Source organism: Lonchura striata, chromosome 38 (genome assembly GCF_046129695.1).
Source record: "Lonchura striata isolate bLonStr1 chromosome 38, bLonStr1.mat, whole genome shotgun sequence".
Classification (NCBI taxonomy): Eukaryota; Metazoa; Chordata; class Aves; order Passeriformes; family Estrildidae; genus Lonchura; species Lonchura striata.
In genome coordinates, this window is record NC_134640.1 from 1,343,386 (window position 1) to 1,446,041 (window position 102,656).

Consider the following 102,656-nt stretch of genomic DNA (forward strand, 5'->3'; position numbering starts at 1 on the left):
GATTTGGTGGGATTTTTTGTGTGGATTTTGTGTGATTGGGGGATTTTTGGCTGCATTTTTGTACAAATTTTTCTCTGTGGATTCTGTGGGATTTTCATGGGGATTTAGTGGGACTTTTTGTGGGATTTTTGTGTGGCATTTAAGGGGATTTTGGGGGCGATTTTTATGGGGATTTTGAGGGATTTCTGTGAGCCTTGGGGTGATTTTTTGTGGATTTTTTTGGGTGAGTTTTGTGGGCTTTTGGGTGGAATTTTTGTGGAGATTTACCTGGGATTTTGTGTGGTTTTTCTGGCATTTTCAAGGAATCTACAGTGGAATTTTTGTGGGAATTTTATGGTATTTTTGGTGGGATTTTTTGTGAGGATTTTGAGTCGATTTCTATTGGATTTTGGGGAGTTTGGGGGGATTTTTTAGGAAGATTTTAGTTGGGTTTTGGGTGTTTTGGGGGGATTTTTATGGGATTTTGATGATATTTTTGTGAGGACTTTTGGTGATATTTTTGTGAGGGTGAGTGGTGCCTTTGGTTCCAACCAACTTTCCTCCCCGAGCCAACGTTACCCACTCCCTCACACGTCCCCCCGTGCCTTCCCACTGCCTTGTCCTGTCTGGGCTTCCACAGCCCCTCATCCCTTCGTGGCCCCGTCCCCTCAGGGTCTCCCCCAGCCTGGCCAACCTGATCCATCAAGAGGCACCTGGGAGCCCTCAGCATTCCAGGCAGCAACACACGGGCAGGAGGACACGGATGGCGCTTCCTGCCTGGGACAGGGCTTGTGGCCATCTCCAGGCACCGCTCTCACAGAGATCCCCACAGCTCCAGCCCCTGCCCATCTGCTCTGTGGGCAGCACAAAGGCTTCAGCAGAACCCCCAAAGGCCAAGGGGCTTCTGGCCATTTTCCCTGCAACCCTGCATGCCTGGGCAGCTTGCTGAGCCCAGGAACCCTTTTCTCCCTCTTCCCCTAGGCCCTGCAGAGCCTGGGCAGCAAAAGAAAGATCCTGGGAGTCTGTCTATTACAACACATCCTATATTTCTATGCTAAAGAAAAACAAAAAGAAGAAAAGAACAATCCTAAAGAAACGAAACATTCCTGCTGGCTCGAGTGGCCCCAGCAGACAGAGCCTCTGGGATCAGCTCTCTGCAGAGCTGCAGCAGCGCAGCCAGCCGAGCCCCGACAGACGAGGCCGTCTCCTCCATGCCCTGCAGAGCCGATCATGCAGGCTGTGGAAGCGGGAATATCGAGCTCTCTCTATTCCCTGGAGGACAGACAATGTTTGAACTGCCAGGCTCGCAACGGCAACACTGATGTCATTGGCCGTGTCTTCTAGGGCTGAAAGAGAGAGGAACAGCGCCATGGTCAGTTCCCGCATCTGAGGGGACCCGAGGAGATCCCTGTGCCAGGGCCATCCCAGCCGGCTCTGGCTATGGCCAGCAGGGAGCAGGGACCAGCTGGATCAGCCCAAAGCTGCTAGCCACGAATCCCCCAGGTGCCCTGAAAGCTCTGTGTGCTCTGTCCACGCCGCCCCTGGTCTGCACAGGGAGCAGAGCCCTCCACAGCCGGGGCAGGGCTCGCAGCTCCCCCGCCAGCCCTCGCTGGCAGCCCGCTGCCCTCACTCACCCTCACAGATGAGATGGAGCTCTTCCTTCCTCCCCCTCAGGTACCGCCCGGCCGTCCCTGGGAACACAGAGCCTGTCAGGCCCAGCGGCACAGCTCCCTGCCAGCGGCGCCGCCAGCCCTGTGCCCACACGCCCTCCTGGCCCGGCTCGTGGCTCACCCATGAACCTGACGGCCGCCTCTCGCAGGGGCTCCTGTGGGCTCTGCAGGTAGGGCAGGGCCCGGCGCAGGTGCTCGGCCACGCTGCTGCTGTCCTCTGCCAGCTGGAGAGAGCGACAGGAGGGAAGGGTTGGCCCCGCAGCCCCCCGGGCCGGGGCTCCATGGGCACCCGGCTCGGGCCGCAGGAGCCTGGAGCAGAGCCCACGCGGCCTCGGGCTGCAGCAGCGGGCAGGGGCACAGCTGCCAGCCCGCACACCGAGCACCGCGCTCAGGGGCTGCTCCAGGCTGGGGCTGCGGCTTCCCGGCCCTCCTTACCAGGATCTCAATGAACCTCCACAGTTTCTCCTTCTTTACAGGTTTTTCAAGAACTCTCCTGTTCAGGAATTTGGCCACACAAAGCAGGGTTTCCCAAGAAGCCTGGAGAGCAGTAGAGACACGGAAATGGCCCCGCAGCCCAGGATCAGCATCCCTGTGCCAGGGCTGGGAGGAGGATGCAGCCTGCCAGGCGCCAGGGCAGGAGGCAGCCAAGCCCCCTCCCAGGGCGACAGCAGCAGCCCGTGAGTCCTCACCTCTGCCACACTCTGATTCTCATCATGGCAGTGGAAGAAGAGTGGGAGCAGGCTGTGACACACTTGTGTCATCAGGAGCTTTTTCTCTTCTTCCACTACAGTAGACAGCAAGGCTCGAAATACAAACATGGAGATCCACTGCACATGCCAGTCATCCTGTGTAACAGGAAGGAAACAAGACCTTGGCATCAGCTGATTCTGGCCCACCTTGGCGCAGGCCTGCATCTCCACAGGGCACCAAGTGTCTGGGCAGCAGCCAGTGGCCGTGGCTGAGGGCACAGAGCCTTACGTGTTCAAAGAGTGGCAGGAGCACCTTAGCCAGCTGCAGGGCGATGGGGCTGGGTATTGGGGTGTCATTATCCAAGAAGAAATCACTAAGTAGAACAATGCTCATCCTGACCACATCACTATCATTTTCCTGCAGGAGCTCCCCGAGGCTTTCGGTCAGGCTCCGCATTCTTTTGGCCTGTGCGGAACAAAAGTGTGTGAAAGGCCACCCTGCTGCCACAGGGCCTAGAGGCCAAAGGCCTGTCCCGCAGCCCTCGGGCAGCTGAAGTGGGAGGCAGGAGAGCTGGGAGCGGCTGACCCAGTGCCTGAAGACCAGCAACTGCGTTCCCCAGCACCACGCTGCCTGCACGGCTTCAGCTGCTGCCCCCTCCTTACCAGCGAGGGATTATCCCTGACCAAGAGGAGGGCTCTCAGAACCTGGCGGCGCATCTCCGTGTGCTCACTCAGCAAGTGCCTCGACAAGAGATCCATGATGCTGTCACTGCATGCACTCAAGTCCAGGCAATGCAGGACCTGAAAGGCACAGGGCAGTGACAGGGGACCCGGCCTGCAGGAGCCCAGAACCGCACAGGGCGGGGACCAGGCAGCAGCGCAGGGCGTGGGCACCATCCCAGGCAGCTGCGGCTACGAGAGGGCAGAGAGCTGGGAGGCAGCGCCGGCCTTCAGACTCACCTCCACAAGGAATGCCAGGGCAGGGAAGTGCCAGTATGGCATCTCTTTGCGGAGCAACTGAAGGAGATAGTCTAAGATGCTTTTACACTCATCGATGGATTCTTTGCCCATCTCCCTGGAAGGCAGAAAATGGCACTAAGATGTGGCAGCAGCTCTCTGGCCTCAGAGAGAAACAAACAACTTTCCCAGGCATCGCCTGAGAAAGTCTGAGAAGATCAGAGGAAAGAATGAAGAAACATTCTTATCTTAACATGCTGCACCTGGCATTGTGAACATCCGAATATGTTACGGAGATTTGTCTACCAAAGGGTGCTTTCTTAAGTAACTAATGGTGATAGTGTTTAGACTAGAAAACACATTAAATCAACCTATATCATAACTATCTATAAGAACACTGGGTTTCTTAATAATAATTATTATTGATCGGACCTCTGAAATATATGGAGTCAGTGATAATGATTATCTGGCCGGGGGACCGCCCCTACGAAACTAAGACCCTGAGCCGGGGGGGGAAGCCCCTCCCAGGACAGACTGATGCAGTTCTTGTCTTTACCCCCCACCCTGCAGGGGGACCTGGGCCCTTTGAGATGTGGCTGCTACTGGGCACCCTCCTCTCCCAGCCTTTCCCAGTCTGCTTGGCTGTCCCTCGTCCCTCTGGCCCATGGCCATGGGGACTGAGTGGGATATCCCAGCCACAGAGCACAAATGCCGGGAGCAATGGGGAGAAGGGGGTCTCACCTGGCCAGCAGACCCACGGCATAAATGTGGGTGTCAGCACAGAGCAGCGTGTCCCAGCCACGCTTGCGCTCCATTGACAACACCACATCCTCATAGTCCATTTGGCACAGCAGGGACTTCAGGGTCCTCACTGCAAACCTGAGTGCAGAGCAAAGCCCGGGTCACACTGGGAGCACTGGCTCCTGCCCTGGCCATGTGGCAGGGACAGAAGGATTGGGATAGAGCACCTGTTGGGGCTGGTGGCAAGGCCGTGTTCTTCCTGGCATCCCTTCCAGAAGGTATCCACCTCCTCTGGCATCTCTTTGGTGCTGAAGAACACTTGGAAGAGCAGATGCACAAATAACTGCGGGAAATGCTCATCCACTATATCTGGGACACAGCGCTCCTGAAGGATCTTCCATATCACCACAGTTGCCTGCAAAGGACGAAGCCCCCCGAGGCAGCGTTCAGTGCCAAGGTGTCCGTGGGACAGGGCCCGAGCGTGGCAGGGAGAGGCCCAGAGAGACACAGGGGGAGCAGCGGGCCTGGTGGCCCTGCAGCTGTCCCTAGGCCAGCTTTCAGGCCAGTGCCTGAGGCAGGGAGATGCAGTGGGGAAAGGAGGATGGAGAGCTGCTGGACAGGTGGCCTTGGGGCCAGCAAAGTCCACTGGCAGAAACTCACAGCCAGGGCAAAGACACTCGTTTTGTCCCCATCGCAGGTGCTCATGCTGTGCTCTGGCCAGCTCCCCAGCACATCCAGGAGTATCTGCTGTGCCAGCTCTGCAGTCCAGGGTGTGCACATGATGGTCTTCCACATGGCCATGGCAGCTCTGCGGGGTTAGAGCTCTGTCTCAGGGCATCTCAGACACAGCACCGTGGTCTGGGCATCTCTAGAGGCCCGGGTTGACTGCCGGCTCTGCCTTTGCCCACTGCCCCTCTCCAGCAGCAGCCAGGCAGCCCAGCCCTGTGGGGACAGGCCCCTGTGGGACAACGAGGGAGCATGGCAGCAGGCTTGGGGCTGACATGCCAGGGCCTGGAAAGGGAGCAGCCAGAGGGCCCTGGGACTCTCTGTTGGTCAGAAACCTGGCCCAGGCTGTACAGGGCGATGGGTTGGGGTGAGCCCTGAGCCCTCTGGGCAGATGGGCCCCATACCTGTCACAGGATGGGGCCACACGCAGGAGTGTCATTACTGCCTCATTTGGCTGCGCTTCTGTGAGATACAGCAGGGCGTTGTCCAGCCTGTGCTCAGCAGAATCATTGGCCATGAGCCACTGGTGGATGTATCTCACCATGCCGGGCACCTGGAGAAGGCACAGGGAGACTTGGAAAGCTGCCAGAGGGATCAGCGTTCCCAGGGTCCCCAGAGAAGTGCTTCCCTTCCCGCCGCACTGCGATGGCCTCAAAGGCTCACAGGGGCCAGCACTAGTGGCTTGGGAAGCCATGTGACTCATGGGGCAATTGAAGCCTGGCCACATCTGCTTACTTGCTCTGCTCTGGGAACACCACTCTGCACAAGCAAATCCAGCAGGGCGGCACTGGTCTCATGTCCGAGGAGCTCTGAGTATGCTCTGAGCCCAGGGCTCATGACACTGGTCTCTTCCTGCCGAATTCTCTTGATGAATTTGCAAACGAGCTGTAGGAGAAGAGCAAGAAGCCATGGGGTGCTGCAGGTGTGCTGCTGGGCTGAGCAGTGACAGCAGGCCCAGCCCAGGTGGGGATGGCTGCAGGTACCTGCGCTGTTCTGTGGAAGCGGCCATGGGCGGGTTCCTGCTCTTGTGTCTGGTCCAGGGCTGCATCTGGGAAAGAGCAAGCGCAGCCAGGGCTGAGGGTCTGCGGGAGAGGCCGGAGAACACAGCCCAGCCCTGCGCTCCCCAGGCAGGGACAGCCCCAGGATGCCCCAGGTGGATGGAGCACGGCCACTGTGGGGTGTCTGCCCGGGCCCCTCTTTGGTCCAGTCCATGGGCACGTCCCCAGGGGATGGGACGGGACGGGACAGGATGGGGTGGGATGTGACAGGATTTGACGGGATGGGGTGGGATGGGGCCAAGCTGGCTGAAGGCACCAGCCCTGCGGCCTGGCTCTGCCACTCACCCTCCTGCGCTGCATGGAAAGGCACCACCTCTTCAGTCTGCAGTGCTGGAGCAGCTTCTTCTTCCTCCATCCAGGTCAGCATGGGCACTCTCATGTCACTGACCGGATTTCTGGCTACCCTCAAGAGAGACGCCTTGGAAAATTCTGGGTCACCAAGTCCCACCGTGTGTCCTCAAAGGCACCTGCAAAATTGAAGCCTCGGAACGCCACAGGTCACCGAGTCCTGTGCTCTGGCCTCGAGGTCAGCTGCAGGAACAATGTCTCAGAAAAGCTCCGGGTAGGGCAGGAACGAGCGCGCTGTGCGGGGGCTCCTCACGGCACCGCTCTGTCCCGTCCTGTCCCGTCGCCTGCTCTGAGCACTGTGGCGTGCTCTTGCCACTTACAGCTCCTATGTCAGCACGTGTCACAAAGGGCCCTTGGAGACCTGGATCCGTTCCATGCTGCACCGTGTCACCAAGGGCACTTGGACACCTAGATCCGTTCCATGCTGCACCGTGGCACCAAGGGCCCTTGGACACCCGGTTCCATTCCATGCTGTATGTGTCACAAAGGGCCTTGCACACACTGCCACCTGCCCTGGGGCCACCCCGTGCCCACCCAAAGTGGCCCAGGTTGGAAGGAATCCCTGGCCCCAAGTGTCTGAGACAGCCCGACGGGATCTTTAGGAAGGGCTCAGACCATCAGCCAACGCTGCCCTGTTCTGCGGGCTCAGGGCAGCAGAAGGAGCCCCCAGGGCTGCCAACACAGCTGTGCTGGGAAGGGCACGGGAACTTCCATGGAAGCTGCCATGGCCCATGGCCATCCTAAACCCATGGGTGTGGCACACACAAGGAACTGTGGGCCAGGGCACGAATGCTGCTCTGAGCCCTGGGGCCCAGGGAACGCTGACACCCGCAGGTTTGGCAGAGACCCTGCCCAAGCAGACCTGCCACCCCCCGAGCCCTGGCAGGGCTGGTGCCATCTCCTGCCCCAGAGACCTGTGCCCCTGGGGGCTTCTGTGCCAAAGGGAGCCAAACCCACGGGCACTGGGGGCTGTGCTCCTTCCTGCAGGGGCTGTTGGCAGGAGCACCTGGAGCAACTGCTGGCAACACTTGGTGTCTGTCAGATGATGTTCCTCTTCTCTAGAATTAATTTTTTCCATAGAAGGGATTAGCAGCAACACAAAAGCTGCAATAGCTAGTGAAATTCACAGGACAGAGACACTGTCCTGTTTCATTGGACTTTTCTGCGCATTTTTAAAACATTCTGGAATAAAAAAGCAGCCAAGTTGAAAGTTTAGCGCAGCAGGTTGTGTGTCTACTTGAAGCCGGCAGTTAATACCTGGTGCACTGGGAAATTGCAGAGGATGTGCTTTCTGCACATCATCTATTCTTCAGGGCCATGCGAACTTTGCAGCAGTCACGTAGCCCTCCCTATTTGGATTAATTTTACAGTATCATGTCCCTTGTCGTTCAACCATTCCTCTGTCAGGCTCTCTTCAATTCTGGAATAAAAAAGCAGCCAAGTTGAAAGTTTAGCGCAGCAGGTTGTGTGTCTACTTGAAGCCGGCAGTTAATACCTGGTGCACTGGGAAATTGCAGAGGACAGGAATAACGCTCAGACGAAAAGAAGGCGGCGTTCCGTGTCTCTGAGTGTGGTGCAAGCACCCTAAAGGAGCAGCCAAGGGAAGTGCTGAAAGCAGACCTGCTGTTGTTGTGCACGTTCCATTGCTGTTTCTGTGGGGCCCAGAGCCACCGCGGCAGCAGTGCCTCCGCAGCCCTGCTCCAGGAGACGTGGCCGCCCTCCCCGTGGTGGCAGCAGCTCTGCGGGCCCAGAGCTCTGTGTCAGGGGCGCCTCGGTCACAGCCCCTGGCCCGGGCAGCCGCGAGGGTCCGGGCTGGCCGCCAGCCCTGCCTCTGCCCCCTGCCCCTTCTTGGCAGCAGCCAGGCAACAGCGCCTGCAGGGCTCCCCTGCCCACCGTGAAGGTGCTGGCACCAAATACCGGCGCTGGCTCTGGAGGGGCAGAGGGCCGGCTGCTGCCCGGGGAGCCGCGGTGCCGCCCCGCAGCCCCGCCGGGCGCAGGAGCCTGGAGAAGAGCCCGCACGGCCTCTGGGAAGGGAGCAGCGTGTGCAGCACGGGCTGGTGCCCCTGGCTGCAGCACTGCGCATGGACTGACTCCAGAATTCACACCTTACAGAACATGGTTGCACAGGAACACTCACACAACAATCGATCTCTACAGCTTCAGGCAATCACACAGCAGGTTTTTGTGGCCACGCGGCAGGGTGCTAGACATGCTGCAGCCTTCTTCAAAGTGTCACCTTCAGGAGCTGCTCTGAGTAAGGCCACAAGAACAGCCTTTCCAAGTCCACACACACACATAGCCCAGCAGAGGAAAGACAGGAAAAGCTCCGGGACCCCAAATTCCCGGGAAAACCGCGGGAGTGCCCAAATTCCCGGGAAAAGCTCCGGAACCCCAAATTCCCGGGAAAACCTCGGGAACCCCAAATTCCTGGGAAACCTCAGGAACCCTAATTTCCCAGGAAAAGCTCCAGAACCCCAAATTCCCGGGAAAAGCTCCGGAACCCCAAATTCCTGGGAAACCTCAGGAACCCTAATTTCCCAGGAAAAGCTCCAGAACCCCAAATTCCTGGGAAACCTCAGGAACCCTAATTTCCCAGGAAAAGCTCCAGAACCCCAAATTCATGGGAAACCTCAGGAACCCTAATTTCCCAGGAAAAGCTCCGGAACCCCAAATTCCCGGGAAAACCTTGGGAACCCCAAATTCCCGGGAAAAGCTCCATAACCCCAAATTCCTGGGAAACCACGGAGCACCTAAATTCCCAGGAAAAGCCAGGAATGCTGAAATTCTCAGGATTTGGGGAGCGTTAAATGGGAATTCTGGGGGGAAGGATGGAATTCCTTGTGGAAAAAATGACGGGAGACAAGTCCATTCTATAATGTCAACAAGTCTCAGTTTATTTCAAGCACACATGTATAGTTATACCCGTTATAATGAAGCTCATGCATATTGCAAAATTTAAGCTCATCATTGGTGTATGGAAAACAGGTCAATCCCGCCTTTGGAGCTTTCTAAGCTTGCTTTGTCTTCCCTTACATTTATCTTTTTTGCTGAACATTCTACTGTTGAGAACCAGCTTAGCCAAGGACATAAGATATTATTGCTACATCTGCTATTGCTGCACTGTGCAATTTTCAGCTACTGCTTCACTAACTGCACGTAGTCATGTCCTTTCTCACGAAGCCATTCTTCCACAAAACTCTCCATATTTCCCCCGTTTTTGTTTTGGACCATTAAGTTAGTTGTCCACATCTTTTGAACCATGCGTTCCACCAGCTTCTGAAGACAGTTAAACAGGCAGGGCAAAATCAGCAAGAGTAGTAAAACAACAATCAAGATTCCCACTGCATACATGATAAAAGTTCTTAGCCAAGGACCAATCCTTAAACTTTTAAGCTATTCTTCTATCCCTAGACCATCTTCTTCTTTTAATTGATGAAGGCCCTGTTGTAGTTCTTTAATCCTAGCATGTATTGATACAGAATGATCAGAGAGATTCATGCAACACATTCCTTCAAATTCCTCACATCCATGTCCCTGGGCTAACAACAAAAAATCAATGGCTGCTCTGTTCTGCAGTACAGCATGATTTACACTTTGTACATCCATAGCAAGCATAGATAAAACCTCCGATGTTTTGTTAAGTTCATCTTTAGTCCAGCATCCCAATTGTTCAGCTAACACCATAGCCTTTTTGGCAGCTCCTCCTGGTAACAGGGTTGCCACTATTACCTGTTTTAAAGTACTCCAAAATTGAGGTTGTCCAACCTGATCACATTTTAAATCATGCACATCACGCCTCTTCCTTGTCTTCCCTAGCCTGTCCCATTGCATTAGCAAGGATATATTAGGATGGAACAGCGCTAGTTTTCCTAGGTAACAGGGTCCCCCTTGTGGTTTTACCGGTATTCCATTCCAAGCTCTATCTCCACAAATCAAAAACACACCCTTTGGCAACCTTAAGGGTTTCGTTATCTTGGAACCATCACAGTTGGAATATAACTGAGATGATACCCTTTCTGAATCCAGTGAAGAGTCCAGAGAAGCCCATTTGTTTCTTGGGTTATTTACACTCTGCAAATTCAATGGAACAAAGCTAAACCATCCTCCTGTTGAAGCATTCCCTAAACTAGCATTAGCACTTCCAAAGAGATCTAATTCCTCTGGTGGAGATTGCAATGTTTCTTTAAGTGACAGTATCAACAAACATTGCCTATAGCCATCTCGTTGAGCTTTTGTGTAATCAATATTCTTGTCTGGCCCTTTCACCTTTGCAAAATTCTTGCAAAGCGTCGGATTCCTTATCAACCCACAAAATTCCTCTGGTCTCCAGACAGGAACACCTGTTAGGCAGGTACGAAATGGATTTGTCACTCCTCCCAAGCTAAGGCATAGTGAACTTTGATTAGTCATGTTAGCCAAGGTTACCCAAATATTTTCTCTGGGCTGATTAAATTCTATTAGTCCATGACAAAGATTAGTCAAAAGAACAAAATAGATTATCCACCTTATCGCTCTCATGATTTCTTCTGCTTGGATTTTAATTTTAATGTCTGCACATATTTAATAAGCTTATCTAATTCTATGTCTGGATTTCCTACTACTGGTTTTCCTAAATAAGATCTTATAGATACCTTCACTTGCTTTTGACACCTTGTTGATAAAACTTTTGAATTTGCTTGCTTAATTAATCTATCACAAGCGTGTTCTGCTTCCCACCTATAAAAAGCTAATATTTTTTGTTCTGGTGCTTCAAATAACTGTAAAGCTATAGCAACTCCTAAGCCTGTATCCCGTATTAAATCTCTCTGCCAAGAATCTCCTCGTTTTTGAAAGTCACAATGTTTACACCAAAAATGTCGTTTTAAAAATACTTGATCTTCCCAGTATGTTTTTCCACAACCCCCACAAACAAAAGCAATCCAACTGTTACAATTAAAATTCCCACAACTAAGACACTCAGGATTCTTTGGTCCTGGAATATGAACAGTTCAAATAGTCTCTGATTTCGTACTTCCTTGATAGCAGCGTCTTCTATTCTTTCCACGACACCAACTACATACAAGGAATCTGTAACAATATTCAAAGGCCCCTTCAGGACTATTAGAGCCCATACCACAGCTGCTAACTCCAAGGTCTGAAGGGTATCTGAGTCATCTGCAGTAAGAATTTCATGATTCCAGACTCCCTGCTCCTGCCATGTAATTGCTGCTGTTCTTGACCTCTTCCCTGCATCTGTGTATGCCGTTATTGCACCAGGAATCGGCTCCTTTTCTCGCTGTGGCCGAACCATCCAACTCAATTTTCCAATCCACTGTAATGGAGGATTTTTAATACTTTCAGTTATGACAGCACCTCCTATTCCTAGCAGAGCTTCTTGCAATTCTTCACTATTGACCAAATACCATTGTAAAGAGTCCTTTTTCATAGGAATCTGTATTAGTTCAGGCTCTCGCCCATCAACCTGCAAAATTCTCTCACGACCCCGTTTTATCAAAGCTGCTAACAGTTCAATTTTTTGAATTAAAGTTTTTGTTTGCTGAAGTGGAGGGGATATCCATTCTAACACCCTGATCTCCCCTGTTTTTGTTTCTAGCTGTGTTAAAGCTCCCAGCAAATGTTTTTCACCACACCATATAGTGAGATTAAGCGGGATTCCCAGTATTCGCCGATGTACACGACCCTGAACCACACAGTCTGTAATTTGCTGAAGAGTTCTTTTCTGCTGAGGATTAAGGATCACTGGTGCTGTTGGGTCTGTGCCCTTCAATAAGGGTCTAAGAGAATCTAACAGTTCATTTGGAAGGCCCACTATAGGTTTAAGCCATTGTAAATCACCTAATAATTTCTGAGCATCATTTAAAGTAACAATCTGTGTTTTCAGTTCTAATTTCTGAGGTGTTACCAAACTTTGAGACAATGTCCATCCCAAGTATTTCCAAGGAGAAGTTAACTGTATTTTCTCTGGGGCCACAACAAGCTTAAAACGTCCCAGCAAGTTTTGTACATGTTTAACCTGTTGACTTGTAAATGACTTAGGCTGAGCAATCAAAATATCATCCATATAGTGATAAATGATAGCTTGTGGCCACTGTTGCCTCAATGGTTGTAATGCAGAATCTACATAAAGTTGACATAAAGTAGGGCTGTTACGCATACCCTGAGGCAAAACCGTCCATTCAAATCGTTGATCTGGACCTTCTCTGTTCAGAGCTGGCAAGGTAAATGCAAAGCGCTTTGTATCCCTGTCATGCAAAGCAATTGTGAAAAAACAATCTTTGAGATCTATTATCAATAGAGGCCATCCTTCAGGTAACATTGCTGGATTAGGCAGACCTGGCTGTAGTGCACCCATTGGCTCCATCTGTTTATTAACCTCCCGCAAGTCATGCAGCAAGCGATATTTCCCTGACTTTTTCTTTATCACAAAGATAGGGGTATTCCAAGGACTTGTAGATAATTTCAGATGCCCTTGTTGATATTGTTCAGTGACCAAGGCATGAGCATGTTGCAGACTTTCCCTTTTTAAAGGCCATTGCTTTACCCATATAGGCTCATCACTTTTCCAAATTATGGGAATCGGGAAAGTCCAAGCAATGGCTATTATCCCAAAGGGTGCTCATTTGTCAGGACAACCCCTAACTGTGTTAAAATGTCTCACCCAATTAGGCATTGCACCGTAGGTGGTAACTGAACAACAGAAAATATTGCCTTTATGATTTTACCATCTATTGAGACAGTAAGAGATGGCGAGCGACTTGCAAGAGTTAAACCTCCAACTCCTGTTACTGCTGTAGCAGCTGGCTGTAAAGGCCAATGTGCAGGCCAACACTGTGGTGCAATAATACTTGAATCAGCACCCGTGTCCAGCAAACCTGTAAGCATGCATTTTTGTCCCTTATATTCCAACAAAACCTCCTTTCTTGGTCTGTCATTCAGATCCAAAGTTAATAGAGTCAAACCTCCTGTAGATCCAAATCCATCTCCTCCACGGCTTTTCCGTGAGGATACAGCCTTAGTAACTTGCTCTAGAGGAACCAATTGAGCAATCCTTTGTCCTTTATTAATCCGAATAGGAGGAAATGGAGTATGAACCATAATCATAATTTCACCAGTATAGTCTGCATCAATGACACCAGGCAGCACAAATAATCCAAGCATAGAGGCCGATGATCTTCCCAATAACAAAGCTCCCATTGTCCTGCCCTCTATTATAATAGGTCCATTAACTCCAGTGGGGACCTTCTGCGGCTGTGGTGTCATTAAAGTCACTTCTACTGCGGCTGCCAAGTCCATCCCGAGGCTCTCTCTTGTGGCTGGACGCAAGGTGTCGCTGTTGGAAAGGCTGGAGCAGCTATTTGTGTCGGAGCGCGGCTGCTCTTGTTCGCGCTGTTTCGGGCGTTTCCCGGTCTTCTCTTACAGGCAGCAATGTTATGAGTATCCGATTTGCACTTAGGACACCATATTCCAGCAGCAGAGCATTCTCGCCGAACGTGTCCTGTCCCTCCACATCGGAAACATCTCATACGACTGCCGTAAACATTTCCCTGGGTTGCTACTGACGCTTGGAGGGGTGCAAGAGCAGCTAACACTTGTGTCTGTGAAGCTAACATTTGTGTCTGTGAAGCTTTTGCCTGCTCTTTTAATCCCTCTCCCAGCTCTTTAATAGCCTCAACTAAAAATGCCTGCTGCCCCGTTGGTATAGTAGCCATCCTCTCTAATGCATCTTCTATAGTCCAATTAGCTCCTAATGTGTTTAACACACTTCTTGTAGCAGCATTACAATTTTATAAAGCACACTGCTTCAACAATGATCCACGCATAAACTCAGGCACTCCAGCTCTCTCTATTGCTGCCGCTGCCTTATCAATAAATGCTCCAAAAGTCTCATCCCTTCCTTGTTTAATTCCCATATACGCTGGCAAACCTCCTGGGTCTTTCACCTTATCTATAGCCCTTCGAGCTAGTCGCATTGCCTCTCGACACTTCTCAGGTCCTAGCATAGCTTGTGCCTCAGTGCGAAAATATGGTCCTAAGCCCATCAATTCATCCATAGTTACTCCATGAAGAGGATCTCCAGGCTGTCTTTGTATAGCTACAGCTTCATTAACTTCTGCCTGCCAGTGTGCACCAAACAAAAGCCTCTGATGCGGCGAGAAAATAAGCTTAGCAAGACTTCTACAATCTCCTGGTAGCAATATATTAGTACTCCAAACATAATCCAATATCTGCCTAGCCGGTTCACTAGTAACTCCAAATTGACTCACTGTAGCTCGCAACTGTGACAATAACTTCCAATCTAACGGTGTAATCTGAGCTGTTAACCCCCCGCCTGCCTGCTGCTGAAAAATTACAGGACAAGCCAGTTCTGTTGCTAGTTCCAAAGCCTGCCCATCTCCTTTGTCCAGCTCCTCTCTTGCCAAAGTCGCCCAAACTTCCCTCCGTTCCCTGGCCAGAGCCTCCGTTAGGTCAGACTCTGCCCTAGGGGTCGGCTTACTGGCAGACAAACTTTGACGAACTGTTGATTTCTGTTCTGAGGGGGCTGGAGGAGCCGTGGGCTCACAACGCGACTCTGTTTCCGTGTCCTCAGGCACAGGTCGCAATGGAGGTAACTCCACTGTAGACACAGCAGGTGGCATGGAAACACCAGGCAACCAATCCTCCCCGTTAAAACCTCTATTTTTCTCTAGTGCTGAAGTTCTCTGCTCGGCAGCTTTCTTTTCTGCCTGATGTTGTAATAATTCATTGTGAACTATCTTCCACCACTTTCCCAACTTTTTAGCTGTCTTATCATCATCTAAAACTTCCTCCCACAGTTTATGCCCGAATTTACGCCACTCAGACAACTCATGTACTGTATGAGGATTTACAAAGAACCCCTTAGAATACCCATATGTTAATAACCCTGGCAGATCTTTTTGCAAATCAATGCCTTTAATCTGCCTTTTCTGCAAGAATGCAGTAAATAAATCATATGCTGCTTGCCTCTCCATACCTATATTGTCAGCGCTGTTGCAGCCCTCCGAGGTCGTCGGCAGCACGTATCGGCCAGGCTTGCCTCTGCAGTCACCTGGGGCACGGTGCACTCTATTTCAATTCAGCACTTTTGCCGTCCTGGCTGCATCAGGACCCGAACCCTTTTTCGTCACTCCACCGTGGCGCCTATCACGTCGATCGGGTCACCATTTTGTGGAAAAAATGACGGGAGACAAGTCCATTCTATAATGTCAACAAGTCTCAGTTTATTTCAAGCACACATGTATAGTTATACCCGTTATAATGAAGCTCATGCATATTGCAAAATTTAAGCTCATCATTGGTGTATGGAAAACAGGTCAATCCCGCCTTTGGAGCTTTCTAAGCTTGCTTTGTCTTCCCTTACATTTATCTTTTTTGCTGAACATTCTACTGTTGGGAACCAGCTTAGCCAAGGACATAAGATATTATTGCTACATCTGCTATTGCTGCACTGTGCAATTTTCAGCTACTGCTTCACTAACTGCACGTAGTCATGTCCTTTCTCACGAAGCCATTCTTCCACAAAACTCTCCATAATTCCTCCATAAAAACGGGAATTCCCGGTTTTTTCTGTTTCTCGCAGATTTCTGGGATGCACGGAGCCGCGCGGGTGAGCTGGAGCTCGGGAATTCGGGATTGGGAAATTCGGGGATTCGGGAATTTGGGGGTTCGGGGATTTGGGGATTGGGAAATTTGGGGATTTGGGGATTCTGGAATTTGGGGAATTCAGGGATTTGGGGGTTCAGGGATTAATGGATTTGGGGATTTGGGGGTTCAGGGATTTGGGGATTCAAGGATTCAGGGATTTGGAGGATCGGAGATTCAGGAATTTGAGGTTCGGGGATTCAGGGATTTGGGGACTGGGAAATTTGGGGATTCGGGGATTTTGGGAATTTGGGAATTTGGGGACTTGGGGATTCAGGAATTTAGGGGTTCAGGGATTCAGGAATTTGGGGATTCAGGAAACACGGGATCCCCTCAATTCCCGGGATCCCCGGGATCCCCGGGATCCCCGGGATCTCCCGGTGCCCGGGACCATCCCCGGGATCTCCCGGTGCCCGGGACCATCCCCGGGATCTCCCGGTGCCCGGGGTGCTCCTGGACCGGAGCGGAGGGCGCCGCTGGCCGGGATCGCCCTGGGGACACCGGGGGAAGCTTCTTCCCGTTCGTGTCCCGAGGGGAGGAGGCCGCGCTGCGGCTCCGCCCGGTGCCGCTCCCGGTGCCGCTCCCGGCGCCGGAGCCGGTCCCGGTGTCGGTGCCGGTCCCGGAGCCGGTGCCGGTGTCGGTTCCTGTGTAGCTCCCAGTGTCACTCCCGGTCCCGGAGCCGGTATCACTCCCGGTGCCGCTCACAGTGTCACTCACAGTGTCCTTCCCGATCCCGGTGTCAGTCCCGGTCCCGGTGCCAGTCCCAATCCCGGTGCCAGTCCGGTCCCAATCCCAGTGCCAGTCCCGGTCCCAGTGCCGGTGTCGGTCCCGGTGTTGGTGGCAGTCCCGGTCCCTGTGCCAGTCCCAGTCCCGGTGTCAGTCCCAATCCCGGTGCCAGTCCCAATCCCAATCCTGGTGTCAGTCCCGGTCCCGGTGTCAGTCCCAATCCCGGTGCTGGTCCCGATGTCAGTCCCGGTCCCGGTCCCGGTGCCAGTCCCGGTGCCGGTGTCAATCCCAATCCCGGTCCCGGTCCCGGTCCCGGTCCCGGTGACAGTCCCGGTGACAGTCCCAGTGCCACTCCCGGTGCCGGTGCCAGTCCCAATCCCGGTGCCAGTCCCGGTACCGGTCCTTGTCCCGGTCCCAGTGTCAGTCCCAATCCCGGTGCCAATCCCGGTCCCGGGTCCCAGTGCCGGTCAGTCCCAGTCCCGGTGCCAATCCTGGTGCCAGTCCTGGTCCTGGTGCCGGTGTCAGTCCCGGTGTTGGTGCCAGTCCTGGTCCCTGTGCCAGTCCCAGTCCCGGTGCCAGTCCCGGTCCAAGTGTCAGTACCAGTACCGGTCCCGGTCCCGGTGTCAGTGCCAGTCCCAATCCCGGTGTCAGTCCCGGTCCTGGTCTCGGTGTCACTCCCGGTCCTGGTGCCAGTCCCGGTGCCAATCCCAGTGCCAGTGCCAGTCCCAGCGCCGGTGTCGGTCCCGGTGTTGGTGCCAGTCCCGGTCCCGGTGCCAGTCCCAGTCCCGGTGCCAGTCCCAATCCCAGTCCCAATCCCGGTCCCGGGTCCCGATGCCGGTGTCAGTTCCGCTCCTGGTGTTAGTCCCGGTCCCGGTCCCGGTGCCAGTCCCGGTACCGGTCCTTGTCCCGGTCCCGGTGTCACTCCCAGTCCCAGTGTCACTCCCAGTCCCGGTGTCAGTCCCGGTCCCGGTGCCAGTCCCGGTGCCAGTCCCGGTGTTAGTCCCGGTCCCGGTCCCGGTGTCACTCCCGGTGCCAGTCCCTGTCCTGGTCCCGGTGTCACTCCCAATCCCGGTGTCGCTCCCAATCCCGGTGTCAGTCCCTGTCCCAGTCCCAGTGTCACTCCCAATCCCGGTGTCACTCCCAATCCCAGTGCCAGTCCCGGTCCCGGTCCCGGTGTCACTCCCAATCCCGATGTCACTCCCAATCCCGGTGCCAGTCCCTGTCCCGGTCCCGGTGTCACTCCCGGTGCCAGTCCCAGTCCCAATCCCGGTCCTGGTCCCGGTGTCACTCCCGGTGCCAGTCCCGGTCCCGGTCCCGGTGTCACTCCCAATCCCGATGTCACTCCCAATCCCGGTGCCAGTCCCTGTCCTGGTCCTGGTGTCACTCCCAATCCCAGTGTCACTCCCAATCCCGGTGCCAGTCCCAGTCCCAATCCCGGTCCCAGTGCCAGTCCCGGTGCCAGTCCCTGTCCTGGTCCCGGTGTCACTCCCAATCCCAGTGTCAGTCCCGGTCCCAGTGCCAGTCCCAGTCCCAATCCCGGTCCCGGTCCCGGTGTCACTCCCGGTGCCAGTCCCAGTCCCAGTCCCGGTGCCAGTCCCTGTCCCGGTCCCAGTGTCACTCCCGGTGCCAGTCCCAGTCCCAATCCCGGTCCCGGTGCCGGTGTCGGGTCGGTCCCGGTGCCGCTCCCGGCGCCGCTCCGCAGCCCGGGCACCGGGAGCGGCTCCGTGGGAAGGGAAATTTTGGGTGTCGGGCGAAGCTGCCGGGGGGGCTCAGAAAGGGAAACGGAATCAGCAAAATAAAAATGAAATCACAGTTTTACAAATTTATTTCATTTTAAAAAATAAAGCAACAAAAAGAAAAATTTAAAATTAAATTAAATTAAATCTAAAAATGAAATGAAATTAAATTTTAAAAACGTAAAATAAAATATAATTAAATTACATGAAATTAAATGAAATTAAATTAAATTTTAAAACACAGCAAAATAAAATAATAAAGTAAAAGAGTAAAGTAAAATAAAATAAGGAGATGGAAAAAAATAAGGGGAAAGGGGGGGAAAGAAGAAAAAGGGAATGTAAAAAAATAAAACATTTTTAAAAAGGGGGGAAACGTGGAAATAAAAGGTGGGAGAAGTGGCAAAGGTAAAATGAAAAGGGAAAAGGGGATGGCAAAAAAAGAGGAAAAGGAAAAGGTGAAAAAAGGGGGAAGGAAAGAGAAAAAGGAAGGGAAAATGGGGGGAAAAGGGAGAAAATGAAAAAAAAGGGAATGAAAGGAAAAAGGGGAATTAAAGAAAAAAGGGGAATAAAAGGAAAAAAGGGGAATTTAAAAAGGGGATTAAAATGAAAAAAGGGGAGAAGGTGGAAAAGGAAAAAAGAAGAATAAAAGGGAGAAAAAGGCGGAAAAGGAAAATAAAAGAGAAAAGTGAAAAAAGAGAAAGAAAAGAAAAGAAAAGAAAAGAAAAGAAAAGAAAAGAAAAGAAAAGAAAAGAAAAGAAAAGAAAAGAAAAGAAAAGAAAAGAAAAGAAAAGAAAAGAAAAGAAAAGAAAAGAAAAGAAAAGAAAAGAAAAGAAAAGAAAAGAAAAGAAAAGAAAAGAAAAGAAAATGTGAATAATTCCGTAATTCTCCCGGATGTTTTTCGTTTGTGTTTTTGGGATTGGAATGAATGAATGAGTGAATTTTGGAATTTATTTGTTTTTTTTCCTGCTCTGTGGATTTTTTTTTCCTTCAAATCCCTTGGGACTGGGTTTTCCTGGATAAAACTCAACTTTACACCACATTTCCGGGGGAAAAAAAAACAATTTTTACTCATTTCCCTGAAAAAAACCCAATTTTTCACCAATTTTCCGAGAAAAAAAACAATTTTTACTGATTTTCCTGGAACACCTCCCCGCCCCCCAGTTTTTACTGATTTTCCTTTAAAAACCCCCATTTTCGACGGTTTTGCTGGGAAAATCCCAATTCTTACCGATTTCCTTGGAAAAAACCTAATTTTCACAGGAAAAAAACCTGATTTTCATTGATTTTCCTGGGAAAAAACCCCAGTTTTCACTGATTTTCCTATAAAAAAATCACAATTTTCACTTAATTTCACAAAAAAATTCCAAATTTTACCCATTTTCCTGGAAAAACCCAAATTTTCACTGATTTTCCTGGGGAAAAAAACAAAACAAAACAAAACAATTTTCACCAATTTTCCTGGGGAAAAAAACCCAATTTTTACTCATTTTTCTGGATAACCCCCCAGTTTTCACTGATTTTCCTTTAAAAACCCCAATTTTCACCGAAATTCCTGTAAAAACCCCAATTATCACAGATTTTCCGAGAAAAACCGGATTTTATACTGATTTTCGTGGATAAAAATTCCAATTTTCACCCCGAACCACCGAACTCCTGCTCAGGCCCCGCCTCCTCACGCTTATCGCGCTCCCATTGGTTAGAACCGCTGTCAATCATCCCCAGCCCCAGCCACCCTAGGGGGCGTGGCCTCCCGCTCGCGCCACGCCTCTTCGCCGCATCTCGCCCTTCCATTGGCTGATCCTTCTGTCAATCTCAGCCCCGGGTTGCCGCCCCCAGCCGCCGCGTGGGCGTGGCCTCGCCGTAATTGACAGCGCGCTCGCCCAATGAGGGGCGGAGCCTCGCCGCTTCCCCGACGTACGGCGGGGCCGGGGGGGAATTTGGGGAGGGGGGGGGAAATTTGGGGTCCTCGGGACCCCCCCGGGACCCCCCGGGCCCGCCGGGACCCCTCGGGGGCGGGGCCGGGCCCGGCCGCTCGGGCTCTTTGTGCCGGCGAGCGGCGGGCGAGGGGCCGGGCCCGGCCGGGGGGGCGCGGGAGGGACCCCCAGGTCTGGGGGGGGCGGAGGGAGTTGGGGACCCCCGGGTTTGGGGGGTGGGGGCTGCACCCCCAGTCTGGGGGGGCTGGAAATGGGAGGGTCGGGGGGATGGAAATGGGGGTGTGGGGCAGGATCCCTGATCCGGGGGGGCTGCGGGACCCCCAGGTTTGGGGGGGGTTAGAGCGGGGAGGGGGGTTTGGGGACCCCCAGGTTTGGGGGGGGTTTAGGGCGGGGAGGGAGTTGGGGACCCCCAGGTCTGGGGGGGTTTTAGGGCGGGGAGGGAGTTGGGGACCCCCAGGTTTGGGGGGGTTTTAGGGCGGGGAGGGAGTTGGGGACCCCCGGGTCTGGGGGGGTTTTAGGGCGGGGAGGGGGGTTTGGGGACCCCCAGGTTTGGGGGGGGTTTAGGGCGGGGAGGGAGTTGGGGACCCCCGGGTCTGGGGGGGTTTTAGGGCGGGGAGGGGGGTTTGGGGACCCCCAGGGTTTGGGGGGGGTTAGAGCGGGGAGGGGGGTTTGGGGACCCCCAGGTTTGGGGGGGGTTTAGGGCGGGGAGGGAGTTGGGGACCCCCAGGTCTGGGGGGGTTTTAGGGCGGGGAGGGAGTTGGGGACCCCCAGGATTTGGGTGGGGCTGCGGGGTCGGGACCCCAATTTCGGGGGGGGGTGGTGGGGGGGCATTATAAAACCAGTTCTGGGGGGGAAGTGGAGCCGGGCTGGGGGTTAATTTTGGGGTGGAGATGGTGGGTGGGTGGTCTTTCCTTCACAGCCCCTGTCCCCCTCCCCAGCTCCACGCCCGGGGCAGGATGGAGCCGCCCCCTCCCCGGCCGCGCCGGGGACCCCCGGAGGGGCCCGCGGGGGTCCCGGGGGGCTGCGCGGCCGCTCCCGGCGCTGGCGGCGGCGCCGGGACGGAGCTGCGGCGGCTCCGGTTCCGGCAGTTCCGCTACCAGGAGGCGGCGGGGCCGCGGGACGTGTGGCGGAGGCTGCGGGAGCTGTCGCGGCGCTGGCTGCGGCCCGACGAGCGCAGCAAGGAGCAGATCATGGAGCTGCTGGTGCTCGAGCAGTTCCTCAGCATCCTGCCCGAGGACATCCAGAGCTGGGTGTGGGTGCGGCACCCCGAGTCCTGCGCGCAGGCCGTGGCCTTGGCCGAGAGCTTCCAGCTGGGACGAGGCGACCCCGACGGGATTTGGGAGCAGCAGGTGCGAGCGGCTCCGGGCGGCGCGCTGCTGACCCCTAAAACTGGAAATAATCGGTTCCCCCCCCATTACATTCCTCCCACTCCTCCTCATTCCCAAGAAAAAACCCTAAAATTGAAATTGAAATGGGAGCTGTGGTGCCTAAATCCCCTTGGCAGCTTTTGGGACCTGGGCACCAGGACAGCAGCTGGGAGCAGGTCCAGATTTTGGGATGCTGACCCCTAAAATTGGGAATAATTGGTTCCCCCCATACATTCCTCCCAGTCCTGCTCATTCCCAAGGAAAAAAACCCAAAATTGAGACTCAAATGGGAGATTTGGTGCCTAAATCCCCTTGGCAGATTTTGGGACCTGGGCACCAGGACAGCAGCTGGGAGCAAGTCCAGATTTTGGGATGCTGACCCCTAAAATTGGGAATAATTGGTTCCCTCCTTACATTCCTCCCAGTCCTGCTCATTCCCAAGGAAAAAAACCCAAAATTGAGACTGAAATGGGAGATTTGGTGCCTAAATCCCCTTGGCAGCTTTTGGGACCTGGGCACCAGGACAGCCGCTGGGAGCAGGTCCGGATTTTGGGGTCCTGACCCCAAAAATTGGGAATAATTGGTTCCCCCCTTACATTCCTCCCAGTCCTGCTCATTCCCAAGAAAAAAACTCAAAATTGAGACTGAAAAGGGAGCTGTGGTGCCTAAATCCCCTTGGCAGATTTTGGGGACCTGGGCACCAGGACAGCAGCTGGGAGCAGGTCCAGATTTTGGGATGCTGACCCCTAAAATTGGGAATAATTGGTTCCCCCCTTACATTCCTCCCAGTCCTGCTCATTCCCAAGGAAAAAAACCCAAAATTGAGACTGAAATGGGAGATTTGGTGCCTAAATCCCCTTGGCAGCTTTTGGGACCTGGGCACCAGGACAGCCGCTGGGAGCAGGTCCGGATTTTGGGGTCCTGACCCCAAAAATTGGGAATAATTGGTTCCCTCCTTACATTCCTCCCAGTCCTGCTCATTCCCAAGAAAAAACCCTAAAATTGAGATTGAAAAGGGAGTTGTGGTGCCTAAATCCTCTTGGCAGATTTTGGGACCTGGGCACCAGGACAGCAGCTGGGAGCAGGTCCAGATTTTGGGATGCTGACCCCTAAAATTGGGAATAATTGGTTCCCCCTTTACATTCCTCCCACTCCTGTTCATTCCCAAGGAAAAAAAACCAAAATTGAGACTGAAATGGGAGATTTGGTGCCTAAATCCCCTTGGCAGATTTTTTGGGGTCCTGGGCACCCAAAAAAACCTTTTGGGGACTTTGGGGATCTCCAGCACCCAAATTCCCTCTGAAGCTTTTGGGGTTCGTGGGCTCCAAAATCCCCTCTGGGGGTCCTGGGCTCCCAAACCCCCTCAGCGTCTTTTGGGGGTCCCCAGCCCCCAAAACTTGGAGAGCCTTTGGGGGGTCCCAGGCACCCAAATCCCCCCCACACCTCCAGGGGATCCCCAGCACCCAAATCCCCTCTGCAGCTTTTTTAGGGGTTCTCAGGCCCCAAAATCTCCTTTCGGGGGTCCTGGGCACCCAAATCGCCCTCTGGGGATCCCCAAAACCCTTTCAGAGCTTTTGGGGGTGCCCAGATCCCCTTGGCAGCTCCGTGTCCCCCAGGTGACCGTGCGGGTGAAGGTGGAGGACGTGGCCCCTGGGGACGTGGAGGACCCCGGAGCTTTGGGGGTCCCCCCGAGCCCCCCGTCGGAATCGCCCCGGGAGGAGGCGGCCGAGGAGGAGGAGCCGCGGGAAGGAGGTACCGGGACGGGGCAGGAAAACCTTCGGCCACCCCAAAAACGGGGTGGGGGCGGCGCCGCCGGAGCCGGGGGAGCTTGGAGGTGGTGGGACCCAGAAATCATCTCCTGAGGGTCCAAAAACCCAAATCCTGGAGTCAAAACCCCAAATCCTGGATCAAAAACCCAAATCCTGGAGTCAAAAACCCAAATCCTGGGTCAAAAACCCAAATCCTGGAGTCAAAAACCCAAATCCTGGGTCAAAAACCCAAATCCTGGAGTCAAAAACCATCTTGATGAACCAAAAACCCAAATCCTGGGTCAAAAACCCAAATCCTGGGTCAAAAACTCAAATCCTGGAGTCAAAGACCCAAATCCTGGAGTCAAAAACCCAAATCCTGGAGTAAAAAACCCAAATCCTGGGGCAAAAACCCAAATCCTGGAGTCAAAAACCCAAATCCTGGGTCAAAAACCCAAATCCTGGGTCAAAAACTCAAATCCTGGAGTCAAAAACCCAAATCCTGGAGTAAAAAACCCAAATCCTGGGGCAAAAACCCAAATCCTGGAGTCAAAAACCCAAATCCTGGGTCAAAAACGATCTTGATGAACCAAAAATCCAAACCCTGGGGTCAAAACCCAAAATCCTGGAGTCAAAAACCCAAATCCTGGGTCAAAAACCCAAATCTTGGGTCAAAAGCCCAAATCCTGGAGTCAAAAACCCAAATCCTGGGTCAAAAACCCAAATCCTGGAGTCAAAAACCCAAATCCTGGGGCAAAAACCCAAATCCTGGGGTCCAAAACGATCTTGATGAACCAAAAATCCAAACCCTGGGGTCAAAAACCAAAATCCTGGAGTCAAAAACCCAAATCCTGGAGTCAAAAACCATCTTGGTGGACAGAAAACTCAAGTCCTGGGTCCAAAACCCAAATCCTGGGGTCCAAAACGATCTTGATGGACCAAAAATCCAAACCCTGGGGTCAAAAACCCAAACCCTGGAGTCAAAAACCCAAACCATCGGTCAAAAACCCAAATCCTGGAGTCAAAAACCCAAATTTTGGGGTCAAAAACACAAATCCTGGGGCAAAAACCCAAATCCTGGAGTCAAAAACCCAAATCCTGGAGTCAAAAACCATCTTGGTGGACCAAAAACTCAAGTCCTGGGTCAAAAACCATATTGATGAACCAAAAACCCAAATCCTGAGTCAAAAACCATCCCTTTGGGCATGAAAGCATCTCCTTGGGACAAAATCAACTTTTTGGGGTCAAAAACCATTTATTCGGGTCCAAACCATCTCCCAGGGTCAGAAGCCATCTCCTGGGGTGAAAAACCATCTCTTGAGGCTCCAAACCCACCTTGTTTGGGCTCCAAAACATCTCTTTGCACTCAAAACCATCTTCTCGGGATCAGAAACCGATTTGGGCTCCAAAACCATTTTCTTGGGTCAAAAAACATCTCCTTTGGCCAAAACTTGGGTGAAAAAACCATCCTGGGCCCCAAAACCATCTCCTTGGGTCAAAACCTTCTCCTTGGGCTCCAAAACCAAGATGGGCCAGCTCAAAGGGTCAACTCAAGATGGGTCAACTCAACTCCTTTGAGTCAAAAGCCATTTTGGGTTCAAAAACATCTCAATGGGCAAACAACCATCTCCTTGGCTCCAAACCCATCTCCTTGGGTCAAACCCATCTCCTTGGCTCCAAACCCATCTCCTTGGCTCCAAACCCATCTCCTTGGGCTCCAAACCCATCTCCTTGGGCTCCAAACTCATCTCCTTGGGTCAAACCCATCTCCTTGGGCTCCAAACCCATCTCCTTGGGCTCCAAACCCATCTCCTTGGCTCCAAACCCATCTCCTTGGGCTCCAAACCCATCTCCTTGGCTCCAAACCCATCTCCTTGGGTCAAACCCATCTCCTTGGCTCCAAACCCATCTCCTTGGGCTCCAAACCCATCTCCTTGGGTCAAACCCATCTCCTTGGGTCAAACCCATCTCCTTGGGCTCCAAACCCATCTCCTTGGGCTCCAAACCCATCTCCTTGGGCTCCAAACCCATCTCCTTGGCTCCAAACCCATCTCCTTGGGTCAAGCCCCACCTGAGTGGAGGTCCAGCCTCACCCTTGCCCCGGCTGCCCCCACGGGTGGATTTGCGGGTCAGCGGTGCCAGCCGGACCCTCCCCACCCTCCTTGGACCTTCTCACCCCCGCAGATCCCACCACGGCCCCTCAGCCGCCCCTCCCGCAGCCCCGCGACGCCCGGCGAGGAGCCCCCCGGCGCCAAACCCGCCGAGCCCCCCGCGGCGGCGCCGGCGGCGCGGCGGCGTCCGGCGCGGCGGCGCGGCCGTTCGCGTGCGGCCAGTGCGGCAAGGCCTTCGGCCGCCCGACCCACCTGCGGAGCCACGAGCGGACGCACACGGGGGCGAAGCCGTACGGCTGCGGCGCCTGCGGCAAGCGCTTCGGCCACCGCTCCACGCTGACCACGCACCGGCGGCTGCACACCGGCGAGCGGCCCTACGGCTGCGGCCACTGCGGCAAGAGCTTCACCAACCCCTCGGACCTCAACAAGCACCGGCGCTCGCACACCGGCGAGCGGCCGTACCCGTGCCCGGCCTGCGGCAAGCGCTTCAGCCAGCGCTCCAACCTGACCATGCACCGCCGCAGCCACACGCAGGAGCGGCCCTACCCCTGCCGGGCCTGCGGCAAGAGCTTCAAGTACCTGGCGGACCTGAGGGTGCACGAGCGCTCGCACACCGGCGAGCGGCCCTTCCCCTGCGGCCGCTGCGGCAAGAGCTTCAGCAACAAGTCCTCGCTGGCCCGGCACGCCCGCACCCACGCCCGAGCGGCCGCCGGGGACCAGTGATGGCGGCTGGGGAACGGCGGTGGAGCCTGGGAGAAGCTCTGGGGAGCGGGGACCGGCGGTGGAGCCCGGGAGAAGCTCCGGGGAACGGGGACCGGCGGTGGAGCCCAGAAGAAGCTCCGGGGAACAGGGACCGGCGGTGGTCACAGGGAGAAGCCCCGGGGAATGGGGACCGGCGGTGGTCATGGGGAGAAGCTCCAGGGAACGGGGACCGGCGGTGGAGCCCAGGAGAAGCTCCGGGGAACGGGGACCGGCGGTGGAGCCCGGGAGAAGCTCCGGGGAACAGGGACCGGCGGTGGTCACAGGGAGAAGCTCCGGGGAACGGGGACTGGTGGTGGAGCCCAGGAGGAGCTCCGGGGAACGGGGACCGGCAGTGGTCATGGGGAGAAGCTCCGGGGAACGGGGACTGGCGGTGGAGCCCAGGAGAAGCTCCGGGGAACGGGGACCGGCAGTGGAGCCCGGGAGAAGCTCCGGGGAACGGGGACCGGTGGTGGAGCCCGGGAGAAGCTCCAGGGAACGGGGACCGGCGGTGGTCACAGGGAGAAGCTCCGGGGAACGGGGACCGGCGGTGGTCACGGGGAGAAGCTCCAGGGAACGGGGACCGGTGGTGGTCACGGGGAGAAGCTCCGGGGAACGGGGACCGGCGGTGGAGCCCGGGAGAAGCTCCAGGGAACGGGGACCGGCGGTGGTCACAGGGAGAAGCTCCGGGGAACGGGGACCGGCGGTGGTCACAGGGAGAAGCTCCGGGGAATGGGGACCGGCGGTGGAGCCCGGGAGAAGCTCCGGGGAACGGGGACTGGTGGTGGAGCCCAGGAGAAGCTCCAGGGAACGGGGACCGGTGGTGGAGCCCAGGAGAAGCTCCAGGGAACGGGGACTGGTGGTGGAGCCCAGGAGAAGCTCCGGGGAACAGGGATCAGTTGTGGAGCCTCCTGAGGGCGGTGGGTGCGGATTTGGGCTCGGCGGTGCTGGAGATGGGAGCGAGGTGGTGGGGCCGTGACTGTCCTGAGGTGGGGCAAACATGGATGAGGGTGGACGTGAGCTGATGTTTGACTCCACAATCCCGACGCCTGCTCCAGGAGATCCCACATGGGTGGTGGGACATCCCCGTTGATGTGGTGGCCCCATGATCCCATTCACAGAGTTCTAGAAGGGGTGTTGGGACATCCCCCATGACCTGGTGGCCCCATGATCCCATTCACAGAGTTCCAACATGGGTAGTGGGACATCCCCCATGTCCTGGAGTCTCCATGATCCCATTCCCCTCTCCCCGAGATCCCACAGGGCTGGTGGGACCATGACTGACAGGCCCCATGAGCCTGGTGGCTCCATGATGCCGTTCCCTGCTCCCGGAGATCCCACATGGGTGGTGGGATGTCCCCCATGACCTGGTGGCTCCATGATCCCATTCAAAGCATTCCAGAAGGGCTGTTGGGACATCCCCCATGTCCTGGAGTCTCCATGATCCCATTCCCCTCTCCCCAAGATCCCACAGGGCTGGTGGGACCATGACTGACGGGCCCCATGAGCCTGGTGGCTCCAGGTCTTGGCTCCCCGGTCCTGGAGATGGGAGCGAGGTGGTGGCCCCAGGACTGCCCTGAGGTGGGGCAAACACAGATGAGGGTGGACGTGAGCTGATGGTTGATGTCCCCCATGACCTGGTGGCTCCATGATCCCATTCACAGAGATCTCACGTGGGTGGTGGGACATCCCCCATGTCCTGGAGTCTCCATGATCCCATTCCCTGCTCCCAGAAATCCCACATGGGTGGTGGGATGTCCACCATGACCTGGTGGCTCCATGATCACTTTCCTTGCTCCAGAAGGTCCAACACTGGTTCTGGGATGTCCACCATGACCTGGTGGCTCCATGATCCCATTCCCTGATCCCAGAGATCCCACATGGGTGGTGGAACATCCACCATGACCTGGTGGCCCCATGATCCCATTCCCTGCTCCAGAAGGTCCAACACTGGTTCTGGGATGTCCCCCATGACCTGGTGGCTCCATGATCCCATTCCCTGCTCCCAGATATCCCGCATGGGTGGTGGGATGTCCCCCATGTCCTGGTGGCCCCATGATCCCATTCCCTGCTCCAGAAGATCCAACACTGGTTCTGGATTTTTTCTCCTCCCGAGTTCCCCAACCCCACCCCCAAGATCCCTTTGCATCCTTTTTTTTTTCTTTTTCCCCCATTTTTCCTTCACTTCCAAAATTCCTTTTTTTTGGCAGAAAATGGGAAATTCCCATGGAGAACGCCGCCTTTCCCTGCATTTGGGCGGGGATGAAGGTCCTGCCAAGAGAACCGAAAATAGGAGAGAAAACCCAAAACGATGGGAGGAGAACCAAAAACATGGGAGAAAACCCAAAAATGCAGGAGAAAAACCAAAAACGTGGGAGAAAACCCAAAAATGCAGGAGAAAAAAACTAAAATGCAGGAGAAAAACCAAAAATACCAGAGAAAACCCAAACACGTGGGAGAAAAACCAAAAACGTGGGAGAAAAACCAACATCAAATGAGGAAAACGATAAAAAACCCACGAAAACTCAAAGGTTTTCCTGGGTGTCACTAAAAAAAATCCCAAAATCCCCACGGGTTTCCTGGGTATCAGGAAAAAAAAAAAATCCCCAAATCCTGAGGGTTTTCCTGGTTTTCACTAAAAAAATCCCAAAATCCTGAGGGTTTTCCTGGTTTTCACTAAAAAAATCCCAAAATCCTGAGGGTTTCCTTGGGTTTCACTAAAAAAATCCCCAAATCCCGAAGGTTTTCCTGGTTTCAGAGACAAAACCCTAAATCCCGAGGTTTTTCCTGGGTTTCAGAAACAAAATCCCAAATCCCGAGTTTTTTCCTGGTTTCAGAGACAAAACCCCAAACCCCGAGTTTTTTCCCAGGGATCCCCGGTGGCGCTGTTGGATTTTTGGGTAGAAAAGAGGAAACTCCTTCACCCGCCGCCCTTTCTCTGCATGTCGGGGTGCGTTTATTCCGCAGAGCGGGGCGGAACTTCGGGGTGGTTTTTTTCGGGGCGGAATTTCGGGCTGGTTTTTTGGGGTCGGAATTTCGGGCTGGTTTTTTGGGGTCGGAATTTCGGGCTGGTTTTTTTGGGGGCGGAATTTCGGGCTGGTTTTTTCGGGGCGGAATTTCGGGCTGGTTTTTTTCGGGGCGGAATTTCGGGCTGGTTTTTTCGGGTCGGAATTTTGGGCTGGTTTTTTTGGGGGTGGAATTTCGTGCTGGTTTTTTCAGGGCGGAATTTCGGGCTGGTTTTTTTGGGGTCGGAATTTCAGGCTGGTTTTTTCGGGGCGGAATTTCGGGCTGGTTTTTTTGGGTGCGGAATTTTGGGCTGTTTTTTTCGGGGGCAGAATTTCGGGCTGGTTTTTTCGGGGGTGGAATTTCGGGCTGGTTTTTTTGGGCGGAATTTCGGGCTGGTTTTTTCGGGGCGGAATTTCGGGCTGGTTTTTTTCTGGGCGGAATTTCGGGCTGGTTTTTTTGGGTCAGAATTTCGGGCTGGTTTTTTTCAGGGCGGAACTTCGGGGTGGGTCTTTTGGGGGGCAGAATTTCGGGCTGGTTTTTTCGGGGCGGAATTTCGGGGTGGTTTTTTGGGGCGGAATTTTGGTTTGGTTTTTTTGGGTCAGAATTTCAGGGTGGTTTTTTTCGGGGCGGAATTTCGGGCTGGTTTTTTTGGGTCAGAATTTCGGGCTGGTTTTTTTTGGGGCGGAATTTCGGGCTGGTTTTTTTCGGGGCGGAATTTCGGAGTGGTTTTTTTGGGTCAGAATTTCAGGCTGGTTTTTTCGGGGCGGAATTTCGGGCTGGTTTTTTTCGGGGCGGAATTTCGGGCTGGTTTTTTTCGGGGCGGAATTTCGGAGTGGTTTTTTTGGGTCGGAATTTCAGGCTGGTTTTTTCGGGGCGGAATTTCGGGCTGGTTTTTTTCGGGGCGGAATTTCGGGCTGTTTTTTATGGGGGCGGAATTTCGGGCTGGTTTTTTTCGTGGCGGAATTTCGGGCTGGTTTTTTCGGGGGTGGAATTTCGGGGTGGTTTTTTTCGGGGTGATTTTTTTAGGGTCGGAATTTCGGAGTGATTTTTTTCGGGTCGGAATTTCGGGCTGCTTTTTTCGGGGCGGAATTTCGGGCTGCTTTTTTGGGTCGGAACCGGCGGGCTCCTCTCACCCGGAGCACGGCGGCAGCTCGGCCAGCGGGCGGCAGCGCTGCAGGCGGGCGCTGCCGGCGGTCACCGCGCGGCTCCGCGCCCAGCCGGCCAGCGCGGCGCGGTGCGGGCGGCCGCGGCGGAACTCTCGGCTCAGCGTCGCCCGGAACGGCACGACAACCTCCCGCCGGTAACCGCGGAGAACCGCGGCGCATTCGGAGCGAGCCGGCACCTCCAGCCTCACCTCGTGTCTCCTGGACACGAACTCGGTGAGGCTGGCTCCTCCCGCCCACGGCACCGAGGTGACGTTGCCCGGCCGCCACCCGCCGCGCTCGGTGAGCAGCAGCGGCGCGGCGCGGAGCACCCCGCGGGCGGCCGCCGGCAGCTCGGCGCTCCAGCCGTGCTCCGCCTCGCTGCTTTCCTCCACGGTGACGGAGCGCTCGGCCGCCTCGCAGCCCTCGTTCCTCAGCGCCGCCTCCGCCAGCTCCGCCGGCTCCGCGCTCTCCCGCGCCGCGCTGCCGTTGTACGACACGTCGGCGATGGAGAGCCCGGCCGCGCCCTGGCGCACCACCAGCACCTGGTACCACTTGTACCAAACCTCCTCGCCCTCCACGGCCACGAAGAGCGCCTCCTGCTCCTTGGAGGCTTTGCCCAGCCCGTCGGGGCTGCGGCCCACGAAGAGGTCGGTGAGGGGACAGCCCTCCACGGCGCCCTCGGGGGCGCTGCCGAAGGACGTGTCCACCCAGTCGAGCGCCTCGAAGCCGCCGGGGTTGAGCAGGAGCTGGAAGTCGGCGCCGCGCTCCTCCCGCTCGGCCCAGGCGAAGGCGCAGAAGGAGCCGCGGGCGGGGTCGAAGGCGCCCAGGTTGCAGCCGCGGGCGGCGGTGGAGCAGACGAACTCCGGGCGGCCCGTGCGGCGATTCCAGCTGGACACGGCGTCCGCCGGGATGCGGCCCCGGAACGGCTCCCAGCGCAGCCAGGACGGGGCGGCCGCGGAGCGGCGGCGGCGGGGGACGGGCGGGGAGGGAGCTGGAATGGAGCGGGAGGGAGTGGGAGGGACTGGGATGGGATTGGGAGGGACTGGGATGGGATTGGGATGGGATTGGGAGGGACTGGGAGGGAGCTGGAGGAATTGGGATGCACTGGGACAGGATTGGGATGGAGTGGAATGGATTGAGATGGACTGGGACAGGATTGGGATGGAGTGGGAGGGACTGGGATGGATTGGAAGGGACTGGGAGGGAGCTGGAGGAATTGGGATGCATTGGGATGGGATTGGGATGGACTGGGATAGGTTAGGATGGACTGGAATTAACTGGGAGGGACTTGCAGGGACTGGGATGGATTGGGATGGACTGAGAGGGACTGGGAGGGACTGGGATGGATTGGAAGGGATTGGGAGGGACTGGGAGGGAGCTGGAGGAATTGGGATGGACCGGGAAGTGTTGGGATGGACTGGGAGGTGTTGGGATGGACTGGGATGGATTAGGATGGACTGGGAAGGACTGGGAGGGACTGGGAGCGGCGATTCCAGCTGGACACGGCGTCCGCCGGGATGCGGCCCCGGAACGGCTCCCAGCGCAGCCAGGACGGGGCGGCCGCGGAGCGGCGGCGGCGGGGCACGGGCGGGGAGGGAGCTGGAATGGAGCGGGAGGGACTGGGAGGGACTGGGATGGGATGGGGAGGGACTGGGAGGGAGCTGGAGGAATTGGGATGGACTGGGATGGGATTGGGATGGACTGGGATAGGTTAGGATGGACTGGAATTAACTGGGAGGGACTTGCAGGGACTGGGATGGATAGGGAGGGACTGGGATGGACTGAGAGGGACTGGGAGGGACTGGGATGGATTGGAAGGGACTGGGAGAGGACTGGGAGGGAGCTGGAGGAATTGGGATGCACTGGGATGGGATTGGGATGGATTGGGATAGGTTAGGATGGACTGGAATTAACTGGGAGGGACTTGCAGGGACTGGGATGGATTGGGAGGGACTGGGATGGACTGGGACAGGATTGGGATGGAGTGGGATGGATTGGAAGGGACTGGGAGAGGACTGGGAGGGAGCTGGAGGAATTGGGATGGACCGGGAGGTGTTGGGATGGACTGGGAGGGGGTGGGATGGACTGGGATGGATTAGGATGGACTGGGAGGGACTGGGATGGACTGGGATGGATTAGGATGGACTGGGATGGACTGGGATGGACTGGGAGCGGCCGTTCCAGCTGGACACGGCGTCCGCCGGGATGCGGCCCCGGAACGGCTCCCAGCGCAGCCAGGACGGGGCGGCCGCGGAGCGGCGGCGGCGGGGCACGGGCGGGGAGGGAGCTGGAATGGAGCGGGAGGGAGTGGGATGGGATTGGGAGGGACTGGGATGGGATTGGGATGGGATTGGGAGGGACTGGGAGGGAGCTGGAGGAATTGGGATGCACTGGGATGGGATTGGGATGGAGTGGGAGGGATTGGGATGGACTGGGAGGGACTGGGACAGGATTGGGATGGAGTGGGAGGGACTGGGATGGATTGAGATGGACTGGGACAGGATTGGGATGGACTGGAATTAACTGGGAGGGACTTGCAGGGACTGGCAGGGACTGGGATGGATTGGGAGGGACTGGGATGGACTGAGACAGGATTGGGATGGAGTGGGAGGGACTGGGATGGATTGAGATGGACTGGGACAGGATTGGGATGGACTGGGAGGGACTGGGATGGACTGAGAGGGACTGGGAGGGACTGGGATGGATTGGAAGGGACTGGGAGAGGACTGGGAGGGAGCTGGAGGAATTGGGATGGACTGGGATAGGTTAGGATGGACTGGAATTAACTGGGAGGGACTTGCAGGGACTGGGAGGGACTGGGATGGATTGGAAGGGACTGGGATAGGTTAGGATGGACTGGAATTAACTGGGAGGGACTTGCAGGGACTGGGATGGATTGGGATGGACTGGGACAGGATTGGGATGGAGTGGGATGGAGTGGGATGGATTGGGATGGAGTGGGATGGACTGGGATGGATTGGAAGGGACTGGGAGAGGACTGGGAGGGAGCTGGAGGAATTGGGATGGACTGGGAGGTGTTGGGATGGACTGGGAGGGGTTGGGATGGACTGGGATGGATTAGGATGGGCTGGGAGGGACTGGGATGGGATTGGGATGGGATTGGGAGGGACTGGGAGGGAGCTGGAGGAATTGGGATGCACTGGGATGGGATTGGGATGGATTGGGAGGGGACTTGGAGGGACTGGGAGGGGTTGGGATGGACTGGGACAGGATTGGGATGCACTGGGAGGAACTGGGAGAGGACTGGGAGGGGTTGGGTTGGACTGGGAGGGACTGGGAGAGGACTGGGAGGGAGCTGGAGGAATTGGGATGGACTGGGATGGGTTAGGATGGACTGGGACAGGATTGGGATGCACTGGGAGGAACTGGGAGGGGTTGGGTTGGACTGGCATGGACTGGGAGGGACTGGGAGAGGACTGGGAGGGGTTGGGATGGATTGGGATGGACTGGGAGGAGATTGGGATGAACTGGGATGGGATTGGGATGAACTGGGACAGGATTGGGATAGACTGGGAGGGACTGGGATGGGTTAGGATGGACTGGGAAAGAATTGGGAGGGACTGGCCCATACTGGGCCATACTGGTTCATACTGGGCCATACTGGCCCATACTGGTTCATACTGGGCTATACTGGCCCATACTGGGCCATACTGGGATGGGCTCCAGGCCGGGACTCACTGGGGAGCTCCTCGCGGTTCCTTCCCGGAATTCCCGAAATTCCTGAAATCCCCGAAGCCGCCGGAGCCCCCGAAATCCCCGGGATCCCCGCGCTGAGCAGCAGCAGCAGCGCCAGAACCTGCGGAGCCACGCCCGTCGCCGACCCCAAAACCAACCCCAAAACCACAAAACCAACCCCAAAACCACAAAACCAACCCCAAAACCACAAAACCAACCCCAAAACCAACCCCAAAACCCCAAATCCGACCCCAAAACCACAAAACCAACCCCAAAACCACAAAACCAACCCCAAAACCAACCCCAAATCCGACCCCAAATCCGACCCCAAAACCCCAAAACCAACCCCAAAACCAACCCCAAAACCACAAAACCAACCCCAAAACCACAAATCCGACCCCAAAACCACAAAACCAACCCCAAAACCACAAAACCAACCCCAAAACCAACCCCAAATCCCGACCCAAAACCAACCCCAAAACCGACCCCAAAACCACAAAACCAACCCCAAAACCCCAAAACCAACCCCAAAACCACAAAACCAACCCCAAAACCACAAAACCAACCCCAAAACCCCAAATCCGACCCCAAAACCCCAAAACCAACCCCAAAACCAACCCCAAAACCACAAAACCAACCCCAAAACCCCAAAACCAACCCCAAAACCACAAAACCAACCCCAAAACCACAAAACCAACCCCAAAACCACAAAACCAACCCCAAAACCACAAAACCAACCCCAAAACCACAAAACCAACCCCAAAACCAACCCCAAAACCCCAAAACCAACCCCAAATCCGACCCCAAAACTGACCCCAAAACCACAAAACCAACCCCAAAACCCCAAAACCAACCCCAAATCCCGATCCCAAAATCCCGACCCCAAATCCCAACCCCAAAACCAACCCCAAAACCAACCCCAAAACCGACCCCAAATCTGACCCCAAATCTGACCCCAAATCCCGATCCCAAACACTGACCCTAAACCCAAATCCCGACCCAAATCTGACCCCAAAATCCCAACCGCAAAACTGACCCCAAAATCCCGACCCCAAATCCGACCCCAAACCTGACCCAAAACCAACCCAAATCCGACCCCAAAATCCCGACCCCAAATGCTGATCCCAAAATCCCGACCCCAAATCCGATCCCAAATCCTGATCCCAAAATCCTGACCCCAAATCCTGATCCCAAACCCAACCACAAATCCCGACCCCAAATCCGATCCCAAAATCCCGATCCCAAATCCGATCCCAAAATCCCGATCCCAAAATCCCGATCCCAAACCCGACCCCAAATCCCGCTGGGGCTGAGCCCCGCCCGGCTCCTGAGTTTGGGATTTCCCCCCAGTCCTGCCCTGAGCTCGCGGAATTTGTGTTAAAAATATTCAAAATAAAATTAAAATTTAAAATTAAAAATTTAAAAATTAAACATTTAAAAATTAAAACATTTAAAAGTTAAAGACTTATAAAATAAAAATTAAAAAAATTAAAATAAAATATTAAAAAATGATTAAAAATGAAAGAATTTTAAAATGTTTAAAAATTTAACATCAAAAAGTAAAAATTTAAAGTTAATAAGTAAAAATGTAAAATGTAAAAATTTGAAAATAAAAAAACTAAAGAATTAGAAAATAATTTTTTTTAAACATTTAAAATTAAAGATTAAAAACTAAAAATTAAAACAAAAAAATTCAAAACTTAAAAAATTAAAAAATTAAAAAATTAAAAATTAAAACAATAAAAATTAAAATATAAAATTGAAATATTAAAATATTTTTAACATTTGAAATTAAGAATTTAAAAATAAAAAAGAGAAATTAAAATATTAGAAATTAAAGATTGAAAATTTCAAAATAGAAAGTTATATTAAAAATTTCAACATTACAAATTTTAAAAATTAAAATTGAATTAGTTTAAAATTCAAAAACTAACAAAAATAAAAAAATAGAATGTTAAAAGTTAAAGAATTAAATAGTTTAAATTTCAAAAATGAAACCATTTTTAAAATTCAAAATTCAAAAACCTCAAAATCAACAATCCCGAATTAAAAGTGTAAGCATTTAAAACAAATGATAACAATTAAAAAATTAAAGAAAGAAAAATTAAAAATGAAAAAAATAAAAACTAAAAAATTTAAAAATTAAAAAAATAAAAATTATTTTTAATGAAAAATAGAAAAACTAAGAAATCAAAAATTTAAAAATTAAATCAGAAAAATAAAAATTAGAAATGGAAAAAAAAACTCTAAACATTTAAAAAGTTTAAGAAAAAATTTAAAAAATTAAAAACAAAACATTTTAAAAAATTCCAATTAGAAGCCGCAATTTCGGAGCTCTGGGGGGAAAATCCCCTTTTAATTCCTTTTAATTCCTTTTAATCCCATTTTAATTCCATTTTTTCCCTTTTTTCCCTTTCCGGCCGTACCCGCGGCGCCGCCATCGCTCCGGCCGGGCTGCGAAAATCCCAAAATTCCGATCGGACCCCAAAATCCCATTTTGGGGATTTTACCCAAAATTCCAGATTTTTATTCCTCCCTCCCTTTACATTTTGCTTTTCCCCAATCCCAAAATTCAAATTTTGGGGCTCCTCCATCCCCAGCTCCAATTTTGGGGTTCCCACCCCAAAAATCTAAATTTTTTGGGGTTCCCCTCCCCAAATTCAGATTTTTTGCCCCCCCCCCCCAATTTAATTTTTGGGGTCATTTTTCCCAAAATCCCCATTTTTTTGTTCCTCCCTCCCTTCCAATTTTGGGGTTCCCCTCCCCAAATTCACATTTTTGGGGCTCCCTGGCTCCAAATTTTGGGGTTCCCCAACCCAAAATTCCAAATTTCGGGGCTCCCCCCAACCCACCTCCAATTTTGGGTTTCCCACCCCAAAAATCTGAATTTTGGGGCGTTCCCAGATCCAAATTTTGGGGTTTTCCCTCCCCAAATTCCCATTTTGGGATTCCCAAACTCCAAATTCGGGGTCCCTTCTCCAAAAATTCACATTTTTGGGGCTCCCTCTTCCAATTTTGGTGCTTTCCTTCCCAAATCCCATTTTGGGGCTCCCCCAACTCTGAATTTTGGGGTCCCCGCTCACCTGTGCTCCGTTCCCAGGAAAAAAATCTCTTTTTTTGGGGTTTCTTGGCCGATTTTGGGTTTTTTTGAGTGATTTGAGCCTCAAAACCGCCCCCAAAACCTCCCAGGAAAAACGTCAGAAATGCAGAAAAAGCCCAAAAAAGCAGAAATGGGATTTTTTTGTGGGGCGTTTTTCTGCTTTTTGAGGATTTTTCACTTCGCTTTTCAGAGTTTTTTTTTTTTTAAATTTTGAGACTCGAAAAGGTCAAAAAAACCCCAAATGGCGCCAAGAAATCAGCGATTTTTGGGGGGAAATTCGGAATTTCTGCTTTTCCCAGGGTCAGGTTTGAGAAAATCTTTTTGGTTTTTGAGGGTGGCCTCCAAAAATGAGCCAGAACAGCCCAAAAATCACGGAGAGACCCTAAAATGTCCCCCAAAACCCCACAAAATGAACCCAAAACCCCCAAAACCCCACAAAAAACCCCAAAACGCCACAAAATGAACCCAAAATCCTTCAAAATGAAGCAAAACCCCACAAAATGACCCCAAAATCGCCCCTGAGACCCCAAAAATCAACCCCGGAGATTCGGAGAATCCCAAATTTTGGGGTTTTCTCGCTCAAAAAGTTCCAATTTTGGGGTTTGCCTCCCCCAGACCCAAAATCGACCCCAAAAATCGCCAAAAATGGCCAAAATCCCAAAAAATGCCCCAAATCCTCACTGCCCCCCTCCCCCCTCCCAGTGCTCCCAGTGCCCAACTGGGACGGAGCCGGAGCAGATCCAGGGAAACTTTATTGGGGACCCCAAAAATGGGGAAAAACCCCAAAAATGGAGACAGAGCCGGGAAGGGGGGGAAAGAGCCGAAAAAGGGGGAATTTACCCCAAAAAAGGGGGAATTTACCCCAAAAAAGGGGAATTTGCCCCAAAGTAGTGTCAGCGTCCCAGAAAAAGGGGAAAGAGCCCAAAAAAAGGGGGGAGACCCCGGGGGGTCCAAAAGCTCCAAAAAAGGGAAATCCCAAAAAAAGGAGAAAATCCTAAATAAAGGGGGAAATCCCAAAAAAAGGAGAAAATCTAAAATAAAGGGGGAAATCCCAAAAAAGGGGGGAAATTGTAAATAAAGGGGGGAAATCCCAAATAAAGAGAGAAAATCCCAAAATGAAAGAGTGAAAATCCCAAAAAAAAGGGGAGAAATCCTAAATAAAGAGTGAAAATCCCCCAAAAAAAGGTGAAAACCCCCCCCAAAAAAAGGTAGAAATCCTGAAAAGAGGGGAAATATTAAATAAAGGGGGAAAATCTCCAAAAAAAACCGGGGAAATCCCAAAAAAAAGGGGAAATCCCCCCAAAAAGAGTGGAAATCCCAAAAAAAAGGGGGAAAACCCAAAAAAGGAAGAAATCTTAAATAAAGGGAGAAAATCCCAAAAAAGGAGAAATTCCCCAGAAAGGGAAAATCCTAAACAAAGAGTGAAAATCCCAAATAAAGAGCAAAAATCTCAGAAAAAAAGGGGAAAATCCTAAATAAAGGGGGGAAATCCCAAAGAAAATGGGAGAAATCCCAAAAAATCCCAAAAAAGGGGGAAAATCCCATTTGGGAGGGTCAGAATCCCAAAACCATTCCAGAAAATTAGAATAAAGGAAAATACCCCTCTGGGATGGCGAAAAATTCCAAAAAAATCCTAAAAATATCCCACAAAAATCCTCAAAAAAATTCCCAAAAACTCCCAAAAATTGGGGGAAATCCCAAATAAAGGGGTTCAGATTTTGGGGGCTCACAGGGGTGCTGGAGTGGAGCGAGGACCTCCCCAAAAATCGGAATAAAGAGGTAAAATTCTCCCTCTGGGCTGGTGAAAAACCCAAAAAAAAGAGATGGAAAAAATCCCAAAAAAATCAGAAAAAAGTCCCGAAAAGTCAGAAAAAAAATTCCCAAAAAAATCCCCCAAAATTGGGGGAAATCCCAAATAAAGAGGGTCAGATTTTGGGGGCGTTGCAGGAGTGGAGCAGAGACCAGAAAATCTCCCCAAAAATCGGAATAAGGGGGTGAAATCCCTCCTCCGGGGTGGTGAAAAATCCCAAAAAAATCCCAAAAAAATCCCAAAAAAATCTGGAAAAATCCGAAAAGAATCCAAAGAAAATGTGGGAAAGTCCCGAAGCGCAGAGAGGCCCGGCCCGGACTGCAATGACCCGGACTGGACTGGACTGGGCTGACCCGGACTGGACTAGACTGGACTAGACTGGACTGGACTAACCCGGACTGGACTGGACTGGACTGGACTGACCCGGACTGGACTGGACTGGACTGGACTGACCCGGACTGCACTGACCCGGACTGGACTGGACTGGACTGGACTGGACTGACCCGGACTGGACTGACCCGGACTGGACTGACCCGGACTGGACTAGACTGACCCGGACTGGACTGACCCAGACTGGCCTGGACTGGGCTGACCCGGACTGGACTCGACTGGACTGACCCGGACTGGTGCAGACTGGCCCAGAATGACCCGGCCCGGCTCAGTCCCGGTCAGTCCCGGCTCAGTCCCGGTTCAGTCCCGGTCAGTCCCGGTCAGTCCCGGTCAGTCCCGGCTCAGTCCCGGCTCAGTCCCGGTTGGGCCCGGCTCAGTCCCGGTTCAGTCCCGGTCAGTCCCGGCTCAGTCCTGGTCAGTCCCGGTCAGTCCCGGTTCAGTCCCGGTTCAGTCCCGGTTCAGTCCCGGTTGGGCCTGGCCCGGTTCAGTCCCGGTCAGTCCCGGTTCAGTCCCGGGTCAGTCCCGGCTCAGTCCCGGTTCAGTCCCGGTTCAGTCCCGGGTCAGTCCCGGTCAGTCCCGGGTCAGTCCCGGTTCAGTCCCGGTCAGTCCCGGTCAGTCCCGGTTCAGTCCCGGGTCAGTCCCGGTTCAGTCCCGGTCAGTCCCGGTCAGTCCTGGTTCAGTCCCGGTTCAGTCCCGGTTCAGTCCCGGTTCAGTCCCGGGTCAGTCCCGGTTCAGTCCCGGTCAGTCCCGGTCAGTCCCGGTTCAGTCCCGGTCAGTCCGGTTCAGTCCCGGTCAGTCCCGGTCAGTCCCGGTCAGTCCGGGTCAGTCCCGGTCAGTCCCGGTTCAGTCCCGGTCAGTCCGGGTCAGTCCCGGTTCAGTCCCGGTTGGGCCTGGCCCGGTTCAGTCCCGGTTCAGTCCCGGTTCAGTCCCGGTTGGGCCTGGCCCGGTTCAGTCCCGGTCAGTCCCGGTCAGTCCCGGCTCAGTCCCGGTTCAGTCCCGGTCAGTCCCGGTTCAGTCCCGGCTCAGTCCCGGTCAGTCCCGGTTGGGCCTGGCCCGGTTCAGTCCCGGTTCAGTCCCGGGTCAGTCCCGGTTCAGTCCCGGTCAGTCCCGGTCAGTCCCGGTTCAGTCCCGGTCAGTCCGGTTCAGTCCCGGTCAGTCCCGGTCAGTCCCGGTCAGTCCCGGTTCAGTCCCGGTCAGTCCGGGTCAGTCCCGGTTCAGTCCGGGTCAGTCCCGGTCAGTCCCGGTTCAGTCCCGGTCAGTCCCGGTCAGTCCCGGTCAGTCCGGGTCAGTCCCGGTCAGTCCCGGTTCAGTCCCGGTCAGTCCGGGTCAGTCCCGGTCAGTCCCGGTTCAGTCCCGGTCAGTCCGGGTCAGTCCCGGTTCAGTCCCGGTTGGGCCTGGCCCGGTTCAGTCCCGGTTCAGTCCCGGTTCAGTCCCGGTTGGGCCTGGCCCGGTTCAGTCCCGGTCAGTCCCGGTCAGTCCCGGCTCAGTCCCGGTTCAGTCCCGGTCAGTCCCGGTTCAGTCCCGGCTCAGTCCCGGTCAGTCCCGGTTCAGTCCCGGTTGGGCCTGGCCCGGTTCAGTCCCGGTCAGTCCCGGTTCAGTCCCGGTCAGTCCCGGTCAGTCCCGGTTGGGCCTGGCCCGGTTCAGTCCCGGTTCAGTCCCGGGTCAGTCCCGGTCAGTCCCGGTCAGTCCCGGTTCAGTCCTGGTCAGTCCCGGTCAGTCCCGGTCAGTCCCGGGTCAGTCCCGGTTGGGCCTGGCCCGGTTCAGTCCCGGTTCAGTCCCGGTTCAGTCCCGGTTCAGTCCCGGTTGGGCCTGGCCCGGTTCAGTCCCGGTTCAGTCCCGGTCAGTCCCGGTCAGTCCCAGTCAGTCCCAGTTCAGTCCCGGTCAGTCCCGGTTGGGCCTGGCCCGGTTCAGTCCCGGTTCAGTCCCGGTCAGTCCCGGTTGGGCCTGGCCCGGTTCAGTCCCGGTTCAGTCCCGGTTCAGTCCCGGTTCAGTCCCGGGTCAGTCCCGGTCAGTCCCGGTCAGTCCCGGTCAGTCCCGGTTCAGTCCCGGTTGGGCCTGGCCCGGTTCAGTCCCGGTTCAGTCCCGGTTCAGTCCCGGTTGGGCCTGGCCCGGTTCAGTCCCGGTCAGTCCCGGTCAGTCCCGGTTCAGTCCCGGTTGGGCCTGGCCCGGTTCAGTCCCGGTCAGTCCCGGTTCTGGCCCGGCTCAGTCCCGGTCAGTCCCGGTCAGTCCCGGTTCAGTCCCGGTTGGGCCTGGCCCGGTTCTGGCCCGGTTCAGTCCCGGTCAGTCCCGCCGCAGGTTCTTGAGCCGCTCCTCCAGGTCCGCGTCCGCGTCGGCCAAAGCGGCTGCGGCGGCCTCGGCGCCCCCGCGGCCCTCGCCGGCTGCCAGAGAGCCCCCGGGAGCCGGCAGCGCTGCCGGACACACGGACACACGGACACACGGACACACGGACACACGGACACACGGACACACGGACACACGGACACACGGACACACGGACACACGGACACACGGACACACGGACACACGGACACACGGACACATGGACACACGGACACACGGACAGGGACAGGGACAGGGACAGGGACAGGGGGACAGGAATGGGGACAGAGGGACAGGGACAGAGGGACAGGGACAGGAATGGGGACAGAGGGACAGGGACAGGGGGACAGGGACAGGGACAGGGACAGAGAGACAGGGGGACAGGGACAGAGGGACAGATGGACAGGGACGGGGACAGGGACAGGGACAGGGACAGGAACGGGAACAGAGGGACAGAGGGACAGGGACAGGGACGGGGACAGGGACAGATGGACAGAGGGACAGGGACGGGGACAGGGACACGGTCAGGGACACTTGGGGGACATCCCCAGCCCCAAACAATCCCACCCAGGTTATCCCAAATCCCAAATAATCCCACACAGATTATCCCAAACAATCTCACCCAGGTTATCCCAAAAAACCCAAATAATCCCACACAGGTTATCCCAAAAACCGAAATAACCCCACCCAGAGTAACCCCAAACAATCCCACCCAGGTTATCCCAAATCCCAGACAATCCTACACAGGTTATCCCAAATCCCAAACAATCCCACACAGGTTATCCCAAATCCCAGACAATCCTACACAGGTTATCCCAAATCCCAAATAATCCCACACAGGTTATCCCAAACAATCTCACCCAGGTTATCCCAAAAAAACCCAAATAATCCCACCCAGATTAACCCCAAACAATCCCACCCAGTTTATCCCAAATCCCAAACAATCCCACCCAGGTTATCCCAAATCCCAAATAATCCCACACAGGTAAACCCAAAAAACCCACCCAGATTGACCCAAACCCCAAAACCCCACCTGGATTAACCCCAAACCCAAAAAACCCACTCAGATTAACTCCAAATCCCAAATAATCCCACACAGGTTATCCCAAATCCCAAATAATCCCACCCAGGTTATCCCAAACAATCCCACACAGGTAAACCCCAAATAATCCCACCCAGGTTATCCCAAATCCCAAATAATCCCACCCAGATTAACCAAAATCCCCAAAAGAGTCCCCCAAATCCCATTAATCCCAAATCCCACCCAGATTATCCCAAAATCCCATTAACCCCAAGTCCCACTGAAATTATCCCAAAATCTCTGGAAATGCCCTCAAAATTATCCCAAAATCCACAGGCAAAGGACCCAAAATCAGCATTTCCAAACCCCAAAAATGGCCCCAAAAATGGCCCCAAATCCACCCAGGATGTCCCAAATTCCCCCAAATCCACCCAGGATGTCCCAAATTCCCCCAAATCCACCCAGGATGTCCCAAATTCCCCAAAATTCCACCCAGGATGTCCCAAATTCCCCCAAATCCACCCAGGATGTCCCAAATTCCCCAAAATTCCACCCAGGATGTCCCAAATTCCCCAAAATTCCACCCAGGATGTCCCAAATTCCCCCAAATTCCCCCAGATCCCTCCCAGGACCCCCCAAAACACCCGCCCCAAACCCTTAAATCCCCACAAAATTTCCTTTAAATCCCACGGAATTCCCCCAAAATCCCCCCAAATCCTTCCAAAATCCCTCCAAATATCACAAAATCCCACAAAATCTGCCAAATTCACCCCAAAATTCCCCCAAAATTCTCCCAAAATCCTACCGGACTCCCCAAATTCCCCCCAAAATCCCCCAAAACTGAAAAATCCTCCCAAAGTCCCCCAAAATTCCTCAAATCCCCCAAAAAAATCCTCCCAAAAGCCCCCAAACCCCGCCAAAATCCCTCAAAATTCTCCCCAAATCCTCCCCAAATCCTCCCAAATCCCCCAATATTCCCCAAAATTCCCCAAATCCCCCCCAAAATTCCCCAAAATCCCCCCGAGTCCCCCCCCGCTCACTGGCCAGCTCCTCGGTCAGGTTCAGCCCCAGCTCGTCCAGGACCTGCGACACCACGGCGTCACTGCGGGACAGGGAAACTGAGGCACAGGGACGGGGAAAGTGAGGCACGGGGACAGGGAAACTGAGGCACGGGGACACTGTGACACCACGGCATCACTGCGGGACAGGGAAACTGAGGCACGGGGACGGGGAAACTGAGGCACGGGGACAGGGGGACACTGTGACACCACGGCATCACTGCGGGACAAGGAAACTGAGGCACGGGGACACTGTGAGACCACGGCGTCACTGCGGGACAGGGAAACTGAGGCACGGGGACACGGGGGGACACAGGGACAGGGAAACTGAGGCACAGGGACAGGGAAACTGAGGCACGGGGACACCACGGCGTCACTGCGGGACAGGGAAACTGAGGCACGGGGACAGGGGGACACGGGGACAGGGAAACTGAGGCACGGGGACACGGGGACACCACGGCGTCACTGCGGGACAGGGAAACTGAGGCACGGGGACACGGGGAAACTGAGGCACGGGGACAGGGAAACTGAGGCACGGGGACAGGGGGACACGGGGACAGGGAAACTGAGGCACAGGGACAGGGAAACTGAGGCACGGGGACACGGGGACACCACAGCGTCACTACGGGACAGGGAAACTGAGGCACGGGGACGGGGAAACTGAGGCACGGGGACACGGGGACACCACGGCGTCACTGCCAGGGCACACTGGGGACACTGGGACGCACTGGGAGCCGCTCTGTCCCCATGTCCCCTCTGTGTCCCCAGGAGTGTCCCCTGAGTGTCCCCATGTATTCCCTGGGTGTCCCAGGTGGCCCCCACAAGTGTCCCCAGGTGTCCCCAGGTGTCCCCAGGTGTCCCCCCAGGTATCCCCAGGTGTCCCAGGTGTCCCCAGGTGTCCTTGGGTGTCCCAGGTGTCCCAGCTGTCCCCATCTGTCCCCAGGTGTCCCAGGTGTCCCCAGGTGTCCCAGGTGTCCCAGGTGTCCCCATCTGTCCCCAGGTGTCCCAGGTGTCCCCATCTGTCCCCAGGTGTCCCCAGGTGTCCCCCCATCTGTCCCCAGGTGTCCCCAGGTGTCCCCAGGTGTCCCCAGGTGTCCCCAGCTGTCCCCAGGTGTCCCAGGTGTCCCCAGGTGTCCCAGCTGTCCCCAGGTGTCCCCAGGTGTCCCCGGGTGTCCCCACCTCTCGTCCTCGTCGTCCTCGTCCCCCAGGGCGTCGTCCACGGCGTCGTTCATCAGCTCCTCCTTCATGTCCATGAGCTCCGACTGCTTCTGGAACTCCTGCAGGATGCGCTGGATCTGCGGCAGCTTCAGCTGGGGACACGGGGACGTTGGGACACTGGGACATTGGGGACACTGGGGACACGGGGACGTTGGGACACTGGGGACACGGGGACATTGGGGACACTGGGGACACTGGGACACTGGGGACACGGGGACGTTGGGACACTGGGGACACTGGGGACAATGGGGACACGGGGACAATGGGGACAATGGGGACACTGGGGACAATGGGGACACTGGGGACACTGGGGACACTGGGACATTGGGGACATTGGGACACTGGGGACACTGGGGACACTGGGGACACTGGGGACACTGGGAGCATTGGGGACATTGGGACACTGGGGACACTGGGGACAATGGGGACATCGGGGACACTGGGACACTGGGGACACTGGGGACACTGGGGACACTGGGGACACTGAGGTGACCCTGGTGCCACCACCTGTGTCCATAGTGCTCCTGTGACATGGGTGACACAGAGTGACACAGAGTGACACACAGTGACACACAATGACACACAGTGACACACAGTGACACACACAGTGACACACAGTGACACACACAGTGACACACAGTGACACAGGTGACACACAGTGACACACACACAGTGACACAGGTGACACAGGGCTCACCTGGCGGTTCATGGTGGCCATGGCCCGTGTCACGCCGCGCATGGCGCCCGCCATGGCGCTGTGGGATTTCAGCGTCTGCACCCGCAGCGCCACGCCAGTGACACGCAGTGACACACAGTGACACACACAGTGACACATACAGTGACACACAGTGACACAGGTGACACAGGGCTCACCTGGCGGTTCATGGTGGCCATGGCCCGTGTCACGCCGCGCATGGCGCCCGCCATGGCGCTGTGGGATTTCAGCGTCTGCACCCGCAGCGCCACGCCAGTGACACACAGTGACACACAGTGACACACAGTGACACACACAGTGACACACACACAGTGACACACAGTGACACACAGTGACACACAGTGACACACAGTGACACAGGGCTCACCTGGCGGTTCATGGTGGCCATGGCCCGTGTCACGTCGCGCATGGCGCCCGCCATGGCGCTGTGGGATTTCAGCGTCTGCACCCGCAGCGCCACGCCAGTGACACACACAGTGACACACAGACACACAGTGACACACACAGTGACACACAGTGACACAGGTGACACACAGTGACACAGGGCTCACCTGGCGGTTCATGGTGGCCATGGCCCGTGTCACGCCGCGCATGGCGCCCGCCATGGCGCTGTGGGATTTCAGCGTCTGCACCCGCAGCGCCACGCCCTGCACGTTGGCTCGCATGGCGATGAACTTGCGCTCGTAGCGCCGCGTCCGCACCAGGTCCTTGGCCAGCACCCGCACCGCGTCCTGGGGACAGGGACACGGGGACATCAGGGACACGGACACGGGGACATCAGGGACAGGGACACGGGGACATCAGGGACAGGGACGGGGACATCAGGGACAGGGACACGGGGACATCAGGGACAGGGACACGGGGACATCAGGGACATCAGGGACAAGGACATCAGGGATGGGGACAGGGACAGGGACACGGGGACATCAGGGACGGGGACACGGGGACATCAGGGACAAGGACATCAGGGATGGGGACAGGGACAGGGACACAGGGACATGAAGGACATCAGGGACATCAGGGACAGGGACGGGGACATCAGGGACATCAGGGACAAGGACATCAGGGATGGGGACAGGGACAGGGACATCAGGGACATCAGGGACAGGGACATCAGGGACAGGGACAGGGACAGAGACATCAGGGACGGGGACATGGGGACAGGGACACAGGGACATCAGGGACATCAGGGACAGGGACATCAGGGACAGGGACAGGGACATCAGGGATGGAGACAGGGACAGGGACATCAGGGACATCAGGGACATCAGGGACATCAGGGACATCAGGGACATCAGGGACAGGGACATCAGGGATGGGGACAGGGACAGGGAAATCAGGGACAGGGACAGAGACATCAGGGACGGGGACAGGGACAGGGACATGGACACGGGGACAGAGACAGGGACAGAGGGACAGGGACAGGGACACGGGGACATCAGGGACAGGGACAGGGACAGGGACAGGAACAGGGACAGGGACAGGGACAGGGGACAGGGACAGGGACGGGGACAGCGTCCTTGGGATGGGGACACGCTCGGGGACAGGGACAGGAACTGGGACACCATCAGGGATATGGGGACAGGGACACGGGACAAGGACAGGGACAGGGCCCTGGGGACAGGGTCAGGACATGGGGACAGCACCCTGGGGACAGTGGGGACAGAAGGGACAGCGTGCTGGGGACAGGGACAGGGTCAGGGATGGGGACAGGGACAGGGACAGCGTCCTGGGGACAGGGGACAGTGTCAGGGACATGGGGACAGGGGACATGGACAGAGACAGAGACAGAGGGGACAGTGTCAGGGACATGGGGACACAGGGACAGCACCAGGGACAGTGGGACAAGGACTGTGGGAACATCCTGGGGACAGCAGGGACAGGGATGGGGACAGTGGGAACACCAGGGGACAGCAAGGATGTCACACGGTTGGACAGGGACAGAAGGGACAGAGAAGGACAAACGGACAGCAGGGACAGCAGGGGGACAGTGGGGACATCAGAGTGACAGGGGGACATCGGCAGGGACGTGCAGGGACAGTGAGGGGACACACAGGGGACACCGTGGGGACAGCAGGGACATCTGGGGACAGGGAGGGGACAGCAGGAAGAGACAGGGGACACTCCGTGTCCCCCTCAGTGTCCCCAATGTCCCCTCCATGTCCCCCAGACCCCCCTGTGTCCTTGTCCCCAGTCCCCTCCTTCCCTCCCACCTGCCATGTCCCCTCTGTGTCCCCAAAGTCCCCTCTGTGTCCCCTCTGGCCCTGCTGGCCCCAGTGTCACCATCTGGCCCTGCTGTCCCCCCAGTGTCCCCCAAGTGTCCCCAATATCTGCAGTGTCCCCTCATTGCGCCCAATGTCCCCCCAGTGTCCCCTTGGTGTCCCCAGTGTCCCCTCTCAGCATCTGGAGGTGCTGTCCCCTCAGTGTCACCTCACTGTGCCGGTGTCCCCAGTGCCCCCAATGTCCCCAGTGTCCCCCCAGTATCCCCCCAGTATCCCCAGTGTGTCCCCAATGTCCCCAGTGTCCCCCCAGTGTCCCCATTGTTCCCCCAATGTCCCCATTGTTCCCCCAGTGTCCCCCCAGTGTCCCCAGTGTCCCAGTGTCCCCATTTCCTCTGTGTCCCAGTCCCCCCATTGTCCCCCCAGTGTCCCCAATGTCCCCAGTGTCCCCAGTGTCCCCATTTTCCCTGCAATGTCCCCAATGTCCCCTGTGTCCCCAGTCCCCCCATTGTCCCCCCAGTGTCCTCAATGTCCCCGGTGTCCCCATGTCCCCTGTGTCCCCAATCCCCCCAGTGTCCCCAGTGTCCCCATGTCCCCAATGTCCCCAGTGTCCTCAATGTCCCCTGTGTCCCCAGTCCCCCCAGTGTCCCCAGTGCCCCATGTCCCCCGTGTCACCATCTGGCCCTGCTTCGCCATCTTCTTGATGTCCACGATGATTTTCTTCTCCTGCGCCTCGAGCTTCAGCCGCTCGCGCTCCAGCTCGCGCATGGCGCGGGACAGAGCGCGCTGGTTCTGCCGGAGCAGCTCCTCGGGGGAGCGCCGGCGCCCGAACAGCATCTCCATGGGCCCTGGGGACATTGGGGACATTGGGGACATCGGTGACATCAGTGACACACAGTGACACACAGGGACAGTGACACAGAGCGCGCTGGTTCTGCCGGAGCAGCTCCTCGGGACCAGATGGTGACACTGGGGGGACACTGGGGACAGACTGGGGACAGCAATGGGGACACTGGGGACACTGGGGACACTGGGGGACACGGGGGACACTGGGGAGACACTGGGGGACACTGGGAGGACACACTGGGGACACTGGGGACACACTGGGGGACACTTGGGACACTGGGGGTGCACTGGGGACACTGGGGACACTGGGGGGACACTGGGGGACACACTGGGGGTGCACTGGGGACACTGGGGGCACTGGGGGGACACTGGGGACAGCAATGGGACACTGGGGGGACACTGGGGACAGGGATGGGACATTGGGGACACTGAGGGGACACGGCTGTGTGGAGGGGAGAGGGGGTGACACACGGAGGGGACAGACAGGGACAGGGAGGTGACACACAGGTGACACACAGGTGACACACGGAGGGGACAGACAGGGACAGGGAGGTGACACACAGGTGACACACAGGTGACACACGGAGGGGACAGACAGGGACAGGGAGGTGACACACAGGTGACACACAGAGATGACACACAGTGACACACGGAGGGGACAGACAGGGACAGGGAGGTGTCACACAGGTGACACACAGGTGACACACGGAGATGACACACAGTGACACACGGAGGGGACAGACAGGGACAGGGAGGTGACACACAGGTGACAGACAGTGACACACGGAGGGGACAGACAGGGACAGGGAGGTGACACACAGGTGACACACAGGTGACACACAGGTGACACACAGTGACACACGGAGGGGACAGACAGGGACAGGGAGGTGACACACAGATGACACACAGGTGACACACAGTGACACACGGAGGGGACAGACAGGGACAGGGAGGTGACACACGGCACCACAGGTGCCACAGGGGGGACACAGAGGCGACAAAGGCGTCACAGGTGCCACCCACAGGTGCCACACGGGGGGGACACGGAGGCGCCACAGGTGCCAAAGTCGCCACAGGTGCCACACGGGGGGGACACACAGGTGACACACCCAGATGCCACTCGGAGATGACAAAGGTGACACAGTGACACGGAGCTGTCACCCGGAGCTGTCACCGGGAGGTTCCCGGCCGGTCCCGCCCCCCCCGGCCCGCGGCGCCCGCCCAGAGCCGCTCCCGGAGCCCAGAGCCGGCCCGGCTGCCCCCGGCTGCTCCCCGCTGCCCCAGGGTGTCCCCAAATGTCCCCAAATGTCCCCAAATGTCCCAAATCCCCCCCGGCCCCTCCCGGCCCTCACCGGCTCCGCGCGGCACTTCCGCAAACAGTGACGTCACCGCGCTTCCGGTCACGCGACGCCGCGCCCCGGCAAGGGAGGAGCGAACCGCGGAGAGCCACTTCCGGGGAGCGCCACTTCCGGAGCGCCGCTTCCGGGAGCGGCACTTCCGGAGCGGCACTTCCGGGAGCGGCGAGAGCGAGGCCGGAGCGCCCCGTCCGCAACAGCGACACCTAGCGGCCGGGCGGGAACTGGGAACGGGAACTGGGGATACTGGGAGCACTGGGAATGGAACTGGGGATACTGGGAATGGGGACTGGGGATACTGGGAGCACTGGGAATGGGGACTGGGGATACTGGGAGCACTGGGAATGGAACTGGGAGTACTGGGAATAGAACTGGGGATACTGGGAGCACTGGGAATGGGACTGGGGATACTGAGAGCACTGGGAATGGGACTGGGGATACTGGGAATGGGGACTGGGGATACTGGGAGCACTGGGAATGGGACTGGGGATACTGGGAGCACTGGGAATGGAACTGGGAGTACTGGGAATAGAACTGGGGATACTGGGAGCACTGGGAATGGGACTGGGGATACTGGGAACACTGGGAATGGGGACTGGGGAAACTGGGAATGGGGACTGGGGATACTGGGAACACTGGGAATGGGGACTGGGAGCACTGGGAATGGGAACTGGGGATACTGGGAGCACTGGGAATGGGGACTGGGGATACTGGGAGCACTGGGAATGGGACTGGGAGCACTGGGAATGGGGACTGGGGATACTGGGAATGGGGACTGGGGATACTGGGAACACTGGGAATGGGGACTGGGGATACTGGGGATACTGGGAGCACTGGGAATGGGACTGGGGATACTGGGAACACTGGGAATGGGGACTGGGGATACTGGGAATGGGGACTGGGGATACTGGGAGCACTGGGAATGGGGACTGGGGATACTGGGGATACTGGGAGCACTGGGAATGGGGACTGGGGAAACTGGGAATGGGGACTGGGGATACTGGGAACACTGGGAATGGGGACTGGGAGCACTGGGAATGGGAACTGGGGATACTGGGAGCACTGGAAATGGGGACTGGGGATACTGGGAATGGAACTGGGGATACTGGGAGCACTGGGAATGGGAACTGGGGATACTGGGAGCACTGGGAATGGGGACTGGGGATACTGGGAGCACTGGGAATGGGGACTGGGGATACTGGGAACACTGGGAATGGGGACTGGGGAAACTGGGAATGGAACTGGGGATACTGGGAATGGGAACTGGGGATACTGGGAGCACTGGCAATGGGACTGGGAGTACTGGGAATGGAACTGGGGATACTGGGAATGGGAACTGGGGATACTGGGAACACTGGGAATGGGAACTGGGGATACTGGGAGTACTGGGAGCACTGGGAATGGGGACTGGGGATACTGGGAGCACTGGGAATGGAACTGGGGATACTGGGAGCACTGGGAATGGAACTGGGGATACTGGGAATGGAACTGGGAGCACTGGGAGCACTGGGAGCACTGGGGACTCCCAGTATAAACCAGTATAACCAGTGCCACCCACACCCCTCCCAGTCCAAACCAACACAAACCAACCCAAACCCGTCCAGACCAGTATAAACCAGTATAAACCAGTGTAAACCGGTATAAACCAACCCAAACCGGCCCACACCAGTACAAACCAGTACAAACCAGTACAAACCAGTCCCTTGGCTCTTTAATCCGGCCCGAGCAGCGCTGGGGGGGGCGGCCCCGCCCGGGGGAATAAATAGAGGGGGGGTGGGGATTTGGGGGGAATTTGGGGAATTTTGGGGGATTTGGGGAATTTTGGGGGATTTTTGGGGCTTTTTTGGGATTTTTTTTCACTTTTTTGGGGTTTTTTGGAGATTTTTTGGGGGCATTTTTGGGATTTCTTGGGTCTTTTTGGGGATTTTTTGGGGGGCTTTTGGCATTTTTGGGGATTTTTTAAGGGTTTTTTTTGGGGGGTATTTTGGGGCTTTTGAGTTTTTGGGGTTTTTTTGGGGGATTTTTGGGGTTTTTTTAGGGGAGATTTTGGGCTTTTTTGGTGTTTTTTTTTTTTAATTTGCAGTTTCTTGGGGTTTTTTGGGGATTTTTTTGAGGGTTTTTGGGATTATTTGGGATTTTTAAGGTTTTTTGGGGATCTTTTGGGGCTTTTTTAGGTCTTTTTTTGAGGCTTTTCAGGAAGATTTTTTTGGGGGATTTTCCAGTTTTTTGGAGATTTTTGGGGGGTTTCTTTGCGGGTTTTTTTAGGGCTTTTTTGGGGTTCTTTTAGGGCTTTTTCCAAGGCTTTTCCAGAAGGTGTTTTTGGGGTTTCTTTGGGTTTATTTTGAGGCTTTTTGGGGAGTTTTGTGGGTTTTTTAGGGCTTTGTTTTGGGCCTTTTTGGGGTTTTTCTGGGTTTTTTTTCAAGGTTTTTCTGGGACGATTTTTTGGGGCTTTTGGGGCTTTTTGGGGGCATTTTTGGAGTCTTTTCTGGGAGTTTTTTCGGGCTTTTATAGCTCTTTTTTCGAGGAATTTCTGGGAGGTTTTTCTGGGGTTTTTGGGGGAGCCCTTTGGGGATTTTTAGCTCTTTTATTGGGTTATATTTTGGGGGTTTTTAGGATTTTTCTGGGAGTTTTTTCGGGGGGTTTTAGCTGTTTTTTCGAGGAATTTCTGGGAGTTTTTTCGGGGTTTTCCATGGCATTTTTCAAAGCATTTCTGGGAATTTTTTCGGGGTTTTGTAGCTTTTTTCGGGGAATTTCTGGGAGTTTTTTTGGGGGGGGGTTTAAGCTCTTTTTCTGAGGCTTTTCTGGGAGTTTTTTCAGGGTTTTTTAGCTGTTTTTTCGGGGAATTTCTGGGAGTTTTGGGGGGGATTTTAAGCTCTTTTTCTGAGGCTTTTTTAGGAGTTTTCTCAAGGTTTTGTAGCTCTTTTTTCGAGGAATTTTTGGGAGTTTTGGGGGGATTTTTAGCTCTTTTTTCAAGGCATTTCTGGGAGTTTTTTCAGGAGTTTTTAAGCTCTTTTTTCAAGGAATTTCTGGGAGTTTTTGGGGGGTTTTGTAGCTTTTTTTCTGAGGCTTTTCTGGAGTTTTTTAGCTGTTTTTTCGGGTAATTTCTGGGAGTTTTGGGGGGGATTTTAAGCTCTTTTTCTGAGCCTTTTTTGGAAGTTTTTTTCAGGGGTTTTTAGCTCTTTTTTTGAGGCTTTTGTGCGAGTTTTTTCAGAGTTTTTCAGCTGTTTTTCCGGGGAATTTCTGGGAGTTTTTTCAGGGGTTTGTAGCTCTTTTTTTGAGGCTTTTCTGGGAGTATTTTTCGGGGGGTTTTAGCTCTTTTTTTGAGGCTTTTCTGGGAGTTTTTTCAGGGTTTTTAAGCTGTTTCTGTGGGGAATTTCTGGGAGTTTTTTCGGGATTTTTTAGCTCTTTTTTCGAGGAATTTCTGGGAGTTTTTTCTGGGGCTTTTAAGCTCTTTTTCCAAAGCTATTCTGGGCTTTTTTTTCGGGCTTTTTCAACTCTTTTTTCCACTGCTTCTCTGCAGCTTTTTCAGGTTTTTTCGCTCATTTTCCAAGACTTTCCCAGTTGTGTTGTTTTTTTTTTTTCCCCTAGTTGGTTTTTTTTTTTTTTTTGTTCCTGCGGTTTTTATTCCGTTTCTCGGCGGGGTCGGGGCGGCGTTTTTGGGGCGGTTTTTGGGGATTTTGGGCTCGGGGTGGGGGTCACTTGAGGCAGCGCTCGAAGTAGGTGGCGCCGACGTAGCCGCCGCGCAGCGAGCGCTGCACGTTCTGCTCGAACAGGCGCCGGTTGCTCTGCAGCACCTCGGCCGCCTCCTTGTTCAGCGGGTCCTCGGGGTTCGGCTCCTGGGGGGACACGGGGGTCGGGGGCAGTCCTAAGGATCCCCTCAGGGCCCCGAAATTCCCGCAAAATCATCCCAAAATCCCCCCAAATCCCCTCACAGCCCCGAGAGTGCTGTGAGTCCTAAGGGATCCCCTCACAGCCCCGAAGTCCTCATAAAATCCCACAAAATCATCCTAAAATCCCCTCACAGCCCCCAAATCCTCCTAAAATCCCACAAAATCATCCTAAAATCCCCTCACAGCCCTGAAAGCGCTGCGAGTCCTAAAGGATCCCCTCACGGCCCCAAAATCCCTGTAAATCCCACAAAATCCCCCAAAAATCCCACAAAATCATCCTAAAATCCCCTCACAGCCCCAAAATCCCTCTAAAATCCCCCCAAATCCCCCTAAAATCCCACAAAATCATCATAAAATCCCCCCAAATCCCCTCACAGCCCCAAGAGCGCTGTCAGTCCTACAGGATCCCCTCAGGGCCCCGAAATCCCACAAAATCATCCCAAAATCCCCTCACAGCCCCGGGAGCGCTGTCAGTCCTAAAGGATCCCCTCACGGCCCCAAAATCCCACAAAATCATCCTAAAATCCCCGCACAGCCCCAAAATCCCCCTAAAATCCCACAAAATCCCCCTAAAATCCCACAAAATCCCCCTAAAATACCACAAAATCATCCTAAAATCCCCTCACAGCCCCGAGAGCGCTGCGAGTCCTAAAGGATCCCCTCACGGCCCCAAAATCCTCATAAAATCCCACAAAAACATTCTAAAATCCCCTCACAGCCCCAAAATCCCCCTAAAATCCCACAAAACACCCCCAGAATCCCCTTACAGCCCCAAAATCCCCCTAAAATCCCACAAAATCATCATAAAATCCCCCCAAATCCCCTCACAGCCCTGGGAGCGCTGTCAGTCCTACAGGATCCCCTCACGGCCCCAAAATCCCACAAAATCCCACAAAATCCCCCCAGAATCCCCTCACAGCCCCAAAATCCCCCTAAAATCCCACAAAATCCCCCTAAAATACCACAAAATCATCCCAAAATCCCCTCACAGCCCTGAAAGCGTAAGTCCTAAAGGATCCCCTCACGGCCCCAAAATCCCACAAAATCCCACAAAATCATCCTAAAATACCCTCACAGCCCCAAAATCCCCCTAAAATCCCACAAAATCCCCCAAAAATCCCACAAAATCATCCTAAAATCCCCTCACAGCCCTGGGAGCGCTGTCAGTCCTACAGGATCCCCTCAGGGCCCCGAAATCCTCATAAAATCCCACAAAATCCCCCTAATATACCACAAAATCCCCCCAGAATCCCCTCACAGCCCCAAAATCCCTGTAAATCCCACAAAATCCCACAAAATCATCCTTAAATCCCCCAAAATCCCCTCACAGCCCCGGAGCGCTGTCAGTCCTACAGGATCCCCTCACGGGCCCAAAATCCCACAAAATCATCCTAAAATCCCCTCACAGCCCCAAAATCCCCCTGAAATCCCACAAAACACCCCCAGAATCCCCTCACAGCCCCAAAATCCCTGTAAATCCCACAAAATCATCATAAAATCCCCCAAAATCCCCTCACAGCCCCGGGAGCGCTGCGAGTCCTAAAGGATCCCATCACGGCCCCGAAATCCTCATAAAATCCCACAAAATCATCCTAAAATCCCCTCACAGCCCCCAAATCCTCCTAAAATCCCACAAAATCCCCCTAATATACCACAAAATCATCCTAAAATCCCCTTACAGCCCCAAAATCCCCCTAAAATCCCACAAAATCCCCCTGAAATCCCACAAAATCATCCTAAAATCCCCTCACAGCCCTGAAAGTGTAAGTCCTACAGGATCCCCTCACGGCCCCAAAATCCCACAAAATCATCCCAAAATCCCCTCACAGCCCCCAAATCCCCCTAAAATCCCACAAAATCATCCTAAAATCCCCTCACAGCCCTGAAAGCGCTGCGAGTCCTAAAGGATCCCCTCAGGGCCCCGAAATTCCCACAAAATCATCCCAAAATCCCCTCACAGCCCCGGGAGTGCTGTCAGTCCTAAAGGATCCCCTCACGGTCCTGAAATCCTCATAAAATCCCACAAAATCATCCTAAAATCCCCTCACAGCCCCCAAATCCTCCTAAAATCCCACAAAACACCCCCAGAATCCCCTCACAGCCCCAAAATCCCTGTAAATCCCACAAAATCCCCCTAAAATCCCACAAAATCATCCCAAAATCCCCCAGAATCCCCTCACAGCCCCGGGAGCGCTGTCAGTCCTACAGGATCCCCTCACGGCCCCGAAATCCCACAAAATCATCCTAAAATCCCCTTACAGCCCCAAAATTCCCCTAAAATCCCACAAAATCCCCCTAAAATACCACAAAATCATCCCAAAATCCCCTCACAGCCCCAAAAGCTCTGTAAATCCCCCAAAATCCCACAGAATCCCCTCACAGCCCCAAAATCCTTTCACAGCCCCAGAATCCCCCTAAAATCCCACAAAATTCCCCCAGAATCCCCCAAAATCCCCTCACAGCCCCAAAATCCCTGTAAATCCCCCCAAATCCCCCTAAAATCCCACAAAACCATCCTAAAATCCCCCAGAATCCCCACAGAGCCCCAAAATCCCCATAAAATCCCCCAGGATCCCCACACAGCCCCAAAATCCCTTCATGGCCCCAAAATCTCCCAAAAATCCCACAAAACACCCCCAGAATCCCTTCACAGACCCAAAATCCCCCCAAAATCCCACAGAATCCCTTCACAGCCCCAAAATCCCCTTAAAATCCCTCAAAAACTCCCTAAAAATCCCACAAAATCCCCTCACATCCCCAAAATCTCCGTAAATCCTACAGAATCTCTTCCTGGCCCCAAAAAATCTCCTTAAATCCCGCAGAATCCCTTCACAGCCCCAAAATCCCAAAATTCCCCCAAAATCACCTAAATCCCCCTAAAACCCCCTCAGAATTCCTTCACAGCCCCAAAATCCCAAAAAATCCTCCTAAAATCCCACAAAATCCCTTCACAGCCCCCAAATCCCCCCAAAACCCCCCAAAAACCTTCCACAGCCCCCAAATCCCAAAAACCCCCTAAAATCCCCCAAAAACCACCCCGAACCCCTTCACATTCCCCAAATCCCCGAATTCCCCCAAAATCCCCCAAATCCCACAAGCCCTTTTTGGGGTTTGGCTCCTTTTGGGCGAAAATTTGGAATTTGAGGGACCCCAAAATTCCCCTAAAATCCCATAAAAACCCTTCAGATTGCCCAAATCCCAGAATTCCCCCAGAACCCCAAATCCCAGAATTCCCCCAAAACCCCAAATCCTGGAATTCCCCCAAAACCCCAAATCCCAGAATTCCCCAAAACCCCAAATCCCAGAATTCTTCTAAAGCCCCAAAACCCCAAAATTCTCCCAAAACCCCAAAACCCAAAATTCCCCCAAAACCCCAAATCCCAGAATTCCCCCAAATCCCAAAATTCCCCCAAAACCCCAAATCCCAAAATTCTCCCAAAACCCCAAATCCCAGAATTTCCCCAAATCCCAGAACTCCCCCAAAACCCCAAATCCCAAAATTCTTCTAAAGCCCCAAAACCCCAAAATTCCCCCAAAACCCCAAACCCCAGAATTCCCCCAAATCCCAGAATTCCCCCGAATCCCCAAATCCCAGAATTCCCAATCCCGGCACCCCTGTTTGGGGTCCGGCTCCTTTGGGGGAACGTTTGGGGTCAGGGGGATCCCAAAACCCCCCTGGGCAACCCTGGAGACCCCCCAGGTGTCCCCAGGTGTGTCCCCGTGTCCCCAAGGCCACCAGGTGTGTCCCCACGGAGTCCCCAAACACCCCCAGGTGTCCCCAACCCCTCCAGGTGTGTCCCCATGTCCCCCCAGGTGTGTCCCCATGTCCCCCCAGGTGTCCCAGGTGTGTCCCCGTGTCCCCCCAGGTGTGTCCCCATGTCCCCCCAGGTGTCCCAGGTGTGTCCCCAGGTGTGTCCCCGTGTCCTTAAGGCCACCAGGTGTGTCCCCACGGAGTCCCCAAACACCCCCCCAGGTGTCCCCAAACCCTCCAGGTGTCCCCAACCCCCCCAGGTGTGTCCCCATGTCCCCCCAGGTGTGTCCCCATGTCCCCAGGTGTGTCCCCATGTCCCCCCAGGTGTCCCCAGGTGTGTCCCCATGTCCCCAGGTGTGTCCCCAGGTGTGTCCCCGTGTCCCCAAGGCCACCAGGTGTGTCCCCACGGAGTCCCCAAACACCCCCCAGGTGTCCCCAAACCCTCCAGGTGTGTCCCCAACCCCCCCAGGTGTGTCCCCGTGTCCCCCCAGGTGTGTCCCCATGTCCCCCCGGGTGTCCCCAGGTGTGTCCCCATGTCCCCAGGTGTGTCCCCAGGTGTGTCCACATGTCCCCAGGTGTGTCCCCGTGTCCCCCAGGTGTCCCAGGTGTGTCCCCAGGTGTGTCCCTGTGTCCCCCCAGGTGTGTCCACATGTCCCCCAGGTGTGTCCCCATGTCCCCCAGGTGTCCCAGGTGTGTCCCCAGGTGTGTCCCCATGCCCCCCCAGGTGTCCCAGGTGTCCCCAGGTGTGTCCCCATGTCCCTCACCAGGAACAGGTACTGCAGGCCGTAGATGATGGAGTTGATGGTCAGCACCGGCTTCCAGTCCTCCCTGCGGGCACCAGCGGTCAGCGGCCACCGCGGCCACCACGGCCACTGCAGCCACGGCCACCATGGCCACGGCCACAGCCACAGCCTGCGGTCAGCAGCCACCGCGGCCACCACGGCCACTGCGGCCACAGCCACCATGGCCACAGCCACGGCCAGTGGTCACCATGGCCATGGCCACAGCCAGCGGTCACCGCTGCCACCACGGCCACTGTAGCCACAGCCACGGCCAGCGGTCAGCAGCCACTGCAGCCACGGCCACCATGGCCACAGCCACAGCCAGTGGTCAGCGGTCACTGCGGCCACTGTGGCCACCATGGCCATAGCCACAGCCACGGCCTGCGGTCAGCAGCCACCGCAGCCACCGCAGCCACTGCAGCCACGGCCAGCAGCCACTGCGGCCCCGGCCATGGCCAGCGGTCACCATGGCAACGGCCAGTGGTCACTGTGGCCACTGCAGCCATTGAGGCCCCTGCAGCCACGGCCACGGCCACGGCCAGCGGTCACCATGGCCACAGCCACAGCCATGGTCAGTGGTCAGTGGGTGGGAAGTGGCCAAAGGTCAGTGGTCAGTGGTCAGTGATCCATGGTTAGTGATCCATGGTCAGTGGTCAGTGGTCAGTGGTCAATGGTCAGTGATCAATGGTCAGTGATCCATGGTCAATGGTCAATGGTCAGTGGTCAATGGTCAGTGGTCAATGGTCAGTGATCCATGGACAGTGACCAATGGTCAGTGACCAATGGTCAATGGTCAGTGGTCAGTGATCAGTGGTCAGTGGTCAATGGTCAGTGGTCAGTGGCCAGTGATCAATGGTCAGTGATCAATGGTCAGTGATCAATAGTCAGTGATCAGTGATCAATGGTCAATGATCAGTGATCAATGGTCAGTGGTCAGTGATCAAGGGTCAGTGATCAGTGATCAATGGTCAATGATCAGTAATCAATGGTCAGTGGTCAGTGATCAATGGTCAATGATCAATGCTCAGTGGTCAATGGTCAGTGGTCAGTGGTCAACGGTCAGTGATCAGTGGTCAATGGTCAATGATCAGTGATCAATGGTCAGTGGTCAGTGATCAATGGTCAATGATCAGTAATCAATGGTCAGTGGTCAGTGGTCAATGGTCAGTGGTCAATGGTCAGTGATCCATGGTCAGTGATCAATGATCAGTGGTCAATGGTCAGTGGTCAGTGGTCAGTGATCAATGGTCAGTGATCCATGGTCAGTGATCAGTGATCAATGGTCAGTGGTCAGTAATCAATGGTCAGTGGTCAGTAATCAATGGTCAGTGGTCAGTGATCAATGGTCAGTGGTCAATGGTCAGTGATCAATGGTCAGTGATCAATGATCAATGGTCAGTGGTCAGTGATCAGTGGTCAGTGGTCAATGGTCAGTGGTCAGTGGCCAGTGATCCAGGGTCAGTGGTCAATGGTCAGTGATCAATAGTCAGTGATCCATTGTCAGTGGTCAGTGGTCAGTGATCCATGGTCAGTGGTCAATGGTCAGTGATCAATGATCAATGGTCAGTGATCAATGGTCAGTGATCAATGGTCAGTGATCAATGGTCAGTGGTCAGTGATCAATGGTCAGTGATCAATAGTCAGTGATCCATTGTCAGTGGTCAGTGATCCATGGTCAGTGGTCAATGGTCAGTGATCAATGATCAATGGTCAGTGATCAATAGTCAGTGATCAATGATCAGTGATCAATGGTCAGTGATCAATGATCAATGGTCAGTGATCAATGGTCAGTGATCAGTGATCAATGGTCAGTGTGGCCACTACAGCCCCCAGCTGGTGGCCGCTGGCCCCCTGTGTATTCAGTAGCCCCCCCGTGTTTTCGGTAGCCCACCTGAGGATGTTGAGGCAGGCGTTGCCCCCCCAGGTGTTGGTAGCCCCCCGTGGGTGTTCAGTAGCCCCCTGTGGGTGTTTGGTAGCCCCCCCAGGTGTTGGTAGCCCCCCCAGGTGTTGGTAGCCCCCCCAGGTGTTGGTAGGCCCCATGGGTGTTGGTAGCCCCCCCAGGTGTTGGTAGCCCCCTGTGGGTGTTTGGTAGCCCCCCCAGGTGTTGGTAGCCCCCATGGGTGTTTGGTAGCCCCCATGGGTGTTTGGTAGCCCCCCCGTGTTTTCGGTAGCCCACCTGAGGATGTTGAGGCAGACGTTGCCCTCCAGGTCGATGTTGGGGTGGTACACCATGGTCTCGCACTTCACCTTCGGCGGGTCGTGCGGGTAGCCCTGGCCCACCTGCGGGGCCACCGAGTCACCCTGGTGGCCACCGAGTCACCCCCGTGGCCACCAAGTCACCCCCGTGGCCACCGAGTCACCCCCGTGGCCACCGAGTCACCGCTGTGGCCACCGAGTCACCCCCGTGGCCACCAAGTCACCCCCGTGGCCACCGAGTCACCGCCGTGGCCACCAAGTCACCCCCGTGGCCACCGAGTCACCGCCGTGGCCACCAAGTCACCCCCGTGGCCACCGAGTCACCCCCGTGGCCACCAAGTCACCGCTGTGGCCACCGAGTCACCCTCGTGGCCACCGAGTCACCGCTGTGGCCACCAGGCTGGGTTTGGTGACCACTGGGCAGGGTTTGGTGGTCACCGGGGGGGTTTGGTGGCCACAGGGGGGGGTTGGTGGCCTCCAGGCAGGATTTGGTGGCCACTGGGCTGGGTTTGGTGGCCATAGGGGGGATTTGGTGGCCACAGGGGGGGTGGTGGCCACAGAGGGGTTTGGTGGCCACAGGGGGGTTTGGTGGCCACAGAGGGGTTTGGTGGCCACCAAGATGGGTTTGGTGGCCATAGGGGGGATTTGGTGGCCACCGAGATGGGTTTGGTGGCCACAGAGGGGGTTTGGTGGCCACAGGGGGGTTTGGTGGCCACAGGGGGGTTTGGTGGCCCCAGGGGGGTTTGGTGGCCCCAGGGGGGTTTGGTGGCCACAGAGGGGTTTGGTGGCCACAGGGGGGGTTTGGTGGCCACAGGGGGGTTTGGTGGCCACAGAGGGGTTTGGTGGCCCCAGGGGGGTTTGGTGGCCCCAGGGGGGTTTGGTGGCCACAGAGGGGTTTGGTGGCCACAGGGGGGTTTGGTGGCCACAGGGGGGTTTGGTGGCCACTGGGGGGGTTTGGTGGCCACAGGGGGGTTTGGTGGCCCTGCACTGACCTTAAAGCTGAAGACGAATTTGCCGCCCTTGTAGAAACCCTGGGGACAGAAAAACGTCAGCGGGGACACGGGGGGACACGGGGACACGGGGGGACAGTGGGGACACCCAGGTGACACCGGTGACACCCAGGTACCCGCCAGGTGACACAGGTGTGCCCCAGGTGACACACAAGTGACGCGGGTGACACACGGGTGACACATGGGTGACACACACAGGTGTCCCCATGTCCCCGCTGTCCCACGTGCCACACCGCTGTCCCCACTGTCCCGTGTCCCTGTCCCGTGTCCGTGTCCGTGTCCCTGTCCCTGTCCCGCGTACCGTGTCCCCACTGTCCCGTGTCCCATGTCCCAGTCCTGGTGCCGGTCCTGTGTCCCATGTCCCTGTCCCGTGTCCGTGTCACATGTCCCAGTCCCGTGTCCCTGTCCCGTGTCCCGTGTCCCTGTCCCGTGTCCCCGTCCCGTGTCTGTGTCCGTGTCCCATGTCCGTGTCCCTGTCCCGTGTCCCCTGTCCCGGTCCCGTGTCCCAGTCCCATGTCCTGGTCCTGTGTCCCAGCCCCATGTCCCTGTCCCTGTCCCTGTCCCGTGTCCCGTGTCCCTGTCCCGTGTCCATGCCCCTGTCCCGTGTCCCTGTCCCGTGTCCCTGTCCCTGTCCCTGTCCCTGTCCCGTGTCCATGTCCCGTGTCCATGTCCCATGTCCCTGTCCCTGTCCCTGTCCCGTGTCCCTGTCCCGTGTCCCTGTCCCTGTCCCTGTCCCGTGTCCCTGTCCCTGTCCCGTGTCTGTGTCCCTGTCCCGTGTCCCTGTCCCGTGTCCGTGTCCCTGTCCCGTGTCCCTGTCCCGTGTCCCTGTCCCTGTCCCGTGTCCGTGTCCCTGTCCCGTGTCCCTGTCCCTGTCCGTGTCCCGTGTCCCACCTCGTCGGGGCAGATGAGCAGGCGGAAGTGCAGGAGATCGTCCTGGTCCGAGAAGTCGATCTCGCACGTCTTGGGCAGGTTCAGCTCGTTGATGTCTGCGGGACACGGGGGAAACTGAGGCACGGCGGGGACACGGGGGAAACTGAGGCACGGCGGGGACACCAAGGGAAACTGAGGCACAGCAGGGACACTGAGGGAAACTGAGGCACGGTGGGGACACTGAGGCACGGCGGGGACACCGGGGGAAACTGAGGCACAGCGGGGACACTGAGGGGACATTGGGGACACTGAGGGGACATTTGGGGACACAGGTGACACACATGTGACAGGGCCATGACAATCCCGTGACCCCCACCCCTGCCTGGCCCATCCCTGCCCAGGAAAGCCCAACTGGGACCAAACTGGGCCATACTGGGACCAAACTGGGCCATGCTGGGACCAGACTGGGCCATACTGGCACCAAACTGGGCCATACTGGGATCATACTGGGCCATACTGGGACCAGACTGGGCCATACTGGGACCAAACTGGGCCATACTGGGACCAGACTGGGCCATACTGGGACCAGACTGGGCCATACTGGCACCAAACTGGGCCATACTGGGATCATACTGGGCCATACTGGGACTAAACTGGGCCATGCTGGGACCATATTGGGCCATACTGGGACCATATTGGGTCATACTGGGATCATTCTGGGACCAAACTGGGACACTCACCAAGGCCTTACTGGTCCCAGTATGTGGCCGCAACTGGTCCCACTGCCAGTCCCCAGCAAGGCACTACTGGGACCAGTCTGTGACCCTTACTGGGACCAGTCTGTGACCCTTACTGGGACCAGTCCCTGCCCCTTACTGGGACCGGTCCCTGCCCCTTACTGGGACCAGTCTGTGACCCTTACTGGGACCAGTCTGTGACCCTTACTGGGACCAGTATGTGACCCTTACTGGGACCAGTCTCTGCCCCTTACTGGGACCAGTCTGTGACCCTTACTGGGACCAGTCTGTGACCCTTACTGGGACCAGTATGTGACCCTTACTGGGACCGGTCTCTGCCCTTTACTGGGAACAGTCTGTGACCCTTACTGGGACTGGTCTCTGCCCCTTACTGGGACCAGTCCCTGCCCCTTACTGGGACCAGTCTGTGCCCCTTAATGGGACCAGTATGTGACCCTTACTGGGACCAGTCCCTGCCCCTTACTGGGACCAGTCCCTGCCCCTTAATGGGACCAGTCTGTGACCCTTACTGGGACCAGTCCGTGACCCTTACTGGGACCAGTCCCTGCCCCTTACTGGGACCAGTCCGTGACCCTTACTGGGACCAGTCTCTGCCCCTTACTGGGACCAGTCCGTGACCCTTACTGGGACCAGTCTCTGCCCCTTACTGGGACCAGTCCCTGCCCCTTACTGGGACCAGTATGTGACCCTTACTGGGACCAGTCTGCACCCCTTACTGGGACCAGTATGTGACCCTTACTGGAACCAGTCTGTGCCCCTTACTGGGACCAGACCCTGCCCCTTACTGGGACCAGACCCTGCCCCTTACTGGGACCAGTCCCTGCCCCTTACTGGGACCAGACCCTGCCCCTTACTGGGACCAGTCTGTGACCCTTACTGGGACCAGTCCCTGCCCCTTACTGGGACCGGTCCCTGCCCCTTACTGGGACCAGTCTCTGCCCCATACTGGGACCAGTCTGTGACCCTTACTGGGACCAGTCTCTGCCCCTTACTGGGACCAGTCTGTGACCCTTACTGGGACCAGTCTGTGCCCCTTAATGGGACCAGTCCCTGCCCCTTACTGGGACCAGTCCCTGCCCCTTACTGGGACCAGTACCCGGAACCGGTACCGGCCCCCCCAGAACCGTTAACGGCCCTGAACTGCCGGCCCTGCTGGGACCAGTTTGGGGCCCTGACTGGGACCAGTTCCAGGCCCTTACTGGTCCCAGTTTCTGTCCCTTACTGGTCCCAGTTCCCATCCCTCACTGGTCCCAGTTTCTGTCCCTTACTGGTCCCAGTTTCTGTCCCTTACTGGTCCCAGTTTGAGGCCCTTACTGGGCCCAGTTGGTGGCCATTACTGGGCCAAGCATGTGGCTCTTACTGGTCCCAGTTCCCGTCCCTCACTGGTCCCAGTTTGAGGCCCTTACTGGTCCCAGTTTCTGTCCCTTACTGGTTCCAGTTTCCATCCCTTACTGGGACCAGCTTGCAGCCCTAACTGGCCCCAGTTTCTGACCCTCACTGGTCCCAGTTTCCATCCCTCACTGGTCCCAGTTTCCGTTCTTTACTGGTCCCAGTTCCCGTCCCTCACTGGCCCCAGTTTGAGGCCCTTACTGGGACCAGTTGGTGGCCATTACTGGGCCAAGCATATGGCTCATACTGGTCCCAGTTCCCATCCCTCACTGGTCCCAGTTTCTGTCCCTTACTGGCCCCAGTTCCAGGCCCTTACTGGCCCCACTTTGAGGCCCTTACTGGTCCCAGTTTGAGGCCCTTACTGGTCCCAGTTTCCGACCCTTACTGGTCCCAGTTCCCATCCCTCACTGGTCCCAGTTTCCAACCTTTACTGGCCCCAGTTTGAGGCCCTTACTGGTTCCAGTTCCCATCCCTTACTGGGACCAGCTTGCAGCCCGCACTGGCCCCAGTTTCTGACCCTCACTGGTCCCAGTTTCCGTTCTTTACTGGTCCCAGTTCCCGTCCCTCACTGGCCCCAGTTTCAGGCCCTTACTGGGACCAGTTCCCGTCCCTCACTGGCCTCAGTTTGAGGCCCTTACTGGGACCAGTTTCTGTCCCTTATTGGTCCCAGTTTCTGTCCCTCACTGGTCCCAGTTTCCATCCCTCACTGGTCCCAGTTTCTGTCCCTCACTGGTGCCAGTTCCCATCCCTCACTGGTCCCAGTTCCTATCCCTCACTGGTCCCAGTTCCCATCCCTCACTGGTCCCAGTTCCCGTTCCCGTTCCCGTTCCGTTCCCCCCCCGCGCACCTTTCTGGATGCGGAGCTGCGCGGCCGAGGCCTTTTTGCTGGAGCTCTTGGTGCCGCCCGCCGATTCCTCCTCCTTCTTCTGCTGCTTCAGCGAGAACAGCTTGATCATCCTGCCGAGCCGGGCCGGGCCGGGCCGGGCCGGGCGGGTCCGGGCCCCGCCGGGGCCGAGCGAGCGGGGGCCGGGCCGGGGTCGGCGGCGAGCGCTGAGGGCCGGCCGGCTCGGCAACTTCCGGAGCCGCTCGGCTCTTTCCGGAACCGCGCCGCCACCGCCTCGGCCACTTCCGGGACGGCTCCGGCGGAGCAACTTCGGCTCTTTCCGGAACCGCGCCGCGCCGCCTCGGCCACTTCCGGGACGGCTCCGACGGAGCAACTTCGGCTCTTTCCGGAACCGCTTCGGAGGCGCTTGGAAGCGTTTCGTGGCTCTGGGGACGGCCGGAGATCTCCGGAGATGGGCGAGGAGGTTCGGGACCCTCCGGAACCGCTGGGCAATGTCCCGGCGGCCGCCCCGCGGCTCTCCGGAACCGCTCGGCGGGGCTTCGGAACCTCTCGGCAAACCTCCGGAACCGCTTCGGAACCGTTGCGGGGGGGGGGCGGCGGAACCGCCTCGGGGGAACCGCTTCCGGAACCTCCGGAGATCTCCGGGGCGGGGAGGGGCTCGGGGGGGTCTCCGGAAGGGGCGGTTCGGGACGTCCTGGAACGAATCGGGCGGGCCTGAGGGCGCTTCGGCTTTTCCCGGCAGGAATTCGACTCGTTCCGGCGCTCCGACCCCGCTTCGGTTGTTTCCGGAACGCTTCGGCTCTTTCCGGGGAAAGGGGCGGGGCGCAAAGCGGCGATTCGGGCGCTCGGCTATTTCCGGAACACTTCGGCTCGCCCCGGCTCCCGGCAGCCAATCACGTGCAGGGGGCGGGGCTTGAGCCCTTTCTCCCGGTGGGCGCCGCCATGTTCCTCGTGGGCGCCGCCATCTTTGTTGGCCCGGGGCTGAACTGGGACCAGTTTCTCCTCCCAGTCCCTTTCCCGCTCAGCTCGGGGGGCGGGGATGGAAGGGGGGGCGCAGCAGAAGGGAAAATGGCGGCACAGGGGAGGAATGGGGCAGAACCCAGGAAACCCGAGCACAGAAATGGGGAAAATCCAGGAAATTCCAGCCCTGAATTTGGGGAGAATCCAGGAAATTCAAGGCCAGAAATGGGGGAGAAACCAAGAAATCCAAGCACAGAAATGGGGGAGAATCAAGGAAATCCAAGGCCTAAAATTGGGGGAAATCCAAGGCCTAAAATTGGGGTGAATCCAGGAAATCCAAGCCCTGAAACTGGGGAGATCCAGAAAATCCAAGCACTGAAATTGGGGAGAATCCAGGAAACCCAAGGCCTAAAATTGGAGAGAATCCAGGAAATTCAAGCTCAGAAATGGGGGAGAATCCAGGAAATCCAAGGCCTAAAATTGGGGGAAATCTGGGAAATCCAAGCCCTAAAACTGGTGAAAATCCCAGAAATCCAAGCCTTGGAATGGGGGAGAATCCAGGTAATCCAAGCCCTAAAATGGGGGAAAATCCCAGAAATCCAAGCCCTAAAATTGCGGAGAATCCAGGAAATCCAAACACAGAAATGGGGAAGAATCAAGGAAATCCAAGGCCTAAAATTGGGGAGAATCCAGAAAATCCAAGCACTGAAATTGGGGCAAATCCAGGAAATCCGAGTCCTAAAACTGGGGAAAATCCCAGAAATCCAAGCCTTGGAATGGGGGACAATCTAGGTAATCCAAGCCCTAAAAATGGGGAAAGTCCAGGAAATCCAAGCACAGAAATGGGGAAGAATCAAGGAAATCCAAAGCCTAAAATTGGGGAAAATCCCAGAAATCCAAGCCTTGGAATGGGGGAGAATCCAGGTAATCCAAGCCCTAAAAATGGGGAAAGTCCAGGAAATCCAAACTCTAAAACTGGAGAGAATCCAAGAAATTCAAGCACAGAAATGAGGGAGAATCCAGAAAATCCAAACTCTAAAACTGGAGAGAACCCAAGAAATCCAAGCACAGAAATGGGGAAGAATCAAGGAAATCCGAAGCCTAAAATTGGGGAGAATCCAAGAAATCCAAGCCCTGAAATGGGGGAGAATCCAGGAAACCCAAGCCCTAAAAATGGGGAAAATCCAGGAAATCCAAGCCCAGAAATGGGGGAAGAGTCCAGGAAATCTGAGCCCTAAAACTGGGTGAAATCCAGGAAATCCAAGCTCTAAAATTGGGGAAAGTCCAGGAAATCCAAGCACAGAAATGAGGGAGAATTCAGGAAATCCAAACCCTAAAACTGCAGAGAACCCAGTAAATCCAAGCCCAGAAATGGGGAAGAATCAAGGAAATCCGAAGCCCAAAATTGGGGAGAATCCAGGAAATCCAAGCACTGAAATTGGGGCAAATCCAGGAAATCCAAACTCTAAAACTGGAGAGAACCCAAGAAATTCTCGCACAGAAATGAGGGAGAATCCAGAAAATCCAAACTCTAAAAGTGGAGAGAACCCAAGAAATCCAAGCACAGAAATGGGGAAGAATCAAGGAAATCCGAAGCCTAAAATTGGGGAGAATCCAGGAAATCCAAGCCGTGAAATGGGGGAGAATCCAGGAAACCCAAGCCCTAAAAATGGGGAAAATCCAGGAAATCCAAGCCCAGAAATGGGGGAAGAGTCCAGGAAATCTGAGCCCTAAAACTGGGTGAAATCCAGAAAATCCAAACTCTAAAACTGGAGAGAACCCAAGAAATTCTAGCACAGAAATGAGGGAGAATCCAGAAAATCCAAACTCTAAAAGTGGAGAGAACCCAAGAAATCCAAGCACAGAAATGGGGAAGAATCAAGGAAATCCAAAGCCTAAAATTGGGGAGAATCCAGGAAATCCAAGCCCTAAAAATGGGGAAAATCCAGGAAATCCAAGTCCTGAAATGGGGGAAGAGTCCAGGAAATCTGAGCCCTAAAACTGGGTGAAATCCAGGAAATCCAAACTCTAAAACTGGAGAGAACCCAGTAAATCCAAGCACAGAAATGGGGAAGAATCAAGGAAATCCAAAGCCTAAAATTAGGGAGAATCCAGGAAATCCAAGCCCTGAAATGGGGTCAAATCCAGGAAATCCAAGCCCTAAAAATGGGGAAAATCCCAGAAATCCAAGCCTTGGCATGGGGGAGAATCTAGGTAATCCAAGCCCTAAAAATGGGGAAAATCCAGGAAATTCAAGCCCAGAAATGGGGGGAAGAGTCCAGGAAATCTGAGCCCTAAAACTGGGTGAAATCCAGGAAATCCAAGCTCTAAAATTGGGGAAAGTCCAGGAAATCCAAGCACAGAAATGAGGGAGAATTCAGGAAATCCAAACCCTAAAACTGCAGAGAACCCAGTAAATCCAAGCCCAGAAATGGGGAAGAATCAAGGAAATCCAAAGCCCAAAATTGGGGAGAATCCAGAAAATCCAAGCACTGAAATTGGGGCAAATCCAGGAAATCCAAACTCTAAAACTGGAGAGAACCCAAGAAATTCTCACACAGAAATGAGGGAGAATCCAGAAAATCCAAACTCTAAAAGTTGGAGAGAACCCAAGAAATCCAAGCACAGAAATGGGGAAGAATCAAGGAAATCCGAAGCCTAAAATTGGGGAGAATCCAGGAAATCCAAGCCCTGAAATGGGGTCAAATCCAGGAAATCCAAGCCCTGGAACTGGGGCAAATCCCAGAAATCCAGGTGAAATCCCAGAAATCCAGGTGAAATCCAGCCCTGAAACGAGGCAGGACCCAGGAGACCGAGGCAGGAGTTTATTTTCCCACGTGACCCCAGGAAAAGGGGGGACAGGGACACCCCCACATCCCGGGGGGCTCTGGGGGGAACCCGAACCCCTGGGGGGGCAAACGGGGGTGCTGGGAGGGCTTTCACCCCCCGGGAGGGGCCATCAGGAGCCTGGAGGCACCTCCAGGGCTTCCTCGGGATCCACCAGGAGCCGGGAGAACTTCTGGTCCCCGAAGACGGCGCTGAGGCGGCTCTCGAGGAAGCGCTGCAGCCCCAGGATGGACTGGACATCCGCCTTGTCCTGGGGTGGGGGAAGGAGAGAATTCCAGCGGGGCTGGACCCCCGAGGAGCCCCGGAAGAGCCCCCGGGGGCTGCCCGACCTCGGTGAGGCGGTGGAACTGGCGCAGCAGGCGCCAGCCGTCGCGGGCAAACTCCTCGGGGCTGCGGTAGTGCGGGCTCAGCTTCTCCTGCAGCCGCGCCCGCATCAGCGTCAGGTCCATGGCGTCGCGGCCGTCCTGCGGGACCGGCGGCGCGGTCAGCGGGCGCAGCCGGGCGGATCCCAGCCCTGAGCGCACCCCTGATCCTGATCCCACCCCCTGATCCCACCCCTGATCCTGATCCGTCCTCTGATCCCACCCCTGATCCTGATCCCACCCCTGATCCTGATCCGTCCTCTGATCCCACCCCTGATCCTGATCCGTCCTCTGATCCCACCCCCTGATCCTGATCCCACCCCGATCCTGATCCGTCCTCTGATCCCACCCCCTGATCCTGATCCATCCTCTGATCCCACCCCCTGATCCTGATCCCACCCCCTGATCCTGATCCCACCCTGATCCTGATCCATCCTCTGATCCCACCCCTGATCCTGATCCGTCCTCTGATCCCACCCCTGATCCTGATCCCACCCCGATCCTGATCCGTCCTCTGATCCCACCCCTGATCCTGATCCGTCCTCTGATCCCACCCCTGATCCTGATCCCACCCTGATCCTGATCCGTCCTCTGATCCCACCCCTGATCCTGATCCCACCCCTGATCCTGATCCGTCCTCTGATCCCACCCCTGATCCTGATCCCACCCCTGATCCTGATCCGTCCTCTGATCCCACCCCTGATCCTGATCCGTCCTCTGATCCCACCCCTGATCCTGATCCATCCTCTGATCCCAGCCCTGATCCTGATCCCACCCTGATCCTGATCTGTCCTCTGATCCCACCCCCTGATCCTGATCCATTCTCTGATCCTGATCCATCCTCTGATCCCACCTCCTGATCCTGATCCCACCCCGATCCTGATCTGTCCTCTGATCCCACCCCTGATCGTGATCCGTCCTCTGATCCCACCCCTGATCCTGATCCGTTCTCTGATCCTGATCCATCCTCTGATCCCAGCCCTGATCCCACCCCAGATCCTGATCCCACCCCTGATCCTGATCCGTTCTCTGATCCCACCCCTGATCCTGATCCATCCTCTGATCCCAGCCCTGATCCCACCCCAGATCCTGATCCGTTCTGTGATCCCACCCCGATATTGATCCCACCCCCGAGCCCATCTCCTGATCCTGATCCCACCCCCCGATCCTGATCCATTCTCTGATCCCACCCCCTGATCCTGACCTGTTCTCTGATCCCACCCCCTGATCTTGATCCCACCCCAGAGCCCATCTCCTGATCCTGATCCCACCCCTGATCCCACCTCCTGATCCCTGCCCTGATCCATCCCTGATCCCACCTGATCCCCCCCAGATCCCACCCCTGATCCAGAGCCTGCCCCAATCCCAACCCAGATCCCAATCCCACCCCGGATCCCAGATTCCAACCACGATCCCATCCCAGATCCTGATCCCTGATCAGATTCCACCTGCTCACCAGGGAGCTGATCCCACCCCCGATCCCAGATCCCAGATCCCAGCCGCTCACCAGGGAGCTGATCCCACCCCCGATCCCAGATCCCAGATCCCATCTGCTCACCAGGGAGCTGATCCCACCCCTGATCCCGGATCCCGGCCGCTCACCAGGGACCTGATCCCACCCCTGATCCCGGATCCCGGATCCCGGCCGCTCACCGGGGAGCTGATCCCACCCCGGATCCCAGATCCCATCTGCTCACCGGGGAGCTGATCCCACCCCTGATCCCGGATCCCAGCCACTCACCGGGGAGCTGATCCCACCCCCGATCCCAGATCCCAGATCCCATCTGCTCACCAGGGAGCTGATCCCACCCCTGATCCCGGATCCCGGATCCCGGCCGCTCACCGGGGAGCTGATCCCACCCCCGATCCCAGATCCCATCTGCTCACCAGGGAGCTGATCCCACCCCCGATCCCGGATCCCAGATCCCAGATCCCGGCCGCTCACCGGGGAGCTGATCCCACCCCTGATCCCAGATCCCATCTGCTCACCAGGGAGCTGATCCCACCCCTGATCCCGGATCCCAGCCACTCACCGGGGAGCTGATCCCACCCCCGATCCCAGATCCCAGATCCCATCTGCTCACCAGGGAGCTGATCCCACCCCCGATCCCGGATCCCAGATCCCATCTGCTCACCGGGGAGCTGATCCCACCCCCGATCCCAGATCCCGGATCCCATCTGCTCACCAGGGACCTGATCCCACCCCCAATCCCAGATCCCAGATCCCGGCCGCTCACCGGGGAGCTGATCCCACCCCTGATCCCAGATCCCAGATCCCGGCCGCTCACTGGGGAGCTGATCCCACCCCCGATCCCGGATCCCGGCCGCTCACCAGGGAGCTGATCCCACCCCCGATCCCAGATCCCGGCCGCTCACCAGGGAGCTGATCCCACCCCCGATCCCGGATCCCAGATCCCATCTGCTCACCGGGGAGCTGATCCCACCCCAGATCCCAGATCCCAGATCCCAGCCATTCACCGGGGAGCTGATCCCACCCCCGATCCCAGATCCCGGATCCCATCTGCTCACCAGGGAGCTGATCCCACCCCCGATCCCAGATCCCAGATCCCGGCCGCTCACCGGGGAGCTGATCCCACCCCTGATCCCGGATCCCAGATCCCAGATCCCGGCCGCTCACCGGGGAGCTGCAGAGGCGCTGCAGGGGCCGGCAGGGCTCGTGGCACAGCAGCTCCAGCAGGACGAACTCGCAGCGCTGCGGGGTCGGCATCGGCGCTGAGATCCCGAGGGAAGGGATCCCACGGGATCGACCCGGCGGGATCAGCCCGGCCTCACCTGCTGGTCCTGGGGGCTCAGCTTGAGGGGGGGGCCCGGCTCCGGCTGCGGCTCCGGCAGGGGCGGGGGCAGCTCCTGGCACAGCAAACACGTCCACTCGGGGCTGCGGGATCGGCAACGGGATCACGCGGGATCGGCGCCCGGGGATCCCCGCGGGGCTGGGATCGAGGGATCGGCGCCCGGGGATCCCCGCGGGGCTGGGATTGGCAACGGGATCACACGGGATCAACACCCATGGATCTCCACAGGGCTGGGATCCAGGGATCGGCAACGGGGATCCCCACGGGGCTGGGATCGAGGGATCGGCAACGGGGATCCCCGCGGGGCTGGGATCACATGGGATCGGCGCCCGGGGATCCCCATGGGGCTGGGATTGGCAACGGGATCACGCGGGATCGACACCCATGGATCTCCACAGGGCTGGGATCCAGGGATCGGCACACGGGGTTCCCTGTGGGGCTGGGATCGAGGGATCGGCGCCCAGGGATACCCGCGGGGCTGGGATCAGCAACGGGGTCACGCTGGATTGGCACCCAGGGATCCCCATGGGGCCAGGATCAAGAATGGGCTCACACGGGATCAGTGACCGGGAATCCCCACGGCACTGGGATTGAGGGATCAGGAACAGGATCACACGGGATCGGCACACAGGGATCCCCGTGGGGCTGGCATTGGCAACGGGATCACATGGGATCGACACCCATGGATCTCCACAGGGCTGGGATCAGCAATGGGATAACACGGGATCAATGCCCGGGGATCCCCTCAGCTGGGATTGAGCGATCGGCAATGGGACCATGTGGGATCGGCGCTTAGGGATCCCCGCGGGGCTGGGATCGAGGGATCAGGAATGGGATCCCCTGGGATTGGTCCCCGGAGACCCCCAAGGGGTGGACACAGGGCAGTGGATCCCAGGGACATCGGGGAGTGACATGGGGCAGTGGATCCCAGGGAGATCAGAGGTGACACGGGGCACTGGATTCCCAGGGACATCAGGGGTGACACGAGGCAGTGGATCCTGGGGGGGTGACACGGGACACTGGATCCCAGGGACGTTGGGAGGTCACACAGGGCAGTAGATTCCAGGGAGATCGGAGGTGACACGGGGCAGTGGATCCCAGCGAGGTGACATGGGGCAGTGGATCCCAGGGACGTTGGGAGGTCACACAGGGCAGTGGATCCCAGGGAGATCGGGGGTGACACGAGGCAGTGGATCCTGGGGGGGTGACACGGGACACTGGATCCCAGGGACATTGGGAGGTCACACAGGGCAGTGGATCCCAAGGACATCGGGGGTGACACGGGGCACTGGATCCCAGGGAGGTGACACAGGGCAGTGGATCCCAGGGAGGTGACACAGGGCAGTGGATCCCAGGGACATCAGGGAGTGACACGGGGCACTGTATCCCAGGGAGGTGACACGGGGCACTGGATCCCAGGGACATTGGGAGGTCACACAGGGCACTGGATCCCAGGGAGGTGACACGGGGCACTGGATCCCAGGGAGGTGACACGGGGCACTGGATCCCAGGTGCTGAGGGGCAGCGGATCCCGGCGGATCCCAGCGGATCCCGTACCTGGGCACGTCCTGCAGCGCGGGCAGGTGGCAGTGCAGGTGGAAGCAGCGCTGGCAGCGGTCGCACATCACCACGGCCCCGGCCTGGCCGCACACGCGGCAGCACGAGACCCCCGGGACGCCCGGGACCCCTGGGACCCCCGGGACCCCTGGGACCCCCGGGACCCCTGGGAGCCCCAGGCCGGGGGAGGAGCCCGGGGCAGGGCCCGGCTGCCCCGGGGGAGGCGGCAGCAGCCCCACGGGTTTGATGTCCCCAGTGTCCCCCGTGTCCCCGATGGGCGACTCCTGCTGCTCCTCCTGCGCGGGGGGACACGGTCAGGGACAGGGACAGAGGGACATGGACAGGGGACAGGGGACAGGGACATGGACAGGGGACAGGGGACAGGGACAGGGACAGGGACAGGGATGGGGACAGGGATGGGGACAGGGGACAGGGACAGGGACAGGGACAGAGGGACATGGACAGGGTCAGGGGACAGGGGACAGGGACAGGGATGGGGACAGGGACAGGGATGGGGACAGGGGACAGGGTCAGGGACAGGGACAGAGGGACATGGACAGGGTCAGGGGACAGGGACAGGGACAGGGACAGGGGACAGGGTCAGGGACAGGGACAGGGGACAGGGATGGGGACAGGGACAGGGGACAGGGGACAGGGGACAGGGACAGGGATGGGGACAGGGACAGGGATGGGGACAGGGGACAGGGGACGGGGACAGGGACAGGGACAGGGACAGGGGACGGGGACATGGACATGGACAGGGACAGGGGACAGGGGATGGGGACAGGGACAGGAGCAGGGGACAGGGACAGGGACAGGGGACAGGGACAAGAATGGGGACAGGGACAGGGGACGGGGACAGGGACAGGGGACAGGGTCAGGGACAGGGGTCAGGGACAAGGATGGGGACAGGGACAGGGACAGGGTCAGGGTCAGGGACAAGGATGGGGACGGGGACAGGGTCAGGGCCAGGGCCAGAGGACGTGGTCAGGGACAGGAGGCACAGGAGAGGACAGGGGACACTGGAGGGGGTGGGGAGGGGACAAACAGGAAGGGGAGGGGGACAGAGGACACTCACCTGGGGTGAGGAGGGGACAGGGGACACGGGGGACACTCACCTGGGTGGGGAGGGGACACAGAGGACACTCACCTGGGGTGAGGAGGGGACAGGGGACACAGGGGACACTCACATGGGTGGGGAGGGGGCACAGGGGACACGGGGGACACTCACCTGGGTGGGGAGGGGACACAGAGGACACTCACCTGGGTGGGGAGGGGGCAGGGGACACTGGAGGGGACACAGGGGACGCTCACCTTGACAAGGAGGGCTCCATGTGGCTGCACCGTGCCCGCTGTCCCTTCTGTCCCTTCTGTCGCCGCTGTCGCCGCTGTCCCCTCGGTGCCCTCGGTGCCCTCTGTCCCCTCTGTCCCCGCTGTCCCCTGCTCGATGACGATGAGGCTGAACTCCTGCTCCGAGGGCCCCGGGAAGATGCGGAACACGGGCGGCTGCGCCGGGTCCAGCTCCAGGTCCAGCTCCAGGCGCTCCAGGCTCACCCGCGGCTCCTTGGGGAGCCGGGGGCTGTCCTGGGCCCCGGGGGGGCCCCTCCTGGGGGACAGCGGGGTCACCCCGGGGTCCCCAAAACCACCGGGGGACAGCGGGGTCACCCCGGGGTCCCCAAAACCACTGAGGGACAGCGGGGTCACCCCGGGGTCCCCAAAACCACCGGGGGGACAGCGGGGTCACCCCAGGGTCCCCAAACTTCCTGGGGAATCTTGGAGACAGCGGGGTCACCCTGGGGACCCCAAACCTCCTGGGGGACAGCGGGGTCACCCCGGGGTCACCAAACCTCCTGGGGACAGCGGGGTCACCCCGGGGTCCCCAAAACCACCGGGGGGACAGCGGGGTCACCCCAGGGTCCCCAAAACCACTGAGGGACAGCGGGGTCACCCCGGGGTCCCCAAAACCACTGGGGGGATCCCAGGAGATTGGGGGGCTGGGGGTCCTGGGAACTCTGGGACAGGGACAGTGACAAGGGCTGGGGACAGGGGACACAGACAGGTGGCCCTGGCCAGGGTGACAGGTGACAAGGGACAGAGGGGTCCCAGGGCCCATCCTCCCCTCCTCCACACTCTAATTACCGCTTAATGAGCAGTGTCTTAACGAACTTCTCCTCCCGGGGGGAACTGCCGGGGTTCCTCCTGCAGAGGGGGACAGGGACACCCTAAAATGTCACCCCTGGGACAAGGGACAGGGGAGCAGAGGGGGTGACAAGGAACAGGAGGGAACAGAAGGGGTGACAAGGGACAGGAGGGACCAGGCCAGAGGTGACAAGGGACATAGTGGAGCAGGACACAGGGTGACAAGGGACAGGGGGTCCCAGGGGTGGCAGGGGGTGACAGGGGACAGGGACCCCCCCCACACTCACGTCCTCCCTCCGGTGACGCCGTTTTCAGGGCTGGGGGCTGGTGACAAACGCCACGTCAGGGACTTCCCGCGGGTCCCCTCCCGTGTCACCCCCCCATCCTCGCCCTCGTGTCCCTCCCCGTGTCCCCTCCCATGTCCCCATCCCGTGTCCCCCTCCCCGTGTCCTTGTGTCCCCTTCCATGTCCCACCCGTCCCCCTCCCCGTGACCCTCCGCCATGTCCCCTGTCCCCGTGTCCCCTCCCTGTCCCCTCACCCAGCTCGGGGCTCTCGGTGGCCACTGGCTCCAGGCGGGGAGGTGACAGCTGGGGGAGAGGTGACAGCGGGGGAGGAGGTGACAGTTGGGGGGGACCCTGTCCCCCGCTGCCCACCACGGCCTGGGGGTGGCCCTGCGGGACAGCGGCGTGGGGACATCACGGGGGGGTTCCGGGGGGGTGGCACCCCCACAATGTCCCCCCAGTACCTGCGAGGTGGGGGAGGGGTGGCGGGCGGGGGGAGGGCTCAGCGAGGGGGGGAGGGGCGGCTCCGAAATGATGGCACCTGTGGGGGGGGAGGGAGGGGAGGGGGTCAGGGGGACAGCGGGGTCCCCCCGACCCCCCTTGTCACTTGTCACCACCCAAACAGGGACCCCTGTCCCTTGTCACCCCCTCCCTGGGACATCCTGTCCCCTGTCACCCCCTGTCCCCTGTCACCCCCTTCCTAGGAGATCCTGTCCCTTGTCACCCCCCAAACAGGGACCCCTGTCCCCTGTCACACCCTCCCTGGGACATCCTGTCCCCTGTCACCCCCTGTCCCTTGTCACCCCCTCCCTGGGACACCCTATCCCCTGTCACCCCCTGTCCCTTGTCACCCCCCAAACAGGGACGCCCTGTCCCCTGTCACCCCCTCCCTGGGACATCCTGTCCCCTGTCACCCCCTCCCTGGGACATCCTGTCCCCTGTCACCCCCTGTCACCCCTGCCCTGGTCCCCTCTGTCACCTCCCACCTGGCACTTCTTGTCCTTTGTCACCTCACACCTGGGACCCCCTGTCCCTTGTCACCCCCTGTCACCCCCTCCCTGGGACATCCTGTCCCTTGTCACCCCCCAAACAGGGACCCCTGTCTCCCCCTGTCCCCTGTCACCCCCTCCCTAGGACATCCTATCCCCTGTCACCCCCCGTCACCCCGCCCTGGTCCCCTCTGTCACCTCCCACCTGGCACCTCTTGTCCTTTGTCACCTCCATCCTGTGACCCCCCTGTCCTTTGTCCCCTCCCACCTGGGACCCCCTGTCCCTTTTGTCACCGCCACCCTCACCCCTCCGTGCCCTTGTCCCTGCTGTCCCTGGTGTCTCTGTCCCCCTGGGCGTCCCCCAGTGTCCCCCGGCTGTCCCCAGGTGTCCCCGGTGTCCCCAGGCGTGTCCCCTCACCGAAGCTCTGGGCGCTCCTGGTCCAGCCCTGCGGGTCCCACTGGAATCTCATCTCCCCCTGCGGCTCCAGCGGCTCCAGCGGCACCCCCAGAGCGCGGAGCAGCTGCGAGTGGATCTGGGGACAGGGGACACAGGGGACATTGAGGACACTGGGGACAGGGGACACAGGGGACACTGGGGACATTGGGGACATCGGGGACCCCCAGAGCACGGAGCAGCTGCGAGTGGATCTGGGGACAGGGGACACAGGGGACACTGGGGACATCAGGGACACTGGGGACATCGGGGACCCCCAGAGCACGGAGCAGCTGCGAGTGGATCTGGGGACAGGGGACACAGGGGACATTGAGGACACTGGGGACACTGGGGACATCGGGGACCCCCAGAGCACGGAGCAGCTGCGAGTGGATCTGGGGACAGGGGACACAGGGGACACAGGGGACACAGGGGACACTGGGGACATTGGGGACATTGGGGACACTGGGGACATCAGGGACCCCGAGAGCCTAGAACAGCTGCGAGTGGATGTGGGGACAGGGGACACAGGGGACACTGGGGACACTGGGGACATTGGGGACATTGGGGACATCAGGGACCCCCAGAGCACGGAGCAGCTGCGAGTGGATCTGGGGACAGGGGACACAGGGGACACAGGGGACACAGGGGACACTGGGGACATCAGGGACCCCGAGAGCCTGGAGCAGCTGCGAGTGGATCTGGGGACAGGGGACACAGGGGACACTGGGGACACTGGGGACACCAGGGACACAGGGGACACTGGGGACACCAGGGACACTGGGAACATTGGGGACATCAGGGACCCCCAGAGCGCAGAGGAGCTGCAAGTGGATCTGGGGACAGGGGACACAGGGGACACCTGGGACACTGGGGACACTGGGGACATTGAGGACATCGGGGACACGGGGGACATTTGGGGACTCTGAGGACATTGGGGACACTGGGGACACTGGGGACATCAGGTGTGACCAGGCACAGCCCAGGGGTGGCTTCACCCCAAGGGCGCACGGTGACAGGGGCACTCAAGTGTCCCCAGTGTCCCCAGGTGTCCCCAGTGTCCCCAGTGACCCCAGGTGTCCCCCGGTGTCCCCAGTGTCCCCAGTGTCCCCAGGTGTCCCCAGGTGCCACCCCTGGGGGTCCCGGCCCAAGGTGCTGCTCTGGGGGTCCTGGGGGGGATCTGGCTGCCCAGTGGGGAAAAATGGGGAAAAATGGGGAAAAATGGGGAGAAAAGGGGAGAAATGAGGAGAAATGGAGGGAAATGGGGGAAAATGGGGGGAAATGGGGGGAAATGGGGGAAATGGGGAAAAATGGGGGGAAATGGGAAAAAATGGGGAGAAATGGGGGGAAATGGGAAAGAATGGGGGAAATGGGGGGAATGGGGGAAAATTGGGGGAAATGGGGAAAAATGGGGGGAAATGGGGAGAAATGGGGAAAAATGGGGGAAATGGGGAGAAATGGGGGGAAATGGGGAAAAAATGGGGGGAAATGGGGAGAAATGGGGGGAAATGGGGGGAAATGGGGAGAAATGGGGAAAAATGGGAGGAAATGGGGAAAAAATGGGGGGAAATGGGGAAAAAATGGGGGGAAATGGGGAAAAATGAGGGGAAATGGGGAGAAACGGGGGAAAATGGGGAGAAATGGGGAAAAATGGGGAGAAATGGGGAAAAACGGGGGAAAAAGGGGAGAAATGGGGAGAAATGGGGAAAAATGGGGGGAAATGGGGAAAAAATGGGGGAAAAAGGGGAGAAATGGGGAGAAATGGGGAAAAATGGGGGGAAATGGGGAAAAAATGGGGGGAAATGGGGAAAAATGGGGGGAGATGTGGAAAAATAGGGAGAAACGGGGGGAAACGGGGAATAATGGGGAGAAATGAGGGGAAACGGGGAAAATTGGGGAGAAACGGGGTAAAACGGGGAAAATTGGGGAGAAACGGGGAGAAATGGGGTAAAACGGGGAAAATTGGGGAGAAACGGGGTAAAACGGGGTAAAACGGGGTGCAGGTGCTCACCAGGCGCCGGGAGAGCAGCAGGGCGGCGCCGTGGGGGCCGTCGAGGGCGCGGGCGCCGAAGCGCAGCACGTGCTCCTGCTGCCGCTGCGCCCGGCCGAGCGCGCGCTGCTGCCGCTGCAGCCGCTCCTGCCGGCCCTCGGCCGCGCGCTGCGGGGACACGGCGGGGACGGCGTCACCGGGGAGGGGACACGGCGGGGACACAGTCACCGGCGGCGCCGGGGAGGGGACGCGGCGCCGCGCTGACCTGGACGTCGCCCACCAGCGCCTTGCCGCGCTTGTTGAGCTCCCGCATGACCTGCAGCACGGCCAGCTTCACCTCCACCTGCAGCCGCTGCTGCGCCTCCGACTGCCGGCGCATGCTGCGGGGACACGGGCCTGGAGGGGACGCCGGGGACGCGGGGGGCACCGGGGGCACCGGGGGACACGGGGCATGGAGGAGACGCCAGGGACGCGGGGGGCACGGGGACACCGGGGGACACAGGGGGACACGGGGCGTGGAGGGGACGCCGGAGACGTGGGGGGCACCGGGGGACACAGGACGTGGAGGGGACGCCGGGGACATGGGGGGCACCGGGGGACACAGGACGTGGAGGGGACACCGGGGGACACAGGGCATGGAGGGGACGCCGGAGACACGGGGGGCACTGGGGGACACGGGGGGACACAGAGGACACGGGGGGACGCAGGGCGTGGAGGGGACGCCGGGGACACGGGGGGACACCGGGAGACACGGCCCTGGAGGGGACACCGGGGACACGGGGGGCACTGGGGGACACCGGGGGACACGGGGCATGGAGGGGACACCGGGGACACGGGGGGCACTGGGGGACACCGGGGGACACAGGGCGTGGAGGGGACGCCGGGGACACAGGGGGCACGGGGGACACGGGGGGACATGGGGTGTGGAGGGGACACGAGGGGACACAGGGATGGGGCAGGGACACGGAGGGGAGATGGGACATGGAGGGGACGCCGGGGGACACGAGGGGACACGAGGGGACGCGAGGGGACACGAGGGGACGCAAAGGGACACGGGGGGACACGGGGGGACATGGGGGGACGCAAAGGGACGTGGAGGGACACGAGGGGACACAGGGGGACACGAGGGGACACGGGGGGACGCAGAAGGACACGAGGGGACACGAGGGGACACAAGGGGATGCGGAGGGACACGAGGGGACGCAGAGGGACACGAGGGGACGTGGGGGGACACGGGGGGACGTGGAAGGACACGAGGGGACGCGGGGGGACGTGGAAGGACACGAGGGGACACGAGGGGACACGAGGGGACACAGGGGGACACGAGGGGACACGGAGGGACACGCACAATGCGCGCAGCTCCTTGGCGCAGCGCTGCACCGCCGCGTGTTTGTCGGCCAGGCGCTGCAGCAGCGCCGCCAGCACCGAGCGCTGCTGCCGGACGGCCTCGTCCAGAGGCTGCGAGCTGGGCACGGGCACGGGGAAACGGGAGACGTGCGGGAATGGGGAAACGTGGGGGAAATGGGGGGAAACGTGGGGAAATGTGGGGGAACGGGGGGGAACGTGGGGGAAACGTGGGGGAAACGTGGGGGAACGGGGGGGAAACGTGGGGGAACAGGGGGGAAATGTGGGGGAACGTGGGGGAACGTGGGGAAACGTGGGGGAACGGGGGGGAACGTGGGGGAAACGTGGGGGAACGTGGGGGAACGTGGGGAAACGTGGGGGAACGTGGGGGAACGGGGGAAATGTGGGGGAAACGTGGGGAAACGGGGGAAACGTGGGGGAAACGTGGGGAAATCATGGGGAAATCATGGGGGAAACATGGGGAAAACATGGGGAAAACATGGGGAAAACGTGGGGAAACGTGGGGGAAACGTGGGGGAAATGGGGGGAAACGTGGGGGAACGTGGGGGAAATGTGGGGGAAATGTGGGGGAATGGGGAGAACGTGGGGGAACGTGGGGGAAATGTGGGGGAAACGTGGGGGAACGTGGGGGAAACGGGGGGAAACGTGGGGGAAATGTGGGGGAAATGTGGGGGAACGGGGCGGAAATGGGGAAAAACGTGGGGGAAACGTGGGGGAAACATGGGGAAACGTGGGGGAAACGTGGGGGAAACGTGGGGGAAACGTGGGGGAAACGTGGGGAAACGTGGGGGAAACGTGGGGGAAACATGGGGGAAAAGTGGGGGAAACGTGGGGGAAATGGGGAAAAAAGTGGGGAGAAACATGGGGGAAATGGGGAAAAACATGGGGGAAACGTGGGGGAAACATGGGGAAATGTGGGGGAAACGTGGGGGAAATGGAGAGAAATGGGGAAAAATGGGGGAAATGGGGAGAAATGGGAGAAATGGGGAAAAATGGGGACAAACATGGGGGAAACATGGGGGAAATGGAGAGAAATGGAAGAAATGGGGAAAAACGTGGGGAAAACATGGGGGGAAATGGGAGAAATGGGGAAAAATGGGGGAAAACATGGGGAAAACATGGGGGAAATGGAAGAAATGGGGAAAAACGTGGGGGAAAACATGGAGGAAATGGGAGAAATGGGGAAAAATGGGGACAAACATGGGGAAACATGGGGAAAACATGGAGGAAATGGGAGAAATGGGGAAAAACGTGGGGGAAAACATGGAGGAAATGGGAGAAATGGGGAAAAACGTGGGGGAAATGGAGGGAAATGGGGAAAATCACGGGGGAAATGGGGAAAAACATGGGGAAAAATATGGGGGAAATGGGGGGACATTGAGAAAATGGGGAAAAACATGAGGGAAAACATGGGGCGAGACGTGGGGAAAATGGGGAGAAGTGGGGGGAAAGGGGGAAAAATGGGGAGAAATGGGGAAAAACATGGGGAAAATGGGGTAAACATGGGTGAAAACATGGGGAAAATGGGGCGGAATGGGGGAAATGGGGGAAAATGGGGAAAAATGGGGAAAAACATGGGGAAATGGGATTAAGTGGGGGAAAATGGGGAAAAACATGGGAAAATGGGGAGGGACATGGAAAAATGGGGGGAAATGGGGCGAAGAGGGGAAAATGGTGGGGAAAAGGGGAAAAAATGGGGAGAAGTGGGGGGAAATGGGGTGTAAAGGGAGGAAAATGGGGGGAAACGGGGGAAATGGGGAAAAACACGGGGGAAATGGGGAGAAGTGGGGGAAAGGGGAAAATGTGGGGTAAAAGGGGGGAAATGGAGGGAAAATGGGGAAAAATTGGGAAAAACATGAGGAAAATGGGGAGGAATAGGAATAAATGGGGAGAAATGAGGAGAAATATGGGGAAAATGGGGGAAATGGGGGAGAAATGGAGGGAAATGGGGGAAAACATGGGGAAAACATGGGGAAAATGGGGGAAAACGTGGGGAAATGGGAAGGAACAGGGAAAAATGGGTGGGAAATGGGGAAAAACAAAGGGAAAATGGGGAGAAATTGGGAGAAAAATGGGGAGAAATGGGGAGAAACATGGGGAAAATGAGGGGGAAATAGGAACAAAAAGGAAACGGGGAGAAATGGGGGGAAATGGGGAAAATGGGGAAAAATGGGGAAAATGGGGAAAAATGGGGGGAATCAGGAGAAATGGGGAAAAGCGTGGGAAGGAACAGGGAAAATGGGGATGAACATGGGGAGAAGTGAAAAATGGGGAAAAACGGGGAGAAATGGGGAGAAAATGGAGGAGAAAAAGGGGGAAAAGGGAAGGGAAAAGGAAAAAAAGGGGAGAGGGGAAAGAGGTGGGAAAAGAGGGGAGGGAGGAGGGGAAGGGACAGAAAGGGAGGAGAAAATGGGAGGAAAAGAGAAAATTAGAAAAGGGAAAAGAGAAAAAGGAAAAAGGGGGAAAAGGAAAAGGGGAAAAGGGAAAAAGGGAAAAGAGGAAAAGGAAAAAGGGGAAATTAAAAAGGGGAAAAGAGGAAAAGGAAAAAGAAAAAGGGGAAAAGGAAAAAGAAAAAGGAAAAAGGGGAAAAGAGGAAAAGGGGAAAAGAGGAAAAAGGGAAAAGGAAAAAGGGAAAAGGAAAAAGGGAAAAAAAGGAAAAAAGGGGAAGGGAAAAAGGGGGAAAAGGAAAAAGGGAAAAGGGAAAAGGGAAAAGGAAAAAGGGGAAAAGGAAAAAGGGAAAAGGGAAAAGGGAAAAGGAAAAAGGGAAAAGGGAAAAGGGGAAAAGGGGGAAAGGAAAAAGAAAAAGGAAAAAGGGGAAAAGAGGAAAAAGGGAAAAGGGAAAAAGGGGGAAAAGGAAAAAGGGAAAGGGGAAAAAGGGGAAAAGGGAAAAGGAAAAAGGGAAAGGGGAAAAGGAAAAAGGGAAAAGGAAAAAGGGAAAAGGAAAAAGGGAAAAGGAAAAAGGGAAAAGGGAAAAGGGAAAAGGAAAAAGGGAAAAGGGAAAAGGGGAAATGGGGCAGAAAAAGGGAGAAAAAAGTGAGAGAAAAGGGGGAGAAAAAAAGAGAAGTAAGTTTCTTAGCTCATTACCCATTAATAAGCTAATTAATTTTCATTAAGCATCCGTTATCTAATTAACTCAATTAGTGAGTTAAGGCTTTTTAGCTAACGAGATGCCCCAAGTAACAGATCCTGTCATTTAATCGCTAATTACACTAATTACATTAATCCAATTAGCTCTTACCCATCAAAACTGTTTCTCGTGCCATTAATGACCACATAAATGAGCTAATTAATAAAGCAATCAAGCTAATTAAATATGTCCCCAGCTAAGCAATCAAACCACTCATTAATTGCCTGGGAATTTTAACCAATAAACAACCAGCAAACTCATAAAGAAAACCCAACTAAGATTAATTAGAAAAGAAATTAATTTAAACAACCAATTACATCAGCCATTAATTAATCATTAATTAGCTCGTTCTGGTTCAAGCCACACCCCCTCTGCTAATTAATGCTCGCCTTTCCCAACCCTGCAGCACCTGCCCCGCTAACGAGCTTTAATAAAATCAGCGATAAAACCAGTAATTTTAATTAACAGGAGTAATTAACTAGCAGGCCAACTCCAGGTGTTTTGCAGTAATCAATCAGCTGCACCAATTAATTAAAGCCACCTTTAATTGGGCTGAGCAGGTGCCCTTGCACTCCCCAAACCCGTTCCCAATATCCCGGCTGATTGCTGCGCTAATTAGTGTTAATGAGGCACTACAGGTGGTCATGGTGCTAATTAGCGCTAATGAGGCACTACAGGTGGTCACGGTGCTAATTAGCGCTAATGAGGCACTACAGGTGGTCACGGTGCTAATTAGCACTAATGAGGCACTACAGGTGGTCACGGTGCTAATTAGCGCTAATGAGGCACTACAGGTGGTCACGGTGCTAATTAGCACTAATGAGGCACTCATTGGTGGTCACAGTGCTAATTAGCACTAATGAGGCTCTACAGGTGGTCAGGCTGCTAATTAGCGCTAATGAGGCACTCACAAGTGGTCACGGTGCTAATTAGCGCTAATGAGGCACTCACAAGTGGTCACTGTGCTAATCAGTTAATTAGCACTAAGGAGGTGTGCAGGCACTCACTGGCGGGTGCTAATTAGCTAACGAGCACTAACGAGGGGCAGCAATCCTGGGTGGGTGCTAATTAGCTGAAGAGTGGTAATCAAGTGTGGCACTCACAAGTGGGCGCTAATTAGCTAACGAACGCTAACAAGGCGTGGGCACTCATAGGTGGGCGCTAATTAGCTAATGAGCACTAACGAGGTGCATGGGTGGTGCGGTGCTAATTAACTAACAAGCTCTAACGAGGCAGACACTCACGGGTGGGCATGGTGCGGTGCTAATTAGCTAATGAGCGCTAACGAGGGCACTCACGGGTGGGCGCGGTGCTAATTAGCTAATGAGCGCTAACGAGGCACACTCACGGGTGGGCGCGGTGCTAATTAGCTAATGAGCGCTAACGAGGCACACTCACGGGTGGGCGTGGTGCTAATTAGCTAATGAGCGCTAACAAGGCGCAGACTCACGGGTGGGCGCGGTGCTAATTAGCTAATGAGCGCTAACGAGGGCACTCACGGGTGGGCGCGGTGCTAATTAGCTAATGAGCGCTAACGAGGGCACTCATGGGTGGGCGCGGTGCTAATTAGCTAATGAGCGCTAACGAGGCACTCACGGGTGGGCACGGTGCGGTGCTAATTAGCTAATGAGCGCTAACGAGGGCACTCACGGGTGGGCGCGGTGCTAATTAGCTAATGAGCGCTAACGAGGCACACACTCACGGGTGGGCGCGGTGCTAATTAGCTAATGAGCGCTAACGAGGGCACTCACGGGTGGGCGCGGTGCTAATTAGCTAATGAGCGCTAACGAGGCACACTCACGGGTGGGCGCGGTGCTAATTAGCTAATGAGCGCTAACGAGGCACACTCACGGGTGGGCGCGGTGCTAATTAGCTAATGAGCGCTAACGAGGCACACTCACGGGTGGGCGCGGTGCTAATTAGCTAATGAGCGCTAACGAGGCACACTAACGGGTGGGCGCGGTGCTAATTAGCTAATGAGCGCTAACGAGGCACACTCACAGGTGGGCGCGGTGCTAATTAGCTAATGAGCGCTAACGAGGCACACTCACGGGTGGGCGCGGTGCGGTGCTAATTAGCTAATGAGCGCTAACGAGGGCACTCACGGGTGGGCGCGGTGCGGTGCTAATTAGCTAATGAGCGCTAACGAGGCACACTCACGGGTGGGCGCGGTGTGGTGCTAATTAGCTAATGAGCGCTAACGAGGCACACTCACGGGTGGGCGCGGTGCTAATTAGCTAATGAGCGCTAACGAGGGCACTCACGGGTGGGCGCGGTGCTAATTAGCTAATGAGCGCTAACGAGGCACTCACGGGTGGGCGCGGTGCGGGCCCCGGTGGCACTCGCCGCAGGTCAGGCGCTCGCAGGCGCTGCAGAACTGCGACAGCGGCTGCAACGGGTGCAGCGGGCACGGCCCCGGCAGCGCCGCAGCCGCCGCAACGGCGGGAACGGCCGGAGAGCCTGCGGAGAGACGGGAATGGGGGAATGGGAATGGGAATGGCCGGAGAGCCTGCGGAGAGACGGGAATGGAGGAATGGGAATGGGAACGGCCGGAGAGCCTGCGGAGAGACGGGAACGGGGGAATTGGAATGTGGGAACGGGAACGGCCGGAGAGCCTGCGGAGAGACGGGAACACGGGAATGGGAATGGGAATGGGAACGGCCGGAGAGCCTGCGGAGAGACGGGAATGGGGAATGGGAATGGGAACGGGAATGGGAATGTGGGAATGGGAACGGGAACGGGAATGGGAACGGCCGGAGAGCCTGCGGAGAGACGGGAATGGGGAATGGGAATGTGGGAATGGGAATGGGAATGTGGGAATGGGAATGGGAATGTGGGAATGGGAATGGGAATGGGAATGTGGGAATGGGAACGGGCGGAGAGCCTGCGGAGAGACGGGAATGGGGAATGGGAATGTGGGAATGGGAATGGGAATGTGGGAATGGGAATGGGAATGTGGGAATGGGAATGGGAATGGGAATGTGGGAATGGGAACGGGCGGAGAGCCTGCGGAGAGACGGGAATGGGGGAATGGGAATGGGAATGGGAATGGGAATTGGAATGGGGGAATGGGAATGGGAATGGGAACGGGAATGTGGGAATGGGAACGGGAATGGCTGGAGAGCCTGCGGAGAGACGGGAATGGGGGAATGGGAATGGGAATGGGAATGGGGGAATGGGAATGGGAATGGGAATGGGAATGTGGGAATGGGAATGGGGGAATGGGAATGGGAATGGCCGGAGAGCCTGCGGAGAGATGGGAATGGGGGAATGGGAATGTGGGAATGGGAATGTGGGAATGGGAATGGGGGAATGGGAACGGGCGGAGAGCCTGCGGACAGACGGGAATGGGGGAATGGGAATGTCGGAACGGGAACGGGCGGAGAGCCTGCGGAGAGACGGGAATGTGGGAATGGGAATGTGGGAATGTGGGAATGGGAATGTGGGAATGGGAATGGGAATGTGGGAATGGGAATGTGGGAATGGGAATGGGAATGTGGGAATGGGAATGTCGGAACGGGAACGGGCGGAGAGCCTGCGGAGAGACGGGAATGTGGGAATGGGAATGTGGGAATGTGGGAATGGGAACGGGAACGGGAATGGGAACGGGCGGAGAGCCTGCGGAGAGACGGGAATGTGGGAATGGGAATGGGGGAATGGGAATTGGAATGGGAATGGGGGAACGGGAATGGGGGAAAGGGAATTGGAATGGGAATGGGCGAATGGGAATTGGAATGGGGGAATGGGAATGGGGGAATGGGAATGGGAATGAAAATGGGGAATGGAGAATGGGAATGGGGAAACAGGAATGGGGGAATGGGAATGGGGGAACAGGAATGGGGGAATGGGAATGAGGGAACGAGAATGGGGGAATGGGAATCGGAATGAAAATGGGGGAATGAGGGAATCGGAATGGGGGAATGGGAATGGGGGAATGGGAATCGGAATGAAAATGGGGGAATGAGGGAATGGGAATGGGGGAATGGGAATCGAAATGAGAACAGGAATGGGGGAACGGGAATGGGAGTGGGAGAACTGGAATGGGGGAACAGGAATGGGGGAACAGGAGTGGGAGAAATGGAATGGGAATGGGGGAATGGGAAAATGGCAACGGGAATGGGAGACTGGGAATGGTAACAGGAACGGGAGAATGGGAATGGGGCGCCACAGGAAACAGCGCTGGGAATGGGGACGGGGTGATGGCACGGGGAATGAGACTGGGATGGCACCAGGAATGGCACCGGGAATGGGGCTGGGATGGCACCGGGAATGGGGCTGGGATGGCACAGGGAATGGGGCTGGGATGGCACTGGGATGGCACTGGGAATGGGGCTGGGATGGCACCAAGGGAACATGAGAACAGCACCAGGACAACACTGGGAACAGAACCAGGAACGGCACTGGGATGGAGCCGCTGACAGCGTCACAGCTGGTAACCGGCACGGACAGGAGGTGACACAGGTGACACAGGTGACAGAGGTGACACAGGTGACACAGGTGACACAGGACTCACCCAGGGGCTGCACGCTGTGCTCCCGGGTGTACCTGACCCTCTGGTGGGCCTCCACGCAGGTGTCGCACAGCGGCTCGGCGCACTCCAGGCAGAAGCTGGTGGCCGCCGCGTTGTCCTCGCAGCTGGTGCAGCTCTGGGGACAAGGGACACGCTGGGGGCCGTGCCTCGGCCCTGGCCAGCGCTAGTTAGCGCTAATTAACGCTAAAGAGGAGGCGGTACCTGCCTGCCGGCCGGCGCCGTGCCCACCCCGCTGTCCTGCAGGAAGAAGTTCTCCATGATGTCACCCAGGGGACACGGCTGGTGGCACACGGGGCACTCGAAGGCTGTGGGGACACAGAGGGGACACAGAGGGGACACAGTCACCCCACGGCCTCCTGTCACCTCCTGTGCCACCAAACGCCGGCTCAGGAGCGGGCTGGGGGCTGGGCACCCCCAAAACGGAGCCCCAGGGCCACCTCAGGGAGGTCCCCGAGCCACCGAAGCCACCCCAGGAGGGGTCGGTGTCCCCAAGGAGGGGACAAGGCCACAGCAGGGTCACAGGGCTGTCCCCTCCCCACAGAGCTCCAGGAGCTCCTGCAGCACCCAGCAACCACAGTGATCCCAGGAACTCCCAGGGATCCCAGTAAGCCCCAGTGCCTCCCCAGTGCTCCCAGTAACTCCCAGTGTTCCCAGTAACCCCCAGTGTCCCACACAACCCAGTGATCCCAGTGCTCCCAGTAACTCTCAGTGATCCCAGGAACTACCAAGGATCCCAGTGACCCTCAGTGTCCTGCACAACCAGTGCTCCCAGTAACCCCCAGTGCTCCCACTAAACCCCAAAAACATCACTGACCACCAGTGCTCCCAGTAACGCCCAGCATTCCCAGTAAGCCCCATAACACCATTGACCACCAGTGCTCCCAGTAACCACCAGTGGTCCCAGAACCCCCAGTGCTCCCAGTGACCTGCACAACCCAGTGATCCCAGTGACTCCCAGTGATCCCAGTAACCCTCAATGCTCCCAGTGACTCCCAGTGATCCCAGTAACCCCCAGTGCTCCCAGTCAAGCCAGGTGTTCCCAGTAACACCCAGTGATCCCAGTAACCCCCAGTGACCCTCAGTGATCCCAGTAACCCCCAGTGATCCCACTGACCCTCAGTGACCCCAGTAAACCTTAATGCTCCCAGTAAGCCCCAGTGATCCCAGTAACCCTCAATGTCCTGCAACCGGTGCTCCCAGTAACCCCCAGTGCTCCCACTAAACCCCAAAAACATCACTGACCACCAGTGCTCCCAGTAACCCCCAGCGATCCCAGTAACTCCCAAATACGTCACTGACCAGCAGCGATCCCAGTAACCTCCAGTGCTCCCAGTAACCTCCAGTGCTCCCCAGTGATCCCAGTGCTCCCAGGCATCCTCAGTGTCCTGCACAGCCCAGCGATCCCAGTAACCCCCAGCAACTCCCAGTGCTCCCAGTAACCCCAGTGCCTCCCCAGAACCCCCAGTAACCCGCAGTGTCCTGCACAACCCAGTGATCCTCAGTGCTCCCAGCACCCCCCAGCATTCTCAGTACACCCCAGTATTCCCAGTATCCCCCAGCATTCTCAGTACACCCCAGCATTCCCAGTATCCCCAGCATTCCCAGCACAACCCAGCATTCCCAGTATCCCCCAGCATTCCCAGTACCCCCCAGCATTCCCAGTACCCCCCAGCATTCCCAGTACCCCCAGCATTCCCAGTATCCCCCAGCATTCCCAGTACCCCCAGCATTCCCAGCACCCCCCAGCCATCCCAGCACCCCCCAGCATTCCCAGTACCCCCCACCATTCCCAGTATCCCCACCATTCCCAGTACCCCCCAGCATTCCCAGCACCCCCCACCATTCCCAGCCCCCCCCAGAACTCCCAGTACCCCCCAGCATTCCCAGTACCCCCAGCATTCCCAGTACCCTCAGCATTCCCAGCCCCCCCCAGCATTCCCAGTACCCCCAGCATTCCCAGTACCCCCCAGCCATCCCAGTACCCCCCAGCATTCCCAGCCCCCCCCACCATTCCCAGTACCCCCAGTATCCCCAGTATCCCCACCATTCCCAGTACCCCCACCATTCCCAGCCCCCCCAGCAGCTCCCAGCGCCCCCGGCGCTGCCCTCACCCTGCTCTTCGCCGCCCGGCGCGGCCCCCAGGCAGCCGCGGCACACGGAGTGCAGGCAGGGCAGCAGCCGCGGCTCCCGCCGGGGGCTGAGGCGCTCCCGGCAGGCGCCGCAGAGCTCCAGCGGCCCCGGCGGCTCCGGCAGCGCCGCTCCCTTCGCCCCGGGGCCGCTGCCCGGCGCCGCCGCCTCCGGCTCCGACATGGCGGCCGCGTCCCCCATCACGACCGGCACGGCCGCCTGCTCCCGCCCCCGCCCCGCCCCGCCGCCAATCACCGCCCGCCGCGCCCGATTGACAGCGCGGAGAGCCAATGGGAGGGCGGGAAGGCGGGGATTAGCGGAGATTGACAACGCGCGGGAGCAATGGGAGAGGAGCAGGCGGGAAAGAAAGGGCGGGAAGACGCCCCCGGCGCGTGAACGCGAACGGGCCAATCAGCGCGCAGAGCGGCCGGAGCTGAACCAATCAGCGGCCGAATAACCCCGGGGAAGGAGGGGACTTTTTGGGCGGACCGGCCAATCGGCATCGGCGCTCAGAGGGAAGGCGGGGCTGAGGCTGTGATTGACAGGTGGACAAACCAATGGGGAGAAGAACCGGGGCGGGACTGGGAGTACTGGGAATTACCGGGGATTAATGGGGATAACTGGGATCATGGGGGTTACTGGGATCCCTGGGGATTACTGGGGAATAATGGTATCACAGGGCATAACTGGGATCAATGGGAATTACTGGGGTCACTGGGGGTCACTGGGATCGCTGGGAATTAATGGGATCGCTGGGAATTACTGGGGTCACTGGGGGTCACTGGGAGCACTGGCCCTTACTGGGGATCATTACTGGGAGGACCGACGGCTGAGGGTGGTGGCCCTGGGACAGTGTCCCCAGTGTCCCCCCAGTGCCCCCAGTGTCCCCAGTGTGTCCCCAGTGCCCCCCAGTATCCCCAGTGTGTCCCCAGTGCCCCCCAGTGTCCCCAGTGTGTCCCCACCAGTGCCCCCGAGTGCCCCCAGTGTCCCCAGTGCCCCCCCAGTGTCCCCCCCAAGTGCCCCCAGTGTCCCCCCAGTATCCCCAGTGTCCCCTCAGTGTCCTCTCAGTGTCCCCCCAGTGTCCCCAGTGCTCCCCAGTGCCCCCCCAGTGTCCCCTTGGTGTCCTCCCAGTGCCCCCCAGGATCCCCAGTGCCCCCCAGTATCCCCAGTGTCCCCGTGTCCCCAATGTCCCCCCAGTGTCCCCCCGGTGTCCCCCCAAGTGCCCCCAGTGTGTCCCCCCAGTGTCCCCAGTGTCCCCCCAGTGTCCCCCCAATGTCCCCCCAGTGCTCCCCAACTATCCCCAGTGCCCCCCCGGTGTCCCCCCCGTGTCCCTCCCGTGGCCACCAGCAGCCGTGGCCCTCCCCGGTGGCCGAGCAGGGGACACGGCGCGGGTGGCATCGTCAGCTTTTAGTGACAAAAATGGCAAAAAACGGCAAAACCGGCACCGAAACGGCCGCCCGACAGCCCGGGCTGGTCACCACCCACCGGGGGACAGGAGCCACCGGGGACGGTCTGGGCAGGGACCTTCCAGCGAGCTCTCCATCGCTGCAACGCCGTGCCCGGCTCAGTTCCAGAACGTTCCGGGGTTCCCATCAGCTCATCACCCTGATCCAACCCTCTGAGATCCTCCATGGCTGGTCACGGTGTGGTTTATTGATCCAACCCCTGTCCCAAGCTCAGTTCCAGAACATTCTGGGGTCCCATCAGGTCATCACCCTCATCCAACCCTCTGAGATCCTCCATGGCTGGTCATGGTGTGGTTTATCCATCCAAACCCCGTGTCCGGCTCAGTTCTAGAATGTTCTGGGGGTTCCATCAGCTCATCACCCTTGTCCAGCCCTGCAAGCATCTCCATGGCTGGTCACGGCCTGGTCCATCTGTCCAATCCCTGACCCCATCTCAGTTCCAGAACGTTCCAGGAGTCCCATCAGGTCATCACCCTGATCCAGCCCTCTGAGCACCTCCATGGCTGGTCACGGCGTGGTTTATCCGTCCAATCCTGTGCCCAGCTCAGTTCTAGAATGTTCTGGGGGGTTCCATCAGCTCATCACTGCATCGTCCAGCTCTCCGAGCATCTCCGTGGTTGCTCACGGTCTAGTCCACCTGTCCAATCCCTGACCCCATCTCAGTTCCAGAACATTCCAGGAGTCCCATCAGGTTATCACCCTGATCCAGCTCTCCAAGCATCTCCACAGCCGGTCACGGTGTGGTTTATTGACCAACCCCCGTGCCTGGCTCAGTTCCAGAACGTTCCGGGAGTCCCATCAGCTCATCACCCTTGTCCAGCTCTCCGAGCATCTCCATGGCTGGTCATGGCCTGGTCCATCTGTCCAATCCCCGTGCCCAGCTCAGTTCCAGAACGTTCCGGGAGTCCCATCAGCTCATCACCCTCATCCAGCCCTCCAAGTATCTCCATGGCTGGTCACGGCGTGGTTTATCCGTCCAATTCCTGTGCCCAGATCAGTTCCAGAACGTTCTGGGTCCCATCAGCTCAATGACACCATCACCGCATCGTCCAGCCCTCCGAGATCCTCCATGGCTGGTCACAGTGTGGTTTATTGATCCAACCCCCGTCCCCAGCTCAGTTCCAGAACGTTCTGGGAGTCCCATCAGCTCATCACCCTCATCCAGCCCTCCAAGTATCTCCATGGCTGGTCACGGCGTGGTTTATCCGTCCAATTCCTGTGCCCAGATCAGTTCCAGAACGTTCTGGGTCCCATCAGCTCAATGACACCATCACCGCATCGTCCAGCCCTCCGAGATCCTCCATGGCTGGTCACAGTGTGGTTTATTGATCCAACCCCCGTCCCCAGCTCAGTTCCAGAACGTTCTGGGAGTCCCATCAGCTCATCACCCTTGTCCAGCCCTCCAAGCACCTCCATGGCTGGTCACGGTGTCGTTTATCCGTCCAATCCCCGTGCCTGGCTCAGTTCTAGAATGTTCCGGGAGTCCCATCAGGTTATCATCTTGATCCAACTCTCCGAGCATCTCCATGGCTGGTCACGGTGTGGTTTATTGATCCAACCCCCGTGCCTGGCTCAGTTCCAGAACGTTCCAGAGTCCCATCAGCTCAATGACACCATCACCGCATCGTCCAGCCCTCCAAGAACCTCCATGGCTGGTCACGGTGTCGTTTATCCGTCCAATCCCCGTGCCTGGCTCAGTTCTAGAATGTTCCGGGAGTCCCATCAGGTTATCATCTTGATCCAACTCTCCGAGCATCTCCATGGCTGGTCACGGTGTGGTTTATTGATCCAACCCCCGTGCCTGGCTCAGTTCCAGAACGTTCCAGAGTCCCATCAGCTCAATGACACCATCACCGCATCGTCCAGCCCTCCAAGAACCTCCATGGCTGGTCACGGTGTGGTTTATTGATCCAACCCCCGTGCCCTGCTCAGTTCCAGAACATTCTGGGGGTCCCATCAACTCATCACCCTTGTCCAGTCCTCCGAGCATCTCCATGGCTGGTCACAGTGTGGTTTATTGGTCCAATCCTCATCCCCAGCTCAGTTCTAGAATGTTCCGGGGTTCCCATCAGCTCATCACCCTTGTCCAGCCCTCCGAGCATCTCCACGGCCAGTCATGGCCTGGTCCACCCATCCAATCCCTGTCCCCAGCTCAGTTCCAGAACGTTCCGGGGGGTCCCATCAGCTCATCACCCTTGTCCAGCTCTCTGAGCATCTCCGTGGCCACTCACGGCCTGGTCCATCTGTCCAATCCCCATCCCCAGCTCAGTTCCAGAACGTTCCAGGAGTCCCATCAGCTCATCACCCTGATCCAACCCTCTGAGATCCTCCATGGCTGGTCACAGTGTGGTTTATCCATCCAACCCCCGTTCCCGGCTCAGTTCCAGAACATTCCTGGGTCCCATCAACTCAATGACACCATCACCGCATCGTCCAGCCCTCTGAGCATCTCCACAGCTGGTCATGGTGTGGTTTATTGATCCAATCCCCATGCCTGGCTCAGTTCCAGAACGTTCCAGGAGTCCCATCAGGTCATCACCCTGATCCAGCCCTCTGAGCACCTCCATGGCTGGTCACGGCCTGGTCCATCTGTCCAATCCTCGTCCCCATCCCAGTTCCAGAACATTCCCATTAGCTCATCACCCTTGTCCAGCCCTCCAAGCACCTCCATGGCTGGTCACGGTGTGGTTTATCCATCCAATCCCCGTGTCCGGCTCAGTTCCAAAACGTTCTGGGGGTCCCATCAGCTCATCACCCTTGTCCAGCCCTCTGAGCACCTCTATGGCTGGTCATGGCGTGGTTTATCCGTCCAATCCTGTGCCCAGCTCAGTTCTAGAATGTTCTGGGGGGTTCCATCAGCTCATCACTGCATCGTCCAGCTCTCCGAGCATCTCCGTGGTTGCTCACGGTCTAGTCCACCTGTCCAATCCCTGACCCCATCTCAGTTCCAGAACATTCCAGGAGTCCCATCAGGTCATCACCCTGATCCAGCTCTCTGAGCACCTCCATGGATGGTCACGGTGTGGTTTATCCATCCAATCCCTGTGCCCAGCTCAGTTCCAGAATGTTCCCGAGATCCCAGCGTGTCAATGATGTCATCACCCCACCACCAGAGCCACCAGAGCCACCCGGGCTCCGTTTGCCCTCGGCGCCACCGCCTCGGCCACCGCCCACCTCCTCCAGGACTGCTCCGGCTGCCTCGGCACCGTCCCGGCAGGATTCGTTCCGCCATCCCCGCGCCGCTCGCGGCGTCCCCCACGTCCTTCTCCTGCCACCGGGAGCGTCCCCGCAGCTCCCGAACCCCACGGGAACACCTTGGCCGCCTCCTCCGGGCGTCACCCCGGGCGCTCCACCGGGCCCGCGGGCACCGAGGAGCCCCCGGGACCTTCCTCCAGGCCCTTCCAGGGGCAGGGACCCCTCCTCACGCCATGGGAGCGGGGCCGGCGCCCGCCACCTCCGGCCACGCGCCCAGCCCGGCCTCCGGCGGCGGCGCCAGCGGTGGCCCCGGTGGTAACCCGGGTGGTAACCCCGGTGGTAACCCCGGTGGTGGCTCTGGTGGTAACCCCAATGGTGGTCCTGGTGGTGGCCCCGGTGGTGGCCCTGGTGCTAACCCTGGTGGTAACCCTGGTGGTGGCCCCGGTGGTGGCCCTGGTGGTGGCCCTGGTGGTAACCCCAATGGTGGTCCCGGTGGTGGCCCTGGTGCTAACCCTGGTGGTAACCCTGGTGGTGGCCCTAGTGGTGGCCCTGGTGGTAACCCCAATGGTGGTCCCGGTGGTGGCCCTGGTGCTAACCCTGGTGGTAACCCTGGTGGTGGCCCTAGTGGTGGCCCTGGTGGTGGCCCCGGTGCTAACCCTGATGGTGGCCCTGGTGGCGGTAACCCCGGTGGTGGCCCTGGTGGTGGCCCCAATGATGGCCCTGGTGCTAACCCCGGTGGTGGCCCTGGTGGCGGCCCCAATGATGGCCCCGATGGAGGCCCTGGTGATGGTAACCCCAATGGTGTCCCCAACGGCGTCCCCGATGGTGGCCCCGGTGGCGGTAACCCCGGCGGCGGCCCCGGCGGCGTCCCGGCGTGGGCGGCGGCGGCGTGGCGCTCCAGGAGGGTGCGGTGGGAGAAGCCCTTGGCGCAGAGGCGGCACTGGAAGCGCTCGGGGCGGTGCGTGCGCATGTGGACGTTGAGCGAGCTCTTCTGCGTGAAGCGCTTGCCGCAGACGCTGCACTGGAAGGCGCGCACGCCCGTGTGCGTCACCATGTGCTTCAGCAGGTAGTCGCGGAGCGAGAAGGAGCGCCAGCAGACCGAGCACTGGTGGGGCTTCTGGCCTGCGGGGACGGAAACGGGACACATGGAGCCGCCGCGGGGCAGCGGGGCTGGGACTGGGCAGGGTGGGATGGTACTGGTCAGTGTGGGTTGGTACTGGGCAGGGAGGGATGGTACTGGGCAGGGTGGGATGGTACTGGGCAGGGTGGGCTGGTACTGGGCAGGGTGGGCTGGTACTGGGCAGGGTGGGATGGTACTGGGCAGCGGGGCTGGGACTGGGCAGGGTGGGATGGTACTGGGCAGGGTGGGATGGTACTGGGCAGGGTGGGCTGGTACTGGGAAGTGTGGGTTGGTAAAGGTCAGTGTGGGTTGGTACTGGTCAGTGTGGGTTGGTGTGGGTTGGTACTGGGCAGGGTGGGTTGGTACTGGGCAGTGTGGGTCAGTGTGGGCTGGTACTGGGCAGGGTGGGTTGGTGTGGGCTGGTACTGGTCAGTGTGGGCTAGTACTGGTCAGTGTGGGTTGGTACTGAGCAGGGTGGGATGGTACTGGTCAGTGTGGGTTGGTACTGGTCAGTGTGGGGCAGTGTGGGTGGTACTGGTCAGTTTGGGTTGGTACTGGTCAGTGTGGCTTGGTACTGGGCAGGGTGGGATGGTACTGGGCAGGGTTGGTTGGCACTGGTCAGTGTTGGTTGGTGTGGGTTGGCACTGGTCAGTGTGGGTTGGTACTGGTCATTTTGGGTTGGTACTGGTCAGTGTGGGCTGGTACTGGGCAGGGTGGGATGGTACTGGGCAGGGTGGGATGGTAAAGGTCAGTGTGGGTTGGTACTGGTCAGTGTGGGCTGGTACTGGGCAGGGTGGGATGGTAAAGGTCAGTGTGGGTTGGTACTGGTCAGTGTGGGTTGGTACTGGGCAGGGTGGGTCAGTGTGGGCTGGTACTGGGCAGGGTGGGTCAATATGGGTCAAAATGGGTCAATGTGGGTGAACACGGGCCAACATGGGTCAGTGTGGCTCAACACGGGCCAACATGGGTCAGTGTGGGTCAACACGGGCCAACATGGGTCGATGTGGGTCAACACGGATTGGAACAGGCCAGCAGGGTCAGTGTGGATCACCATGGGTCAGCACAGGTCAACGTCGGCCAATGTGGGTCAACGTGTGCCAAGATGGACCGGCATAGGTCAACACTGACCCAGGTGGGCCAACAGGGATCAATAGAGGCCAACGGGGATCAATAATGGCGAACACGGATCAATAGAGGCCAACAGGGATCAACAATGGCCAACAGGGATCAATAGTGTCACCTTGGTACCCAGGTGTGTCACCGTGGTGCCCAGGTGTGTCCCTGCGGTGCCCAGGTGTGTCCCCGTGGTTCCCAGCCGTGTCCCCACGGTGCCCAGCCGTGTCCCCGCGGTGCCCAGCCATGTCACCATGGTGCCCAGGTGTGTCCCCGCGGTTCCCAGCCGTGTCCCCGCGGTACCCAGCCGTGTCCCCGCGGTGCCCAGCCGTGTCCCCGCGGTGCCCAGCCGTGTCACCGCGGTTCCCAGCCGTGTCGCCGCGCTCACCTGAGTGGATGAACATGTGCTTGGTGTAGTTCTTGCGGGAGCTGAAGCTCTTGTGGCAGTGCCCGCACTGGTGCGGCGCCTGGGCCGGGCGCGGCGGCGGCGGCGCCGGGGCGGCGGCGGCTTCGGTGCCTCCATCATCCCGAACCCCCTCGCGGGGCGGCGGCGGCGGCGGGGGGACCCCGAACCCCAACCCGAACCCGCCCGGCGCCTCCGGGCCGCGCTCGGCATCACCGGGCCAGGGCGGCAGGAAAGCGTCGGGGAAAACCTCGGCGGCACCGAAAATCTCCAGGCCGGGCAACGGCGGGACAACGCCTTCCTGGGGTTCACCTTCATCCTCTCCATCCTCCTCCTCATCCTCCTGCTGCTCCTCGTGCCCCGGCGGGCGCGGGCGCGGCTCCGCGGGCGCCCGGCGCAGCGGCTGCCGCTGCTTGCGGCCGTGCCCGCCGGCCGCCGGCCCGTCCGGTGCCGGTGCCGGTGCCGGTGTCGCGGAGGGTCCGCGGCCCCGCGCGAGGATCTGCGCGCACTCGCCGATGACCGGCTCGATCTGCAGCACCGAGGCGGCCGTCAGCATGGGCAGCGCCTCGGAGCGCGCCACGGCCAGGCGGCCGCTGTAGAGGAACTCGAGCAGGCGGCGCACGGCGGGCGCGGGCGCCACGGGCGGCACCTCGATGGCGGCGTGGCCCAGGCGCAGCTTGTCGCGGAAGAAGGCGCTGCCCGCGGCCAGCACGCAGCGGTGGGCGCGCAGCGAGGCGCCGCGGGTGCGCACCGTCACGTCGCAGAAGTGGCCGGCGGCGCGCTGCCCGCGCAGCGCCTCCAGCAGCGAGCGGCCGAAGCTGCGCAGGCGGATGTGGTGCACGGCCTCGGGCATGGCCCACGGACACGGACACGGACACGGACACGGACACGGACACAGACACGGGGACACGGACACGGACACGGGGACACGGACACGGACACGGACACGGACACGGACACGGACACGGACACAGGGGGGACAGGGGGCACAGGGGACACGGACACAGTTACGGACACGGACACAGACACAGACACGGGGACACGGACACGGACACGGACACAGGGGGGACAGGGGACACGGACACGGGGGGACAGGGGACACAGGGGACAGGGGATACGGACACGGGGGGACAGGGGACACGGGGGACAGGGGGGACACAGGGACACGGGGGACAGGGGGGACACAGGGACACGGGGACAGAGGGGACACAGGTCACGGGATACGGGGACAGGGGGGACAGTGAGGACACAGGTCACAGAAGGGACTGGAGGGACACCGGGACACAGGGGACACGGGAGTTAGTGGGGGACACCGGGACACGGGGACACGGGGACAATGGGGACACCGGGACACGGGGACACGGGGAGAAGGGGACACGAGGACACGGGGACACGGGGACAATGGGGACAGTGGTCACGGGGACAGTGAGACACGGGGACACGGGGACAGTGGGGACACGGGGACACGGGGACAATGGGGACACGGGGACAGTGGGATAACGGGGACACGGGGACAATGGGGACAATGGGGACACGGGGACAATGGGGACAGTGGTCACGGGGACAGTGAGACACGGGGACACGGGGACAATGGGATAACGGGGACAGTGGGATAACGGGGACAATGGGGACACGGGGACACGGGGACACGGGGACAGTGGGACACGGGGACAATGGGACAATGGGACAATGGGGACACGGGGACAGTGGAATAACGGGGACACGGGGACAATGGGGACAGTGAGACACGGGGACAATGGGGACCCGGGCCCGGCGGGGGGACACGGCGCCAGCCGCGAGCCTGGCGACACCTGGGGACAGACGGGGACGACGTCAGCGGGGCAGGGGAGCGCCGCGTGACGTCACGGGGCCCGCCGCGTGACGTCACGCCGCGGGACGGCGGCCGCCATGTCCCCGAGCCCGGCCCCGCCCCTCCCCCCCCCCGGACCCACCGGGACCCCCCGGCCCTGCCCTGCCCCTCCCCCCCCCCCCAAAAAACCACCCCGGGACCCCCGCGCCCCTCCCCCAACCTCGCTGCGCTGCCGCCGCCGCCGCGCGGTGACGTCACTTCCGCCGCCCGGCCGGAAGCGGGGCCGGAGCGCGGGGGCAGCGCCCCCTGGCGGCCGGAGGGAACCGAAAACCCCAAAAACACCCCAAAAACACCCCAAAAACCCCAAAAACACCCCAAAACACCCCAAAAACACCCCAAAAACACGTCAAAACCAGCACAAGGACCCCAAAAACCCCCAAAACAGCACAGAGACCCCAAAACCAGCACAGGGACCCCAAAAACACGCCAAAAACACCCCAAAACCCCCAAAACACCCCAAAAACACCCCAAAAACCCCAAAAACACGCCAAAAACATCACAAGGACCCCAAAAACACCCCAAAAACAGCACAGGGACCCCAAAACCAGCAAAAACACCCCAAAACCAGCACAGGGACCCCCAAAACAGCAAAACCCCCCAAAACACCCCCAAAACAGCACAAAAACTCCCCAAAACCAGCACAGGGACCCCAAAACCACCCCAAAACCAGCACAAAAACACCAAAAAAACACCAAAAAAGCCCCCAAAACACCCCAAAACCAGCACAAAAAATAAAAACTCCCCAAAAACACCCCAAAACCCCCCACAACACCCCCAAAAACAGCACAGGGACCCAAAAAAAACCCCAAACACCAAAAACACCCCAAAACTACCCCAAAAACCCCAAAAACACCCTAAAAACACCCCCAAAACACCAAAAAAACCAAAAAACACCCCAAAACCAGCACAGGGACCCAAAAACAGCCCAAAAACACCCCCTAAAAAACCCCAAAACACCCAAAAAACAGCACAGGGACCCCAAAAACACCAAAAACCCCAAAAACACTCCAACGCCCCCCCCAAAACAGCACGGGGACCCCAAAAACAACAAAAAAACCCCAAAAACACCCCAAAGACAGCACAGAGACCCCAAAAACCCCCAAAAACACCCCAAAAATCCACAGGGACCCCAAAAACAGCACAGGGACCCCAAAATCCCCAAATCCATCTTTTAATTCAATCTTGGATTTTTCAGGAGAAATCCCCGAATTTTGGGGTTCAAATCCCCGATTTTGGGGTTCAAATCCCGATTTTGGGGTTCAAATCCCGATTTTTGGGGTTCAAATCCCGATTTTTGGGTTCAAATCCCGATTTTAGGGTTCTATCCCCGAATTTTGGGGTTCAATCGCCGATTTTGGGGTTCAATTCCCAATTTTTTGGTGTTCAAATCCCCGATTTTTGGGGTAATCCCAAACCCTCCGATCCCACCCTCATCGGGAGCCGATTTTTGGGGTGAAAAACCCGAAATTCCCCATTTTTGGGTTGAGCCCAAAATCCTCGATCCCACCCTGATCGGTAAATGATTTTTTTTGGGGGTGAAATCCCCGATTTTTGGGGGAAAATTCCCAATTTTTGGGAGGTTAAATCCCCAATTTTTGGGCTCAATCCCCGATTTTGGGGAGAAATCCCCAATTTTCGGGGTTCAATCCCTGATTTTGGGGTGAAATCCCCCATTTTTGGGAGCAATTCCCAATTTTTCTACGAATTCCACGATTTTTGCATTAAATTCCCGATATTTGGGTTCAATCCCCGGTTTTGGGGTTCAATCCCCGATTTTCGGGGTTAAATCCCCAATTTTTGGGGTGAAATCCCCAATGTTGAGGCTCAAACAACGATTTTGGCCTAAAATTCCCGATTTTTGGGGTTCAATCCCGGATTTTATGGGTTCAATCCTCATTTTTGGGGTTAAATCCCCAATTTTCGGGATTCAATCCCAAATTTTTGTGTGCAAGCCCTGACTTTTGGGAGAAAATTCCCAATTTTCGGGGTTCAATTCCCAATTTTTGGGGTTCAATTCCCGATTTTTTGGGTTCAATCCTCAACTTTTTGAGGTTCAATCCCCGATTTTTGGGGTTCAATCCCCGATTTTTGGGGTTCAATTCCCGATTTCGGTGTGAGATCTCCGATTTTTGGCGGGAAATCCGCGATTTTGGGATCCCTTTGTCCCTCAAATTCCCCTTGAAATTCCCCCAAATCTCCTCCCAGTTTATCCCAGTTTGTCCCAGTTTGTCCCAGTTTGTCCCAGTCCATCCCAGTCCATCCCAGTTTATCCCAGTTTATCCCAGTTTATCCCAGTCCATCCCAGTCCATCCCAGTTTATCCCAGTCCATCCCAGTCCATCCCAGTCCATCCCAGTCCATCCCAGTCCATCCCAGTTTGTCCCAGTTTATC

At 57.3% G+C, this 102,656-nt stretch overlaps 6 protein-coding genes and 1 long non-coding RNA gene across 7 annotated transcripts; 1 reads left to right on the plus strand and 6 right to left on the minus strand.

The window, feature by feature from the left end:
• The first annotated feature begins 14,767 nt into the window (after positions 1-14,767).
• On the plus strand, positions 14,768-26,220 carry LOC110481920 (uncharacterized). Its single transcript, XM_077789815.1, has 4 exons — positions 14,768-14,773; positions 21,163-21,573; positions 23,208-23,343; positions 25,635-26,220. The coding sequence occupies exons 1-4, from the start codon at positions 14,768-14,770 to the stop codon at positions 26,171-26,173; spliced, it is 1,092 nt and encodes a 363-aa protein (XP_077645941.1). The 3' UTR covers positions 26,174-26,220.
• A 2,901-nt stretch (positions 26,221-29,121) lies between these two features.
• On the minus strand, positions 29,122-31,566 carry LOC144248124 (natterin-3-like). The gene is made up of 2 exons (XM_077789816.1): positions 31,548-31,566; positions 29,122-31,330 (listed from the first exon to the last, which is right to left on the minus strand). The coding sequence occupies exons 1-2, from the start codon at positions 31,564-31,566 to the stop codon at positions 30,324-30,326; spliced, it is 1,026 nt and encodes a 341-aa protein (XP_077645942.1). The 3' UTR covers positions 29,122-30,323.
• A 9,628-nt stretch (positions 31,567-41,194) lies between these two features.
• Positions 41,195-50,169, minus strand: CHMP2A (charged multivesicular body protein 2A). The gene is made up of 6 exons (XM_077789856.1): positions 50,084-50,169; positions 48,561-48,733; positions 46,218-46,397; positions 44,913-45,043; positions 43,716-43,777; positions 41,195-41,743 (listed from the first exon to the last, which is right to left on the minus strand). Exons 2-6 carry the CDS (start codon positions 48,726-48,728, stop codon positions 41,616-41,618), a joined length of 669 nt encoding a protein of 222 aa, XP_077645982.1. The 5' UTR covers positions 48,729-48,733; positions 50,084-50,169; the 3' UTR covers positions 41,195-41,615.
• A 2,366-nt stretch (positions 50,170-52,535) lies between these two features.
• On the minus strand, positions 52,536-65,755 carry UBE2M (ubiquitin conjugating enzyme E2 M). Its single transcript, XM_077789855.1, has 6 exons — positions 65,580-65,755; positions 62,607-62,701; positions 61,698-61,736; positions 60,686-60,789; positions 58,492-58,555; positions 52,536-53,922 (listed from the first exon to the last, which is right to left on the minus strand). Exons 1-6 carry the CDS (start codon positions 65,686-65,688, stop codon positions 53,782-53,784), a joined length of 552 nt encoding a protein of 183 aa, XP_077645981.1. The 5' UTR covers positions 65,689-65,755; the 3' UTR covers positions 52,536-53,781.
• A 3,591-nt stretch (positions 65,756-69,346) lies between these two features.
• On the minus strand, positions 69,347-91,281 carry TRIM28 (tripartite motif containing 28). Its single transcript, XM_077789817.1, has 18 exons — positions 91,083-91,281; positions 89,173-89,276; positions 86,753-89,086; positions 81,297-81,451; positions 80,214-80,328; positions 79,970-80,116; positions 77,944-78,058; positions 77,001-77,077; positions 76,794-76,926; positions 76,542-76,578; positions 76,255-76,314; positions 75,379-75,721; positions 74,321-74,411; positions 74,116-74,263; positions 72,539-72,641; positions 72,384-72,458; positions 69,713-69,847; positions 69,347-69,633 (listed from the first exon to the last, which is right to left on the minus strand). The coding sequence occupies exons 1-18, from the start codon at positions 91,279-91,281 to the stop codon at positions 69,496-69,498; spliced, it is 4,509 nt and encodes a 1,502-aa protein (XP_077645943.1). The 3' UTR covers positions 69,347-69,495.
• A 1,209-nt stretch (positions 91,282-92,490) lies between these two features.
• ZBTB45 (zinc finger and BTB domain containing 45) lies at positions 92,491-99,293 on the minus strand. The gene is made up of 3 exons (XM_077789818.1): positions 98,381-99,293; positions 96,605-96,881; positions 92,491-96,058 (listed from the first exon to the last, which is right to left on the minus strand). Exons 1-3 carry the CDS (start codon positions 99,246-99,248, stop codon positions 95,986-95,988), a joined length of 1,218 nt encoding a protein of 405 aa, XP_077645944.1. The 5' UTR covers positions 99,249-99,293; the 3' UTR covers positions 92,491-95,985.
• A 561-nt stretch (positions 99,294-99,854) lies between these two features.
• On the minus strand, positions 99,855-100,462 carry LOC144248140 (uncharacterized). Its single transcript, XR_013341527.1, has 2 exons — positions 100,426-100,462; positions 99,855-100,206 (listed from the first exon to the last, which is right to left on the minus strand). It is a non-coding gene; the product is annotated as an uncharacterized LOC144248140 (long non-coding RNA).
• Between the last annotated feature and the right edge of the window lie 2,194 nt (positions 100,463-102,656).

What these genes read in the sequence shown, in the direction of transcription:
- LOC110481920 (XM_077789815.1), top strand. An exon ending in ACGGGATTTGGGAGCAGCAG is followed by an intron (nt 21,574 to 23,207) that starts GTGCGAGCGGCT and finishes CGTGTCCCCCAG; the next exon opens with GTGACCGTGCGGGTGAAGGT. An exon ending in GGAGGAGCCGCGGGAAGGAG is followed by an intron (nt 23,344 to 25,634) that starts GTACCGGGACGG and finishes GCGGCGCGGCGG; the next exon opens with CGTCCGGCGCGGCGGCGCGG.
- CHMP2A (XM_077789856.1), bottom strand. Translation starts at nt 48,728, where the DNA reads ATGGAGATGCTGTTCGGGCGCCGGCGCTCCCCCGAGGAGCTGCTCCGG. An exon ending in TGGCCACCATGAACCGCCAG is followed by an intron (nt 45,044 to 46,217) that starts GTGAGCCCTGTG and finishes CCGTGTCCCCAG; the next exon opens with CTGAAGCTGCCGCAGATCCA. An exon ending in GAGGACGACGAGGACGAGAG is followed by an intron (nt 43,778 to 44,912) that starts GTGGGGACACCC and finishes CCTGTCCCGCAG; the next exon opens with TGACGCCGTGGTGTCGCAGG.
- UBE2M (XM_077789855.1), bottom strand. Translation starts at nt 65,688, where the DNA reads ATGATCAAGCTGTTCTCGCTGAAGCAGCAGAAGAAGGAGGAGGAATCG. An exon ending in TGCTCATCTGCCCCGACGAG is followed by an intron (nt 61,737 to 62,606) that starts GTGGGACACGGG and finishes TTCTGTCCCCAG; the next exon opens with GGTTTCTACAAGGGCGGCAA. An exon ending in AATTCGTCTTCAGCTTTAAG is followed by an intron (nt 60,790 to 61,697) that starts GTCAGTGCAGGG and finishes GTGGCCCCGCAG; the next exon opens with GTGGGCCAGGGCTACCCGCA.
- TRIM28 (XM_077789817.1), bottom strand. Translation starts at nt 91,281, where the DNA reads ATGTCGGAGCCGGAGGCGGCGGCGCCGGGCAGCGGCCCCGGGGCGAAG. An exon ending in ACCCCTCCCCCACCTCGCAG is followed by an intron (nt 76,927 to 77,000) that starts GTACTGGGGGGA and finishes GCTGTCCCGCAG; the next exon opens with GGCCACCCCCAGGCCGTGGT. An exon ending in GCGCTGCAGGACGTGCCCAG is followed by an intron (nt 72,642 to 74,115) that starts GTACGGGATCCG and finishes CCGATCCCGCAG; the next exon opens with CCCCGAGTGGACGTGTTTGC.
- ZBTB45 (XM_077789818.1), bottom strand. Translation starts at nt 99,248, where the DNA reads ATGCCCGAGGCCGTGCACCACATCCGCCTGCGCAGCTTCGGCCGCTCG. An exon ending in GCACATGTTCATCCACTCAG is followed by an intron (nt 96,882 to 98,380) that starts GTGAGCGCGGCG and finishes CCGTCCCCGCAG; the next exon opens with GCCAGAAGCCCCACCAGTGC. An exon ending in CCGCCGGGGCCGCCGCCGGG is followed by an intron (nt 96,059 to 96,604) that starts GTTACCGCCACC and finishes GGGGCCACCGCT; the next exon opens with GGCGCCGCCGCCGGAGGCCG.